Here is a 111,513-nt window from a genome sequence, read left to right as displayed (position 1 = left end):
TAAGCAAGTGATCTGTCCACTTAGCATGAAATACCATCATCCCGTGTCCCATCCCAGAGGGTGCCACGCGTGTGCTGGGCTAAGTAGAGATGACACGTAACAACACAGATTCCTGGTTCCGTCCTAGAGAGAGTCCAGGATGCGACCTGGCAATGTGTTTCATTAACCTTCTTACTACTGTTTTACCCTTACTGAGCATCTCATTAAGCTCTTGAGCATCACTTTTCACACTGCCTACCTTTTGCCGACTCTCTTAGCCTACTTTCTTTTTTCCCCAGTCAACTCCTGCTCATCTTTTAAGCCTCAGCTGACATGCCCCATTATGCACAAATTCTTCCCTAATTCTGCTAGGCAGAGCCAGTCTCTTCTTAGCCTGGGTCCCTAGAGATACATAGTAAAAATACTATGAATAATTTATTTTCTTACATTTACTGTGTTTTCCACTTGAAAGTGAGCTTTTCCAGGACGGAACAGGGCTGCCTCTAGGGCGCGCAGAGAAAATATTTTGTGTGTGCTTTCTGTCAATACAAACAACTTGAATTACAAAATCAGCATGTCAGCATCATTTTCGTGGCCCAGTTCGATAAAATTTCATGAAAGAAATATTATGCTGGCCATCAGGAGTCATCTACTTCCCAGGTCATCGGCCTGGAACACAAGGCTCCCTACGTATGATTCGAGAGCTCCCAGGGCATCTGGTAGACCCTGCTGAATAGCAGCAGGTGAGAGAGCAAAGTGGAATCTAAGGATGGTAATAGGATGAGTGACACTGTCTTCTGTGGATACCCTTAATCCAGCTTTGTGTTATGACTACATCTCTGCCTAAAACTATTTCATAGCTATCTTTAAATATTGTCAGGCACAACACCTTGGAAAAACAAAGTTCCTGATGAAGGAATATATGCGTTTTTAGCTGTTTCAGTGGTAAAGAATATTTTCTATTAGTTTATATATTTCTTGGATTTTAGTTTGTGTAATGTTACATAGAATCTTCTCCCTCTCTGTCTTTAAAAGTGTTTCAGTGTAACCTAGAACTGAGAAGTTAAGGTCATCCTGTAGAAAACAAAGCCTGTGGCCCCACAAGTGACATAAAATATGGATTTAGACCCACTAAATAAGAAATGTTAAAACATTCCAATTAAGAATTCATGATGTAAAATAAGTTTAATAGTATGCATCTCCAGATTTGGTAGTACCTTGCATGATGAGAATAAAATGCACAATATTCCATATCAATTAGAAAACCCCTCAAAACCAAACACAATTATGTTGGTAAAAACAGGATAATGAATACAAGATGTATCTCTGACCACGTCTGAGTATGGATGAAAATGATCTCTCAGGTTCATCTAAAAATGGCAGTATAGCACAATCATTCATTTTAAGGGCTACTAATTAATTAACCTAACATGCATAGATTAAAGGCATTAATAATAAACATAACAAGCATGTTTTTTTTCCCCAAGGAAACAAGTATAGGTTTGGAGAGTTCACAGTGTACTTCACTTTGGCGAGTAACTCTTCCCAGTGAACTTAGACTGGCCCAATAACTTCTAACCTGTGCTTCCTGACTCCTGGGATATGTGCAGCGTTAGAGGCTAATCTATTGGGACTTAGCTGAGCTGTCATCCAAGTCTGGGTTAGGATGCCCTTTGATGTACCTCAGAAACACGCAAAGCTTCACTCTCTTTTAGTGCTTAATGCCCTGTGTTACAATTGCCTGCTTATCCTGTCTCCCACACTGGACTGGGATTTCTTTTAGACCAGGATTCTTTTTTTTTTTCTCTAGCACTTAACAGTACACTACATATGCCCAGAAAATATTCACTGAACAGATAAAAATCATTTGTTTGTAAACTCTACTACTGGTTGCATGGATTTTCTCTGCAACATCCCAGACAATTGGTTGGCCAGCCTATGCTTGTTTAATTCCAGTGACAGGAAATCATAGCTTCTTAAGTTACCTACCCCACTCCTTTTTTTGGACCACTCTAATTGTAATAGTGTTTTCTTGTCATTGCTAATTATGAGTAAGTTTTTCTTCTTCATTGATCTGAAGTCTATTACTTTATGAAGTACAAGCCCTGGTCTTTTTATACTTCTGGGAGATAGGAAGGAAAAATGAATTCTTGAGATGAAAGATAACTTCATAAATCTGAAAGAAGAGTAAAAAACATTGACTTGATTCTTCTTAGTTTGCAGATGAGATTCAGTGAGACTGGGGTAACAGGACCATAATTCCAGAATGTACATACATACCCCAGGCTGCCTGGGGCTTCTCCTTCATCTTGAATTCACATGACTGAGGTCAACTGTTCACCCTCTGAGTCTCTGCAGTATGTTTTCTGTGTTCTGCTCTAAAAGGAGTGCTCTAGTTAAATGTTTGAGGAAATATCTGCTCAAATTTAAACTGGCTTCTTGACTTTAGTACTTCTCAGAAACTTTACATTAATGTGCCCTGTGACTCTTCAAGGAGTGGTTACAGCATTTTTGAGTAATAGAAATTGACAGGCATTCACATTCAAATAACACCCTTTGGAAATTATGCCTCTGTTCTAAACATATTCCGTTTTCTCATGTGTCCTTCTGATGAAGTGATTTGCAGACAGTCCATAACTAATCTTGGCATGTTCAGGACTACATAGGGAACCTTGTATGTAGACACAATAGACATTAGTGAGGCCTCAATAAAATTGCTTGAAAGGCCTCTCCAACCGCAAATTCCACATTAGAGAGCCATCTGGGGTTCTACCGTTTATTTATTCATTTGGTCAAATAAAGATTTTTTTTTTGATTACTTGAAGCCAGAGAGACAGACCTCCTTTTTTTTTTTCCTTTTTCAAATTTATTGAGTTCTAATTGAAGTACTCTAGATGATACATATGCAAAGCATGCTGTTTGATTGGTTTTGACATGTGTATACACCTGTGAAACCATGATCAAAATCAAGATAACAAATATGTCCTTCATTCTCAAAAGTTTCTTTGCACCCCTTTGTAATGCATCCTGCCCTCTGCCCCTCCTAGCTACGAATCTGCTTTCTATCACTGAAGAATGCTTGGAATTTTCTAGAAGGTTGAATAAAAGGAATCCTAGAGCTTGTATTCTCTTGGGGTTTTTTTTTGGGAGTGGTCTGGCTTTTTTCACTCAGTGTAATAATTTTGTGATTCATCTGTGCTGTCACATATCTGTGCAGTATCTATCAACAGTTCATTTTTTAAAAAAAACTACTGATTAATTTTCCGGGTACAGATAATACCATGACTGTTTATCCACTCATCTGTTGATGGAGATTTGAATTGTTTACAGGCCTTGAGTATGACAAATGAAGTGGCTCTGAACTTTGTTGAACAAGTCTTTGTGTGTGGTTATATATTTGTAGTTTTTGGGGGGTAAGTACTTGTGAGTGGAAAGGCTTGGTCATTCTGTAGGCTTTGGTCATGCTGTTCTTTCTAAAGAGTGTTTTTCTAGGCTATTCGTCCTTTAGTGTGAGCTCATGTGGTTATCATGCTCTTCTGTTGCCCCTAGGAAGTGAGGACTCACCTGGGGCAATGGGGAAGGCGATGGGAAAGGGAGTCCCCTATGAAAGACGTGTAGAGAAGCGATGATGTGGACAGGCACATCAGGGAAAGGCAGATTGTGTTAGGCTTCCAATCTGTGTATGAGGAAGAGTGAAGAGGAGAGTGCGCAGTGTTAAGTGTCCAAAGACCAACTCCCTCATTTCTCATGTGGCCCTTTGCAAGTGGAAGCTTGTTTCTACCGCACTGAGCTTTCTAACGCTATTTTCCGACGATGCTAAACAGTCTGTAATCCTAGTGATGCATTTATTGCTTTTATATCCTGCCCAGCTTGTCTGCTTCTGCTAGTGGCTTACAGTCCATGACGGCCCTCCTGTCTCATAGGTGGTTCCTTGGCAGGAAGAGGATTCGGGAGGTGTCTGCACTTTTGGAGACAGAATTGTTTCAGTAGTTTTTCTACATAGATTTAGGAGGAATCTCTCAGCAAGGGCATTGAGAACTTACAGTTGCTTATGTGATTGTAAGAGTAAGTAAAGGTAACTTACAGACGGCATTTTGTTTGGTTGTAATAAGATAATAAGAAATGAGACTTGTAATTTTCATTCTTTCTGATGGAGCACATCACCTGTTCATTGTGGACATGCTCTATGAGCCAATGCTGGATTTGTAGCAATGTGTCATGTCAGGATGAATTTTGAAAATCGACATGTTTGTATATTTTCTTTTTTAAGAAATGAGTGTTATGTTGTATCAGAAGCCCTGATTTCAATGTGTTTTCCACACTAAGGAAACAGATTTGCCAGCCTACTTTAAACATCAGCGCTGTAACTTTTTTTTTCTTGAAATTGACCATTTCTCGTTCTACATTTGAAGTTGTGGTTTTGAGAAAGCTTTAGGTTCTGTTTATTTTTATCTTTAAAATTATTCTAGACAGTGAAGCTCAAAAGAAATGCTTTGAAATTGAAACTGAAGGAGCTACTAGCTCCAAAGGGGTTGGGAGTTGGGAGGCGGAGAGTAAGGAGGTTTTAGTAGAGAAACCAGAACAACAAGGATATCAAGTGTCAGCCCTGTCCCATTGTATTAATTATCGACATTTGGTACCATATGTCCCTGTAGAAGTTTGCATATAGTCACCATCTGAGTGGAATATTTGAAAATAACAAAAATGGACTCTTGGGTTAAAGGTGGAATAGACTCAGCTGTGTCTTAAGTACCTTGAAACTAGTGCTAATTAAAGAGTTTTTCTTGAGAGGGAGCATACAAGGAGATCCACGATTTGAATCGGGCTTCCCACAGAGCGACATAGTGCTTTGAATTTTAAGGTAATAATTTTTTGTACTTCTTTCCCCCAGTGTGACCTAAGTTAACACGTACTTATGTACGTTTTTGTAGTTCCTGGCCTGACAGGCGTCTGCATGGTGTTGGTGCTATTTCTGATGATGACAGCTTCAACATACGCGATACGGTGAGTTTCCGACATTATTTCGCTATTTCTTGGTCAGATTATTTAAATTTCCTTCAGGTTATCTTCATTTTCATATGTAGAAAAAGTCCTGAGTAACCAGAGCACTTAGCCAAGGCAATATTCTCATTAATGGACTGTCCTGTGTAACTAAGAGGGAAGTAGAGGCATTTCTGTATATTTCCTGTTTTTGAAACATCTTTTAGTCACATGTTCTGGGTTGTAAGGAATTGGGTACGGAGATGTTCTGACGACTGGGGAAATCTGAGTTCTTCAGGGTCCTCCTTCTGAAGGATCCTGTGTCTCCGTGAGACACGAGATTGAATTCATCATGGATGCACAGGAATGTATCATTTAAAATATCTTATAACACATTTCCTGATATGAGTTTGTTTTGCTGTGATTTAATGTGGTATATTCTAAACAAAGCTTTGGAAGCCTGGTTAGTTGACATCCGCTAAAGTAACCTTCCCATTCATTCTTCCAGCTAAGAGATTTTGAGCAATTGCATATATATAATTTCACGAGCACATTCACGTGTTCTTTCTGATGGCCCCATTCTAGTTTTCTTAATATTTTAGAGTGTGTTAGATTTCTGGTCAAACATTTTGGTTAAGAAAGCAAAAAGTATATAATGTGTTTAATCTTCAAAAGTCTTCAATCGTCTAATTGCTGAGATGTGAAATTTAATGAACACACACACACACATGCTTGGAAAATATTGCCCAACAACACATTCAAATGAGTCTATCCTGGGACTTCTGAACACATCTGTGCACACGTAAACCCACTAAAACCTCCCACATAAACCCACCATTCAGACGTTAACATCGTAAACTTTCCAGTGTTTATGTTTACAAACTTACTCCTTTTTTCTCTAACTCACTCATTTTTCATCTCCTACCTCCACCAAAATCATTCTTTCTCTCCCTTTCACACTCCTGATCTTTCTCTTCACAAATCTCTGTTTTACCAAAATAGGATAATATTATACATACTATTTTAAATCTGCTTTTTACTTAAATCTGTTAGGAACATTTTTCACGTTCATAAATGTTTCTCTATCATTCTCTTTACTTACAGCACAGCATGTCACCATGTAGTTACACATTCCTTTTCCAGTCCCCTATTATTGGATTATTAGGTTGTTTCCATTTTTTTCAGTATCTCAGTTCTGAAACGAACATCCTAATCCATCTGTCTTTGCATACTTTTTCAATTATATCCTAAGGCAAAATACCTAGATGTGGAATGACTGGGTCAAGTGATAAGAATACTTTTGAGGCTTTTCTTAAGAATTAATAATCATCTTACAGAGAGGTAAATTTCTAACATCAATCATGAAGGTGCGCATTTGATGGGAAGAAGATTTTATTTTGGTTAGGTAAAGCATTCATAAAAAATATTTACTTTTTCAGCTTTAGGAGTTCTTAAAGGAAAAGTAGAGCATCTGACATTTATTTACAAGACTGAAGATATATGCATGTTCTGCATCTAGAAAAATTATTAGTTGAGAGAGAATTCTGAAAAATAGAATAGAATCTGTTCTCAACTGGACCATTACATTAGTGCTCATAAACAATTCAGTGAACTTCTCTCATCTTCAGGGTTTGTGTGTGTGTGTGTGTGTGTGTGTGTGTGTGTGTGTGTGTTTGTTTAAAGGAGATTATAAAGCCAACTCTGCTTTTTCCTCTAAGCTTTATTGTGAGAATCATGGCATTCTTAAATGGATCATGGAGATAACCTTCTTCTACCTTTTTCCTTGCCAGTGAGGAATAAAGTATTATAATGAAAAATTAAGGGAATAAATATGACTAGTGTTTGATCTGCTATTTGAATGTAGTCTAGTAATTCAATGATGGTTCAACATAGGTCAATCTGTAAAAGTAAGTAATACATTTTAATAACAGATGACAGGAATACAAACATATTTTCATCTCAATAAATTTTAAAATGACAGTTATTAAATCTGAATTCTAATTCTGGATTAGAATAATCAGAGGAAACAAAGAATTAATATCCTGAATAGAATGAAAAAGGTAATAAAGCCAGAACTGAGATCATACTAGTGAAACATGAGATACATTTCTAAGAAAATTATGAATATGAAAAAGCCAAAGTGATATTTTTAATTTCACCGTAATTTATATATGGTAAGAAATGAAACATTTAAAATTATTAGAAAGAATAAAACAACAAATTATCATTATTTCCAGACAGACAGATATAATTGTGTAGCCAGAAAATCCAAGAGAATTGTGGAAAAAATTAGTGTTATACCAAATAAAAGAGTTGCAATAGGTAAATGAGTACAAAACAAAGAATAAAAAATTGCTCTTATGTAAGAGCTATTATTAGTTTGAAAATTTAATAAAATACAAAAGCTACCATTCACAATTGCAACAAAGACATAAAATATCTAGCCATAAACTTAAAAAACTAGGTGGAAGCAATATAGAAAAAAACTACAGAACTTCACTGAGAGAAATAAGTGGTTTTGAATAAAGATTGTATACTGCAAAGATGGAATTCTTCCCCAGTGATTTTATAGGTTTGTTGCAATTCCAATCAAAATCCAAGATAGGTTATTTTGTTTGTTTTTTGAAGTTAGCAGAGCAATTCTGAAGTTCACCTGAAAAATCATCTAAGTACATGTTCCAAAGAGGAATAGCAGAGGGGATGTGGCTTATTAAACATTAAAATGATTATGCTTCAATAACTTAAAACAGAATAGGGGATTACTATGTTGTACACCTGACACTAATATAACTTTGTAAATCAACTATACTTCAAGGAAAAAAGAACAGAATAGGACTGACTTATAAAAATGACCAAGACATTAAACCAAATAATAGTTGTAAGGGACCTGGTTCTATGTAAGAACTTGTAAAATAATGAAGGTGTCTTTACACACTTATGAGGAAAGTAAAACTTAAGTGAGTGAAGTTCTAGATAAATTACAGGGTTAACTATAAAAAATATATATATCATTTTTAAAGATTTAGAAGAAACTTTAAGTGGATATTTATCAGCTCTTATAATGGACAAGGGAAAATATAAGAAATATTTGACTATCTAAAAATATGGAAACTAAAACTTCTGCATGTCAATACACATTATAAAAATTGACACCTAAACATGTTACTGGGAAAATTATTAAACTTACATGGAAGTAGTACATTATTAAAATTTGAATAATTAACACACGACAATTGAGAAATATACTGTAGAAAGGGTAATTATTATAAGCATTTAAGTCACGGAAGAATTATAAGTGAGTAACACACAAATGAAATAATACTCAATTCCACTTTCACAAAATACTGAAGAGTTATAAAGTGGAGTCTGGGTTTGGCGAAACAGACACCCCTACGCCATGGTCGGGTTCGTAATTGATAGAGATGTTTCAGACAGCAATGGGCAATGTGTATCAAAATCTGACGGAATATGTGCCCTTTGATGTAGTAATTCCACTGTCTAGGCATTTAGGTTCAAAAAGAGTCAGATACGTGCAAAAAGCACGTGTTACAAGGATGTTCATGACCTTGTTTATGATAGCAGAAACTATGAATGAGGTAAAGGTGAATCAGTGGGCTATTGCCTAAATCAGGGGTTCTGAAAGATTCTGGAGGTTGTATCAGAATCATCTAAGCTTTTATAAATACCTGCCCTCCAACTCCAAGATTCTCATATATGAATATCCACCCAGACATAGAAATAAAATCACTATTGGTCTTTTCATTGCTTTCAAACATCTTATAGGTTGTGTTTACTAAGCTCTTTCCTTTTCAGACTCTTTGTCCTCCCCCAGGACAACAATACAAGGTGTTATTTAAAGTTATACACTGCCCAGAAAAATAATATAACATGTTAATGAGCATTTATTTAATTTCTCTCCACTTGGGTTTCCTTTGAACTACTCTCAGAATCTGTATTGGGATAGAAACCTTAGTTGTTTTAGAAATCATTTGAAAATTGAAAATATTGATATAAAGGACAGTGGACCATTTCCTGTTCCTTAGCCTTATATCATAATAACTAAAAAAAATTTTTTTTAATTTATTTTTTTAGTGGAGGTACTGGCTACCTTGTGCATGCTAAGCAGGCACTCTACCACTCTGCTCTACCCTCCCCTTCTCAATAATAATAACTTTAAAAAATAAACACTTGGTTTTAATTTTTCATGTATTTTTGTTTGAAATACAAAGAGTCTTCAAAATGACAAAGTGTTACTCATAATTTTGTCAGTTCTCTCTGCAGTCATGTTCATACTTTCGTATTAATAGATAAATCTCAGATGAACTCAGATTTTAACTTTCAGTTGTAACATGTATTTGAAAGGATGCATGATCTTTTTAGTGAGATAGAGTATACAGTGGAACTGAAATCGAGTCCTTTGTTTTTCCAGAGTTTCTAACTATGACATCTTCTGGTACACTCATAATCTCTTCTTTGTCTTCTACATGCTGCTGATGTTACATGTTTCAGGGTAAGTTTTAAAAAAATACTTTTAAAACCACGTGTGCCTAAAAATGGGGCAATAAAAGATAAATTCGTAGAAATTTTTATAGGGAGTGGTAAAACTGTTTGGTTACTTGGAATTGAGGGTTTAGTGTCAAAATAGAAGAAATAGTTCTGTTTTCCATATCGCATGTGTTAAAAGTATAAAAGTATATTAAAACTTAAAGACAAAGTTACTTCTCCTGCCATGATGTAGTTTTTAAAGCCCCCTAGAATTCTATCCTGGTAAATTCTTAAAAGAAAATTAGTAGGAACTGAAGAACTTCAAGAAGATATTTAGTATTTGAATTTTCAGGAATTCCTTGTGTCTTGCTGCTGCAGAGTTTGTAACCATGGAGTTACTAGTTTTTAGTTTCATAAAGGCCTAGGGGCAGTAAATATTTGCAGCAAAAGCCAAAGATTTACAAGGACCAAAGACCAGGATCTGTCAGAAACACCAGAAAATCACAAAGGGGAAAAAAGATAGTATTCCAAGGTGTTACGAAGAATATATCCCAAATACTCTGAAAAGCATGTGGACCCAAACAGTGTACTCAGATGTATGGTGCTTAAAATAATTCACTGGGTTAGAGGAAGGGAATAATATATTTTTGTATAAGCATATGTCTGCATGGTCCCCGGGGAGACTTGTGGTTTTTGTCTTGACACTCACACTAACATGACACCATAGGCCATTGGCATCAGGTTCACGGTTTAGTGGAGAGATACAGGACAGCAGATGTAGATGTCACCAGGATGATGGCAGCTGCTTCTTCAGTGGGAGTCTCTCTGGTTGTTCAGGAACCATTTTCCACCTTCTCTCCCTTACCTCCCGTGCAGTAACTCAGTTTTAAGATGAGGAGACCATATGGACAGACAAGGAGTACCTTGCCTTGGGTAAGGCTCATGCTTCACAGGAACCAGCATTTTGGTAACAGTCCAAATCTCCTCCAGGGATGCCCTCAGCCCCTAGAACACACGGCATCAGGACGTTGAGGTCACTCATCATCCTCCTGGTCCAGATGCATTCCACCAATAATAAATAGTGCTGGCTGGTGACACAGCGGGCACTCCCCATTTATCCTAACCCAAAATGTTTCCAGGGAAACAGCACTGGGGGAAAGATTCAGACCTGCAGTGAATTTCTTCTTCAGTATGTTTTATAAGGTACTTTGTCAGTCCAGTAAGTCATGTACATAAATTATATATTGATTTTAAGGTACATGTTCAAGATGTTTTCCCCCCAATTTTGGAGGCCACTGGTTTATAGAACAGTATTATAACCATCTCTATCTGATGCGCTCCAGCTCAATTTGTTCTGTACCGTGGTTCTAGAATGTGTAATTGTAGAGCATTGGAAACATGGCCACATATTATAATGCCTGCTGCCAGCTGGCCATTCCTGGCACACAGGGAAGAGGGTCATAGTCAATGGCAGTTCTGGATTCTGCTCTTTTCCCTTTGTAGGTAAAACATATTCTTGTGGAGCATCAGGACACTGACAAAGCCCTTAGCAGAGAAAATCTGCTTTATATTCTGTTCTTTAAATGGCTTGTTTGCCTGTCCAGGGCTTTTATCGTAAAATGAACTATGACAGATGTGCTACTGATGATAATAGTAATTTAAAACAGTTACATGATGTGTGCTATATACCAAGCATAAATTCAGAATGATTTAGAAGCTTTATGTTATTCAAGGACTACAGTTTTATAAGGATAAATAATGTTGTTAAACCCCTTTTACAGGTGGGAAAACAAGCGTAGAGAGAAGAGAGTACATAACTTGCTAAAGCTGACTTAACTGTGGGATCCTGGATTCAAATCCTGGGATTCTGAATCAAAAATTCATTTTTTTTTTTTACTGCTAGACTCTATTTTTTTTTTTTCTTTTAGAAAGTTCTGTATTTCTAAGAATTTGGTCTTGAGATTTTTTTTTAACATTTTTTATTGATTTATAATCATTCTACAATGTTGTGTCAAATTCCAGTGTTCAGCACAATTTTTCAGTCACACATGAACATATGAGATTTTTTAAAAAGGTTAATATCTTGATTTATCTGGGATTATTCTCTCTTCCTCTCTCTCTCTAGCTGTAACAGAAGAGGGGAAAATGCAGTGATCTGTTAGCATTATTAGTTATGCATTCTTTTGCCTTTATGATGTATGAAATTAAAACTCTGAAAAAATCTGTTTCTTTGTAATTCAAAAGAGAGTTATTTTTTAAAGGTTCAGGAGTTCAAACAGACTTCTGAAGTTTAGGGAGTATTGAGTTTTTTCTCCATTTTTAGGGAAGTAAAATAAGGTATATTTAAATGTTGATTTTACTTCTGCAGAACAGGTGTCATAAACAGAAAGTAACTTTAATTTATGGAAAGAAATAACCAAAGGCATCTACAGAATGAGTTATCTATTATCAGTTATGCCAAGTGAATTAATAGTTCTCTACATGTTATTGATAAAAATGAAGAAAAGTTATTCTAACACTGAAATGAGTGTTGTACAACAAATACACAATACTGTAAGCATTCTATTAGTGTGCATTTTTCTATGAATTTTAATGTTTCATTAAGGTGTAGTTGACAAATGAAATTGTATATATTTAAAGTGTTCACTGTGATGATATAAATACGTGTTGTGATATGATTACCACAGTCAGGTGAATTAACAAATCCATTTCTTCACATAGCTATCTTTTGTTTTCCGGTGTGAGCGTTTAAAATCTACTCTCCCAGCAAATTTCAAATGTACAATACAGTACAAATAAACAGTACACGAGGATTATTAACTGTAGTCACCAGGCTGTGTATTAGATTCTCAGACCTTATTCATCTTATAACTACAAGTTTGTAACCCTAAGAAGTTTAATTTTGAGGAAAGCTACATAGATTATGCTTCTGGTGTGGAAAAAAATACGACTGACAAATCTTACAGCTTTCTCAGAATAGATCATTTCTCACAATGTTCTTTTTATTGCTGAAGGATCTATCCGTAAGTAAATGTATTGGAGTTATCACTTGTGCCAATGTTGAGGGCTTAAGCCATATCTTTACTTATGAAACACCTTGATAATTTCTTTCTCTAGCTTTTGGTTATGTGAGTAAAGTGCAACTATTCAAACAAGTTTCTTGAATTTACATTGAGATTTTGTTCAACTGTACGCTTTGGGTTTGAACAGAAAATCACTATTTGCTGGGCATTTGCTCCTTTCTCCATCAATGTGCTAAGTACTTTACTAAGGTACAGAAAGACAAGGTAATGTATGATCTTTAGTGTTCCAGCGTTGGTAATTAGTTTGTAACTTAAAACATCAGTTAAAGGAGCCAGAGGCAATTTTATAGTGCCTATTTTCCAAGTGTTTCCAATAAAATAGATGTATTTGATTTTCAAGAATTCTAGTAGTTTAGAGAATTGAAGAATCAATGTGGACTAGAAATTTTAGATAATTTTTGACTTCAGTGATGAATCAATTAGAAATTAGACTGGTTTCCTTAGGTAAGCAGACTTTTGTAGTAAGAAGGAGCAATTGCTTTGTATGATTTTCTAAGGTCAATTTTATTTTCATAGAATATCTAATTTTGAAAGAAGCTTAACTGATAATCTTGACCAAAACTCCTTGAGTCTCCCTACAATATGTCTAAGTAAAGAACTAATTCTGAAAAGCACATTCTGTCCTCAGGAAGCTCTGGTTTTCATGAAGTTATTTCTCTTTTCAAACAGAATCTGTTTTACTTTCATTTCTATCCAGTGATTTAAAAGTCTGTGACTCTGGAGGCCATGGATATTGAGTTCCTCTTCTTCTCGAAAAATCCCTGCACGATGATATTTCAAGTCTCATCATGACTCTGAATTTTCTCCCTTGAATAAATTAATAGTTCATATTCATTGAGTTTTTATCGTACTAATGGTTAATCTCACTAAATCCTCCCAACAACTCTGGTAAAATATGCGGTTTAATATTATTTTATTATTCCCATTGTCCAGGATAGAGGATGGGGCAGTGAGAGGTGAAGTAAATAACTTGCTGAAAGTCATGGCTAGTAAATAGAAGAGCTTAAGTTCGAGCCCAGGTGTCAGGTTCCAGAGCCCACATTCCTAACCACTGAATGAAGCTGGCTGCTGTTTGGAGTGGCTTCCCTGTATCCCTTTTAAAGCCAGAAACCAAAACAAATGCAATTCTCTTGGGGTATGTGAGCTTTATTGGCAAAGCAGAAGTCTTACTTTCTTTGCTCAAAATATTACATTTAATACTATTTAGGATCCAGCTGTCTTGTTCCGTGATTATGCACGCCTTTAGCTTAACCTAGTTTTCATTCCTATTACCTATGTTTTAGATTTTTTTCATTAGTATTTATAAACAATTCTATTGCATAACACCTTAAAGAAATCACATTTCATATACACTAAAGTCAGATTTTTTTTTTGGTGTTCATTTGGATCTTTAAAATACATTAACTTTCCTTCCTAGGAGGTCAACATAGCATGGCAGTTAAGAGCTACATCACTTAATAGCTGTGTGACCTTGACAAATAATTTGTCTTTTTGTTTGTCTATTATATGGGATTAATAATAAAATGCATGTATTATAGGATTGTCAGATTTAAATATTTGCATGCACCAATGTAGTCAGAATATAGATATACTTAATAAATGTTAGCAAGAAAAAATTGTGCTTATACTAATACTAATAGCCATGTAAGAAAGAAACTCCACATTTAATTGTTCTTGAAGAATCCTTTTTTTTTTTTTTTTGATGAAGACAGCATTTTTGAAGAGCCCAGATTTTTCTATCAGCAACGTAATTTGATGAACTTACAATGAAAACTGCTTATCAGGTCAACAATTTTTATGTTAGGTCTCTAAAATTCGATTGATTTTAACAATAAAGGTTTATCTTGGGACTTGCAAGACAAGTCTTCTCCTGAGGATATTTTTTTTTCTGATTTTTAATATACCTTTCTAGGAGGTTGCTATTTGTATGCTGTATTAAAGATATTTCAATTCAGAAGACATTCAGAAAAAATTTTTTAAAGCCGAAACTGTTTCCTTTTCCCAGACATGAATGTAACTGGACATTTCTTTCCTCATTTTCATTTGAAAAACTCATCAGGAGGAGATATATACCACCATTTTCACTTACTGATAAAAGGGATATTGGAGGGAAAAGCAATTATGAACGTCACAGAACCTCCGCCAAGAGCCTAACCCTACTGCTTTGAAAAGCATGTGGAGGGAATGCGTTTTAAATGAGATTTGGCACCTAGCCTCTCAATCTGAAGATAGTCAACACTCCCACTGGCTCTAGCTCGGAGTGTTGCATGGTTAGTAATTGTATTTTGTGTTTTATTTATGTAAGAGAGGAAATATAACGTGAGAATTCTGGAAAAGGGAGAGGGAAGGTCCTCCTCAAATGTGTGGACGACAGTGACAGCCAAGTAATAGTAAATGACTGAGCCAGCTCTGCTGAACTTCTCAGACTATTTTATTACAGTGATCCCTGGATTTCTCTTTTAAACAGAGCTCTCTGCCTTTAGGGCCTGCTTGCTGGCAAGAGTTCGTTGTAGAGCATGATTTGTTTTCTGCTTGAATTATTTTTTTTTAAGAGAATTTAAAAGGAATGATTTCCTATTGCATGTTTCTAAAAACATTTGTTCATTAAACCCCGGGGAACACAGTGGACAGCCTTTGTCAACAATGACAAAGAACCAAAGGCATTGTCGGCTTCATAGGATTTGAAACTCAAGAAGTTAACCCTGGTTAGACAAATACTTATGAGCTTAGGCTTGTTGTCCTGGTTTATCTTCCTCCTACTATGACCTTAGGAGGAGGAAATGAAGAATGTGCTATTGGTGGGTGGAGGTATTTATGCAGTACAGTTAAGTGTTAGGGTTGCTGATCCCCAAGAATCTTCTCTTCTAGAAGCCTCTTACCCCAAGGGCTCCTTTTGCCTGATGTGGAAGGAGGAGAGCGTGTGGGATTTTCCTTCTGGGGAGAGGCATCTGCTCTTACTAGCATGTCAAATGGGAACTTGGTGAAGCCAAGGGAAAGGAGGTCCTGGAAGCTCTATGTTGAGCCAAAGCTATTCTAGCACTGAGGAGGACAGATTCATTTCCCTACACTTCCTTTAGTTCCCTTTCCTTGTCTCTTTTTCTTTCCAAGTCTATTTATTTATTTATTTGTTTGTTTGTTTGTTTGTTTGAAGTCTAGTCAGTTTACAATTCTGTGTCAATTTCTGGTGTACAGCATAATATTTCAGTCATACATATACATACATATATTCATGTTCATATTCTTTTTCATTATAGGTTACTACAAGATATTGAATATAGTTCCCTGTGCTCTACAGAAGAAACTTGTTATTTATCTATTATGTATATAGTAGGTGGTATCTGCAAATCTCGAACTCCCAGTTTATCCCTACCCATCCGCTTCCCCACCCAGCCCAGTAACCATGTTTGTTTTCTATGTCTGTGAGTCTGTTTCTGTTTTGTAAGTAAGTTCACTTGTGTCTGTATTTATTTATTTATTTATTTATTTATTTATTTATTTATTTATTTATTTATTTATGCTAGATTCTGAGTTTTTTTTAAGAGAATACCAGACTGTGACGTAACTACTGTTATTATCCTCATTTTACAGATCAGAAAATAAGGCACAGAAGGTTGAATTAAATGACTGTTCAAAGCCACCCAGCGAGTACCTGATAGGGCTGGGGGCTGGACCCGTAGTCCGACCCCAGAATCTATGCATTTTATTCCAAACCTTTACTTAAATTATCGAATTGTTTATTCATGGTTTGGAGGATACTCAGGCTTGTGAATAAAATACATTCAGGTGATATGAAGATCTAGGCTATCTTCCCAATTTACCCATATAAGTTTGTGTGTGTGTGTGTGTGGATATGCTTGCATGTTTTGAGTAAGAAATTCAGTTTTGTTACAAATTACGTAGATTCCAAGGTTCTGAAGGTGAAATTTAGTCTTCTCAGAAGACAGAGCAGGATGAAAATACTTTCTTTTTTTGTGCTACTTTATACATGTTTCTTAAAATGTACAACATTGTTATAGAACATAAGTAGAATAACAATAATACAGTTGTATTTATGTGGTACTTTAGTCTCCAAAATTCTTCCACATAAGTTGAAAACAACAATGAAAAATCTAGGTTCTAGACTAGAGCCAATAAAAATACAGTGGAAGAGATTCTTTAATCAGCATTCTTATTGCCGCAGTACGTCTTTGTAGCTGCTCATTCAGTGAATGGGTTGCGCACGTCTTTTAGTCAGTTACCAAGCTCGGAGTGGTTCCTACCACTGCTAACAACACAAATTAAACAGAAGAATGGGAATTGCATAGGGGGAGAAAAAAACAACCTACAAATGTTCGGGGGGAGAGAAATTCACATGAACACCGTATATCCAAAAGTACAGAAAATTATACACTATATAAAACCTTAGGTAAAAGGGAGAAAGTCAGGTTATAGCTGAAGGTTGTAGTTGGACTAATAAAAAATTCCAGTGTTCTCTGCGGCCTTGTTCCAATATGAAAGAGAAAAGAAAATATAGCAGGGCGATGTATCTTAGGTAAACGTTAGTGTTTTCGAGGTTAGGAATGTTTCTTACTCATCTTTGCCAGCGGAATCCCTTTCGGAAGTCATCACTCACTCTTTGCTGGATTAACTGGAATTACATTAATTGGCTTTTAGCTAGGAATGTGTTGTCCTTCTAGGCCCTTCCAATTTCCCTCAGTTATCAAAGTATTGCAGACAGCAATAAAAAGATAATCTGTGTGTTTGTTTCAGTGTAACTTGGATTCCCATTTTGGGCCTGTCACGTATATTTAGTGTTGTCTAGATAATAAGTTATTATGGCAACTGGTACATCCATTCCTGTGCCAGAGGAATTAGCTTGTAAGTCTTGACTAGTTTGGTTATATTGTAGACTGGCATGTTTTTGTTGGAGATTTTTGTGTACTTCTTTGGCTAAAATTTCTTTGGATCATGGAAGGAAAATTTTCATCTCTTTTCACTTGCTTTCTTTCACTTACTGATTCTTGAATTTTTCACCTAAAATAGATAGGGTGAATAAAATTCCTGTGAAATTAAGCCTTTGTTATGTGGAATCCAAAATTCCCTCACGTAATATTTACATTATTTTCCATGTGTTAATAAATATAATGTTGTCTACAATGATGATCTTTTAAGGCAAGTATGTGTTTTTTTCCCGTTTCTAATTTCCCACTCATAGGATTAATTTTCATTTTTATGTAAAAAGTGATTTCTGTGTAACAATTATGGACTAAAGTCTTATGATTTGTTTACTTTTGCTAACGTTTCATGCTAAAGTCCAGGTGTGAGGGTGGAAATTGAGATCATGTGGTGTTTTTTCCCATAAGGATGTCGTATGTACAGAGAGGTATGGGGTATACAGCACATTTTCATGTACATGAGGTAATCTATGCTATAAGCTACTAGTGAATTTTTCATCTTTTAAACTGTGAGTTTACTTTTTCTCCCACCTTGAGGATAGAAATAGTGGGCTTCAGACCAAATACTTGTTCACATAATTTTAACCTCAACTTTTCTCCTGGGACCTTATTTACCATAACAAGTGGTTCTGGCTAGAGGTACAGGGTGAGAGAGTTGGAGACGAAGGAGAAGGAACAAGGGCGACGTTTACTTTAAGAAATATTTTCAGTACATCAGTGTTTTTCTGAAATATGAAATCATCTTTTATCCCCCACTGCCCTTTTAGTAAAGCCTAATTGCAGAGGCGATAGTAACAAATACTGGAAAGGATATTTTTTCCTTTCCCAGAGATCAAAGCCCTGTCCTCTATATACCTGTGCAGTAGAGAGTAATGGACATTATCACTCTCTTTCAGTTGAGGAAACTTCTTTAAATGGTCTGTTTTACTCACACACTTAGGGAAGGTTCAGCTCTTGATCCTATGTCCCTAGACTCCAAGGTTTAGTTTTGCCATCTGCGCTGTGTCTGTGGCTGGCTACATAATTGCAGGGCTCACTGCAAGATGAAAATGTGGGGCCCCTTGATGAAAAATTATTAAGCATTTCAAGATGGTGATGACAGAGCGTTGAACCAATTACAAGGCCATTCTAAGAGCGGGGTTCCGTGAGACTGCACAGACCATGCATTGATGATGTTGGCTCTATCTGTGTTGCCCAGTCTTCTTGGGCAACACCACCGGCAAGAGCTAGACACAGTAGTGCCCTGGTCAAGCTGCAGGATGCAAGTACACTCAGGTTATCAATAGCAAGAGCCCAGGAAAGAATCAGGCAAGAATCTGCCTAGTCCAAAGTGAGGGTGAGACTAAAACTTTGGTTGAGCATCCAGATGCTGCGGGTTTCCTGAGGTGCGCCAGATCCTTAGCTTAGGAAAGCTCTCTGTCTCTAGATGCTGCTAGCATGTAGGCTTGACTCTCTTGATACGTAACTACTTAGATTAGAACTGGCTCAGGGTCAGCGCAGAGCTGAGATCTCAGGTTGGACTTAGCCATACTTAAGGGTGAAGAGAGAGGCTGTAAGTTGCAGACTGATTTAATGCTATTCCCTGCAAAGGTGAATGTACACGCATGGTTAATTTTGCTAAATGTCATTTGCTAAAGCCTAGACATCTTTATTGAAGTTAGAATGAATTCAAGCTACTGTGTTTGTTAAAACCAACTAACTCAATCATGTGTTTCAGCAACAATCACAAGAAAACATTGTTTGCATACTTCCAGGCATTCACAAATCCATTCGATGAATATTGAAAATTTGCTACAGATTACAGGCCCTGTTCTAGACACCAGAAAAACAGTAGAGGCACAAGACAAATCCTTGACCTTAACTAGTGTACATTCTAGAGGATGCCACAGAATCCAGTGAATTCCAATGGGTTTTGCAATATTGAATTTGAATGAATTTTCTTAAGCTCTTGTTTCATACTTGAAGCAAAGTAAAAAGGGCTGTCAGAAACAAGTTGTTATATTTTTTCTGCAAAGAAAAGAAACTTTTTGTATGTTATAGACTATTAGGTAAAAAGTAGGTTCCTCGTGGGACAAGGATTATTTTTTTCCACTTTAAGAATGGATTAAAGTCACAAACATAAAGATCTCATAAGTGACACTGAATTTGTTAGAAATATGTAACATGCAATTAAAGTAGAGATGATTCTGTGATTCTCCTTATGGCAGGCCTGGTGTTTTTGTGATGGTTAACTTTTGCCGTAAAATGTTTTTTTAATTTCTATGTCTTAACCTGATATGGTTTATTCTGTGTACTGTATTGTTTTCTATGACTTTGTCATAGCCAGGCATTCAAAAAATAATAGTATAAATATCATGCCTCTTGAGAAAAAAAAGAAAAAAAGAAAGAAATCTATTTTTTGAAATACTGTTGAGTGTGAGAGCACATCTTAAAATCCTGCTGAGTGCATTGTGCATTGCATTAAAATCCCAACCATGCATTGTGATACACCATAAAATGCTTGACTTCTCATGATTGAGGAACACTAGACATTCCAGAGATACTTCAAAATCTCTCTTTTGGAATATAATACAACATAACTAAAAAAAAAAAATTAGTAGTAAGTGTTCCTATCCCACACAGTCTGTATGCCTCCTTCCCCCACCCCTGACACCATCACTGTCTTAACTTGGCAAGACTCTCTGCTTTCCACTCACTAACATCTTTTTCCCTTTTTTTCCCTGCTTTCAAATTACTTTTCATTTAATTGTAAAAGATACAACAATAAATACAAGAATATTCCCTTTGTTTTAACTTTAGGATGCACTTGCTATATTCAAACCAATATTGTAGTTATTATTTGCTTTTAAAATCAGTTCACTAGAAATGCATTGATGATTTACTACGTGCAAGAAACCTGCTGGGGGAGCTGGTGAGACTTGGCAGGGAGTGTGGTCATAAGGGGGATATATGAATGCAGAAGATACTATCCCTTCTACTAATTGGGGAATAAAGGGCGTGCCTTTGTTCATCCTGCTCCCTCGTGTCGGGATGGCATTCTCCTCTTCTCTAACCATTGGGGTCTCCACATCCTTCAGTTGCTTCCCCCAGGAAGCCCTTTCCGGAATGTCATAATCAGAGTTTATCATTGCTGTATACTCTCTCACTGTATGTCTATGTAGCATTGCCCATTTTGCTTTTTTTTGTTGTTCTTGTTGCTTTCATGTCTAATTATGCCCATTGGAGCTGTGCTATGGCTGTGCAATTTAGACTGATTGAAATTAAATAACATGAAAAGTTCCGGGTTTTGCCTGTACTCCATTTCAGTTGCTCAGTAGCCACACGTGGCCCATGGCTGTGTACCAAAGACTGCCTTGATCATCGGTCTCCTAACTTTCGTATATTGGGACTATTTAGTATCATTATTCTTATTATGGTTTTTGTTGTTTTAAAGTATTCTTTGTCAAATCATTGGTAAAATCATTATAGCTGTGATGTACTTAGATACGCTTTTATAATGCACTAAAATTAATTATTTGGGAGTGTGAAGGGCAACTTAAAAACACACTAACACACTCTTAGCCAATCAGGAAAACTAATTTTGGAAACCAAAATTTTACTATCTTCAAAATTGAAATAAAACACACTAAGACATTTTCAGTGCATTTCAAAATCTTGCTCTTTTCTTCAAGATTTGCTTATGCAAAAAGAAAAAAAAAAAGGTTCTGTATAATCTGTCATTGATTGCACTGTCCCTGTGAGGTAGATCTTAAGTCCTCATGATAAGAAATACAGAACACAGAAAGTTGGATGGCTTGTCTTAAATCTCACAAAATATGAAACAATCAGAATGGGATTTTTAGAGTTTTAAGAGCTCCTTCCTGATTCATTACTTTGAGCCTTTTATGTGGTCCTGTTAATGGCGAAATGGAAGAGTACACAGGGTTAGGGTCTGATTGCTGTGTGTTGTTTTCAGAGCAGAGGAGACGCAGGCTTCCAGTTGCTGCTGTTATGTTTGTCTAACGCTTCTCTGTACATCTGCAAGGCCTGTTGTATCCAGTCTTAGCCAAATCAGATATGACCCGTGTACTTTCTCATTTGTGTTTGAAGATGTATCGAAAGTACTCATCATTATAGGGTTTATTGAAGTGAAAACTTGTGTGTGATTGAATGCCTAATAGACTTGAAGTAAAGGCTGTCAAATTCAAGAATACTTGGAAAGATGGCACGTATCTTCCTACCCTGTATTTGTGGCATTTTAAGGGAGGGGCACTAAATGTGTGTTAGTCTCATAGTAAAGAATTTATTTAAAATGTTAAGATTCTCAGTTGTTCGTAAGTAAGGTATATGAGAAGTACCTTTTGGATGAAGGCTATGTAAAGTTAACAAGAAAAAAAGGTTACTTTCTCATACTGTTTCTGCCTGATTTCAATCTCCTTTTTGCTTCTTTATTTTTATTTATTTCCCTCATTTAATTTTAGAGGGCTGCTGAAGTATCAAACTAATTTAGATACCCACCCTCCTGGCTGCATCAATCGGAATGGAACCCACTACCAGGATATTCACTTACCAGAGGATCGCGCAGAACGTTTTCGTGAAACTTTCCCCGAAGGAATTTCAAAACCAGATGAGCTTACCCAGAACACATTTGTGAAGATTTGTATGGAAGAGCCCAGGTTCCAAGCTAATTTTCCACAGGTCAGATTAATTCTGAGTCTTTGATGGTCTCTGCAAAGTCCGTGTTCCCATAATAATTGCATGTAAACATGCTTTTGAAGGTATATAAAGCAGTTATTCTTGCAGAAGAGAACATTTTAGGATGTTTCAATAGCAAGTTAATACCTATTGTTCCATTGTAAGCAGCTAACAGTTCAAGAAGAAAGACCTATGCTATTATAGAATATAGAAAGTTCCTGCTTAACTGACCATTTGATCTTTGCACACTGTGGCACTGGCATTTGCCACAAGAAATGTGACAAAGATATTTTCTCCACGCATTGAGAAAAATAGGCTGAATAGTAAAAACAATAGCGAAAGAATTAGTACTAGTACTAAAAATTATTGTACAACATTATATTATTGTAAATACCAAGTTTTAAAACCAATTTATTGACTGCTTACTGTATGCATAATTTCTTTTAATACTCACAGTAACTCCTTGAAGTAATTACTATCATCCTCAATTTTCTGAAGAGGAATTTGTGGCCTAAATACTCAAAATACCTTGACCAAACTTTACAAACACGTGGCAGCAATAGAGTGCAAAACCAGGTCTTTGACTCAAACACTTGGTTTTACAAAACTTCTTCCCCAAATCCCCAGCTAGTAGTTTGATAGCATCTTAATCTTGCCTTATGGCTACGAGCTGCCCACAAGGAGACTGCACTCTGTACTCCTGGTCGGTACCAAGTGGAAGTCAGGAAATAGTGATGCTGAGTGTCTGTTTTAAGAAGAAAGAGGAGTCAAAAGGCAGAGTGATTTGTAGATGACTTTGGAATGAGTGTGTTAGTCTTGTGTTTCTGATTAATAATAATCCTTTAGGTTGCTATGAAACGTTACAAATTTCAGAACTTTTCTGGGCGTCACACAACGCTATACGTTAGGGGAGGGGCAGGTATCCTGACTCCCGTTTTGCTCGTGGGCTACCTGACGCTCAGAGGGTACGTGACTGTCCCACAGTTGCAGAGTTTGACCTGTGTTACTTACTCTTCACACAGTTTCTAACTAAATGTGAGGAAGAGGTATGATCTGTCTGCATGGAAGGGGGAAGATCTGGAATAACAATGTATCTAAGGTTTAAAAAAGTGACCATGAAGATAAGTTGGCAGCGGGGAGGGAAATAGCTCAGTGGTAGAGAGCATGTTTAGCGTGCACAAGGTCCTGGGTTTAATTCCTCAGGACCTCCGTTAGAAATAAGTAAGTTTGGGTTGGAGGTCTCAACTGTTGAGGGAGAGAAAGTGTGCCATTGCAGGAGGAATGCTGGCCACCCAGGCTCTGCTGTTATCCTGGGATCGGGGCTGTCCCTCCAGCACACATGTGAAATCGTCACAGTTTCCAAATTCTATCTAATTACCTTCTGTTTGTATTATAGTATGTAAAAATAAACTGTGAACAACACACTTAGTATACCTATGTTTAAAATATGTGCAGAGACATATCCTGCATTGGGTATATGTTTTATACATGGACATTATGCATATAAATTATGCATATTAAAAATATCTAGAGTTTTCTTTTTTAACAAACATTGGACTGGCATATTTTTTTCTAAAATCATCTTCAGATTTATTTGAGCTTTTAACTTCCCTTTCTTCTCTCTAGAGAAAGATATTGCATATATACATTATATATTTGTTGTGTGCAAGGAGGATGTATGGAACAATGCATGCTCACCTGTCAATGGTAGTTATACCCTGGGCAATGGCTTGAGGGTAGGATCTTGACATTACTTTCCCTTTTATTTTATTCTTTACTCTTTGAATAAGTTGCAGTGAGCATCTGTTGTTTTTCACTCACTTTTCTTTACACTTTATTATTCAAAATACAGATTAAAATATTATTATTCTATTATTACTGGAATGCATCAAATAAGCAATTGGCCAGGACAAAAAGCTTTCTATAAGTATTTCCTAAAGTGTATTTCAAAAATTCTCCATTAGACTTGGCTTTGGATTTCTGGACCTTTGTGCCTGTATTGTGCTGAAAGACTTTATAGGTGTATCCGGAGCAATAAACCAGTCACCATCATCTCGGTCATAAGTCATCCCTCAGATGTCATGGAGATTCGAATGGTCAAGGAAAATTTTAAAGCAAGACCTGGCCAGGTGAGTCAGTGTCCAGCAACTTTTAAAATATCCTTTATCTTTATATATATTTTTTGAAAATTAGCATCATTGAAATATTTGAACTTTATTTTGGGTCATTTAAAATTTTTTTGTTGCTTTTTAGTATATTATTCTACATTGTCCCAGCGTGTCTGCATTAGAGAACCATCCGTTTACCCTCACAATGGTAAGAAACTTGTTTCTTGATTTTTTTTAATTTTTAGAATGAAATGTGTTTTTTTCTCTTAGTGTCTGTGTACTCCACCTCATTCTAGTAATTATTCAAGGCTGTTGCAATACACTTAATGTTTAAGTGAGCCATCTTTTTACAAAGAAATAATGATCTTTGCAGAAACTTTGTAACTATTTATTGTTTTTCTACAACTTTAAACTTCAGGTTTTAGTATATTTAATTTATTAAACCTTGTTGATTCAAAATGCAGAAAATTTACTGGATATTTGCACTCTTCCTTTTATGAAGTATGTACCAAAATATAATATGTGCTTGATTTCTTTAAAGAGATTACATTTCAGGAAAAAGAGAGTACTCTGAGTTGAGGTGAAACCTAAGAACATGTTTAGAAAAGAAAAAGCCCAGTGTAATTGGCACCCAGGCTGTGTAGGAAGAAGGAAAAGAAAACTAAAGTCAGAAAAATAAAATGAAACAAATAATGGGGGAAAAATCCAGCTAAGTAATGGCATCATCAAATATTTCGGCTCATTGATTCACATTATTTTTTGCCTTATACAAACGGTATGAGTGCATTATAAGGAAGTAAGCAACTCAAAAGTATGTAAGATCACATTGGAAGTTTCCCTCATTTTCCCCACTCCCCAGTCCTTTTCTCAAGTTTGACATATATTCTAAACATTTTCCTATGTATTTTGGCATATATAGGCATTTGGCCTTTGTTTGCTGGATCATTTATTTTATAATTTTCTCTTTTCACTCTGAACAATACGCCATAGCCAACTTTCCATGTTACTGTGTTTGTACAGCCTCATTCTTTCTAATGACTCCATAATATGTCACAGTAGGAAAAAACTGTAATTTATTTAATAGTCCCCACGGATGATGGGGGTTAAGATTTTATTCAATTTCTAACAAGGGTAACTGAGATGGGGACCAAATGTTTAAATATATGCTTATGATATGCAAATAAAGTTGAACAAGTTACTGGGAGGGGCAGAAAAATAACTGAGAATAGTGTAATGAACTCTATCACTGAAAACTTTTACTCTCTCTCAAAATAGAAAATCCAGGAACTTTTCACCTATGGTACCCAATGAGCAGAGGCTTCTAGCTCTAATCTCTTTCAGTTGGCCTAGGACCCTTGCACAGGGCAAAGGAGAAATAAAGTATTGTGTAGAACATGAAAGGGCTTTAAGCAGATGCTTTATGTGGCCTGACCTGCCTCCCGAAAGCCGATTGGGTGAGAGCTCTGATATCCCTGTAGCTGGCTTGAGGCACAGCTGGAAGGAAAAGAAAAGGAAAGAAGGGAATGCAGGGCACAGACGGAAGAGCAAGGATCAGAAGTAGGAGAGAGAATTGAGAAAGGAGACCAAATTATATGTGCAGTAAAAGAGGGGTAAATATTCACACAAAGGGCATGAACTTTGCAACTCAGTCACAACTCTGTCACTTACTAGTTCTGTCTGTGAGTGGATCTCTGGACCCCGCTAAGCCTCAGTTCCATCGTCTGCAAAATAGTGCTAATGATACTTATCTGGAAGGCGTATTGTCAATATAAGTTTGATGAAATAATGTGTGTAAAACCTTTGTCACATGGTCGGTGCAGGCTTGTTTCAGAAGATTCAAGTTCAGGAGCGCGCTGCATGGAGGCAAAGAGGTTGGCTGCCTGGGACCCGATGTCCATCACAGCTTCTCTTCTCTCTTACTTTCTTCAATTAAGAAAGGATTTTTCCTTGTTCCTTCTGCTTCTTCTAAGCCACTCCTTCCGTTCTCTTCAAAGAACGTGAAAGTTCTCTAAGAAGAACAAGAAAGAAAAGACCTAAAAGAGTTTGGAAAATAGTGCTTAGTATATATCACTTCTGAAAATTTATAGTGCCTCTTACCATACGAATGGTTTTGAGATGTTCTTTCATAAATAATCCTGTTAAATTTTCTTCACCCTTTATTTAAACCTTTTCTACTTTCCCAGTTTTGGGTCTTTGTCTAAACTAGTCTCTTTGCCCTGGGAACCAACCACTGCTTTTCCACTTAACTCACACTCTAAACACCACACAATCTCTTGACCTTTTCCTCTTATAAGACCCCGTCTACTCTCTTCAACAGTTAGTGTCATGAAATGATGTGCTTAATGCCTGTCTTCTCCTAGACCATAGGCTCCGAGAGCCCTTGCAAAGATACATTTATAGCACAATTTCTGGTACACAGAGTAAACAGATAAATATATTTATAAATATAAAGGTAATATATAATTAGTGTTTGGGACCTACCTTGACACATACTTCATAGATTGTCTTTTCCTCCCTTCTGTTACCTGGAAGGTGAAGCCAGAGGGAAAAAAAAAAGCTGGAGGAATTAAGAAGAAAGAGGAAATGCTGTGGTTGAAGTGGCTCTTAGTCAAATAGTAGCCTTCCAGTCGGGTTTTGAGTCTAATCTTTAAGGTTGTGGTGGCTTTCTCTTTAGCTAAGAAGAAGGGAAATGAGCTAATGGCAAAGGTGTTTGAGGAAGAACCACCAAACAGAAGGGAAACAATTGATGGAGAACAGCTGGTCAGAGCCAGCAGGCCATTTTTCACCTCCACTGCCCCATTCTCGGGACTAACGATGGGAAATTACTTGTTCCTAAATTTTGTGCTCATTTGACAAATGTTATCAATATTTCTTAGGTTTGCCAGCAACCTGTAGGTGGAAACGGATCTTGACTTTGCAAGTTTAGGTTTTGTATTCACATTTACCTTATTTTAAACATCATTTGTTGTATGTTTTGATTATGCGCTATGAACGCTCAACTTAAGGTTTAATTGTTTTAAGAAGAATTCTATCTCACAGATATTTTAATTATAACAATAGTTGGCATCCAAAAGAAATTCTAAGGCAAAGGAAATTCTTTTTATCAGGCCATCCATGTACCATGTACTCTGTAGGCTTAGCAAATGGATTGTAGCCCTCCCAGATTTGGGGGGAATGCTAGCTGGCTTACGCATACCATCCCCCAAGGGAGTTTCTGTTTTCATAGGAAAAGAGGAGAATCTTACTGCTGCCTGGAAATGAATTTAAGTAAGGCAAAAACATTTCTAAGCTAAATTTTACATTACGCTGTTATGTGAATGTACTGTCTTTTCCTGCCATTTCCTCCTTTTTTGTCCAATTACTTCTATTTGACACTTACATGTAAAATGCATGCTTTTCAAACATTTTCACTGGATGGTTCCCTTAAGGGTTCCTTTGAAATAAAACAAAGCAAAACAAAATAATTTCCCGTATGCCGATTCCCACTGAAAAGTGTGTACATATCCATCTTTGTCAAGGATAATAGTCCCTACTAATTAAATGCCTAAGAGGTTCCTGAAAATGTTACAGTATTTAGTTCAACTATATTCCTATGAGACATGTATTGTTAATTTTATATGATGCAGAAAATAAAGTGACTCAGAGATATTAAATAACACACAGCTAGTTAGTGGCATAGGTGAGGTGTAAACACAGACCCCTGCCTGGCTGAAGTGTCGTTAGCTCCTCTGCACTGTCTCTCTTCTGTCTCACCACCCATCCATGTTCAGGGCATCCATATTTCTAAAATTCCTATTGCTTTTGGACGTACTTAGTGGAGTCAACAAAAAGAATTACCATTTAAAAAAAGAAATTTACTGAACTATACGAATCAATTTTCAAGACAAATATGCAGTCGAGAGTTTTAGATTGTCCACACTGCTAAGATCTTCTAATATTGTGGAGAGAGTTGAAAAGTCAAATAAATTCCCCTGCTAGAAAAGTCTAATACTTATTTTAATATACTGTGCCAGAATAAGGAAAAATCAAATCTATAACGTATACATTGATCACAGATTCAGTAGCTTGAATTTCATCTCATTTTTAAGTGGAGGTGAAGCTTTTACAACTGAAAATACCCCAAAAAATTAGTACAAAGATAAAGCACAGAAGCAACATAGTATTTTTCATTATTTCAAAGTAATGGTAAGTTTTAAGTACTGATTTAGTTAGAAACCCACAGGTTAGAGTTTTAATTACTTAAAATGCTTCAGCATTTCTTATACTTGATATTGACTTTGCTGCCCAAGAAGACCTGCTAATTTGGTGGGTTTTCCCAGGAAGTTGCAATTATTTTCTGCTCTGGCACTTGCATTGTCTCAGGGTGGAACTAGCAGGCACATGTTTGCTGACAGAAGTTGATGGAGATCAGAGGGCACAGTGTAGTATTAGACACTAGATTTTGGAACCCCAGACAGCTGGGTTTGGAGACTTGGATCCTCCACTCATTAGTACTATGACCTTGGACAAGATAATTAACACACTTAACCTTTGATTTCCTTCTTTATAAAATATGGATAATAATAGTAACTTTTATCTCGAGTTATTGTGAATATGAATTAAAAAGATATAATCAAATGCTAAGCAGAGTGCTTGGCATATAGTAAGTTCTCAGTCAGTAAGAAACCGTGTTATGGTTTTTATTTCCAGTAATGACTGGACAATCAAAACAGGAATAAACTGAATTTCTTTGCTTCATTCTCCAGCATGCAATGACTGACTAAGCTCGGGTCACAGACTGGGTTAGAAACTGTCCCTTGGGGGACTGATACCTTGCCTCTTGTGGTTTACTAGCCTTTAGGATGAACGATGTTTCAGGTTGGGTTTCCTGGGAAACAGTCGAGGGGTAGAGATTTGCATGTCAGAGGTTTGCTGGCGAGGGGTGAGGGACGAAGAAGGCAAGGCAGATGATGAACTGAGATATATTCCAACAGAGGTCTCAGCAGGTCGGACAGGCGCTTACAGGTGAAATGATAGTTCAGAGTTGCCCTGTCTTGGAGTTAGGAGACCAAATCTTTATTCTCCCCAATTACTGTCATTGAACTTAACACTTAGATATGGGCAGGGAAGCCTTCTTCTGTGGATGGCAATTCCTGGGGAGGGTCTTGGTAATAAGTTCTCAGCAGGAAACACTTTCAGCAGCTGGGAGATTGGAGAAATAAGTGTTTTGATCTTGAAAGTTGGCAAGAGAGGTGGGAGGGAAGAAGACCTGAACACGAGTTTCCACTGCAAATAACAGTTAAATATATGTATTTAAATTTATAGGTTTATATACATTTATATATCTATAAATATATAAAAGGTGTATGAAAATTTACCTTTTGTGAGATAATTCTATTTTTAAAGCTTAATCTTAACTTTGAGACATATAAATTCTAGTTTATCTAAATTCATTAAACTTTAAAAATTTGTAGTCCAAACACCAGATTTATTTGTTTTTTTGGCTGTTGTTGGGGGAAGGAAGTATCTAAAGCATAAATTGTTTAAAGGATCAAAGAAACCCAAGTAACACAATTGATGACAACTTGGGAACCAAAATTCAAGTTTTGTTTATTCTTCTCCTTCTTTGGACCTTTATTGGCTTAAAACTTCAGTAGATTTTTCATTTTGTCTTCCAGCTATGTAACTGATCTCTCAAAGTGTTTTCTAGCTGTGCTGTGTAATTACCAAAGTTTGGATTTTCTACCAAAACAAGCCTATTAAGATATGTTCTCATCTAATTTAGAGATATAAATCAGAGATGATTTTTTTTTAAAAAGCTCAAACATAAGAAAGCATGAAACCTGCTGACTACAGAATGTAACGTCTCTTAGTATTTAACTGAGGAAGACATTGGTTATGTTTATTAATATTTTTCATGGATTCTTAAAGAAATAATGCAGAATCTGCTTTTTTATGGTAGCAGTTGATTGACATTTACATAAATGTCTCTATATCCTTCCATTATTATTTTTACTCAGAAACTCACATCTACTTTCCTGACATCTGTATTCTAAGTTGTATGATTCATTATTTTTAAGCTTGGATAACCTGATTTCACATATTTTTCCATGAGTCACAGGAAAGTCTAGTGGTTAGTTTGTTATTGTCTGTGCTTTTACATAGCATGCCTGCACTTGCCATCATTTTTCTGCTTTTTGTTTTTAACCTCTCAACCAGTCACTGTGGGAATAGTCTTTCCAGTTTTCAATGAAAACCAGACAGGAATGGCCATGGATTTCTTAAGACTGGCAGACTATTTTTGTTATTATTTCTTTAATTCCATGGGTTTAAATATAATCAGGAAGTCTGCATCTGCTGTTTTGATCTTGAGTCTTGATCTCATTTATTTTACTCTTAAGAATTGCTTTTCTCTAGTGCTTCACAAATCTTTTGCTTGGACAGCTTAGAAACTCAGCTGGGAGAGATGATAGATTAGCCAGACAACGATGTGTCTTAACCACAGAGCAGGCACAGTGGTGAAAATTGCTCCCAAAGGTCACTCATGTTCAGGAAACCGAACAGGGCATCTGAATTCTCTAAAAATTTAGACATTATCTAACTGCTCTACTTTGACTTTTTTCCAGGGGAAAAGAAAATATTCCTTCAGTGCCTAATGTGAGCCTGCAGGATAAATATGAACTTAAATAGGTCAATGTATTCAGAGCAAACCTGTTGTTTAATATTAAACTTGATTTGTTCATGTGGTATTTGGGGTACCTCTTTTTACCTAAAGATGATGAATAAAAGCTCCTTTCTTGACTTAGCATCTCCTTCCAGCTACTGCACCATTTCTCAGTGGTTTAATCCTTTTCCTCTCATTCTCTCTTAAATCCACACTTCTGCTCATACCACTCTACGTAAACATTTCTGTTGACCATGTTACTGCTAAATCCAATGGCCATTTCCCAGTTCTTAATTGGATTGACTTCTCAGCATCGTCTGGCACAGCTGATTGCTTGGTTTATTGATACACTGCTTTCATTTTGCTTCCAAGACACCCACTCATCTGGTTTTTCTTGTAGGTTTCTGGGTACTTCTACTTGGTCTTTTTTTTGTTTTTTGCTGTTCCTTGTTATCCCATAACCTTTAAGTATCAAAGCACTCCAGTGTCCGTTCCTTGAACTCCTTTTCCTCTGTAGCTAAATTCCTTTCTCTGGTGATCTTATCCAGTCTTATTGCTGTATCTGCATGCCACCGTCTCCCAAATTTGCATTTCCAGCCGAGGCCCCAACTCTAGAATTCAGGGTTCTAGACCTGATTGTCTACCAAGGACTTCCACTTGAATATCTGATGAACATCCTAAATAAACATGTCTAAAATTGAACTAAGCTTCAACCTTCCACCCTGTTCCACCCACAGTCTTCTCCCTCTTCAGTTAATACCAGCTCAGTTGTCCAAGCTGCTCAGGCTAACAGCTGGACATCATTCTTGACTTTTATCATTTTTAAAAAATACAGTCAACAGTCCATTCACAAATTTTCTTGAACTCTACTGTCAAAGTATGGTCCCCATTTCCACAGCGGTCACCCTAGTCCAATCTTCTACCACCTGGCTGGCCTCCTGACTGGTTTCCATCTGTCTACCCTTACTCCCCTACCATTTAATCTTAGGAAGTAGCCAGTGTGATTCTTTTAAAATGAAAATCAGATCGTGTCATTTTTCTGTTCAAAACCAGGCAGTTTTCACCTTGGATTATACTTGATATTTATTGACTTGTATCTTTGTGAATGTGTGTGTATGTGTGTGTGTGTGAGTGGGGAAGGGAGGTCAGAGATCAATGTGTCTGGAATGTACTAAGAAAAAGGATGGTAGGGGATGGTGTCAGAGAAGTCATGAGGAGTCAGATTATGTAGGGTTTATATGACATTGCAAGGACTTTGGTTTTTTCTTTGAATGAGAAAGGAGCCATTGGAGGGTTCTGGGTGGAGGAATGACACGATCTGGCTCACTTTTAACAGGAGCACTCTGGCTGCTGTGTTAAGATTAGATGAAGGGAAGAAGAGTCAGAGACCAGCGAGGAGGCTATTGTGGTCATCTAGTCGGGGTATGATGGTGGCTTGGCCCAGGGTGGTGACCATGGAGCTGGTGGGAGGTGTCAGGTTCTTAATATATTTAGAAGTTCAAGTTAGCAGGATTTCTTGATAGACTGGTTACGGAAGACATACAAGACTCAAGTTTTTTTGTTTGCTTGTTTTTGGTCGGAGCAACCGGAACTGCATTGGCTGAGACCGGGAGGGCCGTGGAGAGAGCAGGTCTGATGGGGATTTGTAGAGCTCAGTTTTGGATATGTAAATTTGAGAAGGCACTGGTCTACTTTTATTACATATTTGCTGAGCGAATGAATGACATCTCAGCTCTGCTTTCCACTGTACAGGCTTTCCCTGCATCGTGAGCCCTTCTTGTCTCACCTCCACTTGAACTGCTTGTCTTTGGGTTTGTGGGGGAGTAGTTGCCTGGCCTGTGCTTGGGATGAGGTGAATCTGGGGGTCAAGCTATCCCATATACAGACATGAGCACTATTCCTTTTTAAAATTATAAGCCCAACCCCAGCTTTCTTCTGTTGCCTCTGAGACCTGAGTTTTCCCAGTGCTGTGCGGAGAAGACGGGCTTGCTTCTCAAAATGACCCCCTGTGGAAGGTAGTGGGATTTCAGCTTTGGATGTTTTTTTCACTCAGTTCCCAAACCACCATCTCATCCATATTTCACCTTTCAAAGTGTGTTGACACTCCATTGTTGTTTTCATTCCCCATGTGACCTTTGCTATTGTGGTCCACCTTATTGTACTGCTAAAGTGTCATTTTAGTGTTTTGTTTTTCTCAAGGGAGCTGAGATAAATGCACATACCCCACTGAAGTTAGCAAAAATCTTGTTTACATACTTTCTCAGTGTCTTCCTGTCTAATATTTAGCATGTTTTTCATACAAATATACAAGTAAACAATAATTTTTTTACCGTAAAGTAAACAAGTAAACATTGAAATGTTACCATTGTCAAAATGTTTAGAGTCGCAATGTTGCATCAGTTGTGGTGGATTTTGTGCCCCTGGCTCATTGTCTCCTCTCTTACTTTTAGAACAATCCTCATTTATGAAATTACACGAGCTCCTAGTATAGTCTGTGAAACTTTTTAATACACGATACATATTTGTTGAATGTCTGAATAGATTGTGGGAGAATTGCCCATCATTGAAGAAGCCTTATTGGTTCTCAGGTTAATTCTCCAATATCTTATTAACTGATATGTGAATGCATACCAACTAAGGGTAAGATGCTATGGAATATGTGATAATGACTTAGAAACAGTTCTTGATCTGAAGACACTTACAGCATATTAATACAGGAAAAAAATCACACAGAATTAAAGAGGCAGACCATCATTAAGGGGATAAAAGTCAAGTAATTTGGAAGTTCAGGGAACAGAGAGGAATTTCTGTAGCAGGGAAAATTCTATTTTCATGAAAGTGGTGGCATTTGAGATTGGCCTTGAGGAATCGCTGGTGTTCAGAATGAGAAACGGGAATGAAGGTGTTCTAAATGAGTAGACTAGTAAGTGGAGAAAAAAAGGAGAGAAGAATAGGTGTTAACTGATCCATGTTGGTTAAGCTGGATTAGAGCGAATCAAGGAGGAGCATGGAACATAAAATGGAAAGAATTTGGAACAAAAGTGCTTGGTTGTAGACTGTAGGAAAGAAAGAATGGGGGGTGTTTTTCCATAGGAGGACACAGAAAAGATTAATGAATAGGAGACAGCAGTGATCAGATATTTTCTTTGGTATGTTATTTGAAAAGGACTTGAAAATTGATTGAATACTGGCAGGAAAAGAGAGAGATACCTGGTATTATTCTGAAATTTGAGCCTCTGTTCTGGTAGGATGTATGTTCCATCTCCAGACCTAAGGGAACCAGAAGAAGAAGCTAATTTGGGAAGTAAGATAACAGCAATCTTAGATATATTACATTTAGAGTGAATTTCAGATGGAAATTGTCTCACAGGCATAGAGAATGTGAAACTAGAGCTTTGGAAAAGAAGGTTAAAAATAAAGACCTGACAATAATGATTAAAGAACATTGTATGCTCAGATTACTTTTTCTGGTTTAACAAATTTGTTACACTGGAAATTTAATATTTAATATAGTAACATCCAGTTTCAAGTTATTTTTATTCTTTAATCGCAAAGTTCTTGATATAAAAACAAACGCATTGTGGCTTTTAAATTTCTTTTCCATGTTGAATAAATGCTTGGAAAGTGACATCATTTTTACATTTTGTTCTCAAATGTAAGATGATTATGTAATAGCTGTTGATATTTTTGTGGGACAGTTATAAAATGATTAGTCATTTGAGCACAGTAAAACCCAATGCCATTTTGAACAGATAATTTGAAGGAAATGGTTGTTTTCTTCCAGTATATCAAAGTGCACATTCCTCCAGATCTGTTGTTGCAAATTCTGTCACTTTATTTTCTTCGTCTTAAACTAGGTGACGTGTATTCTGGTACTTATATTAAGGTCAACATCAGCCAAGCTCCATTCTCTTCATCTAGGAAACTTAAGTGAGACTAAAGTAAGACTCAGCAATGTTTTAATGTTTATATTTTAAATTCAACTTTAAAAATATTTAAAATTATAAACATTAAAAGACCTAATAATTTTTTAAATAGATGTGTTTGTTATTTTCTGCCTTCAATTTTACTTCCCAGAAATTAATATCTTTAACAGTATATTATATATTATCTTCCATGTATTTCTATGTATAGAGAAAAAAAAATCTAACATCTGTTTTTATTTTAATGGTGTGAACTTAACTACCTGTATTATCCTGCTTGTAACTGAAAATTTGTTAGCATTTTTCTTTATTAATATTCTAAGAGAAGCAAGATACCCATAGATGTGAATATTGTATTATTTCCTCCCTTTGAGAAGTTTTCTAAACTTTTTAAAAAAGATTAAAGAATCACTACGCTGTGCTTTAAACAACATTTGTGAATCTGAACAGTATTTGTTCAAAGCTACTAAAACGTGATTCTAAGATCTTCGGTCATTGTTTCAAACCACACGTGCTGAAGCCATTCTGTGTGTTGTTCTGTGCAGGCCCCTTTCAAATTTGGGATGATGTGATTGAGCAAAGACTCTGTTAAAATCCGCCTTCTTAATTCCTAGCTAGTTTGAGAATGTATCAACAATTTATAAAGGCATCATTCCCAGGAGTTTGAGAAAAACAGTATTGTGTTTTATCTGTTCACAACCGGAAAAGCCTTAACAGACATCCTGGTACACCTGGCCAGCACTTCTGTAGGCTCCTGTAAGACCTGAGGGGATGTTAAACATCATACGTAATTACCTTTTACAACGTCGCACTGAAAGAATAGAACAGAGATAGGAATATTCGCCAAAATGTGCATTTGCCTTTGAAATATGTTGTAAGATTAAATCAAGCCAGGTGCACACTCAGACATACAAAGACTAACTTTTTTTTTGCTCCCTATTCTATCTCCTTGGCTTAGACCTTCTTTCCAAAACCTAAGACTTAGCTCACGGTCAGGGAAACATCAAGAGACATACAGACTATCAGTTGGTCAGCTTGGAACTCTGTGGAGTTCTTGCTTTCTGGGACCTACAACTTTTACAGCATAGAGGCTCTGCTCAGCCTTAAGGAAAAGTAGTGGGTGGTTTTTTACAGATCACATCATCTTATTTGGGGATTTGCTAATGACAAAACTGATTGATCTCAGAGTTATTAAAAACTGGAATATAAATAAATAATTGAATATTAGTCATAATTATAAATGAAGTAATATCATTTTAATAGCATAAATTAGATTTAAATAGTATCATTTTATAATATTTTCATTTACTTTAATATTTTATACTACTGCTGGCAGTACTAATCCTGTAATCCAAGGAAGAGTAGTTTGGAAATTCCATGTTACATTAATTGTCTACCATGAATATATGCTAGATCATGTGTCTTTTAGTTTGTTTATGATTTGTCATGAACAAATGATTAATACTTACCTTTTTATTTAGTGTTTTTACTAATTTCCAAGCTACCTTTCTTCTTTGATGCGTTATTTACGTATCTCCATGGTGTCATCATCTTCCTTTATTTCTGCCTAGAGCATCCTTATGTGACCTATTTTCATTGGTCGACACAGTGAGCTTGAGGCTCTTCAACTGGCTTCATGTAACACATCCTCTATCACCGGGCCTTCTGAACCACTGCCGTTTTCTTTCATCTGTGCTTTAACTTTGGCCCATTTTTCCCCTTAATTCATAGTGTCATACATTGATTCTACTCATCTTCAACAAATCCTCTTTCCCTCCTACTCCATTTGCTGTCTCATGCAGTCCTTATCCATCTTCCATGTCTTTAGTGGAGACGGTGGCCTGCCATACTTAAGAACTATGTAGTCAGACAGACCTGGATCCAAACTCTGTCCTGTCTTTTTAATAGTTGTATGATCTTGAGCAAAGTTAGTTTTTTTTAAGTCTCAATTGCTCAATTTCCTTAACTATGAAAGACAACTCTCCAGGGTTACTGTGAGGTTATTATGAGACACGAGGCACTTGGCACTGCCCTTGGTACGTGATACTCAATGAACACTGGGTAGTCACATGCAGATCATCCCTTACCCACAACCCTTATGTTAGATGTATTTTCAGAATGCAGAAGTTCGAGAATTTTAAAAGGTATGCATATATAATATGTTACCTAAGCTCTCTAGCAGAATCTGAGGTAGCACTCTTAAACAAATTGGTATTTCTGTAGGAAAAAACTTCTGTATGAATTTTTATACAGAATTATTAGCCTCCTGTCAGTACCTTACCATCAATTCAGGTCAGCTAGTACCACCAAATCAGTTATGAAAAAAACCTCATTTTTCAGAAATTTTGAACTTCGGAATTGTCGAAAGGGATTGGAATTCTGTAAAACAAAAGGGGATTCTGCATTTCCATATTGTGAGCTAAAAATTATTCTCTCATTTTTTCACTCTATGGCTGTTTTCTATAGTTTCTGAACGGGGGACCACAGATACTTTTTCTTACCACCAGTACCGCAGCTCACTCCCCTCCCCAGCTGCCCTTGCCCATTTACTCCAGATTTCTGCAGAGACTCAAGGGGCGGGATGAATAGAGCTCTTTCACTAGGAGTTTCCTCCTTGGACGTGGAAATTCAGGTCATACTGATAATTATTTTTTTTCATTTCCCTGAAATTTGTTAAGATGTGAAGTGTATATTGATATCTGGAGAGAAAAACACACTAAGATCATTAATCTCCATTTCTTCCTTCATTTTTAAAAGCTGTGTCCTCTTAAATATTTTAACTCAAAAGACATTTAAGCAAGATTTGTGGTTAAATGTAATATATTGGCAGGTTTAGACTCTGTATGTATGTATATATATTTTGTTTTATATAAATACCTAAGGGCTTTTAGAGGAACGTATATTGTCTTCTTGACTGGTTAGCATTACTTTCTTTCTTCCACTAATGAGGATCTGTATAGATTTTTTTAGTCCATTCCTTTCTCTTTTCTATTGATTTTGGAGATTTGCTGTGAGAATAAAAGTGGTAATCAAATCATACTCTGGTAATACATAATTATTATTCAGAATTGATTCTAGTATTTATTTATTTTTTTAGTGTCCTACTGAAACCAAGGCAACATTTGGGGTCCACCTTAAAATAGTAGGAGACTGGACAGGTATGTAGAACATAGAGTTTTAAGATACATGCTTTGAAAATAATGAGAATGTGTTGAAGTAGTGGAATTACCAGCATGTATAGAAATGTGCACGTGTTCTCAAGCTGTTGTTTTGTTTTCCTACTTTGCTTGTCCAGTTTTGACATTCACGGTTTTTTTTTTTCTTTGTAAGGTGCATTTTTGGAACTGGAATACTTTTGATATCAGTAATTGTTAATAATGTATTGTTCACTGTGCTTGTAAATCATAGACTTCTACCTGCTTGTCTGAGGTGCTGGCAATAGTGGGAAAACTGAAATGCGTTTTTTAGAAAACATGATTTTTAGAAAACGTGATTAGTGGTCAGTTTTACTTTCAAAGTAATCAACACCTGGAATTGAGATCACACGAATCTTCTGGTTCTTGCATGACTTTTTATGTGGTATGATCTGTATATAGAGCAACTCTACAACATCTTTAAATAGTGGTCATTCATAATAGTAGGTCTATTGATGATATTTCACTCATTTATTCAATAAGTTTTTATTATCTGAGAGAGGCATTGTATTAAGAGTTCTGAGTAAATAAAAGACGTATCAATCACTCTTATATCTTATAGATTTCTCAAAGGAAAGGATGCAAATGTAAATAAAAATAATTTTTAATTGAGTGCCAAACTAGGGGTTGGTTTGTGAAAACTATAGGATATCAGGAAAAAAAGGCAGATTCAATGTAATCTAGGGCAATAAGAGAAGCTTCACAGAGAAGATAGAGTTTGAAATGAACCTTGAAAATCAAGCCAATGAAGAGAGATCATTTAAGTGAAATCCACAGCACTGTCAAAAATCAGGTAAGGCAGTGAGTAGACTGTGTTTGAGAAGGGCAAGCTAACCTGCCTAGCAAGCAAAGATGCTCTTCTGGGGGAGCCAACCTGGTGAAGATCCTGAATGTGTTGACAAGATATTAGAACAACTTAGAGATGTTGGGGAACCTGTGAAGGATTTAGATTGTCATAATGAAAATGGTATTGATAACTTGCTTGTTGAATGGATTAGAATCAAGGACAGACTTATTGGTACTGGGAGGCAGAGGAGGAAAAGTCACCGGAGGAGTCGGAATGGAAACTGGGGACGAGAAGGAATGTATTTACAAGCACAGCTTAAGAAGTTAGTATTGGAAAGGTGGAACTAATTTCTGTAAACATCAGACAAGGACAAGTTATTATGTGACAGGAAAGGGATATTTTAGGAAGGACCGTTGAAAGGGCTGATACAGTTAAAAGAATTTTAGGAAGGACCGTTGAAAGGGCTGATACAGTTAAAAGAATCGTGTGTATAAAATTCTGTTTCTATAGAAAGGGCAGTCAGCTTGGAATTGGAGACTTGAAGAAAGTGGAGAAAATGTGCAACATAGAATTTAATGGGGAAAAAATTATTAATACAAAGATTTTTGAGCAGTAATGACCTGTTTGGAATCACAGAAAATCAGGCTTAAATCTATATTATTCATTTGATAGCATTCAAAATAGATCATGGTAGTCCACTGTTGGAAAAATACTGGGGTAGTATGGAAGTAGTAATTTTCATGATAAGCGCAGAACTAGTTAATATAAGCAGACTTGTTTTGTGCTGTTTGACAAATAAAGAATGAATGAAGTTCTTCTCTGGTAATAATTCCAAGATAGTAAGAATTAACTTCAGTAATGAATGGTAATTGATAGAATTCTATATCTGAAGGGAAACAAGCATAATGCAGTCGTAATTTAATTCATCAGGGTAAGCAGAAACTTCATCATTGGCTTATTACTAGCTATTGTTACTCAGTTTCTTCATCAGGTTATTTTTTGTTGTCAGTAGCTCATTAAGCTAAATCATTATCTTATCATTTATTTTAATCTTCTGTATTAGGAACACTTAATAGTTTTAATTTTATCCTCCTTTTTTTATATATTGTGCCATTGAGGGAGAAACAAGATCATTCTATTTATTCAGAGAGTTCAGTTCCACGCTTAGATGCTTTTCAATTAATAGACTTTCTCAGTGGTTGACTTTAAATATTTGTTGATTTGGAAAAAAATGTCAAGCATTCATGCAGAGCACCACTAAATAATTCTGCCACTCTCTGGCACTTTGGTTCAAAAATATTTTTGCTGTTTTAAAAAGAATAGAATTACAATTGGAAGCAAAAATGGGACTATCCCTGCTGAGATAAAAGATTATTGTTTTTTCTTATTCTAAAAGAATTGATTATTAGGTATTACTCAGTATTAGAGCAGGGTTGTATAGCTCAAGTGGTAAAGTGCATGCTTAGCATGTATGAGGTCCTGGGTTCAATCCCCAGTACCTCCATTAAAATAAATAAGTAAATAAACCTAATTACCTCCCCCCGAAACAAATATAAATTTTTTAGAGTAGGTATTACTCAGTATTAAGAGCAATAGGTACAGAAAATATCAAAGAGCTGCTTAGGAAGTTGAAAGTCAGAGGTTTACTTTTCTAAGCTGACTTAAAGAGATTTCACAGTGACTTTTTCTTTCCTGAAACATGTTCTGCCTGGGCAGGTATCAAGAACAGGTCAAGACCTCCTCAGGGGTCTAATCCAGGACTACCCAGCTGTAGAGATCAAAGAGCGCATCTAACATGGGACAAGGAGGCGTCAGAGTCTTGGATTTGTTGTCTGCCTTTTTATTTTAACCAGACCTCTAGTTGCATCTCCTAAGTGTGTAAAAGACTCATTAAATTTAGAAGATTCTTGAGACTTCTTAAACACAGTTTAGGTTTTTCCTTGAAATGATGATGGCAGAGGAGCAGAGTGAATGATCCAAGTAGATTTCTCTTTGCTTTGAATTAGTATTTTGTTGCCTTTCTAGAATGAATCCTGCCTTCCAATTTCAAATATATGATCACATTCTGATTGCCAGTTGGGTTGATTATCATTCTCATGGTCCAAAATGTCTTATTACTTTCTTCATTAAATATTATTACTATTGAGTAGTGTCTGAGATGTTACACTGTTGGTTGATTTAATGGTATAAGTAGCAGCTTACTCTAGAGAAGTTTTGAGTTTTACTCTAAAAAAGTACATACCTAATATCCACATGTAATTAATCTAAAAATGTTGTCATTGTTCCATCCAGTGATTAATGGGTTGACAGTAACTGGATAAACAGGCAACAAAGGGCTTATTGTATGTGTCACATACAGTTTTTCCTTGAATCTTGGTTATCAGTTTCCACATTGTGTATTGGTAACTCTTGGTACAATCAAAAGATGCAGATAACTTGAGGGTTAAAAGTGGGAAAACAGGGCCATATAATATTATAAATTCATCTTGACCACATAATCCATTGATACTCACACTACAAGTAATCTTAGATAGAGCTTTAGTTAAAGACTGGGCCAAAAGAGAGGTGAAAACTCGTCTCTCCGTCTCTATTTACTTTTACATCATTGTATTAGCTGGCCTTGTTTCATATTCCATCTAGCTGATTGTTTATGAAAAGATTCAAACAGAATAAGTGTAAAAAATTTTAAGTATTTTTTCATTTTGGGGAGCTTCTTTAAAGTCAGATTATGACTACTCTAAATTGTAATAATGTTATTATCACATAATGACATGTTTTAGAACAATTAGGACATTTACCTTGCTCTGTATGTACCGGTGAATGGCTTTTGGTTGTGAAAAAACAAAACAATGGAAGTACTGCTGTTGAAGGACGTGCCAGAAGAAAAGATCTACAGTGGCTAGAAATACTCTTCTTCTTGTAACGAGACTAGCAAATTGTTGTTTCTATGACTAGCAGATTATAATGGCTAGTCATTTGTAGAAGATAACATTGAAACTATTTGTTCTTCTGGCTAATAATCAAATATTTATTAAATACTTACTTTATGCCAGACACTGCGCTAGTATCTGGAGATACAGCATTGATGAAAACAGACAAGGTCCCTGCCCTCGTACAGACCATATTGGAGTCTGTTAGAGACCTCCAGCAAACAAAAAGACAAATCAATATATAACATGTTAGACAGTGACAACTTCTATAAAGAAAAACAGAGAAAGGTAAGGGAGTAATAATGATGGAGGGTGGTAGTGCTGTATTAGATAGAGTGTTCAGTGTGGACTTCCTGAATAGACATGTAAGTAGATGAGGGAATAAATCAAGTGGATTTCAGGAAGAAGCATGTTTAGGCAAAGGAAACAGTACGTGCAAAGTCCCTGGGGGTGGGAATAACTTTGGATATTCAAGAAGCTGCAGGAGTCTCAGTGAGACTGGAATGGAGACAGTGAGGGGGATAGTAGTGGGAAGTGAGATCAGAGAGGGGAGTAGGGGATCAGACTCTGTCCGCTCTAGGGGGAGTTGGATTTTAATTGGATTGAGATAAAAGGCATGATTTTGGAGTCTCCCTCTGAATGGTTATCCATTTTGTTGTAATACATATTGTCTAGTGTTTGACAGGCTGAGGTTTTTTTTTTTTAAAAAAAAGACTGAGTTTAGGGAGAAGAGGGGAGAGGTGGAACTTCTGAGAAAACAGCTTAAACTTTGTTGATGGAGGGGAGATGTATCATCATTTTGAGTTGCCTCAGTGGTGGTTCTGTCTCCTGCCATATGGCCCTGGTTTATGGGTTCTGGTAGCCTCTTCTACACCTTTTGTCCCATTAGCTCGTATGCATGGTAGTAGCTTCTTCTTTTTTTTTTTAATATGTATTTTTATTGAAGTGTAGTCAGTTTACTATGTTGTGTCAGTCTCTGGTGTTCAACACAGTGCTTCAGTCACATATGCAGATACATATATTCATTTTCATATTCTTTTTCACTATAAGTTACTACAAGATATTGAATATACTTCCCTGTGCTATACAGTAGAAACTTGTTATTTATCTATTTTATATATAGTAGTTAGTATCTTCATCTGGGAATCTTTAGTATCTTCATGGATTTAAAGCCTTGAACTAGATTGGATCACACAGGGCAGTAATTCTCCATCATGTGAGATCCAACACCTTATTTTATAACACTTTACATGCCCACTTTACATTCTTAAAATGCAATTTGTAGATATTGTGTACACAAATGATTTATTTAAAAATCAATATAATGTTTTAATCCTAGTGTAAAGGAGCTATGTAAATAATTTATAGTGAACTATTTACATTCAGTAGTTAAACTTTCAAGCATGACTACACTAGAAGTCATATTGAAATAGGTGACTTGTACCCGTATACAGAGTGGTCATGAATAAGACAGTTCTAAATGCAGGCTCCCAATACAATTCAAATACTGTGAGCACTAATTTCTTTATGATATGCTTTTCCGAAATGGTGAACATCTTTTGGTTGAGTTCTGGACACAACAAAGTGCAATATTATTTCATTTTACAGGGTGGTTACAATCCTACAAATTTCAATGACTATTCAAATCATGCAAAAATGTTGCATCTTTTATAATTATTAGTGAATTTTTCATTTACATGAACGTCCAGCAAGTCATCTAAAAAGCATTTAGGTTGTGAGACAGCTCCTGTTGCATGCTATTCTCTACAGCATTGCAGGATGTCTGCTGTCTCTGACCCCTATTCTCTAAATTTCAGTAATTTTTTTTATCAGCATTATGAGAACCAAGTTGCCTCCAAAAGCTCTCAGAACTGCCTCTAAGAGCTGGCATTGTCCCATGAGAGTAACTAACTTAAAAAATTTGCATATAGATAAAAAAGAAATCTAACAGAGGACAGAGCCCTGAGACATTTCAACACGTGGAGCTCAACAAAGGTGACGAAGAAACAGTGGCTACTGAGATAAGAAGGCAACCAGGCACGTCTGTGTCCTGGACACCACAGGATGGTTTCAGAAAAGAGGACTGGATCGATTGAAACAAATGCTGCTGAAAAGTGGAGTGAAATGAGGCTGAATTAATGTCCTTGAGAATCATGTTTTTAATGGAGTGCTAGGAACAGAAGCCTGACTGAGGCAGGTTCCAGAGACAACAGTAGTAAGAGAAGAATGAGAGATGGTAAGCACAGAGAAGCCCAGCAGTGTGCTGGGGCCAGCTTGTGTGAGCGCAGGGGGCCATTGGGTTTGTCTTTTCCAACTCTGCATTCGGTGAAGTCATGTTTGATAGCTTCAGATCTTCTACAATGTGAAGATTTATTCCAAAGAAATTGACAAACACCATAAAGCAGGAATTAAAAAAATTTTAAAGAACTGGCTATCAAATATTTGCCAAAACACCACTGGACAAATTCTAAGGATTTTGGGTATAAAATGAAGTAAAGAAATAGGGTAGTAGTTGAGTGGGGAGGCTATCGGGACAAGGCAGATATAAGTTAGAGTATGTATAGCATAAATATATACATATATTTAATGTGAACTATTATGTTTATATACATCTGGGAACAATATGAATAATAAGAATGAAATAGAAATGGAAACATTGATAATGCTGGAGAGATAGAGGGTATAATTAGGGGAGCAAAGTCCTTGAGGGTCTCCTAATGGATTCCAGAAGGACTGGGTACCAACATACCACTGGAGGAGTTGACCCTAGATAAGTCAGCTGGGCAGTTCATGCTTCATAGGAAGACAGAGGAGTTGGTTGCAGAGCATGGCTACAGATAGGTTGGAGAGGAATGGAATTTCTCTTCTGATTCCTTCTGTGTTTTTGGTGAAGTAAATAGTAAGGTTATCACTGAGAATGAGGAAGGGGGGAAGTACATTGAGTTTTGAGGAAAAGGAAGAAGGTGTAATGTATCATTTGAAATAATAAATTGATGAGTGAAGCGTGGTGGCCCTTCTGAATTATGTTAAGAGGCTCACTGAGGTGCTCGGTCCAAAATTTAAAGTGAGACAAGTCAGAATAATTGGGAGTTTTTTTCCAGACATGGTCTGCCCACTTCTTCAGTGAGCTATTGAACAGGTGGGGAGTTGGATTTAACCAGCGTTGGTCCACTCCTGATTAAATTCACTATAGCTGTCATCTCCAATCCATTCTCTGCACTGTAACCATAGAAACTTCAAAGCATGAATCAAGTTAAATCCCTTCTTTCGCTTCAAACACATTAATAGCTTCCCATTGCTCCTAGGATAAAGAAAAAAATCCTTACAATGGCCTAGAACAGCCTCCTTGCTCGGGCCCTGACCTACCTCTCATCTTGATTCAATTTGTTTCTTCTCTGCGCAACAACACCATTAGTTTTTCTGTTCCTTTTGTTTCTCTTGCTACCTCCCACCATATATCTATATATCTATATATCTTGATTTATATGTACCTGTCACTCTCCACTGCCCCTTCCCACCCCTATCCACATAGGTCCCTAGTATCTTTAAATCATAGCTCAGGACCTGCTTCCTCTAAGAATTTCAGGTCATGTTTCTTATATGCTGCCATCACTACATTTCTTTTCTTAAGAGCACTTCTCTCCATTGGTAACTGTATATTCGGAGTTGATCATTGGTGTAACAAGTTTCTCCAATAAGCTATAAGCATTGTCATGATAGGGACCTGGACCTCTTTTTGCTCACCATTGTACTCAAGGGCCTATTCACATGGTTGTTCCTAGTAAATGTAAATATTTGTTAAGTGGAGGGAGGGAAGGACGGAAGGAAGGAGGAAAGGAAGGAAGGAAGGAAAGCAGGCGACACATCCTCTGCTTCATGAAAAATCAAGCAGGAGGGACAGGCGTCCCACACATAAACAAATGCAGTCCGTGTCCACCAAAACAGAGGACGCAGATGCATTGGGAGGGGTATTTGGGAGACTTTCTAGGCCAAAATGAGTGTTAGGGATAAACAGAATTTGTCCAGAGTGGGAGGTTATTCCAGGGAGAAAAATAGCTTGAGTAATAGCTCAGAAGGGTGAATTGTCATGGAGTGTCAGGAGAATGTCTTGCTGCTGGAGGGCAGGCAGGGTGGCATCCAGAGGTCATGTTATGAGGGAGCTGGCAGGAATTGCTGCATAGCTTGGTCTTTACCATAAAGATGTTAGTAAAAAATTGAACGGTTTTAAACAGGAACTGAAACCAAATTTGTACTATACATGGGTCCCCATGCTGGTTGTGTACAGATTGGAAAAGAGAAAGATGAGGTGAGAAGGAAAGACACCAAATCAGAGATTCATCAGAGTGTCAAGGAGGCTGAGGAGATAAAAGCTTCCGGGAGGGGATGATCTCTGGTGGCCAGGGGGATGAGACCGAACAGTAATTGCTGGGGAGGGGGGGTTACTGCTTTACCTTATAAAAATCATGTTTTTTGGAAAACTCCGGGAAGAAGTTTGGGGATGGTACAGATTGCTGTGAACTACTGAGTAAAACAGAGACCAATAAGTAGAGAGAGTGAGGGTACAAAAAAAGCACATAGCAAATAGGCCTATTTCTAAATTCTTCCAATTTCTAAATTCCCCCTGAATTCTGCAAGTGATTGACTTTATACTGATTTGCCTGTTACTAGCAGTGGGAGATGTGTAGCAAATACATGTGCAATTACTTATATACCTGTCTAGGTAGATGTGGGCAGAATGAGGATTAACATATAATGTTCTAAAGTATGTATTATGGTGTATAATGAAACATTGCCAACTCCAGCCTCATGTGAGTCTCTGTAGAAATCATTGAGGACATTCAATTAGTTAATTAAATGGAATTTAACATAACTCATTTGCTATCATAATGCAATAAATCATTCAATAAATATGAGCTGTGGTTAGATTCCATATTTCATAGCCTCACAATTCAAGGAAGTTTTTCTATCAGCGAAAGGAGAAATTCGTATTACAATTTAAATGCCCATCTGTTCTCAGGGGAGAGGATAAATTGTTCTCCCCTTGGTTTCTCAGTTTATGAACATGAAATCTATGCTGTCATTTTTCAGGAGATGACAGCTCACTTATAATGCCACAGAAAATACAGAGACTACTTAGTAAATGATTGCAATTCACTACTCATTAAGTTTTATTCCAGTTCAGTCCTTTTACAACCCCAAAGATAGGGAAAGTACAAAATTTTTGTTTTCCATCCAATAAAAAAATGTTGCTTTTTCATTTTGAAAGTAAGCAAATTGTACAATTTCTGGACTTAGAAGTAGAGTCATCATTCAAAGTGGTTTGTTTGCATGGATTGTTATGTTTTTATTCTGAAGTATTTTGTTCCTAAGTTTGGATTCTCTGTTATCTACTATTTTCTGCTTGATTTTATTATATAATAACAAAGGAAATAGGAATAGTGAAGAATTTCCTTAGTAACGTAATTTCTTAAGCAGTGTCAAAAATATGACAATAATGTACTGGGTGGTCAAGAAGGAATATGTTGTTTTGCCAAACTGATCTGGTGTTAATGGACTAAATAATTCCTAAGCCAGAAAGACAAGGATTTTGTGCCATTATCATTACCATGAGGAACATTTTTAAGTACTCATTTGTTTGATGTGATTGCTATGCACTTTATAAAGGAGGCTAAATGAATATAGTTCCTGTTCTCTAAAAAAAATGTGATTTTTAAAGCAAAATTGTAACTTAATGGGTTATAATCATATAGACAAGTTTCTTTGATGTCATCCAAACGAACCTACCTAAGACAGTAAGTATGTTCATGACAAAGGAATATACTTAGCTTCCACGGATTCAAAGGTAATTGGGTAAGGGAACTTTGGGAAGAGAGTCTAGTAAAAACGCTCTTGCTCTTAATACGATTTTGAACGAAGGAGGAGGGTGGGATTTCATAAACAGATATAAATGGAGTAGGAGGACTAAGCTCTTCCATGAAATGAGATATTGAGAGAATTTGGAAGGGACAGTTAAATAATGGACATGGAATGCCAAGGAGCCCCAAGAAACACATGTGAGTAGGTAATAAAGTAAGTGAGGAAGAGTTAAGATGGTCTGCAGCAGCGTGCAAGAACTTAAAAATAGTTGATCTTATTTTTCGTTGGCACTCTGTTGAGAAACTAGTCATATGTTTTGGGATGTAGCTGTCAATATCATTAGGAAGGAAGAGGAAGGAGAGAAGATACACGTAGAGAACTTGGCATATCCCGGTGTTTGCAGTGACGCTACCTAGCAGAAAGGGATGTCTCTGATTGAAGCAAATAAGAAAACACGTTTTAAGGGTTAGACTGTCATTCAGGAATAGTCAAGTGATTTATCATCCTTTCTTCCCCTAGCTACTTCTTATCTGTGATGTATTCCTCTGGCATTACACTTTCACCATAACAGTGAAAATGTTTTGTTGACGCTGGAATGGCGGCCTGCTCAGTGGTGGTTTGGAATGCTGTGTTTTTGCTGGTTGAGATACAGCGCTCAGCCGTACAGACTATCAAAGCTGGCAGCCAGCGGAGTGAAATAGACCACCAGGGTTAAGAAGGAAACCCAGTAGAAATGGGACGTTATCTTTTTCTAGGCCTGGGAATGAATTTACGTAAACAAATACTCATTCTTGCTTTTTCCACAGAGCAGAAACAGAGGCAAGATTTTTCAAATCATCTTTTACAAAGAGGTTCTTAATTGTATTTACTCCATATTATATTTACTTGTTTGTTTATTTTGCTAGAGGCATTGGCTTATATAATATAAACTTCTAAAAAAAAAAGATCCTAAACCTGTCAGAGGCATCTATTTGGTGTTTACTGTTTTTTTCATATTAAAAAGAAGTCACAAAAGAAAAAAATCGATGTAACTTTGATGAGAGTTGAGAATCAAGTGATATAAAGACAATTAAAGATTTCTTTAAAGAATAGAACATTTGAGAGGAACGTGCAGTTTTTGTAGCTATAAAAGCAAAATATTTAAAACTGTTAATTCTTCCCAAAATGATTTATAGGCTTGATATAATTTCAATTAAAATCAGAACTCAAAATAAAAAGTGATATTAATTATTTGAAGAAAGTAGAAGAAAACAATTAAAAATGAGTAACAAGAAAATCTAGAAAAAATTTGAATAACAAGATAGGACTGGCTCTATGAAAACATAAAGTGAAATGAGTTTTACAAACAAACTAAGAATTCACAGGGCTAAATAATGTGCCCAGGAACATGAAGCTATTAAGTGGATGAGTTGAGATTTGAACTCAGGCTCAGCTTATGCTAAAGTATGTGCTAATTTATTACACTACCTCCTATAAAGTTCAAGTAGTTTAAGCACTGTGGTACTAGAGCAAAAGAGACAAGAAATGTATTCACAAAGGACAATAGCCTAGAAACAGACCCTTTAATACATGAAAATACATATCATATGAAAAAGAGAAGTGCCATAAATCAATATGAAGTGTTAGTTTTTAAACAGTTAAAGCATGTGGCACTTAACTATAAAAAATTAAATCTTTAGGTGACCAGAAATTACTTCCAGATAGGTTACGTGCTTTAAGGTAAAGAAGTTAATCTGTAAAGGTGTCAGAAGAAAATACAGAAAATAAAGTCTCCTTGTGAAAGGCCACTCTATTATGGAAGAACTCACAGAGAGAAGTAAGTAGATTTAACGACACAAAACTTTTAAATCATGCCAAAAAATAAAAGGGAATTGAACAACAACAACAACAACAATATTTACAGCAAATGCACACTAATACCTTCCATATATAAAGAGCTCCTTTAAATAAGAAATAAACTGAAAAAAATAGATGGATATATTCTGTAAACAGAGTAAATCATAATAATATTCAAATAAATGTTAATTAGAATAGCCATAATACTTATTTCACCTCTCAATTAACAAATATTTTCTTTGTTGATAATATCTGTTGCTGGTGAGGATGCAAAATATTGACGTTTTACTCTCAAGAATATGTGATTAGGGTTCTTTAAGAAGATGCAACTTACTCTGCCACAGGAAATCAGGAAATTTATGTAGGCGTGGTAAGACATGTTTGAGCTGGAACACAGAGGTTAAAATAGGAGCTTTCTAGGCAGAAAAGGGCACTTAGGAAGGAGGATTACATTGCCATAAAAGGCATGGTGTTGTTAGCAAACAGTAAGATGATGACATAGCTGAGCTTAGAGTTCACAGTTAGAAATATTAGGAGATAAGGCTGTTTGTAGGAGCCAGTTTTTTTAAAGAATATTGAACACCAAGCCAAACAAATTGAACTTGATTCTGTAGTCCACAGGAGATTGGGAACCTCTGCTCCAGCACCTAACCTAATTACGCTGAAAATAAAAATAAAAACAAAATTAATACTAGGAGGCATAGTTGGTGAAGGTGTCTTCAAGAAATGGGAATCTGAGTTGGCCCTGAAATTTTGGACAGGGCTTAGTTAAATGGACAGGCAGCAACCCCAGTGTGGGGGATGCACATGCCAAAGAAAACCGGAGAAGTGGAGGAAAACCCGTATTTGTCCATTGAAACAACCTGACGAAGGAAGTGAATTTGAATATTTGCTTGTTGCTGTTTCCTAATCCATCATTTCACATACTTGGTCTTTGACCAGGAGGTCCTGTGGTTAAGAACAGAGAAGTCTCCCTGGGCACAGTTGGTTTTGATAGATTTCAAAGGACCATATATTTCATACCATTAATTTTGTTGCCCAGGGTTTTAGGTTAGAACTTCATAAAAACATTAGAAAGAATAAAACCTTCAGTTTCTCTGGGTCTTGGATAAAATTGCCTATTCCTTCTTGAATATATGCCCAGGGGGTGTTCAGAGTTTGTGCAGAAAGCAGGGACTGAATTAGTATCAAGCTGAGCCTTGATCACTTTGAGGTGTTTCTTTTGTTGAATGCCAACATTGTCAAAAAAGCACATTTGCTGTGACAAATGAAAAGAAAACATTTGCCTTAAGAGGTAGATTGTGGAAAGCTTAGTAACAATAATGTGTGCATCTAAAAATCCCTCTGTTACTTGCTTTCACTTTCCTTGAATCTCTGTTCTTTTTTTTTTTTTTTTTCTTTCATCCTGTCAATTTTTGGAGTTTCGACTCTGTGGCAATAGAAGAGAATTTATATTTTATAAGAAAGTCAGTTATAGACATTGATTCATTGATGTATTTAGAGGCCAAGAAGTCTGTTTGCAGTTCTTTCAAAAGCAGCTTTTGATTTTTTTTTTAAAAAAAAAAATAGTATGTTTAACAAGTAGGAACTGGAATAATGAATATTAAAGGAATAGACTTTTATCACTGGGTTTGCCCTGAAAATAAAAGGATCTGTTAAATAGTTTTCCTTTGTGTAATGCCTCTTTGCCTACCTGCAGACCTTACACTGTTGAAGGCACCAGGTGTGGAGGCAGACAAACTGTACAGGACCCTGGTGCATTTTTCTCCTATTATGTAATCCTCAGGCAAGAAGAAAAGGGAGGGAGGAGGGGAGAAAAGAGAGGACAGGATTTTCTCTCCTGAGAATGAGGCAGAAGCCGTATGATGCAGGAGGAGGAACACTCCACTATGAGTGTTTTTCTTTTTTGGAGGGAGGGTTGTTTCTGTTTCTCTTTTTGTTTCCGTTTTTTAAATCTGTTTGGCTCTTGCTAGCCATATGGCCCCGGGCCAGTCCGTCAGCCAGTCTGGCTTTGAGTCTCCTCACCTACAATGTGTGGCGTTGGTGCAGTCGTCTCATTTCCCCGCCCGTTGCTGATGTAAAGTTGGTGATTCTTTCCAGAAAAATATACCTTAAAATGAGGGTAATTTAATTGCACATCAAGTAAGAATGGTAACAGATTAATTTGGGGATAGCTGGGAAAAACTCACAGGGAATATTGTGGAAGATAAATGCCAAGTGTGGGATTTTAGTGGTGGCTTTCTCTCTAGCTCCTTTCAGGGGACTGGTTCCTTTATGGACTCTGGTTGTTTATATTGTGCTCTGTGTTCTCATCTTCTGAGTTGCCCATGTGGGCTTGTTTTTCTTCCCCCTTGGATAAGACAAGTATAGGATTCTGTTTTTGGGGTTTTTTTTTTTTAATATCCCTTTGACATGGGGATATTTGTAGAGATGTAGTTTTATATAACCAGGCCATGCCGCTGATTGGGTTTTCTTAATCTCTAGAATTGCAGTCCATTTCCATTTTGAATTTTATCAACAGAAGATTTGTCTATATCTTTAATGGGAAAATAGTCTTGCCTCTACAACTAGATTTTCTGATTTATCTAAAATAGTATTAATTTGAATGCCTTTGATGTTGCTTTGAAAGCAGTATTTTATATAGCAACTATTGTTACTCAGGACTGAGTTACCATGGTAATAAAGAACATTCACTTGAAATTAAACTTTTCAGGAAAGGAAAATTTATAGTCTGTAACTTTCTGGTTGGTTTGGATGGACTACTGGAAATCTGCCTTTTAATTCTCATTTTTTGAAGTAATTTGTTTTTCCTAAGATTAGTGTGCATATTTTTTTTTTCCTAAGGAAAATTAAACACTGAATTTTGACACTACCATTAATTTCTTTGAATCCCTGGGGGAACAGCTTTCCCTCTTTAAGTAATTTTGTAATTATATTCTCATTTCTTTTTCAAATAGATAGGGGGAGGAAAACTGTTTCCTTCTTACCTTCTAAGTTCTTTGGCTGGCCTAATAATTAAATTGGCATAACAAGGAAAAAAAACCAAATTTAATTTAGTTACGTATGGGAACCCCAAAGATATGAGGCTCCCTGGCAGTCAAGCACTTGAGGCTTGTAAGCCATCACCAGGTATCTTCAAAGGGGAGGAAGGTAATTCACGGAAAGATGGGAATAGCAAATGTTTGGTAAGGAAATGTTTTCCATGCCATGCAGATAAATCTTTTTGATGTAAAAAGTTATCTCTGGTAATAGCTCTTCCTAGTAAGGCCCTCTATCTAAATCCTTCTAGGCAGTTAAGGGGAGGGTAAAAAGCTCCTCCTGAGTCAGTTGGGACTTGATTGTCTTTAGCTTGAAATAATCCACATACCAAAGTGGCAAGTTCTGGGGCGGCCTGCCCTGAACACCGTCGCGCTGTAATAGCATTGCCGTTCTTTTGTTGTCCTGGCATTTCTTGTGATAAAAGGGGCTGCCCTTGAGAATAAGAATTTGTTTTCTTCATAGTGTGTGACAAACAATAGGTCCTTAATAGAAGTTTGTTGAGAGAGTGAAGAATGAATAAAGTGTGATTTAGCTGATAAAAGTTCACTGGGCTCAAAGTGTTAGTTTTACTCTCAATTTAAAACCCTCTGTCATTAAAGGTTATGTAGAAGTCAACAAAAATACTAGCAAAATTATTTGCTTCGTCTGGCATCTTGGATTAGAAGGACTTCTTTTTTGGTTCGTTTCACCTTTTCATAAAACCTCCCTGCTTCTTTTGCTTTCTGTTACCAGTGTATCCAGGCAGAGTTGGTGGTTCTGTTTTTCTGGATATTTGGAGTATGCATTTATTTGCAGGGTACATAGCTTTTGATAACACACGTCTTCCTTACTAGACCTTTAGTTTATTGAAGATCCAACTGGGTGCCTGATTTTTAGTACGTGATCACAAATGTTTGCTAAAAAAAAAAATTAGATGTACAAATTTTGGTTGTATATTTAAATAGTACTTCCCAAATGCTTTGGGAAAAATTAATTCGTACCTTCTCTTTTAAGCAGCATGTGCATATATGTGTGCGTGTGTGTGTGCACGCTGCTTCTGCATCAGTGTTGTGTCTTCCTCAGGAGGTAGAAAAGGGGACAGTGTTACAAAAACTGTAATGTAGGGTGTGTGAATGACAAATGCCCTTGAAGGGGTGTGTGTGTGTGTGTGTGTGATAGTATACATATCTATCTTTTTAAAAGCTATTACTCCTACATAAGTTCTCTTAAAAATACAAACAAGATATAGGTGAAATAAAAGTTAATGCCTTTTAACCTCCTGTTTCAAATCTTAAACATTTTTTTTTTCTTGACTCTTTGGTATACATGCCTATAGACTTCCTAGATATATTGTGGATGAAGTTATCCAACACCTTAGAGAGACTGGAAAGCAAGAGAGAACTTCTTATATATGATGACTATGAACCCCTTAACTGGATTCATGTAAAGGACTCTTCCACTGCAGCTTTGAGAAATACATTGTGATAGGCATTCTCGAAGCTTTGAAAGGCTCTCTGGTGACAGTTTGCAGGCCGAGAATGACTAATGAGAGAGGCTGTCACTGAAGTGGGCTCCTTGAGCTCTGGAGCTGATGAGGTCCCTGAGAGGCAAGGGTTAAGGGGCAGCACGTAACTGATAAAGCCAAGATGAGTGTGGCTACCATTATTGGCAGCATGGCTGGAATAGTGTTCAGAATGGACTGACCTGTTGAGATCTTTGGTGTTGACTAACTGACCATGGTGTCCTTAGGACACAAATATATGGGCAGCCTCGTAAAGTTTTACTTGATTTGTACAAATGAAAAGAAAATTCAGGGATTGGCAAACAGAAGCATGACCTGAATCATCTCAGTAAGAGTCACAGCCCTTCATCCAGTTCCCAGATTTGAGTCAGTTTATAGATTCTGAACTCCTTTAATAAGGGGATAGTCCAGTCCCTCTGAGAACAACCCTTCAACGTGTCAAGTGTAAAACTGTAAAATGACCCTGTTACTCTGCGGCCCTTTGGACGGGTTGACTGTGCATGGGTGGAAGAGAAATATTCAACTCTGGGGGAATGAAACGTTAACTCTAATGTGACACTGTTTCCTGAGGAAATAAAATATTACTGTAGTAGACCAATAACAGTAAGGTCTTACGGGAAGTTAATGAAGTTTTTTTTTTTAACATTTTTTATTGATTTATGATCATTTTACAATGTTGTGTCAAATTCCAGTGTAGAGCACAATTTTTCAGTTATACATGAACATATGTATATATTCATTGTCACATTTTTTTCTCTGTGAGCTACCATAAGATCTTGTATATATTTCCCTGTGCTATGCAGTATAATCTTGTTTATCTATTCTACAATTTTGAAATTCCAGTCTATCCCTTCCCACCCTCCGCCCCCTTGGCAACCACAGGTTTGTATTCTGTGTCTATGAGTCTGTTTCTGTTTTGTATTTATGTTTTGTTTTTTTGCTTTTTGGTTTTTTTTTAGATTCCACTTATGAGTGATCTCATATGTTATTTTTCTTTCTCTTTCTGGCTTACTTCACTTAGAATGACATTCTCCAGGAGCATCCATGTTGCTGCAAATGGTGTTATGTTGTCGGTTTTTATGGCTGAGTAGTATTCTATTGTATAAATATACCACCTCTTCTTTATCCAGTCATCTGTTGATGGACATTTAGGCTGTTTCCATGTCTTGGCTATTGTAAATAGTGCTGCTATGGACATTGGGATGCAGGTGTCATTTTGAAGTAGGGTTCCTTCTGGATATATGCCCAGGAGCGGGATTCCTGGGTCATATGGTAAGTCTATTCCTAGTCTTTTGAGGAATCTCCATACTGTTTGACTTTAGTCTGTGTCATGATAAGCCCAGTGGGTCCCTGAATCCACCCTAATTCCAGAATGCATGACAGGAATAAACATACTCAGCACTGTCAGAATCCCATTATTAATAGAATCTCCTGCTTCTCCCTCCTTTATATTATTTTTGTCTTAATTTACTCTTGTACTTTTAGGTAGAAAGAAATATTTCTCATGTCTTACTGCTAGTCTTAAATTTACTTCTTCATCCATGCCATTGTTTCTTCTTTAACTGCAATAGGCAGACCCCATGCTTTTGTAATTCTATAAAAATTGTGGAAGTGTACGTGTTTGAAGACCTCACCCCCAGCGCCTACCTCACGAACCAGAACCTGGGCTTGACCAACTTGCTTTCTTCTGTGCAATTCCCTTTCCAAAGAGAAGGATGTATTTTGGACTCTTTTTGGGTTTTTGTGATACAGTAAAGGGGATGGGTAGAAAATGACTAGAGAAGTGAGAGAGAGGAATTTTCATTGGAAGGGATTGAGTTTCATTAAAAAAAAAAAAAGAGTGAGAAGAACAGAAAATTGAATGTAGAAAGGAAAGATAGGAGAGAAAAAAAAAGTGATACAAGTACCTATTCCTCTAAACTTGAAAATAGTAACAGGAGATCCTTGGGGGTTAAACGTTGCCTTGCAGTAGAGGATGTTGACATAGACCATCAGTGGAAGGAGTGTAAGAGAGTTTAAAAGATACTATGAAGTCATCTGCAAAACAGAAAGACTCTCAGACATAGTAAACAATCTCATGGCTACTGGGGAAAGGAGGTGGGAATGGATAAATTTGGGAGTTTGAGATTGATAAATGTTAGCCACTATATAAAAAAATAGATAAAAAATAGTTTCTTCTGTATAGCACAGGAAACTATGCTCAATATCTTGTAATAATCTTTAATGAAGAAAAATGAAAACGAAAATATGTATGTATATGCATGACTAGGGCATTGTGCTGTGCACCAGAAATAGACACATTGTGATTGACTATACTTCAATAAAAAAATAAATAAATAAAATTTAAAAATTTTTAAAAGATGTTTATGGACACTTAAAATGTACTCTCTTCTCACTCCTACTCACCTTCCTGTGTATTAATGGTTTATTTTTGAGCAATCCTATGAAGTTGGAATTGCCCTATTGTCTTTGGATGAATAGCCAGTCTTTAACTTGGCACTGCACAAAGACCAGGCCACCTGGATCCCAGTTATTGTCAAGTTACTTCTTTTTCCATGGCATTGATCCTCCTGCACCTTCTGTATATTTGTGTTAAATTACCATCACTGGGCATTGTTTTCTTAAAATAATGAATAACTTTTGAAGTAGAAGCTGATTCATCATCAGCAGTGTTCGTGTGTTCAGTGAAATCGTGATGGCTTCCAGCGTGGATGACGAATATTGACAAACATTTTGTTCAGGTTACATGCTCATCACCAACTTTCTTGAAAAAAGCAAATGAATTTAACATTTACTTTTTTATTAATCATTATCTTTTCTTGGTTTATTACTGTTGAATTGATTTATTATATTTCATAATAAAGGACTATAAGGGTGTCCAGTCTACTCTATATATTTTTGAATGTTTAACCTCTATTTCCTATATATTTTTCATATCAGTGTAAATTATAATTTTCTACATTTCCCACTGACACTGTCACCTGAAGGCTTGATGGCTGTGTGCATCTCATGGACTGCAGGACGGGGCATGGTGCAGCTGGCTAGTACACCACATGGCCTGAAGGGCCACTTGTTTATTTCTTCCACCATCAGCCCAGATTAGATGATATTACTTGTTCCAAAGTATGCATGTCTGAGGGCGTTTCTGAGAGCATTTCTTCTTAACAATGAACTTTTGTACTTGCAGTGAAGGTGTTAGTTATGTTACTTCTGGAAAGGACTAGAAAGGAAATGATTTATTCTGACTTAACTACACACACATGCATCTCGCCCAGTAGAAACTAAGAACGTGACAGGATCTCTGAGTACAAAGTGGAGGTCTGTCCTGTTGCAGGTTGGGTTCACCAGAAACTGACTTTGAGGAGTAATTTGTGGATGTAAAATGAGTTTCAGGGATCAGTACCTGTGAAGGGAGGGGGAAGCTAAGTGGGACTGGGTCGAGGAAGAAGCTGAATCACCATGTGGTCTCTACAAAGCCTCAGCCAAAGTGATGGGAAGCTCTGGGGCAAACACTGCCCATCAGAGTTGCCTGTGTCCAGCTGAAACACCCCTGGCTGCTCTGTTTAGTCACTGGATTCCAGCTGTTCTGGGAAAGGCGTTTCCCCTGCACCTGAGGCAGACTCTGATATCTGAGGACTGGAGGCTGCCTGCCAACTGCGCTGTTTTCTTTTTTTCTTCTTTCTTTTAATAGTGTTAGGGAGAAGATTTTAATTTTTTCTCATTCCAGGAATATTTTTGCATATTATTTTTGTTGTTATGCAGATTTTTATTGCATTTATTACCTTCTGCATATTGAGGAGGATTGCAGATTGACTGTTTTCCACAAAGGGGAAAATAAAGAGCTTGAGTTACAGTGAATGTACAGAAAAGTTTGACTTAGAATTGGAAAGAGTATTTTGTTTTTCTCACCTTCGCTTTCAAATAAATATTGTCTCACAGTTGATTGTCCAGAGACCCCATGTTAATGTAATTGTGCTCAGTATGTCATCCAGATCTGGTAGCCTCAGAATCCGTTTGTTGATTGAATGGGAGAAAGGAAGAGGGGGTGAAAGTCTGCAGAAGCTTGTGTTAACTAAGATCTGTCCCCCACTGGTAGAGAATCATGTTCGGACATTACCACCTCATCAGTCAGCTCATCAAGATATCAGTCTGCAGAAAATCCTCCGGTTCTTTTCAGTGGCTTTAATGACATTGTTTTCAGAAGCCCTGTGAAAGGACTGAGCTCTAGTTTTTGGATGACTGCCTTTTTCTTTAGAGATAGTCTCTGGGCCTACTGAGAAAGCAGATCATCTGGTGTGACATTTTGCTCCAACAGAAGAAGTATTACTTAAAAATTTCTGCTACTTAACAATGGAAACATCAATATATTTTGGTCTTTTCCTTAGCATTAGATAAAGAATGGGATACTAATTAAATGGTCAAAATCTAGGAGACTAAAGGATTAATGTAAGAATTATAAACAACTTTTCTTTTACTTGGATTTTTCTTAGGATAATTTTATCATTTATTTTTATTCTCATAAAAATAGACATTCATTATACTTTCATAAAGTTCATTTTTCACATTTAGGAATTTATAAATATAATGATGAAGACAGAAGTTTTAAAAAGCACAATTTAAGGTGCTATGTAGGCTTTCTGTCTGTGTATATATGAACTTTTATTTGACTGTCACGATAGCTGCTCAGGAGGCTTCACATTCACTTGGTAGTCCTTGCGTTTATGACGCTCAGATTAAAGGATGCTTCAAATGTAGGGCTATTAACTGTGGACTTCATAGTTTGGGTAGCTTTATGAGCACTCTTTCATATGCTACTTTTGCTGTGTGTGGGGTGTTGTTTTTGTTTGTTGGTTGGTTTGTTGGTTTAGTGCTATCAATATAGTGTTATCTCCAGAGGCTTTCTTTCAGATTTACAACCAAATGGACTTTGTGATTATGTAAGTGGAGAACTGTAGCTGTGTTATATTATGGTTGTTTTTATTAATAATTATGATTTTTTTCTTTGCATTTAAATCAATTTGGGAATCATTCAGTAAACATTTAATTTATATTAATTCTTAGCATCCAAAGATATATCATATTTAATGTAGCTGTTTGAGTGAACAGTTCTTTACTTGATGTGTAGAGTGCACATTTGACGTTGGGCTTCGGCTTTATGTTTTTCAAGACCCATTTTAGGAAAGGGATAAATGGAGGGTAAAAAAAGAAAAAAGAGAAACACTGCAAATCACTCATTTAATGGGATACTACATCGATTGGAAAGGAGACTGAAAAGCAAGGGTCATATCATCAGAGAAACTTACTAGTCATTTTATTATAATAGTTTTGTTGATGAAAAGTAGCAGTACGTCAGTTAATAAAATTATTTTGAAAAATATGGACTCAAAGAGTAGGTATGCTTAAAGGAGAAAAATAAAGTGCGTTCTTGGATCTGTGGACTGTAGGGTACAGCCACCTCTGTGTGAATCTTACTTCCTCTCCAAGTGTGTTATAAGAACTGTCGGTGGTGAAAACAAAGTGCAAAGTCGAGGTCAGTTAAACATCTGATTCAATATGTTTTCATAAATATGAAGATAAAATCTACATCTTGAGCCTCAGCCCCACTTTGTAACCACTGTGGTCACAAACATTTTACATCTAACTATTCAGTGGCCTGGAGAAGATAGCTGTCATCAAGTGTAGATTTTCAGTATTTCGTGGAAGCCGCTCTCCTTCAGTTAGTGATGGATTTACTGTTATTAGCAATTGAGTTGTTTCCATTTATGTCGTTCTGAGCAGTGCTGCTCTGAATATCCTGTTAATTGCTGCCTGAGACAGTATGAAAGTTTCTGCAGAATATATACCTCGGAATGGAAATATTGGCTCATAGGCTATGCAAAGGTTAAACTTAAAAGATAATACCAAATCGTTTTCCAAAGCTATTGCACCAACTTTCATTCCCTCCAGACATATATAAGAACTTATGCTGATAAACATCCTCTCTAGCACTTTGTCTTAGGAGATTAATTTCTGTCAATTGACTGCCACGTAATGCGAATGCTATCTTACGGTGTGTAGTTTTAATTCACATTTCACAGGTTACTAATGAGATTGTGGATTCCTTGGTATACTTATGAGTCATATGTGTTTCTTCTCACCTTTCCTTTATAAGATTTTAGTATTAACCTATACTAATAATACTTTCTATTTTTATATTTGCTGTTGTTGTGATATATTAATCATAAAAATATGCATAGTCATTAAAGTGAAATAAAGACGTAGTTAAAGAGTGTATAAAATGGTGGGTAAATTTCTAATAAAAGCTGCGTAGTTAAAATAGTTAACAAATTTAAAGACTAGGAAATAATTGTTTTTGAAATGATCTTATGCTTTTTTTTAAATAGCTTGATGTTTATTTTTCTTTTGACAGAACGGTTTCGAGATTTACTGCTTCCTCCATCTAGTCAAGACTCTGAAATCCTGCCTTTCATCCAATCTAGAAATTATCCCAAGTAAGCAGTAAAAGTTCCCTGGGTATTGAGAAGGGAATGGGCATGAGGTTGGGAGAGATTTGGAAGGGCAAAGACAAAATGTTTTCCTATTTTAGGATGTCTGAAAAAGCCCGAGTAACCCAACCCAACTAACTAAGGCATCTCCTGCTGTGCAATGTCTCAACTCTTCACAGCTGGGTCAGAGAGAAAAGCTCGCTGCGCGTGTACCCCAGCTGTGGTTGGGGAGCTGTCGCTGAGTGCACACCATAGGGTAACTCCATCAGTATCTGGTCGTGCTTCGTTTTGCTTGATGCTGTATCAACGGCGACGGATACTTTGTGACTGATCCCTCATCTGGTTTCCTGTTTTCTATCCTTCAAATGTAAAGATGTATTTATATTTAAAAAGTGGTTTTCAAAATCACCATGTGCTAGATATGATTTTTAACCATTTCTATATATTCTTCTTTACCATCTTGATGACTCTTAAGTGGGGCAGACCTTTCCTTAGATGCCACAAGTGTACTTACTGGTTGAAGCAGTGTGCCTTCATCTTCCCAGAGAATAAGTAGCAGGGTTTTTTTGTTTTTGTTTTTTTTATGGGTTTTGTTTGTTTGTTTTGGGGGGAGGTAATTAGGTTTATTTATTTACTTATTTATTTAATGGAGGTACGAAGGATTGAACCCAGGACCTCGTTCATGCTAAGCATGCGCTCTACCTCTGAGCTATACCCTCCCCCCCGAGTAGCAGATAGCAGATCTTATTAGGCATCCTCTTCCCTAAAAAACAATGTATGCTGGTATCTTGATCCTTCCTATGGAAGCCCGGAGTACCCTCTACTTTTTGAGTAATCTGACTTTCTTTACTGTCGAGTGTGCAGCGGGCTAAAGAATGAATAAACTACTACCTGAAACAGAATAAAGAAGGTTACCAAATTAAAGAATTAGAGCTTGGTTTACACATATTTTATCAAAACTCATCACAATGCTAAATGATTCCTTCTTTGATCAGTTTGGCAATTTATTCCGGTGTTCCCTGAACGTCACTTTCTGGGATTTTTTTTTTCCCCTAATGCTTAGCTTTGATAATATTTACTTAATTCTGATCACAAAATAAATGTAGAATCTGAACTGTCTGTTCATTGTTTCAGGTTTAGAGATTAACCCAGGTTTAATCTCCAGCAATAATCTTCTAATGTTCTCTTAATACACACAGGGACATGCATGTGCCTGGACCAGCCTTGCATGGGTACATTATTCTTCGTGTATGTGTTGACAAGGGGCGTGGAGGTGCCTGAAGGGGTCCATGCATGTCTACCGGTATTTTTGCCCACTGCTGTGATCTGCACGGGCCAATGATACTTGCTTTTTTGCCTCGGAGGCTTCTTGTCTGACTGACATCATTGCTTCAAGGGGAAATCAGAGAGGTTTCTCAGCTGGATATCTGCTGATCTGCTGGCAGCTGTTTCCCTAGGTTTCCTTAGCTATAGCATCTTCCGTGTATCCTTCTTGTTTTAGATGACATTTCTCATAGTGATCTTGTTCTTAGTGACTTTTCTCATGATGTGACCCGTTCTAATATTTAACAGAGATGCCATGTTGACAGTGTCTTTGTTAGTGTCTAACCCTTGGGGTTTTTGACATCTTTTTAACATCTATAGATTAGAAGAATGAAAATCACCCATTGATGCCATACACCTCATATTATGGCAGTTAAGAGTGCGGATCCTTCCCCAGCAACATGGAATCCTCACTGGTGTGTACGGTCCACAGATTTGTGAATTCCTCCACCCCCGACCAAAAAAAAAAGTGTGGACCCTGACCCAGACTATCTTACCTGCTGACTGTGACCTGGGCGACCTAACCCTCTGTGCCTCAGTGCCACGTGCATAAAAGGAGAGAGATACTCACCATTCATAGGTGATATAAAGATTAAGTGAAGTAATAAAAATATTTTAACTGACCTTGACACCTAGGAAATACTGCTTTTTAGCTGCAAATGTTATTTATTGCTATTCACTTCAAATTGCATATAGAATTAACTAGATTTGCATGTTTCCAAACACCATAAGGAAATAGATTATTCATTTATCTTGCAGGAGAGCTCTTATGTCAAGATACTTTTGTCCACCCGCCCTTATTAATATTTAGAGAAGTACTGTTTATTCAATATTTCTAAATTACTGCCAGATGCCGATGGCACTGCATAGATGACCACTTAACATCTTTATGAGCTTCAGTTTTCTGAACTATCAAATGAAAGCATGCTAATTAAAGGTTTCTGGGTCTGAATAATATTTATATAAAAATCTGGCTTAAATACAATTAGTTTGTTTAAGTTACAGAATATTAAGTGCTTTCATCTTCTTGCTGCTGGTTAATTGTCTCGTTTGGCAGAATTTTAGGAGGTGCTTGTGGGATAGAGAAAGGATAATATAATTCAATTTGTGCTGTGCCTAGGGAGTGTTGAGTTGGTCCTGGAAAGGGCATAGGAGCAAAAACCCTAAACAGTGCCCACGTAAAGAATGCTGGGTAGAAGAAGAGGAAGTTGTGGTAAGGACCGATCAGTAAATACAAGTGGGCGGGGATTTGTGTATGTCTGGACCTAATTCAAACAAATTTTGTACTATTCATGATTTTAAAGACTCTCATTTATTCTCTCATTTATCTTCACTCTCAAATATACCCTATTCATTATTAAAGATAACTAAAAGTCAAGGAATCTGTCATTTGGGGACACACAAAATCTTCTGGAAAGCCAAAAATTTAACCAAACCATTAGTATTTGTTGCTTTCATTCATGATGCAGTCTTCCTATTTACATTGATTTTTCTGGTTCTTTTACTGACTCACTGAATATAGATTCCATTAGTGAGAGACACGTTTTAAGAGCTAAAACGTAGGTTAGGAAGTGACTTATTTGCCCTATATTATGCAGTGTCACAGAGTGATATTTACAGAGAGTAACGTAGCTGACCTCCTTTAGTTAAAGGAGACTCACTCTGCACTAGTTAATGCCGGCTGATGAGTGGGCCGCGGTAATTGGGACTGAGGGTGGGCTCTCTAGTTAGCATAGTGTCCCTGCAATCTTAAGCATTCGATCAAGAGACACCCAACAGACAATAAAACATGGAAAAAGGTATTATATTTAAGAGAAAAATATTCATAAAGAGGAGAATTGACTAGTTCTTGAAATGTGTGTGTTTTAATGGAAAGCTTTTTTTTAAAAAAAATATTACCTGTGATGGTGCTGAGAACCATTGTTCTAAAATATAATAATGTTAATTAATCACATCCATAAACTCATATTTGACCTATTGCCAAAGCCGGGCACTTCTGTTCTCATCAGAATGTCATAGAAGACATTGCACCATGCAAATTCTCAGAGCGTGAAGAGGTGTGTCAGAAACAGACAGCAGAGTGAAAAGAAGAAAATGAATGCATACTTAATACAAAGTAAGTGTTGATTCATAGGTTAGAGGAAAGAAATGGAGATAATGAAATTTAAGTTTTATTACTCATTACTTAGCTTGCATCTTTGTTATTAACTTTGAAGGATTTGGCTTTATAATGTATTTAGACTAGAGGGTAGCTATAAATATTATTACCCTTGTAAATGCAACTTGGGGATGTAAATGGTTGAGAACGTTTGGTGTAATTTTACTCACAAAGGACTTGCAACCATTTTGGCAATTAGACCAGCAGAACATATTCCAGTGGCTCTGAAAGTTTAATAATACATATAAAAATATTGTGAAAGTGAGGAATAAACTGTTGCGTATCTGTGTTTGGTTCTCTTAAAGATCAAGTTCTCTGGAATGCTCAATGTCAAAGCTGTGTAGAGAGGGGAATGTTATTTGTGACAAAATTCAGAGCTCTTTCTCCTTGGCTTTCTTTGCCACCCAAGGACGCTTTGATTATTTGGACAATAAAAGCAATGTCTCGACCCAATGTCATGTCCAATGGGCTGCTTAAAAATGGCTTCCAAAAGTGATATTGGTTAATATACTTAAATTGCAGAACTTCAGGTGACTTTTCTGGGCTTCATCTGCTCTCCAAGTTGTCTTCCTTTCTCTTCCCAAGGAAAGTTTCAAGTTCCTCTTCTTCCAGATGCCCTCCCTCTTCAGTAATTTTCGTTCAGTCTGCACATCTCTAATATATTTATCACCTGAGCTAAATTATTCCCATTCATAAAAAAAAAACCCAAAAACCCAACATTAACACTTTCTGCATGCCAGGATTGTGTTATGTGCTTTATCTGCATTTTAATCTTTACCATTTCCCTATGAGTTAGTTAGTACCATTTCCCCAAGTTTAGATTTTACAGATTAGGAGACTTAAGTTCAAAGAGGGTAAGTGACTTACCCAAAGTCATAAGGTAGAGCCTGGTCTCAAACCGGGTCGGTTTGGCCCTCAGATTTTACCTAATTGGGCTCTTCTGCCTCTCATTTATTCATCTCTCCATTTTTCCATTCTTCAAATATTTATTGAACAATTACATGCACCAGAAGCAGTTGTAATTACTGAAAATACAAAAGTTATTAGGAAGCATAGTATATAGCTTTGGGGGACCTAGGGTCCAGCAGGGGAAAAGCCAAATCAGAGTTTAATGAAGAAATTAAAGTTACAGCAATATGGGAAGTCTTATAAATTATAGAGAAGTACACTAAATTCAATTGGAGGAGAGAAGATAAAGTGCCTTTCTGTCTAGGTAATTTGTGTAAAGTTTAATTATCCTTCTGGGTAAAATTTTGACAAGTGCTATGAAACCAAAGAGGCCTTTTAGATGGAACAGAGAGCATAACAACATACGGAGCCATGAAATGGGTGGTTCATTGAGAGATCACGTTTCATATTCAGGAGGGAGGTGATAAAGGGCCACTGCTGTCGTAATGGTAACAGGGAAAGGCAGACAAATGTCTGAGGATGTTAGCAGCTACAATCAGCAGAACGGGATGACTGTTAGACAAAAGGGAGAGGGAAGGGAAGGGGATGAAAAGGGAAGGGAAGAGGAAGAACTTCAAGGAAGGAGTTCAAGCCTTTTTTTATTGAAGTATAGTCAGTTATAATGTGTCGATTTCTGGTGTACAGCACAATATCCCAGTCTGTGTGTGTGTATGTGTATTCATTTTCATATTCTTTTTTATTAAAGGTTATTACAAGATACTGAATATAGTTCCCTGTGCTATACAGAAGAAATTTGGTTTTTATCTGTTTTTATATATAGTGGCTAACATTTGCAAATCTCAAACTCTCAAATTTATCCCTTCCTACCCTCTTTCCCCATTAGCCATAAGATTGTTTACTATGCCTGTGAGACTGTTTCTGTTTTGTAGATGAGTTCATTGGTGTCCTCTTTTTTCCTTTTCTTTTTTTTAAATTCCACATATGAGTGATATCAACATGGTATTTTTCTTTCTCTTTCTGGCTTACTTAGACAATCTCTAGGTCCATCCATGTTGCTGCAAATGGCATTATTTTAGTCTCTTTTATTGCTTTTCACTTGAGTCACAGCCTGGCTTACTGTCCTCATAACGGGACAAATGGCAGGTCTCTCTGAGCATGGTTTTTTCTCTATTTCGAATATATTAGTAGTACTATAGGAAGGTTTCCTGTTTCTCCTTTACTCTCACATACAATACTTCTAGCACCAGATGTGCGAGAGTTTTTCCCACACCAATCAATTCTTCTGTACCAGCTGGGTATCTGGCAATTCAGTTCAATTCTGCCACTAACCAGGGTTAGAGACCCCACACGTTAAGACCTCAGTCTCATAAGATTGTTCACTCCCACTTCAGATGCCAGACACAAGTAGTAGATCCCCAAGTGATTCACCACTTCTGCCTAAATTAGTTAGAAATCAGGGTTCCTGTGACCCCCTCCTTGGATCCTGTCATTTGCTAGAACAGCTCACAGAACTCGGGGGAACACTTACCGATTTATTATACAATAAAGGACATGAAAAGCTTACGGATGAACAGCCAGGTGACGAGAAACACAGGGCGAGGCCTGGAAGGGTCCTGAGCGCAGGAGCTTCTGTCCCCGTGGAGTTGGAGGTGTGCCACCCCCTTGGCCCACAGACGTGTTCACCAACCAGGACACCCCTTTTCTGGAGGGTTTAATCACAGAGGCATGGTCAATTATTAACTTCAATTCCATCCCCTTTCCCCTCTCCAGAGAATAGGAGGTGGAGCTGAAAGTTTCAAGCTTCCAGTCATGGTTTGCCTGGTGTTTCAGGGGACCACCAGCTACTTCCATAAATTCCAGGAAATTCCAAGCCTATAGCTAGGATGTCAGGCAGCTGAACTCGCTAAACAAGCTGAGGAAGTAAACACTTCCTAGGAGATTAAGTTAAGCACGTTGGATTCTCCGTCTAGTGCCTTTGAAAGCTAGGTACTTTCCTTGTTTTGCCTCATCCTGCATTCTCAGCTGTCACACGTCTCCTCAGACCTCAGTTGGTTTTAGTTTTGAAGAGGGTTTGTTTGTTTTGACTTAGAAATTGTCTATCAGTTGAGAGAGGAAGTGGCCCGAAGTTTTTCCTTTGTTAAAAATCTTAAAATCCTATCTCAATGTTCTTGGACGGAAACGACCTCCATTTTGCAAAAGGTGATGCATAGTCCTCAATGGCATTCTCAGCTCTAGACGAGCGATATGTTATCAGAGTTACACCATGATTTTAGAAACAGCTTATGAACTCTATAGTGTAAATGAATATTAAAAACGCAGTTAAAAGTTAATCAATTCATAATGGTTATGGTAGTATAATTTTGATTATATGCCTAGTTTATGGGAATTCCTTGCCAAAGAGGTTTTTTTTTTTTTTTTTTGCAGCCCTTAAATTAATTAACGATTTCTCTTTGTAAAGCCTTGAGTGAATAATTCAGAACTCCAAGAAACAGGTATCAATCAAAGCAGATTTTCAGACAGTGTTGCTCTCATTATGCATAAGATTGCATTAGGTAATAATCACTCATTAATTACAGAGGTTTCTTAGCCCCCTGCTAGTGAAGTTTCTTTCCTTCCATCATTCTGGAAGTGCAAACAATGTGGACCACCACCCACCACCTCCTGCCAAATTTAAAGTCAAATTTTAGGGGCCTGCCCAGGTCACCATCTTTAAAATCCCCACCTGCACCAGCTCACTCTCTGTCCTCCTTAACCTGCTCCACCAGCAACATCATTGTCACATGGGATATTGTTAGAAATACAAGTTCTCAGACTTTACCCCAGACTTACAGACCCAGAAAATCAGGTGGTGGAGCCCAGCACTCTGTTTTAGCAAGCCTTCCAAAAAATTCTGATGCACACTAACATTTGGAGACCATTAGAGAAAGAAAGATTGTGAAGACTTTCTCAAGCTTTTTCACTCCCTCCCACTTCTCGTTGTTTTTCTCATACGATACGTCCTGGGAGTGGAATGGTCTAAACCTGTAATACTATACTCTCCAGGGCAACAGTTCATCACATTTACTTTTTTCCCAGAAAAGAACTGTTACATGAAGGATGGCTCCTGAATCTATCCATTCTGCAAAGCAGGATTTTCCAAGAGTTTCTTGGCACAGCGTGCCCTTTTCAGATTCTGTTTTGCCTTTATGTATAGCACTAACCAAAATAATTTATAATTGACTGTACTCATTAATATGTGATCATTAAGGAGATGAGCTTTGGAGGCAAACTTACAAAGAATCTAATAGCAGTCTTTCTTCTTAATAGAAGTGTGGCTTTGAGAAAATTACTTAGCAGTTTTGAGTTTTAGTTCCCACTGCAGTAAGAGGGAGATTACACCTTGCTGTGAAAGTTCCTGTGAAAGAATGTAGATTAAGAGTGAAGGTGTGGATAGAACATTTAGGGTAGACCCTGGGTTAAGTTCACCGTTTAATGAAGAGCATCCATTATTATGATACCTCATTTTAGTTTTCAGAGATAAGAGTCTCAGGTAGTTTTTGATTTTTTTTTTTAATTACAAGAACTTTTTAAAGTAAAAGCTAATTAGATAAAAAGGCAAACCATTGTCCAGAAATGTATGTTTGCATCAGCATTAAATGGGTGTAAATTACAACTCTTCATAATGATACCTAACCTTTATCCCATGCTTACTGTGTCCAGACACCATGTCAAAAGTTTTAACAGGTATATTTGCATTCAGCTACATAAAGCAGAGACATAGCTAAAACTGATGGGGGCTTATTTTTCTCATGGAACAAGAAGTACCAAGAGAAGTGGTGGCTTCTGTTGGTTCAGTGTCAGCATGTTCCATCTGAGGTGCCTGCAACTCCCTTCCCCTTTCCCACTCGTGATGGCAAGACGTGTCCTTCAGCTTCAGTGTCATGTTCTCACTCCAGGCAGAAGGAAGAAGGGCAAAGAGCATGTAAAGTGCAGGCAAGCCAAGGTGGTCTCCCTTTCAGGGAACTTCTCAGAATGCCAGCCCAAAACCTCGTCCATCTTATTAGCCTCAGCTGGGTATTATGGCTGCCGCCATTTGTAAGAATGGGTGGGAAATACAATTTTGCTTGTTTTTTTATCTTAAGAGGATACATTACTATAACACCACCACCAATTGGGAATGAGGAAAATACATAAAGGGTAGGAAATCAGTAGTCATTGCTTTGCCTGAATTATCTCATTTACTCCTTGCAATAACCAGTGAGATGTGTATTATTTTATCACTTTGTATTTACAGAGGATATAATTGAGGCGAAAGAGATAGGGAGCTTGCTCAAGGTCACACAGCTATTAGCTGGTGAAGCCATGACTGAAACTCCATTTAGAGCCTACATTCTAATTTACTATATTACTGTATATTAAACACGTAGTTTTATTCATTTTCTTTAAATTTTCTTTAATAACCCTCTTAAGTTTTTTTTTTCTCCCGCTTGGAATTTTAAAGGGCTGATTTTTGCTGTTAAAATGTCTGTACTGAAAGTAATTGCTATGAACATTTTGAGAACAGAAAATTTCACCCTACTGTGAGCATGCTCCCCTCTAGTGAATGAGGTCTCAAGAATATTGTCTCTAAATTAAAGTTAAAGGCAAATGAACATGTTGAGCATATTTTGTTCCTTCAACTCCTTTCAGCAAGTATTTGTTTAGTGCTATTGTGTGTCAGCAAATGGAGGTAACAACTGGGCTGAACTGTTTTAACACAGTGTCTGAGTTTTCCTGGGTTTTGAGTTAGTATTAAAACCCAAGGAGGAAATCTGGTTATTCCTAGACAATGGGGCTCATTGTCCTTATAAAAATATGTTTTATTCTTATACAGTTCTGATGTTTTCAGAGCACTTTCATGTGTCATATTTTATCTATTACATCCATTCATTTCTTCTATTAATTTTAATTATTATATAATTTTCCTCTTGTTTATTAAGAACCTCTAATCAATAGATTAGTGAGTTTAGAAGCTAGAATGAGAGAAGCTTACAGCAGTAGAGTGATTATTTCACTCTGTCTGAAAAATGTTGCAGCTAGTAATATTTTGTCCCAACTGAAATTCACCTTCTTGGGGTTCTGTTACTCCGGAATCACCCAGGGAAGAGAAAAATGAAGGCAGAGGAAAGTGAGGCAGAACATTAAAATCCATATACCCACAAAATATAGTAATATTGCATTTAATTCCCAAAGGCTATGTCACTTTATAGATTGAGATTTTGTTGGTGGTGTTTCTGAATTCTTACTTGCTTGGATTATATTTTTAAATATCGTTCTATATTGTTGTTTTGGTTTGGTTAGGTTTTGTTTTAAGAGACCACGATGTTTTGGACATTCCTTGCCTGTCTTCCTTTACAAGCACTTTTTTGCTGCTGGTATTTAGTGGTTATTTTTCTACAGGTTAGTCTCTGCCTCCTGGTAACGCTGAGGGTGTGAATTATGTGTGACTTTATTTTGCACTCCTCATTGATCGTACAGTTTGGGGGAGGATTCATATTCAGGTAGCAGACATTATCCTCCAGATCCTGAAACAGCTAAGTCATCACTTTGTATAAACATCTCAAAGAAGACGATACTCAGAGAACACAGAAGAAAAACAGAGGGAAAATCCCACCTTATTACTGACATTAATAGAGTTCTCTGGAAAGATGGGCAAGCAGTGCTTTTCAGACTTTAATTTGCCTACAAATCACCTGGTGATCTTAGTAAAACACAGATTCTGATTCAGTGAGTCTGAGGTTGGACCTAAGATTCTTTCTAGCAAGTTCTCAGGTGAAATTGATGTTGTTGGCCCAATAACCATGTTTAGGATAGAAACGTACCACGTCATATTAGCCAAAGCCTAATGAAGGGCGTTTCATTCCTTTCAAGGTCAAATTTTATCACATCTGTCACCAGGGAAGGGAGTAGTTAGCACTCAGCACACTAAGCAGAAGAGAGTAAAGATGTCTCTCCTCATGGTCACCTGTCTCTGATTACAAAGGAAACTCTGAAAGCACACCCAGCTGATTATTAATGATGAGTAACAACATATCTATAACAGTGGTTTTTTCCCTTAAAATCTGTTTTATCTGAACTAAATGTCATTACAAATATTTTGCTTTTGTTTGAACTTCCTTCCTGAATCTTGATCCTTTAACTTTCAACTTTTTTGTACCTTTATGTTTTAGGTGAATCTCTTGAAAAGACTCATCACTCTGCTTTGTTTTCTTATTCTAGTCTGACAGTCTTTCCCTTGAACTGAAGGTTTTAGTTCATTGACATTGAATTACATTCTATAGCATTATTTTGTACTGATTATTTGTCCCGCGTTTTCTGTTTCTTCCCCTACCCCTCTCTCTTTTTTTCTTTTGGCTGGGAAGACAAGGTGCGTCATAATAAGAGAAGCCATGGGCTATTTCTTAATTGAATTGAGCTCTCTACACTAATGGAAATGAAATGGCAACAACAAAATATAGCACAGTTAAATTTGAGGTTTATAAGTTTATTCAAGCTAAAATTAGCTAGCATCTAAGGTAACAACTTACTATACACATTGCTTTCAGCAGGAAGGGTAAGTTGCCATATGGATAAAAGAGGAGAACTAGGAAAAAGATGGAGTGATTTGTTTGAGAAAAAAAAAAAATTGTAAAAAATTTGAGCCTAAAGGCAGGTAAGTGTACAGAAAATAAAAAGGCTTCACCATCATCTTAATAAGTAAAAGTACAAGTTAAATTCAATTTAAAAACTAGCACTCTTTGTTGGAAAGGGTGATTGTCGTATAAAAGTCTGCATGAAAAATCTAAACTCATCTTGAAGTGTTTATTTTAATTGAATATATTCCATCTAAAAGCTGTCAGAGGTAATTTTATTTTAGTTGCAGATGTATTTAAAAGTATGTTGGAATGGGGTGTGAAAGTTGGTTAGATGTCATAATTGAAAATTCACGAGGGGTTGATCAGCTTACAATTCATGTTTCCAGTTAACTTAGTGTATGAAAAGTTTGAAGAATTTGGTAGCTTTTCTTTTAATTATTTGAACTATTTTTTTTTTGCATATTAACAAACATTTCAAGTTACATATTAGCAGATCAGGCCTACTTTAGCCAGTGCAGAAAAAAAAAATGAAACTAAAAGGCAAAAAAAAAAAAAAAAAAAAATTTCCTTAACTTTCCATAGGAACGAAGTCCAGTAGTGGGAATCCATCTATTTATGTATGTGTATGTGTGAATTTAAGAGTGAAAAATATGCAGATTAGATGATCAAAAATAATCTTACTAGTATAGAAAACGTAAACATCTAAACACACACATTAATAATTTTTAATGCATGTTTGAGATGGTGGGAGAAGAAAATACTTACTGGGGTCATAAGCCGTAAGAAGTGTCGAATCTAGTTGAACAAGTGCAGTGAGTGCTAACGCTCATGTTTGCTCCTAAAAGTGTATCTCTTTATCCCCAGAAGGCTAGAGCTGGTTTTAATGGACCAGGTGTGGTGGACAAGAGACAAGGCTGGCCTCTGAGGAGGGTTGGAGAAAGACCAGAGACCCCTACAAACAGCCCAGGCGCCTCAGGTGCAACAGCCTCAGTGAATAAGGAAGAGGTGAAACGGTCTGCTCTGCAGAAGGAGCTAGTGGAGATAACGGACTTACGTGACTTACGTGACTTACTTTTGTCTTTGGTTCTAAGGGGAGTTTAAAAAGACGTCTCCCCTGACATTTAGCATCCAGAAGCTTTGTCTTACTTGTGTTGGAAGAGTGAATTCGTAATATGCTCATAGCCTAATAAATACAGGGACAAAGATTTAATTTAAAGTGAGTCCAGATTCATGCCATCCTCTTGTTGCCTGAAAGAGGAAAATGAAAATCCTCTCTTGGGGAGGATACACATTAATCCTCAAAGGATTCCTATACATAAGGCACCAAAGAATATGAGTCCTGTTTTTTTTTTTAAATAAGGAAGCAAAACATGATGAGCACGTTAGTAAAAATTATATATTTAAAAAGTATGAAACAAATGTTTAATATGTCTAAAGAAATAAAAGGGAGCATTAAAATCATGGCGAAGAGACAAGGGACAGTCATATTTCTCAAGGGGCTTTTGGGAAAGAGCCCATAGAGCTTCTAGAAGTGAAAGACACAATATCACAAACTTGAGCCTTTTAACGCAGCCATGGACAGAATAAAGGGGTTGTCAGATACAACTGAAATAGTTACCCAGAATGTGACACACAGAGACAGAGGTACGGAAACTATGAAAGAAAGGTTGAGATGAGATGGGTGGAGTGAGAACTTCATGCATCTCTTTTACCTTAGAGGTCCGAAAGGGAAAAGGGGAGAGTGATGGAGATGTAATATTAGCTCAAATTCAGGATACCAGTAAATCCCAAGCAACGTTAGAAAAATAAATTCACCCTGGGGGAAATTATAATTTACTTACAGAACAATAAAAGCAGAGACCAACACTTAACATAAAAGTAGTTGAGACAGGGGAGGAGGAGAAACAAAAAGTGGGACCAACAGCACAGGGTGATACTGTGGTAAGTAATTCAACATAATTATAAACGGAATTCTACAGTTCAGAGCAAAAAGCCTGTCAGGCTGGAATAAGAAAATAAAACAAGGCTGTAAGCTAGCTATACTCAAGAGATTCGCTCAAAACATAAAGACAGGCAGACAGTTAAAAATGAGGGGTACAGCAGAGAAATTCTAACCAAAGAAAAATTGCTTCAGATCAAATAGACTTTAAGGCAAAACCATGTTCGGGCCTAAAGCTAGAGTTCATATTCAATGAAAAAAGATTCAATTGAGCATTTCTTGGATTGAAAGAATTAGAATGAAGTCCTGTTTGGGAAGACAGTTTTGGTTTGTTTGGTTTCATAAACAGAAATGGAGGCCACTCGGGTGGTAGATCTAAGCCATTTGTTACATGTGTGGCCTTGAGCAAATGTGTCAGCTTCCAGAACCTCAGCCTCCTGACCAATGAAGTGGAATAATGTTATTTAATTCTTGTTTACTAATCACAAATAATTCATCTAAAGCAGGTAACCCTGCCAATCACGTAGCTCTACTGATGTCAGAATAGTCAAGCAGAAGGCTGTTGGTTTTACACCTTATCATCTTTACATAAACAGAATGATAAGGCCTATACATTTATTTTGGTTAGAAAAATAATCCTTGAACTGTCTAATTCAGTTCAAAGATAGCTGTTCTCTTACAGAAACCTCACTGCTCCAGAGGCTTATTTATTCTGCAACTTTATTAAAAATAACGCTTCCTTTGATGTCAACCCAGTTAGAATATGTGGCAGAATCTCCATTTTTGGCAAACACAGGATTGGTCTGAGATCAAATCAGAACTTTATGTAAGTGTGTTTTGTAATCTTTAAAACACTATAAATTTGTTCAGTGTTGCTATCCACCTCATGGCTATTAAGAACAAAAGTTATTTATTTTTACCTTTATGTACACACAAGCAGGGTTAGTTCCAGATGATTCTCCCATATAACCAGTGGCTGTCACAAAATTGCCTCTTACTTCTGCTCAGAAAGTTGTATTTAGATCTGGGACTGAGCTGCACAACCTAACAGATTGCCTTTCAGGACTAGACCCTGGTCTTTCTCTCCTCTCTCACACCCTGTGCCCCATCCCACCCCAGTATTCCAGCGAGGAGGCTCGGGGCTTCAGGCTGGTCCTGGCCCCTCCTGTGGTCTCAAGTCCCCCACTTGTTGAATGGGGATGATGATACTGTACCTGCCTCAGAAAGTGTCAAGAACACAGCATCCTGTGTGAAAAGTAGAAAGCGTTGCGTGTGTGCAGTATGGGTGTATAACACACGCAAGTTACTCCTCAGGTTGTGCCTCCTCTCGTACTTGCGTGTTTCTACCTTATCACCTCCTTGAGGACTGAACTTGCAATTACTCAGTGGCTCATCTCTTTCCGTTTTGTTGTTGTTGTTGTTTTGCTGCTACGTTTCTGGTCTCCCAGTGAACGTAAGTCATTTCTTGCGCTGATGGTGGACTCTCTGAGGGCCTGATGGTGCTCGGAGGCATCACTGACGCAGCTACAATAAAGCTGCCTGGCATCTGTGGCCCTCCGCAGTTCTCAGTAGGCTTTTACTGTGTCATCACATCTGATCGGTGTTTTTTTAGATGAAGAAACTCAGAGTTAGAGAGGACAAGTAACACGCCTGTGAGCCCAACCCTCGCAAATGACCAGAACCCCGAGTTCTTGTCTTCTTGCCCAAAGTTATTGCAGACTACTGGGGACTAGCTGTTGAGGGTGTAGGGAGGGTGTGTGTGAGCATGTGTGGTTTGGAGAGCGGACAAATAGGAAAGAGGTGAGTTCATGACTCCTCTCTCTTATTCTTTGCTAGTCAAGTAAAACGTCCTTGTGTTTGTTATTTCTTTTAAGAAGTGTTGGGGAGGAAGAATTCCTTTCTCTTTGCCCTTCTAGGTTCTTGTCTGAGACTCCCATGTAATAAAAGACAGATGAACAAGATTAACAATAAAAGATATTTATATCATAAGGCTGACTGCACAAAGTTAGTTTCTTGGACAGTTACTGTTTTTTAAGAAATTTTTTATAATAGGAAAAAAGGTTTAAAATGGCAGTATCTTATATACAGAGATGTCTTTTTTTTTTTTTTTTTTTAACATAAAGGTGGCTGGAACTAGGCAGTCCACAGAGGGTATAGTAATTTTGCAGCCATTAAAGGTAAATGTTTAGACGAACAACTCAGGCACAAGGAAGGAGGAAAGAAAGGGACACGGATAAAGAGATGTAACTTTCAGCTGAGACAGCTTCCTTCAAGGAGCCTTCCAGTTTTTTTCTTCTAATTGTGTGTCCATTTATATCACACCAGGCAGAACATAGTCACACAGCCAAAACAGGTGCAAGGCAGTCTGGGAAGTGTAGTATTTTGGCTGGGTACTTGGCTTCCCTGAATAACAGGAATGTTTTGTTACCAAGAAAGAATGGGAGGATGAATATTGAGCGAACAATTAGCAAATTCCGTTGCAGTTAAGAAGGATTTCACTCACACACACAAACGCACACACACATACACGAATATGCAATCACAACTAGAGTAATTAGCGATTCCTCTGAGATTGCACTGAGATTGTTCTCCAGCCGTTTCTATACTAATAAACCTAACCAGGGCAAGAGGAGGAACAGGGTTAGTTTCTTTTCTATTCATGTGGTAAAGATTTCAGAAAATAGTTCTGCTACTGACTTTACCATTGATAATAACATTATTGAATTCAGACACAGTAAAACAAGGTATTTTAATTGAGTCCAATATCATAATGTAATATGATCAAAGCTGTAACTAGTCCTTAGCTATCTCATGGTTCTATCTGCATTTCCCTACACTTTAAATGAATGCTTTCCTCAAAAAAGGCGCACTTTGAAACAGCTGTAGTTGTTTTAATATTGATAATTCATGAAGAACCCTTCCTTTAGCTTATCGCAGTGAGAGACAATGAACTTAGACCTGAGCCATCACAAAGCCTCGACGCCAGATGCAGCATGTTTGCCACATAGAGAAAATTAATTTAACTTACTTTCATTTTTCCCACCATTGTCTGCCTCCTCCACAGGCTATACATCGACGGCCCCTTTGGAAGTCCGTTTGAGGAGTCTCTGAACTATGAGGTTAGCCTCTGCGTGGCTGGAGGCATTGGAGTAACTCCATTTGCATCAATACTCAACACCCTGCTGTATGTCATTTTGATCCATGTTATTTGTCCAAATAGCGAACTGACAGTATTTCAGACATCTCTCTTTTAGTAAGAAGTAATTCCTTACCGAATTCTTCTACCTGTTGTTCAAGGAACTCCGTTTATGGATTGATAAGGGGAATTATTCAGGGATCCTCAAAACGTGGTCTGTGGCTTTCAGCATGGTTCCTTGTAAAATATGTCGGTGCCACAGTTACGCTCTCCTTCGCCCTTTTCCTCTATCAAAGTCATTCTCTCTGCTCTGTTTCTCTCCTTCCTCATCAGTGGTAAGTGACACTACTAATGCAATTAGTCAGCAAATATTTTTGAGCACCTAGGTGCCGGTTGATCTTGTAGTTTCTGGTAATACAGCAATGACTGAGCAGAGTCCTTGCCCTTAAAAAGGTGACATTCAATTGGGGCAGGTAGAAAAATAAACCAGTGAGAAATTCATAAATAACATTATTTCAAAAAATATGAGAACTATGATGAAATGTCAGGGAGATTAATGGGATACAGAAATAAAGAGCAAGGGTTATTGTGGAAATGTGGTCAGAGAAAGGCCTTCTGAGATGACAGATGAGCACATCGTTCCTGGGTCTGTTACTCAGCAAATCTGTAACAGACTGAAGAATAGAAATTTCAAAGGTAAGTTTGCTTGGCCAGAACATACTTTTTCAGTTATTTTAGTTCTAGGATTATAGGCAAAAATTAATTGATTGATATTGTCATGAAACCACAAACAAAATGACAGTAGGAAGTTCTTCTCAAATCTGTTTCATTCACTCTTCAAGAAAACACAATTTGCCTTAAAGTCCCATTTTATGAAGTGCTGAAAAAGAAATAAGTTGAAGTGATGGGTTTGAATGATATATTATTTCAATTTTAAATACTTGATAAAGATTTGGGACTTTTTGGAGGTTCTCAGAAAAATAACTATATTCGAAACCAGAAATTATTTGTTTCTGAAAACTTATTGCACATTGTTTGGACCCCTAAAGTTTAAAAAAGGGAAGAATATTTTCTTAACCTCAAGCCTACTTCGTAATTATAAGGAGGAATCCAGACTTGGAATTGCGAGTTGCTGGAATGCATTACATAGTAGGTGGTTGTGAAATCTCTTTCTTTAATGATTATTAAGAAGGGGTAAACAGCCAACTTTCTGGAATGATTTGGGCTCATTTTTGCCTGGAAGCCAGGGCAGGGTGATCACTGGAGTCCTGCTGAGTGATAGAACTCACTGAAAACAGAGAACTTTTTTTTTTTTTTCTTTTCTGAGATGCAGAGCTGACATTGCTCTGACTCTAAACTCTGTTCAGTTTGATACATTCAGCTGGAGATGGGTGATATGTATACAATACTCACAAGCTTGAACACGTAAATTCATGGAATACCCCACATCTTTGAGTCAGTATATTGCATTTTAAATTCATTTGGGAGTTAAAGTACGTGCTATGTCAGATGCTGGAATGTAAATAACTGGTTTTTCCAAAGATTGCTTGCTAATGAGAAGCAAATATTCAGGGATATAGAGATTCTTAATTGTTTTTGCCATCCTCATCGCTATGGTGTTATTTTAATTTTAAAGGGATGATTGGAAACCATACAAGCTGAGAAGACTGTATTTTATTTGGGTGTGCAGAGACATCCAGTCCTTCCGTTGGTTTGCAGACTTACTCTGTGTGTTGTATAACAAGGTAAAATTAGGTTTGTTTTTCCTTTTGCAATTGTTTAAATTTTAAAAGATAGCCATTTTATTTCAAATTATTGAAGTAATAAGTGCTCACTATAGGATAAACCAGAAAATGTGCAGATGAGTGAGGAGGGAAAAAAAAATCCCTTAAATAAACAGAGATAACGTCTGTTAATAATTTGGTCCACACCTTTTCAGATATTGGTATCTGTGAATTTGTGTATATATCTAGGACAAGTTTTGACCTAGGATATTTTAACATAGAAATGTATACATATGGCTCGTGATGTATGCATATAGGATGCATATATATATGCATATGTGGATGCAAATGTATGCACATGAGATGGTGAAGGAAGACAGAGAGAGGAAAACATCACAGACAGCAATTGCTGTTACACCTTCTATCCTTTGTTCTAGTAGCTCTTTATATCTTATCTCCACCTTCAGTATTCCAAGTGGGTTGTCAGCAGACCTTTGGCACAGTAATACAGAATTTCATAAATCCCAAAATCTAAGTTTAATTCCTTCCAGGGGTGAAAGGCAGCATTTTCTTCTACAGATAACCTTTTATTTTTCTAAGAATATATCTATCTTTGTCTTTTTAAGTTATGCAAGTAATACACCTATTCATCTTTGCTGCAAATTTGTCAGATAAGCCACATGAAGCAAAATCCTCACCCAAAATACGTAACCAGATGTAACTCACAAACTTTCTATAAATTCTATCATACTATTTGTATTGCTCTGTAAATTGCTTTAAAAAAAAAAAAAGTATTACTATGCAACCAGATACAAAAGGACAAGTATTGTATAATTCCACTTGTATAAGGGACCTAGAATGGTCTACTTCATAGAGACAGAAAGTAGACTGGTGGTTGCCAGAGGTTTTGAAGGAGAGCAAGTGGGGAGTTAATATTTAATGGATACAGAGTTTCAGTTTGGGAAGATGAAAAAGTTCTGGAGATGGATTGGTGGAGATGGTTGCAAAACAATGTAAATGTATTTAATGCTAAACAACTGTACACTGAAAAATGGTTAAAATGATCAATTATATGCTATGTATATTTTACCACAATGAAAAAATAAGTGCAGATTCCTGGGACTCACCAAGAGCCTGCTAAATCAGGAGGGGAGTTGGGGGAAGGGATGATGAGAAGCCATTGAAAGGATTTAGATTTGAGCAGGCTGATAACGACTGTAGATCATCTTGGGAGCGTGTGTGAAAATACCAAGCCTGGGGTACTTCAGTTTCTAGAGGAACAGAAGATGGGTGATGGCCAATAAAGGCGATCGGTCCGAGTGGCCAGTGAGGTAGCAGGAAAAGCAAGAGGTGGCTCTGTCCTTGAGGTTAAGGGAGGAAACTCTTTCAGGAAGAGCGAAATCAGCACTCTCAAATTTATGAGTATTTTTTCTAGGTTGATACCTGAGACTGAACTCTCTAAGTTGGAGACTGTGAGGAGATGTGAATGAATTTAGTATATACTGACAAAAGGTCCCCAAAAGAGGCTGAAACAATTTACATTCCACCAAAGAACATGAGAGAAATTTCTTCCAAACATTTTATTACCAATCTTTTACATATCTACCCATCTCTGAAAGAGTGCGGTCTCATTGTATTTTCCCCTACAAGCTAGGGAGATTGAACCTCTCTTCCTACGATTATCAACCACTTGTCTCACTTCTTGGATTTCCTAATTCTACCTTTGCTTTTTTTTTCTAATTAAAAAAAAAAATCTTTCTTGAACTGATATAGAGCCCGTACATTTTTTTTTTAATAACAGGCTATAATTGGATCCAAGATACAGAAAAACACATTTGAATAAAAGATGATTTATAAGGCAAGCAGCAGGGTAGGAAAGGAATGAAGGAAAGAAAAACATAAATGGCTGCACCTTCAAAGCAGTTGAATCTTAATATTTCTTTTCAAGTTTTTTTGATAGGTTATGCTTTACCCTTAGGGTTCCATGGAGTAAATAACACGAAAACTTAACGCTAGTATAAACAATGTGGTGATGATTATCTTCTACACACAGCCCAGCATACTTGTTTTGGTTTTTCACATCAGAAGGATGAACACTGGTTCTTCAATGGTGCTTCTGACGATGATGTTAAAAAAGGAAAGTCTTTTATTATTTTCTGTGTTTGCAACTGTGTTACCAGGTTCAGTATGTGGGAGTGTGTATGTTTGTGTGTGTGTGTTTCTTCAGTAGATATTATTGCTTGTCTTTAGTAAGGGAGAAATTAAAATAGAGACATTGAATTCATTAAATACATTATTTAAATTTGCACACTTCTCTCTGGAGGTCACAGGCATCAAACACCTGATGATGCAAGAGTTATTGGGTTAATCTCAGAGCAGCATCCTGGTAGACATTTAAGACAAAAATCAAAGGGGGAGGGTATAGCTCAGTGGTAGCATGCATACTCAGCACACATGAGGTCCTGGGTTCAATTCCCAGTACCTCCAAATAAGTAAGTAAGTAAGTAAGTAAATAAATAAACAAACAAAGCAACAAACCTAGTTACCTCCCCCTGCCAAAAAAAAAAATTTTTCTTTTTGAAGACAAAAGTCAAATGCAAGTCACGTGCTTTGTGAGGTGCTGTCCATGACTGGCATCTGGAAATTCCTCAGTTTTGCCTCACAATTAAAATTCATAAACCCTGATTCAATTCCTACAGGGCTTTAAAATGAATTTAGGGTTTGGATGTAACTTGAGGCAGCTGTTGTGTGGAACATAACTAGCGATTTATATTTTAAGAGTATTATGGGTGCTGAGAGAATCTTCATTTATCACCGTCAACGTAAAATATGTTTTTATTGGGATTTTACCATTTGGAGTTGCCGCCTGTCAGAAAATATGTAATTTTAGAGCTGGAAGAAGCCTGTGAGATTAGGTCTTTCAACCCTGTCGTCGTCCTGATGAAGAAGCCTATATAAGCCTATATACGTTGAGTAACCCCCCTAGACATCTCAGGGTCAGATAGCGAAGGCAATAGAAGTCATTCCCTTAGTTACCTGCCGGGAGCCCTTACTATGACAAGGGTGCCAGAGGAGTGAGGAAACGTCACTTAGTCACTCCCGACTTGCAGAATGACTTCTTTTGCTTTCCTGAAACTTCTACTTTGAGCCCGAGCATATCCATGAAAAAGTGATTGCTTTCATGCTACATAGAAACAGTGCTTGAAATCAGTGGATCCTTTTGCCGTAATAAGGTCCAGCAAAGGCACACATACCGTCTCAGGCAAACCTACTGTGCCCCCTGATGCTCAAGAAATAGTCTGGCTGTTGAAGAAGTGCTGGTCACTTTCCAGGTCTTTCCTCAGAGTCCACACATCAGATACGCACCCCTGTTCTCCAGAGCACACCTGTTGTGTCCCTTCTCTTCTTCCACTTTTGATTCCTTTTCTTTCTCTTTCACCTTCTCCTTTTTTCAGGGTGGTGCAAGGAAACCCTAAGAAGAGTAATGCATTTAAACGTAGATTTTAGAAGTCAGGATTCAATCAGAGCCTGGGCCAGTCATGAGCGAATTCACTGGGAAGCACAGGGGGACAAAAACCCTTTCCTCCCTTTGTTGGATTTCTTTTCCTTTAGATATTTTTCTTTGTCAGTTTATTTTTCAAGATATCAAAATGTTTGAGGTTTTTTCCTAGGATGTTTTATTTTGGCAGGTACGTTCCCTCCTCATACATTTTTATAGCCGGGAACCCAGTGCTGAATAGGAAGAAGGTGGGAGCTTGAACCGAGTCATTTGGGGTTTTCTTGTTTTGTTTTGTTTTGTTTTGTTTTGTTTTGTTTTGTTTTGTTCCTAGCATGTATATTATATATCACTTTTGACTTTTTTTTTTTTTTTTTTTTTTTTTTTAGAAAATCATGTTCTTTCTGCGTGAACTCTTAGGTAAAATTTAGAGGCTCTTAGGGAATAAAATAAGAACTATGTAGGAGGGATTTAAAGGAATATTAGTGGAGTAGTTAGCATGCCTGATTTTGTATCTTTGAGGGTAACAGGGAACGAATCCCTTCCACAACCTTCATCGTAACTAATCAAACCTATAGACAGTAGGCAGCAGGTTATTAATGTCAGAATCTGCCGTGTATGTGGTCCGTGTTTATGTACATGTGTATATACATTTGCTCGTAGATGTTGGCTGTGATAAGACGAGACCTGTTTTAACAAATTGTAGAATCACGTATGTTCGAAGAGGAGAAAGTCTGTGTATACAGAATCAATTTTAATGTCTGTTTACTTTCATGTCCTCCCAGTTTTGGCAAGAGAACAGACCTGACTATGTCAACATCCAGCTGTACCTCAGTCAGACAGATGGGATGCAGGTATGTGATTGGATGTTCTTGTAAATTAAACAAGGCTCTCGAGGATAGAAGATTTACTGTAGGGGCTGGGCTGGAGGAAGATGTCTGCAGGTGGTTTGAAGAGATGCTTCCCACGGGGAATGCCTCTTCTGGAACGTGTCCAGCAAACTCGTGGCTCGTCCTTGAAGTCATCCGTTTTCTGCCTTTCACTTGTCCTCCTCACAGGGAGCTGAAACAGACCTTTGAGTTCCCCTCTCTCCTCTTCTCTGTTGCCTCATCTAGAGATCAGAACAGACGTGAACAGTTTTGTGATTGTGTTCAGGGAGGGGAGGTTTTATGCGGGGAGAGAAGATAAGGTCATACAAAATGAAGCTTATATCTCTTTAAGGGAAACTAAAAAATCTAACAGACATCACGTATTATTTACTTAACTGCTAGACGCTGTGCTAAGCATTTCATATACATTTTCTTATGTAATTCCAACAGATTCAAGAGGTAAATGATATTGTGAGCCCCATGCCATAGGTGAAGAAACTAGTATTTACATCAAATTGCTGCATAGGTGTAGAAACCTGGGTGTGAATGCTCCCGCAGGTTTTATTTCATCCATTTTCTGTAAGACTTTGAATACAAAATATGAATGCTTGTCAGTTACTGTTGCATCCAGCGCAGCTTGGGACTGTGTCTGGGGATGGGCAACGTAAGACTTCAGAAACAAAGAGACAAAGTAAAGAGCAAAGATGGGAGCAGGGGGACTCAAGATCTCGTGGATCTAGAGCACCGACAGCCTGGTCGACATCATACTTATTAGGAGTACACAGCTCAGAAAAAAATGCGATCAAAGAGGTGGGGCTTCAGATATCCGATAAGCCCTAAATTCTGCTTGCTGGTTAACTGATTAATTTCAGGCCCATCCCTTCCAGGAACAATCACCCTCCTCGGGGTATGCAAGATTTCTAAGTCTATCCTGTTATTGCCTCTGGGACAATCTTGAGATAGCACGTATTTCCCCTGGGTCAAACCGCTCGCTTTCATGCCAGAACAAAGTTCTGTGAATGGATGATCTGGCTTTCCAGGACCTTCCATTGTTTTACCCTAAGGAAATATTGTCGCTGATAGATGCAACTGGTGTTCCAGGTTCTTGTCCCGTCCCAGAAAGAATTCAGAGACAAGACTTAGAGGTTAAAAAGGTAAAGTGAGGATTTATTAAAGGATGGATAGTACACTCTCAGGGGAGAGTGGGCAGGCTCAGGTGAGCAGCGGCCCTGAGTTTCTTTGGCAAGTTATTTACATAGGGTGTAAAAATGAATGGGCGGAATATTCATTGGGGAGGGAAGGGTTTGGTATCATATTCCCTGATTATCATCCCAACTCCACCTTCCCAAAGGGAGGAGGGATTTTTGTCCTTATTTAGTCTGGGTCAGAAGTGTCATGGCGTCGGTTCATGATGGATACTTCTAATCTGCAAGGCTAATTTTATTGAAATGAGGGCATAATGAGAAAAGGTTACATTCGGACACTGGAAATTCCTGCCTTTTCTGACCTTTCTTTGTTGGTCTCCAGGCCAAAAGGTGTGGCCCCTTATCAGCCCAAAGATTCCAGCTTTTCCTTCTCTGCCCAGGGACCCCTGCTGCTCACATGATGTGTGGTTTCCTGCACTTGGCCTGTGCCCCTTCTTTCTGCCCAATTCCTGCCATTTGGTCTGTGTCCCCCTTTCTCTGCTCATATCTAGCTATCTGCCTGCTCTAACAATATCTGCCCTCCTTCGTGCCCTTATGGTCAATCTTAGGATTGCCCCTCACAAATTTTCTTCAGCATAATATGTGCTATAGGTCATCTACTGCATAAAACATTAAAACGAAGCAAGCATGTGCATTTTAAGCAAGTAAGTGTGAATATAATATTTTAAACTGGAAATTTAAGTGCAGCTTGTTTTCTAGTTGCTTGTTTTCCAGCAGCTTGTTTCCCAGCAGCTTGTTTCCCAGCAAGTTACCTCAAAACTAATCTAACCCTATTTTTTCTAGTCAGATTTCTATCATACTTGGTATGTAAAAAGTATCTCATTTTGCTGCTCTCATGAAGCAAGTCAGTGTCATTATTCCTCATGGTTTCCCTGTAATTAAGGTACGGAGCATAACTTACATCTGGTTCTCAGTTTGTCTGTCTGGGACTCAGACGCTTTCTCCTCTCTTCTCATCTCACTCTTGACTCTTCGCCGCCAATTCAGATCTCATATTCTGTTCACTGTAAACACCAGCCCATTCATTAGAAGCTGTTTGTTGATAGATCCCAAATTTGGAGCTTTTCTATTTTAGGCTGTCATGTCTGGGATCATTTCCCCAAATTTATGATGACAGTTCATAGTATTTTACTCATACAATGAGCCATTATACGACAACTTTGCAGTACAGAAACGCTTCCATAAAACTTACATGCTGCACCCTTTTTGAGAGTAAGCAATTAGAAGGCATTCTTTAACATGGCAGTTACTTACAAATGAAGCAACTAACTGAAGTCTAGGGAAATCAGCCATTTGTAATGATGGCATTCAAGAAGATAATGGATTTTAAAGGGAAAGAGGGAGGAAATGATGCTTCTAAATGACTGTGCTTAATAGGTTGCCATTTGATACTTACATGCTTTGCCTCACAGCAGTTTGGTAGGAAGCCACAACGCCAGCAGAAATGATGTTAGAGAAATGGGTTATTTGTCCAACTCTGTGTCATATAAAATGTAGCACTTTCTTTCTGGCAGAAGATAATTGGAGAAAAATATCAAGCACTGAATTCAAGACTTTTTATTGGACGTCCTCGGTGGAAACTTCTGTTTGATGAAATAGCAAAATGTAATAGAGGGTAAGTCCTATTCCTCAAAAAATTTGACACGTGGCTAATGATCGAATTAAAATATTCCCAAGTCATTACATGAAGTTTTTAAAGATCATTTAGTAATGGGTTTACAAATTACAGAGTTGCTTAAACACTCAATTATCACTGTCAAAGGAGGAAGCAAGGCGGGAAACACCTAACGTATCTGTAATGCCAAATAATTAAAATTTGGTGTAAAAATAGTCTATAAGGTATTTATGAACGAGACTCTCCTACCCACTTTTAAACTTGCATGGACCCGTATTAAAATGGATGTTCATTCCCACAGTATAAATCAGGTGATCACTGGAAATTTTTTAAAAGTCATGTTGGCAAACAAGGGAGTTCTTCTAATAGTTCTAACGTGAATGTGCTGAAAAATCAGCTTTTTTGTACCTTTGTACCAGAATGAATACATTTTTTAAAACTCATAGAGACTGTTATATGCAGTTTCTAACTCAGAAATATCTCCATTTTCTTTTCTTGGAAGCTATAATTCTGTGAAGAATCTTAGCATTATGGACTATATGTGTATGATCTGAAGAAACTGCTACTGAAGGATGACATTCATTTTAGGGCACAGACTAGTGAGCCCATTTGTCTTCTATAAAATTACCGTAGTGCAGAGCGAGGGTCTGTTAAGAGTTCGAAAAGCATTTTGAAAATCATATACCCACTCACACGTTTTAATGTTGGCGTTGAAAAAGTTTCATTATAAGTTTAAATAATTCCAAAGGCTGTGATTTCTAACACATTGCAGATACTGACATTTTAAAATTAATGTAACTCTTTTAAGATATCTACTAGAATCCAAACATCATAGTTTCTAGGCACCAGCCTCATATATTTGCATCTTTTGTCGCTTTCGTTAGCAGTTGGAAATTTTATGTCACTATTTTGTCTATTTGAACTTGTATTTCTGTCCTATTTAACCTGCAGAATTTTATCAAGATTCAATATAGTTTTGCACTTGAACTAATACTTTTGTTGCTAAACTAAACACACTTCTGCAATAAGAATATGTAAATAGATGATTTAATTTTTAAAATTTCCTTTGACTCTAAGGCTCCAGCGATTTTTTTTCTTCTGGATCAAGTTATTAAAATTATTAGCATATAGTTGATTAATTCATAATTTTTAAAATACATTTTGATAAATATAAAAAGGATATTTGATTGTTAATCAGTGAGGCAGCTTAGTAGATCGAGAGCTGTCTGTAAAAGCCCCAATGTGTAAATTTATGGGTGAATGTGATTTATTGAAAGAATCACTGATTCATCATGGCCTTTGGCTTCATCTGTGGAGATTTTGTTCTAGGAATCACGGTGTGAAACCCCAGAAGCAAAATCTAAAAAGGAATATAGCTGCCCATGTAATTCATATAGCAGCCATGCTGGAAAACACTTCTGTGTTTCTTTCCCATGATGAAGTAATTTGGGGTTGAAGAGGGAAGCATTATCTAGAAAGCAAAGGTCCTTTGTAATATTCAGGGCCCTAGTTAAAGATGAACTATAGGATAAAGAAAAAAAAAAATCAACGCAGTCTTGGTTATGTTTCTTTTCTTTCTTTCTCCAAAATCATCCACCTTAGATGTGAGAATCTTGCCACAGTCACCTGGATCTTGCTACGCACCAGACTCCTTCCTCTTTAATGACATTTAACTGACCTCTGACAAGCGTCGTTTTACTAGTTTTCAAAGTAGAGTGCTGGAAACTTTGATAGTTTGGGTTTTTGTTTGTTTTTGCTCAGTTCTGAAACCAAACCCCAAAACAGTAAAGGATCATTTGCAAGAAATTAGTTTGGGACCATTGGTGTCTTTGGCTGCTTCTTAAGAGTTCTCATTTGTTATATAATATTCGTATTGAGAGAGATTTTGTGTGTTTATTTAGTTGTTCATTTTCTTTAAACAGCAAAGCTGATTAAGAAGAACAAATGTGCACCATCTACTGTTGACATTCGTACAACTCTGTCATTTTGTGTATTTGCTCTGGGCAGGCACCTGAGATGCATTATTTTTTTTAAAGGATTTTTATGGTGCATAGTTAAGAAAAGAATGGATCAACATCTTAAGGGTTCATTAACTCAAAGAAGGCACTATTTAAATAGAAGTCTTCATTTTAGATGTACAATTTTGGTTAACTTCATGTATGCAAATTGCTGAGAGAATATAAAGAGAGAAAAATAGAGAACAGAGATATATAAATTTGCACCTATGTATGAGACTGGTCCCTTCCTTGCATGTCTTTTTAAAATTGTTTATTATACCTAAGATCCAGTTTCCTATTATTTATGATAGAAATGTATATCATAGCTTAAGTCAGTTGAATTTATGCATCAGGCAAAAGGAGAAATAGAGGATTAACTTTATGTGGCCTTTGGAGTAGAGAAAACTCCGGGACTGGACTAAATGTCTGAAACTGTATCTGTATTTTGCTGCCTCATGGTGTTTTCAAAACAATACAGATTAAGAATACCTAGGTTTGGTCTCTCTGTCCCTGAGTCGAGTCATTCAAACCTTCTGAGTCTCCAATACAAGGAGTGAATAATCTCTAATGAGTGAATAAGCTTTCATTATATGAGATCATACACTTTAAAATGCGTGAAAAAACAAGTATTGGTGTAATAGGAAAATATGCACAAATGTATTGAACACTTATGGAACTAGTTCCCAACATCTGCTCCCAAACAACATTTTCTGTTAGCATCCAAGTCTGTGTCTACCCATCTCAACAAAGTGTTTGTAGATAAATCTCTAGATGATCGTTGGATTGCAGCAACCTAATGAAAATTAATTCAAATGAATTGCAAAGATTCATTGCAGATCTTGAAAAGTTGTAGGATTTCATTGTTAGTGAAAGTGACATTGGGGAACTCCTCAAATTCTACAAGGCTCTCCTGGAGCTAAAGTAGTTAACAACTGGAAGACAAAATGTTAAAAAAAAAAAAAAATCATGCATGTGCTTTGAAAATAATTATTTTATTATGAAGTACTTAAGATAAGCCTTTGGGAAATCTGCAGAATTAAAAACAAATTAACTCTATAGTTGCCCTGTGAAACCAAGAAAGAAAATAACAGTATCTTATTGTCATAATGCATTGTTAACAGAGAATGCATAGAAATAGACAAAATGTATAGAAAATTACATTAAGGCTTTTGTGGGTTTTTGGTGGTATAAATTCAGTAGTTAAGTTATAGTCATTTTAAGTAATCCATTGTATCTAGCTCTGGTTTTAATAGTAATCTGAGTTTTATTAAATGTAAGAATTAATTTTTGTACTTCTTTGTTATTCTCTTCCTTCTGCTCACTTTGGCTCTTCTCTCACAAATTTCTTAAGGCGGAACTGGAGGTCGCTATTTTTGACATTTGTTCTTTTCTAATGAACGTATTTTAATACTGCAAATTTCCCTCTAAACACCGCTTTAGCTACATACCACAAATTTTGATATTTTTGTTTTCATTTTTTTACAGAGCAAAAAAATCTTTAATTTTCCAAAAGATTTCTTTTTTGATCCATTAGTTACTCCGAAGTACGCTGTTTAATTTCCAAATACATGGGTATTTTACAGATATCTATTTGTTCTTGATTTCCTGTTCAAACGGGTTTTAAGAAAACATGCTCCTTTTGACTTCAGTCCTTTAAAACTTATTGACAACTGTTTCACTGTCCAGAATGTGGTCTGTCTTGATTAATGTTCCATGTGCACTGAAAAAGGGAGTTTGTATTCCATTGTTTTTGGGGAGATCACCCTACAAGTATCAGTTAGTTCTAATTGGTTGATAGTGGTGTCCAAGTCTTCAATACACTTCCTGATTTTCTGTCCACTTGTTCTATCAATTAGTGAGAGAAGAATATTGAAATCATCAACTATAATTCTAGATGTACCTGTCTTTACAGTCCTATCTATTCTTGATACACGTATATTGAAGTTTTTAGTTCTAGGATTTAATTGTAGTGTTTAAACTACGTACATTATGTTTTATTATTACATTGTATTCATTAGAAAATAAATTACATTTTACTTTTACATGGATTAAAAATAGTTTTTTCCAGCTTTATTTGATATAATTGATATACAATGTTGTGTAAGTTTAATGTGTACAATGTAATGATTTGATATGTGTATGTTGTAAAATGACTACCACAATAATGTTAGTTAGCGTATCTCATCTCACACAATTACAGATCTTGTGTGTGTGGTGAGAACTTTTAAGATCTACTATCTTTGCAGCTTTCATATGTACTGTGCAATATTGCTAACCATGCTGCACCTTACATCCCAGAACTTTTTCCTCTTATAGTTTGTAATTCTTTGTCGGTCTTCCCTCAAACCCCACCTCCCCCACCTGCCTCTGGCAACCTCCAATATACTCTCTGTTTCTATGAGCTTTTTTTTTTATTCAGATTCCACATATGAGTGAGATCATACAGTATTTGTCTTTTGTCTGATTTATTTCACTAATCACGATGCCTTCAAAGTTCATCCATGTTGTTGTAAATGGCAGGATTTTCTTCTTTTTTTATGGCTGAATAATATTTCTGTGTGTGTGTATGTGTGTGTGTTTGTTATCACATCACATCACATTTTCCTTGTTCATTTATTCATCTATAGAGATTAAAGTTGTTTCCGTGTCTTGATTATTCTAGATAATGCTACAATAAACATGAGGGCAGATAACTGTTCAAGATAGTAATTTCATTTCCTATGGATATATACACAGTAGAGGGACTGCTGGGTCATATGATGGTTTTGTTTTTAATTTTTTGAGGAACCTCCATACTACTGTCCGCAGTGGCTGCACCGGTTTACATTCCCACCAGCAGTGCACAAAGCTTCCCTTTTCTCCACAACCTCGCCAGCACTTACTTCTTGTCTTTTTGATGATAGTTACTCTCACAGGCATGAGATGATATCTCATTGTGGTTTTCCCTTGCATTTCCATGATGATTAGTGATGCTGAGCACATTTTCACAGACCAGTTTGCCATTTCAATATCTTTTTTTGGAAAAATGTCTATTCAGATCTTTTGCCTATTTTTAATTGGATTATTTTTATTGATATGTATTTGATTTACAATATTATATTATTTTTAGGCGTACAACATAGGATTCAAAGTTTTTATAGATTATACTCCATTTAAAGTTATTATAAAATATTGGCAGTATTCCCTGTGCTATATAATATATTTTGGTAGCTTATTTATTTTATACATAGCAGTTTTGACCTGTTAATCTCCTCCCCACTTCCCTCTCTCCACTGGTACCTGCTGGTATGTTTTCTATATCTGTGAGTCTGTTTCTGTTTTGTTGTATTCGTTTTAATTTTTAGATTTCATATATTAGTAATAACTTTTATTTTATTTGTTCTTTTTAATATTGTTGGACTTGTGTCCGGCATGCAGTTTTATTACTTGGGTTCAGTTTGATCTTTTCAAGGCTTGCTTTTAAGCTTTGTTAGTATAGGTCCAGAGCAGCCTCTGAACTAAGGCTGATTTTACCAACATCCTTCCTACTCCTTGCAAACAACGTAATACCTTTCTGAGGACATTACCCACTGCCAGTGTATTACATATAGATCTTTCCATCCTGGTTTGTGGGAATCTGAATTGTTGACAACCTTGCATAAACTCTGAGAACTGTTTAGCTTACTGCTCCCTGGGAGTTCTTTACCCAGTTTCACGTGGTTTCCTCTCACGCACGAGGAGATTAGGACTCAGCCAGACGTGAGGGTACTCCTCTGCAGATCTCCAGAGCTTCTTTCTTTGGATATAGCCTCCCTTCCATATTCTGTTCCACAAGTTCTAGCTTCTTTGGCCTTCATGACCTCCATTCTTATCTTTAACTCAGTAAGACCACCAGCCTCTGCATGAGTCTCCCTCCTCTGTGCTGCAGCCTGTAAATTGCCTTCAGGCAATAAGCAGAGAGTTGTTGGACTCACCTTAGGTTTTTTTGTTTGTTTGTTTTCTTTCTTTTTTTTCTTTTCAGGGATCACAGTTCTGTGCTGACTGTTGTCTAGTATCTGGAAATACTTGTTTCATATATTATTCACTTTGTCCTACTTTGTTAATGCAAGAGGGTAAATCTAGTCTCTATTACTCCATCATGGCTGTAAGGAAAAGTTTATTTTATAGTTCTTTGTTTCATTTTTCAAGGTAAAAAGTTTTAATAAAATCTTTTTTTCAGTGTTTATTATAAATTTTGGTATCCATTTAAATGGATTCACTGCCTTTTTTTCAGCACCAATTATTCTCAGATAATGAGTACATGCTGTATTTGTTCAGGATATGATAAGAATTGTTAATCATTTTGATATCTTAGGAAGAATTCGATGCAAATCAACAAACTCTGGAGGAAGATCAATGTGAAATACTAGTTATTTCCTGGGATTTATTTATTCTATTTGTTAGGAATGTGTCTAATTTATTCACTAAAATTTTATGCTAGCAATAAAACCTGCTTGGCATTTGTTACAATTATTGCAGTGCATGAATAAAATAGAAAATGTATTCAGATTAATATGCTGTTTGTTTCAATGTGGATATAAATTAGTCACTTAAAATTATCCTTTCAAATTGGTATTAGCTTTCCTCTCTTTTCTCTTATTCACCGCTGCTCATGAAAAATCCATGGGATCTTTAGGGAAGAAAATGTTTGTAAAACATGTAGTATGAGGAGGGCTGAGATGGCCCAGAGTGGGTGGACATCTGCTTATGTGTCACATATGTGGGGCAGCTGACATTTATCAGTCGCTGTTCTTGATTTGGCTTCTGCCCTTTCCAATGACATGCAGACTGCAGATAATAAGCAGATGTGTGCTCCTAGTTATATTCTTTGAATTATCTTGATTTCTAGTATGAAAAGCATGAGGTCAGTAAAAAATCTGCCTGGTGGTCACTTACATTTGGAAATAATTGGAAACTTACTTTCAGTATGCAAAGCAGCAAATTAACTTTGTTAACGCCTTAGACATACTCCTAAAGCAGACTTCTTGTCATGTTCTGCCTAATTTTCCACCTGATTTTCCATTTTCTCCCTTTCCCTTTCCAGGAAAACAGTTGGTGTATTTTGCTGTGGACCCAGTTCAATCTCTAAGACTCTTCATAAACTGAGTAACCGAAGCAATTCATATGGGACGAGATTTGAATACAATAAAGAATCTTTCAGCTGAAAACCTTTGAGATGAACCAGGACTCTAAAGAAGGAATGAGTGCAATTTCTAAGACTTTGAAATGCAGCTGAATCAAACAACTGTGTCATGCCAAAGAGTAACAAGGTTTTCTTATTTATGATTATTTAAAATGGAAGTACAGAGAATGTGGCAAGATGACAGGTCACATTACATGCTTAATCTGGAAACCAAAGAGGCCCTGAAGAATATTTGATGTGATTACTCACTTTTCACTGCTCAAATTAAAAGAAAACTATCAGATGCACGCTGTTGATTTTTATGGCAGATTCAAGAACTCCCTGGTGAGGAGTTCCATCCGCTCACTGTGAGGCTGAGAGCCTTGGTCCTCTTTAAATTGTTTTTGGTTGAACAAGATGCAAGATTGAACAAAATTAAAAATTCATTGAAACTCAGATTACATTTTCTACGTGACTATAAACAGAGTAGCTTTGATTTAGAAGAGCTCCAGGCAAATGTATTAGGTGTTTGAAAATGCAGCACAGGACTGTGTGTTGATACGGGTACTTTGAGTCAACGTCTAACCTTGCTCACTACTGACGCTCATACCTCTGCTTGGTATCTGTAGACTTTACACGCAGTGAACTGCGTGCAGATGTTGATATAATATCTGTTTTTATATTTTTCTCTCTTCTGTGTTCTTTTGTCTAGAGAAGTCCCTTGGCATGTGTTAGACACAATGATTTAATCGGTCCTTTTCATCCCCAATTTATTTAATCTATTATGATTGCATTGTAGTGAGGAAGATATCATTCCTGTAAATTATAAAGGGACATGTAGACTAATAACTTTTTTTCCTTTTCAGCATTTTGGCCTCTGTTATTTTTATTTACTCTTTTATTCCCCCTAGTGTCATTTGTCTTCATTTTAGCCTCTTAAGGTGCTTTATGTAATTTGCACTTGGAAGACCAAAGAGTGTTGTGTCATCTGTGGTCACTGAGATAGGAGTTCTCTCTCTTTTGTCGCACGTTGGTTTATGCTGGAGACTTTGAGAGTATAGTCACATTCCTGAATAGGAAGCGTTTCTTTGACTTTTTATACAAGAGACAACACTTTGTTGATTATTCAAATTTAAGTTCAGAATCAAGATTATTATTGTTGCACTGTCAGGTATTCTGAGTCTTGATGAAGAATGAGTGAGCATAAAGTCCCTGTTGGGGCAGTGCCGTGTGATCCTGTCAGCTTATGCTCCCTGGTCATACCCTTGGTTCAGAGGAAAAATCCACTTTGCTATTTTAAGAATTAAGGTATTTCTACAATTTAGTGATTTTGTTTTGTAGACATCTGTTGCTCTCAGACAGTGCCCATTGCTGAAATCAGCAGTGTAGCTTGTCTTGCCTCCGTTAAAATGTTGCAGTATAGAACATAATATGATAGATGCTGCTGTCATTTTTTGCTCTGATTCACCGATAGCAATCAAGCATGTTAACCCATCTAGCATTAAATGCCCAGAAACATATCACGTACAGCTAGTTCTTCCTCTCCTTGGACCTCTTTCTTTTCCCTTCTGTGGAAGGAAAGTGAGTCAGAAAAAAGATACGGGGAATGTGCAATGTTTCTGCAGATTTAGCTCTGAAGGCATATTTAATAACCAGTAAGCACATCTTGGCCACACTTTCTAAAATAAAAATAATTTTCATAAAAACACTGAACAGAGAGAACTGTTCAGAAGAAACTTGAGTTAGTACAGGCTTGGTATATGATAGTCTCTAATAGTTATAATTTATTTATGTGATTATATTAATATACCTACTTTGAGTAAAACTGGTGGAAGATTTTTCAAGGAGAATGATCTTTCCGAATAAGTCTTCTTTTCTAGGTGAGCCTCTTTGCCTATTTTAATGTTCAAACACTGAGTGTTAAACACGAAATGTTTGCTTCTGTAAGTAGGAATGATACCAGGACTTCATCATATGTGCATAAGAGAGCTTTGTTTTGTTTCTGAGGATTCTTTCTCTGGGGCCAATTCTTGTTAGCCCAATCTTAAAACTGTAATTTTAGTGGCAATAAATGTTAAAATTGAAATGTTATCCTTGAAATCTCTGTAAGCTTACTTTACCTTTGCAACAATAAAGCAGACAGAGTTTCTTCACAAGATGACACAAGTTTAAGAAATGGAATCTATCTGAGTATGCACTGCTGTGAGTGGCTTTGACGCAGGAAAACGGATGTGGGGTGTGAGGAGGGCGTGTCCCAGGCTTCGGTTGAGCCCCTGGGTCGTGCCCCGCCAAGTGTGGGTCCTTGGCTTCGTGCAGGAAAGAATTCAAGAGCGAGCCACCGTTGAGTAAAGGTAGATTTATTCAGAGAGATACATCAAAAAGCAAGAGAAAGACCACGAGGAATGGGGGTTGGGTGCTCAGATTAGAGTAAAAGTAGGTACACATTCTATAGACATTCCTTTTCCATCTCTGAAGAGGGAGAGAGAAAGAAAGAGAGGTGGCAGTGGCCATGATACACCATGCTGCCAGTTTTTATGGGCTCAGTGGCTTCATATGCTAATAAGTGGAAGGACCAGTTTAACTAGCCTGGGGAAGGGGCTGGGATTCCCAGGAAGTTGGCCATTTCCCACTTTGACATTTTGTGGCTAGCCTTGGGACTGCCATGGCACCTGTGGGCATGTTACTCACCATGTTAATCTATTACAATGGGCGTATAGTGGAGCTCAAGATCTGCTAGAAGTTAAATCTCTCATCATCCTGAGCCTCAAGGCCCACTGGCGGTTGAATCTTCCACCATTTTGATGTTAATTGCTGTAGCATTCCTTGAATGGCTGTGCCCTGCCCCCTTCCTGTCTCAGCTTTAGGGGTTTATTATGTTCAATGGCACTGGCTTCTGTGTGACTGTGGCAAATTGCTCCTCATTCTGGGCTTAAGATTTCTTATTGGACTAGATCAATAGTTACTAGCCATTTTTTTTTTATTAATGTAACTTTTTGAGAACCTGGTTGAAAATTAATGTTATGGCATACCTGCATAGTATTACATACAATTTTGAGAGGCTCCAAGTCTCCAGAAGACCCATTTTTAAGAACCTCTGAACAAAATAACCATCATGATAGATTTTTTTCACCTGTATCTTTCCATTCTCTGACTTTTTTTTTTTTGGAAGAAACTATCAATTTTTTATAGCATTATACTAAGAAATTAACTGTGTGCACAAAGTAAAGGAAATTCTCTTTATATGCCCCCAAAGAATCCAACAGAATCCTCCATTCAGTTCTTAATCTTTCTTGGGGTCTCCTGCTTTAGGTTAAGAGAACGCTGTGATTTTTGCATATCAACAGTAATAATAAACTCATATTCACACACACACACCCCCCCCTACACATACATTTAGGGCATGTTTATTGTGTTTTTGGTTTTTCTTACTTATCTTGTTTTTTTTTTTTAATGCAAGTTAAAAGTGAAATGATTGATAGCTATTTATTTAGTGACTGTAAATGCCAGTTGGTTGATTGTACAACACTTAAAACAAAGAAAGAAAAGCCACGTGGACAAAGCATAGCGTGAACTGATTGACTCTATACATCCATGTTCCTTAGAAACCCCCCAAATCAAGTGTTTACTTGGAGCATTCACAACAGGTGATGGGTTTAAATTATAAAGCATTGTTAAAGAGGCTTGCTAAAAGCAAATGGGCCAGGGTTGTCATCAATAGATAATGTTGGTGCTGAAGAGTATTCATTATATTAGAGAGGAAAAAACTAAGTAAAGAAAAAAAATATTTTTTCCTTAAGGATGATTAACTCAGCTGAACAGTGATTTTTTTTTAAGCAAACCATGAGACCATTTAAAAGTGCCACGCATGATGAAAAGTTCCCTTTTCTTGTGCTAGCCAAGATAATTTCACATCCAGTTATATTACAGAACATAAAATGCTGAAGTTAGGAGGACTGTAATTTGGCAGTTGAGGAATCGGAAGCACAATGAAAGATGAAAAATGTGCTTCAAGTCATCCATTGAGTTTGCCTTGTGTGGAAACCTGAGTTTGGCTCTTCTTTCTTTCTTCCTTTCTTTTTTTTTTTTAGTTTACATATATGTACTGATCATTGTTTCTAAGAACAATTTAGAGCTTTAGCTTTTTAAACTTACATAGTTATCAAAGGAATAAAGCCAAGCACAAAATAAGAATCAACAGAATGCAGTAATCCAATCATAAAGGACAGTCAAATGTGCCTACATATATTCAAGAAATTAGTCATCTAAGTTACAAATAATAAGTAGTTCATTTGTGTCCTTTTTTTTTTTAGATTCCACATCTAAGCGATATCATATGGCATTTTTGTTTCTTTCTGGCTTACTTGACTGTAGAATGACGATCTCCAGGTCCATAAACTCTGCTACTGAAAGGCCCTTGCCCCTCCCTGTCACATACACGTCTAATATGTCATATCTAGTTCTGTTAGTTTGAATCTCCCTATAAACTACTCAGTGCTAGGTGGAAAATAAGGTGCTGAGTGTTAATTCCAGATTCAGATACAGAAAATCCCCATCTTTTTCCCTATTTATCTTCGATTCTAAATTTGTTCGTCTTATATGCTTTGCTTATTAGAACTTATTTCCAGTTAGCAATTTTAAAATATGACAGTTGTGGTAAAGGGATTATGTCCTCCAGAAGTTTGTAATGGAGAAATACGTAACAGTATAGTTTCTAGGAAATGCGAATAGTGTAATTTTAAATTTAGATTCATAGACAAAAGTCGTAACTTCACCAGCTTTCTAACCACCCAGGGAAATGTTGATATTAAAACAAATGACTGCTGTTCTCTCGTCACGTGACCATAATATGCTTCTTGTTCAGGAAAAGAAAGTCAGCTTTTTATAAACTCATGAGGCAGGAAATAAATGAAGTCAAGCATAATGAGATTGACATTTGCTTCAGCAGCCACAGAACAATGAGAACTGGCCGCTTCCTTGTCTAAATCTCCCTTCCATTACCCTGATGTCTTTATTCCGTTCTGTAGTATTCTCAAAGGACAGAGTTGCAAAGGCTAGCTAGATGAGGGTTTTCGAAGGAAAGAAGCAGACTCCTAACACTTAGCAAAGAAGGGTCCACTAAAGGAGAAGAGAAAAAAGACCACGTGAATCATTTAAAATTAGCAAAGAGTTAAGCAATGTTGTTTTAGAACAGATACTGGTAATTTTTTTTTGAAGCGAATATACAGAATTGTTATTTTCTCCTATACAGAAGACTGCTATTCTTATTTACCAAAGCTAAAAATAGATTTTTTAAATTATATTTTACACTGTAGCAAAATCCCCAGAAACCTTAATGCAGTGTTAAGCTACAGTTTAAGAATTGGTAAGGGTGAGGAATGCCTCAATAGGAGCAAAACTTGGAGGGGAAATAAAGGGAGTCAAACAAACGAAAATTATTCAACACACGAGGACATGATAACGCTTTTTTCCATAATTTAATAGATGATCAAGTGTGTGGCAAGACTATCTATTACTCTGGTTGAGAAAATGTAAAGACTGCAGTGTTTGGTTCATTTTGAGGAATCCTTTCACATTTTTATGGCTACTAGAATTTTAGCAGAAGCTTTACTTTTGATCAGAGTTACATCGGGCTTCTGTAAGAATTAGAGCTTGAATGAGCGCTGGTTGACCCAGAGACAACCCTGGCATTTAGGTGATAACCAGCACCCCATAAATGCTCCTGACCACGTGGCAATAAAGAAGGGAGAGGCGGCCGTGCGTTGTGTCAGCTGCATACGTTGCCCATTGACACTCGTCATTGCCGGGCTGTATTTCTCAACTCTTATCCTTCCATCCAGGGAGTGAAATCTTCCTAACAACACAGACTCTGAGAAAGACATTCTCTCTGTTGTCTCGTAACGGTGTATCTGTTCACCTCTATCAGCACATTCATCTGACCCTAGTTATCCTTTTAGGGTGGCAATATAATTCATTTTAGTGGTGAGAAATGTCCACCAGGGAGCTTACTTGCCTGCTAAGAAAAAAATATGATAGCCAATACACTGGCTAGGGAGAAAGCAGTTAAATCTTCCAGGGTGCCCTCTCCAGGTGAGCCTTCAGGAATGTAAAGCACCTTACCACACATGTCCGTGCTCTGTGATTAGATGTGCCACATGGTTTAGTCTCCAGGCTCCCAGGGACTACCCAGTTCAGGTAGTTCAGCTCTTGAGTCAGCTTGGCATCTTCAGTCACGTAACTGGGTACCCACTAGGTACAATTACATCCTTGTTTAAACATGGCAGTTACCTGCTCACCAAATGGCATTAGCAGGAAACTGCCTTTAGTTTCTTCTCTTTTCATTAAAATTTGATTTAAATTCAGAGATGGGAAAAACAGAAATCACTTTAAAAAATGGGGATAATTGGCGGCTGTTCTGTTCTTCCCTGAGAGCCTGCCAATTTCATCATTTTGCTCAGCTTCCTCCAGTGTGTGGGATGAACAGAATCCTGGGTTAGGAATCAGAAGACTTGTAACCTTTATCCCTGAAAAGTATTAGAGCATGAGTGTAAAAACAGGAATAAGATCTACCTCTGCTAAACTTACAGGAATGCATCTGGGGAGAAGGGGAAAGGGTGGTGAAGAAAGATGCATTTCCTGGGCAAATCTTCTTTAATAGGTTTTTTGACAATGCAGTAAAAATAAAACACTACTCTAAGAAAGTAAAAGCACAGGTTTTATGAGTCACAGTCTGTTGTAACTGAAAGAATTAGTATTTGTTGTCTGGGCAAGTAAAGAAGTCGCCACAAGTAGATCGGCACCACTGTCTCTCTTTGCTCTTCTGAGGTTCCCATCAACAAAGTCACCTTGTTTGTCCAGTGCCTTCTGAATTCCTCCTGACTATATTTGGTCAGGCTCAGCGTGGCTGAAGATTGCTGTGTTGATCTATGACAAGTGAGCTAGGAATTTCTGAGAGGGGTTATAAGTAACCAGCATATTTAAGGTTTGATGGAGGAAAAAGCAGGTGTTTTGAGACACCCTACTGAATTAAAACCAAGAAATAATTCTAGGACCAGAAATAATTCTAAAAAAGAAAAAAGCGCTGCATTGTAGCTACTTTTTTTCTAGGTGGGAATAAAATAAATTTATCTTTTCCTTACTCTTAAGAAAGATACTTCATGTTACGTATTTTCATCAACACTTACATTATTTTGCAAATATTTGTATTTAAAATATGTATTGTCTAGGTATGTGAGAGAGAAAGAATATTTTTGATGATGGATTGAAAGAAAATTGCCTATATGAAAATTACATTCTGCAATAATGTGTGATGATCTTTTCCAACTTTCATAATAAGCATTCAGTGGCGGCAGGTTCTCGACTGGAGGAAACATAGTCCACTCATCACAGTGTGAGACCCCCAGCATTCTAGGTGTGGTGTCTGATTTTTGTTGGGCTAAATTGAAGCATGAGTTTACACAGTGCTGGAGAAGAAGCACTAAACTCAGATTCAATTCCTGTAAAGAATTGGAAAAAAAATACATTTATTTTTATATGTAATTGTATTGTTGTAGAGTTATGGTATGTTTGTAGAAAACCTTCATTGTTTTCCTAACAAATAAAGGTTGGACAAAAATACTTAAAATTCCTTTCATTGTAAATGAATTGTTCACCTTTGGCAGTAATCAAGAATTTTAATAAGTAATCAAGTAATCAAGTAATCAAGAATTTTTTCTAAGATTTTGAGAATGGGTTAATATTGTTTGCATCTTAACGAAAGAGCAAATAATCACACTGGTCTTAACTTGGGAAGGCATTAGACGATAGTTAAGAAATGTTCCCCTGGGAAATTTTGACCGTGGTCTAATTGCAAGCTTCTCGACATTCTTGTAACTCTGAGTTCAGCAGGATATATAATTGGGAATTATGGAATTCCAATCTCTAAATTTTCTATGCTAGGTTTGGCATTTGGATTTTATTTTTCATTTCTTTGTTTTTGATATCATTCTCAAATCTCATAATTGGACTCATTAAAAGACTGAAATATTTATATGATTTTAAGATGTCAAAACTACATATTTTTCTTCACAAAAAATGAATAAAATACAATATGCTCCTTATGAATTCTAAATGTTGAGTTTTTATACTTGATCGTCGAGGATTTCTGTTTTACCTGAACATTGCCTATTCTGTAAATATTCTCTTCCATAGAGAAACTCCTGCTTAAAGGAGTTTGTTAATTTTTTTCCAATATATCACTGTCTCCCTTTTTTGAAATTTGTGAAGTACATAAAATAAGGCAGAATAAGAGTGTAACTTACAGGTGTGCCTGACATTCACATAGGTGGAATGTGAGCAGTTTGCCATAAACTCAGTTTTAGATGCATCAGTGTTTAGTAACATCTAAAAGCTAGCTGTGTGATTTCCCCATAAAATGCAGACCAGCGTTTTCTCTAAGACTTATTCCACTTTGCGTTTCTGGGTTGGCTGTGAACCTATAATTTTAGAGTGGACAGGATGAGTATACATGATTATGGTCACTGTAAAGTCCCACAATATACCTAGTAAGGAACACAAAATTGGAAAGCCTTCTTGTGTCAGCAGGATGAAAAGATAATTTGCTTCAGAATAAAAGACATGCTACCTGCATCTCTAAATGTATGCTCTTTATGTTAAATTATTATTCATTGTTTTCTTTAATCTATAAGTCATTCATGGGTCAAATCGGATGCCACAGTGCTCTAATTTATACAGCTTTTAGGAGAGGTAACTTCTTTTCAGGGTTTAAACAGGTGACTTCACTATGTGGAACCGCATTGTTCTCCATCAATTCCTACCACCTTACGATCCTTCAAGTGATTTATTTTCAGTGAATCTGTTTTCCTGTGATGGTGTCTTGCCTCCTGTATTTTGCCAAGCTGTCATGCGTTCTGTAATGGGCATTCCAATGGTCAAGTTCAAGTGCATTTAAACAGCAAGGTTAGCAGTTATGTGTTTGCATTCCCTATGTGCACTGTTTGCTTTGTGTCACAGTGGGGTCATGAGTGCCTGTTTTAGTAGCATTAGTGTTGTGAAATTACTCATCAGCAGCGGCCAGTGAGGGAAGAACACAAAAGATAATTGGGAAAAAACGTTTGTGGGGGTGTGCAAATCAAGGAGACTTTGATGCAAACCTTACTTCTGAAGATTAAAAGTTTCTCTAAAATGCCTTCCCTTATTCATATTGATGACCTCGCTGTCAGGACTGTGTTTGCCAGAGCTCAAAAATATGAAAATGTGGGACAATAAAAGTTTCTCATCAGACTTTTTATTAGGCAATGAAATACATCAGAAATCTTTTTAAGTGGCTGCTGTTACAGAGGCCCTGTTTGCAGCTTGCTGATAAATATGTCATCAACTGGGAGATATAAGCAAAAAGCCAAACCTGATTTTGCATGTCAGATATAGAACCCAAGGTATTGTGTAAAAAATACTTTTTGACTCAGAGTGACTGTTAGTTGTGACAGATCTCTGTGTCACCTTATTGCATTTTGACAAGGTGATTTCTGAAATGAAATTCCAGGTTTGTTCTGACAAAAGACTTTGGTCAGAGGTTTTGACTACTCAACAAATTAAGACTTCAGGTTTTTAGAGTAACTGCTTGTCTTGTTTCTTTTTCACGATGGTGGTGAGAAGTGGTTAATTATTTTAAATCTCTAATAGGATGCTTGGGAAAAAATACATCTTGGTCTCCCAAAGCAGAGGGGAAATAATATGTCTAGTAACGTGTTACAACTACGTAGGTTTTGTGAAGCTTTGCCTTTGGAGTAGTTACTGTACATTTTAACCTTACCTGTTAGTAACAGGAAGGGTACCCTCAGTTTGATCAGCTGGCAGATGAGCCCTGGGAGCCACAGCTCTGCGCTGAAGCTGTAGTGTGACTACAATTTCTCTTCTCAGTTGTCTGACGTCAGCTCCTCTCCTCACCGGTTTCCTTGAACCCAGCTTTAACCTGAACCTGTATCAGGAATCTTGTATATGTTTTGGTTTCCTATTGGTTCCTTAACTCAGCTATAGACCTTAGCATCTCAAGGTCCTATGCTGTATACTTAGCATAGCCTATTTGTTGGGGTCCTTAGATGAACCCAGGCTCTGCTTCTGCCTTAACCTTTTATCCTTGGTTCTGAGTTTTCCTTTGTCTTGGGGCTTCAGAAATCACCCATGCCCCAGCCCTGCCAGCCGCAGCCCTTCCGTGCAGGTGGTTGCTGGAGCTGCCCATCACACGCAGTGTGCTACCAGCCCAGGTGTTGTTGTGGTAGGCTTGTAGGTAAAGTTTATTTACATAGGAAGTGAAGCTGCAGTTAAGTCTTGCTTTTTCTGGTAGTTTTGTTCTATTCCTAGATGCCACAAAGACACACTGAATTAGTGAATACTGAACCATTGCTCCCAGTTAGATTCTTGTGAGCCTCTGATCACAGTATTTTTATCAACCAAGCAATACATGACTTTGTTTATGTGTGTTTCTGTTTAATATACATGGTTTCTTATTTAATATATATGGTTGATTCATTAATGCTGAATCACAGCCAAGAGCACTATAACTCGTGCCTGAGTGAAGCTTGCCTAACACGCACCTGTTCTCCGTAAGGCACGTCACAGCCACCTTGCACCTGGGGGCACTAGACAGGACTTCACTTCCCTCAGGGAGCATTTTAAACAGTGAAATCGCCAACAAAAGGCACAAGCATGCAAAAAGTGTGGCACTAAATGGACCACAAAAAAGGACACTTGATTATACTGTGAGAGTTGAAGCCTTAGTTGACATCAGCGGGGAACGCAGGCCTCAAGGGACCCAAATTTTTTTGTCGCTCTGTGAATGTTCCACAAATGACCGTGAAAGTACAGCGAGTATGAATTTGAGGTTACAGAAAATGTAGCTTGTAGGTGATTTGCAAATAAGGAATCCATGAATAACGAGGCTCTGCTGTATCCATTTTCCCCGGGCGTGGTGGCTGGGAAGGAGGATTCTGTGCGTTTTTGTGGCTGTAGTCTTTACCCTTCACTAGTTACTGGTTTTGAACTCACTTTTCTGTAGGAGTAAGAGGTGCTTCTCCATCTGGGTCTGCCGTTCTCCTTTCCCTTCTTCCACCTCAAGAACAGGCAATACTTACTTGATTGGCTAGAGGGTGACATTGCTATTGGCCCACATTCACTATTAGGAGACACAATTATTTTGTGTAAAAAATTGTGCATACATTTGTGTTCAGATAAAAGTTAACCTACCAAGCCTGAGACTGCTCTTCTTCTTAGGAAGAGCTTCTTGCAGGATTGGCCACTCGCTGGCATCTGGAAACTTAGATTTCAGGGGCATTCCCACCACCTGAACTGCTCATTGTAACTAAACTTTTGTGCAACCAATAAAGTTTGTACTGAACACTTGTTTTCCTTCCAAGAGTGTGGAATTTTGATGAGTACTAGGCAGAGGGTGCCTACGTGATCAACCCACAATAAAACCTCGGGCACTGAGTCTCTAATGAGTTTCCCTGGTTGATAACATTTCATAAAAGCTGTCACAACTTATTGCGGGAAGACTTGTGTGTGCCTCGTATGACTTCCCTGGGAGAAGACTCTTGGAAACTTGTGCCTAGTTTCCGCTGGACTTCACCCCACACACACACCTTCTCCCTTTGCTGGTTTTGCTTTGCATCCTTTTGCTGTAGTAAATCTTAGCTGCGAGTACAATTATGTGCAGTCCTGTGAGTCCTTCATCAGAATCACCAAACCTAGGTCATACTGAGCACCCCGGCTATAACCTGCATGACTCAGCACACTTGGACCTCTGCAGCCACAGGTTTTGCATCTGAGGATTCAACCAACCAGATCACTTCGATTCAAGATTGGGTGAAACTGTGGATGCTAATCCTGCAGATTTGGAGGGTGGACCGTGTTCATTGAACTACGTCATTGTACGTAAGAGACTTGAGCATATGCAGATTTTGATATCCACTGGGGATCTTGGAACCAATCCCCTGTGCATACTGAAGGACCACTATTCCTTGTTTTCTCACTGTCCTTCTATGTACCTGGGAGGGAAGTAGATGCAGGACCTTATCCCATACTTTCAGCTCTCTCGTCCATCTCTTCTATTCTGTGCATATGACTGACCCCTTAAAGTAGGCTGCTGTCTTTTTTGTTGTGTCTCCTTTCTCTCTTTGCTTTCTGTTCTCTGTTTGACAGATCAAGGGCAGTAAGTGAGTAAGTGCCCCAGATTTGTACACATCTTTTATTACAAGTTGAAGATTCCATTTGGGACTACTTTTTTTTTTTAAGACTTTTTTTTTGTTGTTTTTTAAAAAATCCTTTTGTGTGTGTGTGTGCATGTGTGAAGGAGGTAATTTGATTGATTGATTGATTGATTGATTGATTTTTAATGGAGGTACCAGGGATTGACCCCAGGACCTCATGCATGCTAAGCATGCACTCTACCACTGAGCTATACTCTCCCACTGGGACTATTTCTTAAGTCTCACGCACAACCTAGCTTTACAAGAGAACCCCAAGTTGGGGTTAGACCCTGGCTCAGTTACTAATACCACATTCTCTCCTCTTTGAATACTGTGTATTATATATACCTCTTACACAACACCTGACACAAAAGTGAGGCAGGACAAGATTCAAACATTCTTTGGTTCCTTTTGTTAAATATCATTAATATCATTAAAATACCACCCCTCACTCTAATACTCCTCATCTGTTTCTCTCCTTTTTCTGCCCATCCTCTTCTTCAACTTGTCTGCTCCCATGGTTTCCTTGAGTGGATTATGGTGGTGCAGTCTGTGTCAGGAGAACCAGCTGTTCCCCAGGGTATCCCTTGTTCTCTTTGTTCTCTTCCTGGGCTCCCCAGCCCATCACTTTTCATCAAATCTCATAATTCCCACCGTAACCTACAGAACAGGTTATATTCCCAAGAAAAGCAAACTTTGCTCCATTAGTCGTTCTTTACTGCACTTCGGAAAACCACAGGCTACCATTTTTCCTGTCAATATTTGATTTATTTCAATACAGAGCAATCACTGTACCTGAGACAGCAGTTTTAGAGTCAATACACAGCACAGTGATGCAGATTTGATTGCTTATGAGATGTCTTATTTTTAGTATTATACTTTATCATGGAGCCTTTAGGTTTCTGTCAAGACGAATGTTGATGGCTGGTTCCAGCTGACTTCATAGACTGCTGTCTTTCTGGACATACGGAATTCCAGTATTGGCCATGAAATGCAATAGAATTCCTTTTGAGACAAATTCCCTGAATTTTAGAGTTGTACTGCTTAGGTTAAAATCCTGCCTCCACTAATGTGAGCTCTGTCATGTTGGACATTTTAAAAAAAAAACAACTTTTAACACCTTTAGTTTTGTTACCTGTACAATGAGGGTTATGTGAGTTCATCGATGTAAGGTATTTAGGGACACAAAGTAAGTACTCATTGGTATTAATAACAGTGATAATTTTAATAAATAGAGAAAGATAACTATGAAAGTCTAGAAACAGTGTGGTGTAGCAGACAGGTATGAATTAAAAGTCTTGATCCTACACTTTTACAAGTTTTGTGGTCTTTGAGTAGGTTTCTGTTCTTCAAGCTTTTTTTTTTTATCATTAAAATAAAGATAGTATATCCACTTTCAGGGTGTATGAGAACTAGCAATTATATAATAATAGTTTTAGAATTATGTCTAGCATATAAAGAGGAAACCATTATAATTATTATTGGAAAAATTAGGCCAACCCTAAGAAACTGGGTAGTAGGCCATGGATAATTTATTATTTTTTCTGTATTATGATCTTATTTATGAAAATGTGTCTTAAAATATTGCTCTGAGGTGATTATTGTTCTATTACAGTTTCCTAGTTATTTGTCTGCTTGCCTGTCAGCTTCAATAATTGTTCACTTCTTCAGTGAAGTGTACAGTCTTAGGGTCTTAATCATCTTTACGTTCTGGTTCCTGGTGAAATACTTGGTTTTCAATAGGTTCTCAGTAACTGTTTGCTAAATTAAATCTAATTCTCAGTGTGCTATTACAACCGAGGAGCATAACTAATAGGAAGTATTGAGTATTGTCAGAGGTACTTACAAGCATAGAAAGAATCTTAAAATGTCTGTTCTCAAGAGAAAAAATATTATAAAGAAAAAGTAGAAGGAATCAGTTAAGAATTTACACGATCAAAAGATTTTTGTTTTTAGCACTTACACGTTAATTATTCGACTAGCTAGGGAAAAGGTAGTATCAGGCTTCAAAACTTGAATATTAATTTTGATTATTTCTCTCTGTTACTTATGCCACCAAGTCCTCTGTCCTTTTCTCTTTCCATGTCCAGCATCCTATTTGTAGAGTCGTCCTCAACACCAGCTCGTTGATTCATTGGTCAAACTATAGTATAGCATTAAATTTGAGACTGCTCACATTACAAAATAGAAATTATTCTTATGTGTATTTGAAAACATTTTTTGTTAAAAATTAATATCGCTAGCTCTAGCCTTCCTTTTTACTTCTTTTTTATTCTTTTTTACTTAATGGCTATACTCAAAATTCTTTTAGGCAGCAACTGAAGATGGATCTCAATAAAAAGTTTCACAGGACGCTCACCCCAGTGATCAACGGTCATTTGAAGAGCAGAAGAACAGGGTTTCCTTTTGCTTTGCTAGAAAATGTCTCATATATCAATGGAAACAATTCAGCACTCTCCAACACACTCTTCTGTCTTGCCTTCAAACCTTGATTAAAGACATCCTTGTCATCTGAATAACCAGAAATATATTTAAATCAGTTAAATATATTTTCTTCCTTGAACTTAATGCTACCATCAGATGCACACACATACACAACATACAATCCCACACATGTGGCAATAAACTGTACCAATATGGTATATGAGAAACCACATGAACTTTGGACTCAGATGTAGGTTTGGCCTCACACTAGCCATAAGATCCTGGGCTTGCTGCTTAGCCCCTTGGCATTCGAGCTTCCTTATCTTCCAAGGAAAGTAAGGATAATACTAAACTCAGAATTTTAGCGGCAGTGGACAGAGATCAAATCCATTAAACATCCAGATTCTGATATGTCATATGATAAAATTCTCCCTAAATATTAAGCCCATTAAATCTTTCGGTGTCTATAATTCTTCTCCTATTGACCATAGGCCAAATCTGCTGTATTTTTTGTAGTTTATGTGTGTAAATATTTTCTACATTTCTTCCTGGACGCTAAGCATCTGAAGGGCAGACTTCTGTCTGTTCACTTCTGTAGCCCCACAAGTCCCAGTCTGAAGATGCCTAATTCCAGCTTATGCTTTCATCCATCACTTTCTACCAAGAATTGTTCTGAACTACACTATTTTTATAAATTATTCCACAATAGTCTATCATGAATGGCCTTTTCATCATGATTTATCATGCTATGGAAGCTCTAATGGGAATGTTCACCATCTGCATCTAAGAACACTGTCTTCTAGAGCCACTAGCAGATTTATCACATCATTATGCTTTCAATTCCCATCAGTGTTGGTTGTTAATTGCTCCTAGCTGAGTCCTTCCCCAGGAATTGTGCTCACTAATGGAATCCTTTGTCCCAGTTTATACCTCTTACCCTTGGACAGCCCACATGTGGTATGGAAAAACAAAAACTGAAGCTTCTTTTAAAGAACTATCCCAGCTTCAGGTAGCCTGTTGGATCAGGAAGGACCTCTGGGGAAATCACATGGCGACTGCCGGTGCCGGAAATGGTCTCAGGAGGCAGCCTTTGAAATAGGATCTTGCTCCTGGATAACCTACCAATTAACTGGCAATGGAGACTCCATCACTAGTAGTGGTTGGAGTGTGGGTAGCTCCTAACATGCTGCACTAGGCAGTGGTTACACACTTCACCAGCCTCTGCTGGAAGAAGCCGCCTGGAGAATGGAATGTACCTATAACTAAAGCATAACTTGAGGGTTAGAGAAGTTCAAGGCAGATGGCTCTTGTTAAGAACTGTTGACACTTTGAAAAAAAGACAAGGAAAGCCTGGGGTGAATTATTTTAATGTGACTTGCGAAAGTCAACAAACCTACAATTTAAGCTGAAATGTGAAAGCCAGAAATCCTCTTGACAGACTCTGAAGAGTATCTCATCTCCTGCAACTACAGGACAGAAACACCTGATGATCAGTCCAGGACTTAATTATATGGGGAGCTGAGTTGCTACAAGTTTGAATTTTCAAACTTAGTTATTCTGATACATGGAGGTCAGGGCTCTGGTTGGAACTAAGTGGGTCAAGATGGAGATGTGAGGGTTGATACACTTGGAAATCTTGCACCACCAGCTCCCTTTAACTGTCTGGGCTGCAGAAGTGACCTACTCATCCCTTTGAAAGGTTGGTCCTCCCCTCTTCCTTGAAAATGATACCAAACTTGCTTTGCAAGACTACATACACCTCTTTGATTATTGTCCCCAATTCTCTTCATGGACATCAGACCAATTATTACAGTCAAGTGACAACATAAACTGCTTGGGGAAGTCACTAGGTCAGTTAAAAGAGGGAAAAGTATATACACCAAAAAAGATACAGGATTTAGCTAATACATACCCAGGAAGATCTGTAAGAATGTATATTGGTCTAGATCCTGAGGGAGCTGGTCAAGATGGGAAGAACCATAAAGTTGAGTAAGGAAGACTTTATGGAAATCAGAATATCTCCCATTATACAGAATTTAATATCTTTGAATGAATCCCAGAAGATGGTGCTTCCATGCTCACAGGCTCACTCTGGAGAGTTGAGAACTTTACGGCCCGCACTGAGTGAAGGAGCAAGGTCAGAACTTCGATGGCTGATGCTGGAGGGGGGATCAAAGAGCAGGTCGGAATGGATATCATAGACAAGGCTGGGAAAACCGCCGGCTGATCATGTTCCATGGCAAGGCTTCAAGAAACTACTGTTTACCAAAGTGATAACGAATTACTGATGAGAAGGGCACCCGTATTTTTAAGGAGCTCGGTGGTGTCTGTACTCTGTAAGTCAGGGCTAATTGCAGGAGATGTAGCTTTAGAACTGGGATCACTGATTCCAGTGGGGACCACAGGATACTAACACTGTATGGCAAAGAGGATGGGACAGTGGGCACATGACCATGGGATCCAGTGGTCCCCCACCATGAAGCTGCTGGTTTGTCCATTTGATGGTAAATGAACATGAACGGCGGCTGTGGCCAGAGAATGGCTCGGAGTATGGAGGGTCTGGTTTTACCATTTGTGATGGTTTTTGCTATGTCAGCTTGGCTCTGGTGAATGACAGTTCCCGGAGTCTCCTTTCTAGTATCTTTCTAGTATGGACCTTGAGGCATGTTCTCTCACAAGACCTATAGGAGGGATTTTGTAGCATACATACATTTTTTCCAGTTATTTAGTCAAATGTTAATCTAAGTGATACTGTGAAGGGATTCTGCAGATATGACTGAAGTCTCTAATCAGTTGATTTTAAGGAAATCAAAAAGGAAATTATTCTCAGTGGGCCTGACAATTGTTGTAAAGCCTTTGAAACTGGGTTTTGACCTTTCCTGAGTACAGAGACTCCCCCTGGTGACCAGGTTGTTCCTCATGCTCTTGGGGTTCCAGTTTGCTTATCTTCCCTTCCTAACTGCTTGCCCTAAGGACTTCAGATTTATTTCACCAGCCTCTCATAATGTAGATGATTCCTTTAAATAAACAAATATTTATATATATTTAATAAACAAATATATATATAATACATATATATATATATATGTATGTATTCATCTTAGGTGCAGAGCTTCCTGCAGGGTTGGCTGAGAACTCAATTATGTTACATTTTCTCTTACTTCCACCCCCTGCTTCCTTTACTCCCTTAGAGGTGTTAGTCCTGCAAGGACTCCTTAACAAACCTCCTGCAAGAAAATTTCTGCCTTGGTCTGTTTCTGAAAGAACCCCAAACAAGAACCCTCCAAATTTAGAGGTAGAAGAATTGAATCTATAAGAGATGCTGAGAAGGAAGAGAAGCCAAGGAGGAAGAAGGAAAACCATAAGTGGATTACCTCTCAGAAACCACAAGAAAAGCATTAAAGAAGAGAGCAATACGAAGTTTATAATGGTGCCCAGGGATCAAGTAAATGCGTAACAAAATGTCATCTGATTTGTCAACATAGAGACCATTAGCGATCTTGGTAAGAAAACTTTCATGGAGAGATAGGGACAGAAGACAGGTTGGGGTGGGTTGAGTAGTAAATAGGGGACAAAGAGATAGAGAGCACAAGCTTAAAACAGTTAAGAAGCTTGAGTGTAACCCAGAAATAGGGCGAAAGCTGAGTGGATGGTATCAGTGGAGAGCAAATTTTTTTTAAGATGAGCGTGACTAAATGCTGACGTGTTAAGGATTCTACAGAGTGGGAAGTGATAAAGATGCAAGAAAGAAAAAGCGGAAAACCAATGAAGTCAGGGCCCCAGGAAGTTCAGAAGGATTGTGATACCAAAATTACAGAGCGATGGGACAGGAAGGACACTTATATGGAAGTAGCAGGGAATCAAAGAAGATGAGTAAAACTGAAACATAAGAAGTTTATAGATTTTTCTGGCAGAAAAATAGATTTCCTATTTGGCAGTTTCACATATTTATTCACAAAGTTCAACATTGCAATGTTATCAATAGTCCCTAATCCACATGTGCATGTATGTTTATTTACATACATCTGCACCTGCATATATATACACACACACACACAATATATATATATATATATATAAAACCTGCGTCTGTAATTGTATATATAGCTGTATCTATATTTCTATCTGTACCAAAGGACTTTATACCTTAATAAACTGGCAAAACAGTAGAATAACAAGAACACTAATGAACTAACGTTGTCACAACTGCGAAGGAAGAATTCTGTTTTGTGATTTTATAGCTACCTTTATCTCTCTTCAGCTGCTCTGAATTTCTTGATTTGAGTTAGGCCATAGGGCAGCAACCTTTT

The 111,513-nt window shown here is 37.2% G+C and overlaps 1 protein-coding gene across 2 annotated transcripts; it reads left to right on the top strand.

The window, feature by feature from the left end:
* The first annotated feature begins 4,660 nt into the window (after window positions 1-4,660).
* Window positions 4,661-94,701, top strand: NOX4 (NADPH oxidase 4). 2 transcript variants are annotated; one of them, XM_032488361.1, is made up of 12 exons: window positions 4,662-4,983; window positions 9,389-9,469; window positions 21,922-22,138; window positions 24,100-24,264; window positions 24,389-24,451; window positions 37,907-37,967; window positions 60,362-60,443; window positions 76,424-76,543; window positions 78,132-78,240; window positions 82,501-82,569; window positions 85,303-85,403; window positions 92,463-94,701. In XM_032488361.1, exons 1-12 carry the CDS (start codon window positions 4,895-4,897, stop codon window positions 92,581-92,583), a joined length of 1,278 nt encoding a protein of 425 aa, XP_032344252.1. In that variant the 5' UTR covers window positions 4,662-4,894; the 3' UTR covers window positions 92,584-94,701. The 2 variants fall into 2 exon arrangements, with proteins under 2 accessions (XP_032344253.1, XP_032344252.1); XM_032488362.1 differs by lacking the exon at window positions 9,389-9,469 and having other exon boundaries at window positions 4,661-4,983.
* Window positions 94,702-111,513: the final 16,812 nt, after the last annotated feature.

This window comes from Camelus ferus, chromosome 10, assembly GCF_009834535.1.
Source record: "Camelus ferus isolate YT-003-E chromosome 10, BCGSAC_Cfer_1.0, whole genome shotgun sequence".
In the NCBI taxonomy this organism is placed as follows: Eukaryota; Metazoa; Chordata; class Mammalia; order Artiodactyla; family Camelidae; genus Camelus; species Camelus ferus.
This window is presented reverse-complemented; position numbering and strand designations above follow the sequence as displayed.

Excerpts from the sequence above, each read along its gene's own strand:
- NOX4 (XM_032488361.1), top strand. The coding sequence starts at position 4,895 with ATGTACGTTTTTGTAGTTCCTGGCCTGACAGGCGTCTGCATGGTGTTG. Across the intron at positions 24,452-37,906 it reads ATCCGTTTACCCTCACAATG|TGTCCTACTGAAACCAAGGC; the intron begins GTAAGAAACTTG and ends TTATTTTTTTAG. Across the intron at positions 60,444-76,423 it reads CAATCTAGAAATTATCCCAA|GCTATACATCGACGGCCCCT; the intron begins GTAAGCAGTAAA and ends CCTCCTCCACAG.